General features: G+C 56.5%; 45 protein-coding genes across 45 annotated transcripts; 17 read left to right on the forward strand and 28 right to left on the reverse strand.

Annotated features, from left to right (window-relative positions):
* Positions 1–2,647: 2,647 nt before the first annotated feature.
* On the reverse strand, positions 2,648–6,663 carry B0T15DRAFT_567933 (sterol glucosyltransferase; the record flags this gene model as incomplete). Its single annotated transcript, XM_062870740.1, has 9 exons — positions 6,507–6,663; positions 5,994–6,455; positions 5,197–5,917; positions 4,976–5,133; positions 4,547–4,910; positions 4,142–4,495; positions 3,905–4,084; positions 3,318–3,865; positions 2,648–2,712 (listed from the first exon to the last, which is right to left on the reverse strand). Exons 2-9 carry the CDS (start codon positions 6,211–6,213, stop codon positions 2,648–2,650), a joined length of 2,610 nt encoding a protein of 869 aa, XP_062719645.1. The 5' UTR covers positions 6,214–6,455; positions 6,507–6,663.
* Positions 6,664–6,842: 179 nt separating this feature from the next.
* On the reverse strand, positions 6,843–7,220 carry B0T15DRAFT_223217 (uncharacterized protein). Its single transcript, XM_062862837.1, has one exon. The coding sequence runs from the start codon at positions 7,092–7,094 to the stop codon at positions 6,882–6,884; it is 213 nt and encodes a 70-aa protein (XP_062719646.1). The 5' UTR covers positions 7,095–7,220; the 3' UTR covers positions 6,843–6,881.
* Positions 7,221–8,701, forward strand: B0T15DRAFT_223226 (RTA1 protein). The gene is made up of 5 exons (XM_062862839.1): positions 7,221–7,536; positions 7,611–7,859; positions 7,919–7,940; positions 8,008–8,385; positions 8,534–8,701. The coding sequence occupies exons 1-5, from the start codon at positions 7,347–7,349 to the stop codon at positions 8,589–8,591; spliced, it is 897 nt and encodes a 298-aa protein (XP_062719647.1). The 5' UTR covers positions 7,221–7,346; the 3' UTR covers positions 8,592–8,701.
* Positions 8,632–10,317, reverse strand: B0T15DRAFT_223222 (uncharacterized protein). Its single transcript, XM_062862838.1, has 2 exons — positions 10,069–10,317; positions 8,632–10,019 (listed from the first exon to the last, which is right to left on the reverse strand). The coding sequence occupies exons 1-2, from the start codon at positions 10,192–10,194 to the stop codon at positions 8,811–8,813; spliced, it is 1,335 nt and encodes a 444-aa protein (XP_062719648.1). The 5' UTR covers positions 10,195–10,317; the 3' UTR covers positions 8,632–8,810.
* A 501-nt stretch (positions 10,318–10,818) lies between these two features.
* Positions 10,819–11,538, forward strand: B0T15DRAFT_575433 (uncharacterized protein; the record flags this gene model as incomplete). The annotated part of the gene is made up of 3 exons (XM_062870993.1): positions 10,819–11,008; positions 11,096–11,169; positions 11,383–11,538. The coding sequence occupies exons 1-3, from the start codon at positions 10,903–10,905 to the stop codon at positions 11,536–11,538; spliced, it is 336 nt and encodes a 111-aa protein (XP_062719649.1). The 5' UTR covers positions 10,819–10,902.
* Positions 11,539–11,821: 283 nt separating this feature from the next.
* Positions 11,822–13,315, reverse strand: B0T15DRAFT_417530 (uncharacterized protein). The gene is made up of 2 exons (XM_062865491.1): positions 13,017–13,315; positions 11,822–12,955 (listed from the first exon to the last, which is right to left on the reverse strand). The coding sequence occupies exons 1-2, from the start codon at positions 13,138–13,140 to the stop codon at positions 11,934–11,936; spliced, it is 1,146 nt and encodes a 381-aa protein (XP_062719650.1). The 5' UTR covers positions 13,141–13,315; the 3' UTR covers positions 11,822–11,933.
* Positions 13,316–13,595: 280 nt separating this feature from the next.
* On the reverse strand, positions 13,596–20,797 carry B0T15DRAFT_567936 (polyketide synthase; the record flags this gene model as incomplete). Its single annotated transcript, XM_062870741.1, has 8 exons — positions 13,596–15,480; positions 15,555–16,316; positions 16,398–18,703; positions 18,771–18,964; positions 19,024–19,532; positions 19,563–20,033; positions 20,164–20,410; positions 20,472–20,797. 8 exons carry the CDS (start codon positions 20,795–20,797, stop codon positions 13,810–13,812), a joined length of 6,486 nt encoding a protein of 2,161 aa, XP_062719651.1. The 3' UTR covers positions 13,596–13,809.
* A 444-nt stretch (positions 20,798–21,241) lies between these two features.
* B0T15DRAFT_557251 (EthD domain-containing protein) lies at positions 21,242–21,845 on the forward strand (the record flags this gene model as incomplete). The annotated part of the gene is made up of 2 exons (XM_062870440.1): positions 21,242–21,517; positions 21,591–21,845. The coding sequence occupies exons 1-2, from the start codon at positions 21,356–21,358 to the stop codon at positions 21,843–21,845; spliced, it is 417 nt and encodes a 138-aa protein (XP_062719652.1). The 5' UTR covers positions 21,242–21,355.
* A 151-nt stretch (positions 21,846–21,996) lies between these two features.
* B0T15DRAFT_435873 (chaperonin 10-like protein) lies at positions 21,997–23,580 on the reverse strand. Its single transcript, XM_062865822.1, has 2 exons — positions 22,767–23,580; positions 21,997–22,693 (listed from the first exon to the last, which is right to left on the reverse strand). Exons 1-2 carry the CDS (start codon positions 23,159–23,161, stop codon positions 22,051–22,053), a joined length of 1,038 nt encoding a protein of 345 aa, XP_062719653.1. The 5' UTR covers positions 23,162–23,580; the 3' UTR covers positions 21,997–22,050.
* Positions 23,581–23,635: 55 nt separating this feature from the next.
* Positions 23,636–24,561, forward strand: B0T15DRAFT_503229 (RmlC-like cupin domain-containing protein; the record flags this gene model as incomplete). Its single annotated transcript, XM_062867464.1, has 3 exons — positions 23,636–23,859; positions 23,947–24,080; positions 24,190–24,561. The coding sequence occupies exons 1-3, from the start codon at positions 23,772–23,774 to the stop codon at positions 24,559–24,561; spliced, it is 594 nt and encodes a 197-aa protein (XP_062719654.1). The 5' UTR covers positions 23,636–23,771.
* Positions 24,562–24,836: 275 nt separating this feature from the next.
* Positions 24,837–25,925, reverse strand: B0T15DRAFT_494378 (nucleoside-diphosphate-sugar epimerase family protein; the record flags this gene model as incomplete). The annotated part of the gene is made up of 3 exons (XM_062867012.1): positions 24,837–25,094; positions 25,230–25,423; positions 25,499–25,925. 3 exons carry the CDS (start codon positions 25,923–25,925, stop codon positions 24,837–24,839), a joined length of 879 nt encoding a protein of 292 aa, XP_062719655.1.
* Positions 25,926–26,989: 1,064 nt separating this feature from the next.
* B0T15DRAFT_223279 (putative Maleylacetate reductase) lies at positions 26,990–28,701 on the reverse strand. Its single transcript, XM_062862840.1, has 2 exons — positions 27,625–28,701; positions 26,990–27,390 (listed from the first exon to the last, which is right to left on the reverse strand). Exons 1-2 carry the CDS (start codon positions 28,508–28,510, stop codon positions 27,071–27,073), a joined length of 1,206 nt encoding a protein of 401 aa, XP_062719656.1. The 5' UTR covers positions 28,511–28,701; the 3' UTR covers positions 26,990–27,070.
* Positions 28,702–29,794: 1,093 nt separating this feature from the next.
* On the forward strand, positions 29,795–31,651 carry B0T15DRAFT_372104 (uncharacterized protein; the record flags this gene model as incomplete). Its single annotated transcript, XM_062864209.1, has 4 exons — positions 29,795–29,943; positions 30,048–30,813; positions 30,899–31,124; positions 31,167–31,651. Coding segments are annotated over 4 exons (1,626 nt in total), but the record flags the coding sequence as incomplete, so codon positions are not given.
* Positions 31,652–32,998: 1,347 nt separating this feature from the next.
* On the reverse strand, positions 32,999–34,859 carry B0T15DRAFT_435882 (putative monooxygenase). The gene is made up of 6 exons (XM_062865823.1): positions 34,699–34,859; positions 34,584–34,621; positions 34,291–34,514; positions 33,845–34,104; positions 33,458–33,742; positions 32,999–33,374 (listed from the first exon to the last, which is right to left on the reverse strand). Exons 1-6 carry the CDS (start codon positions 34,736–34,738, stop codon positions 33,007–33,009), a joined length of 1,215 nt encoding a protein of 404 aa, XP_062719658.1. The 5' UTR covers positions 34,739–34,859; the 3' UTR covers positions 32,999–33,006.
* Positions 34,860–35,167: 308 nt separating this feature from the next.
* B0T15DRAFT_557265 (putative benzoate 4-monooxygenase cytochrome P450) lies at positions 35,168–37,020 on the forward strand (the record flags this gene model as incomplete). The annotated part of the gene is made up of 5 exons (XM_062870441.1): positions 35,168–35,278; positions 35,374–35,659; positions 35,746–35,931; positions 36,026–36,204; positions 36,244–37,020. 5 exons carry the CDS (start codon positions 35,168–35,170, stop codon positions 36,985–36,987), a joined length of 1,506 nt encoding a protein of 501 aa, XP_062719659.1. The 3' UTR covers positions 36,988–37,020.
* A 336-nt stretch (positions 37,021–37,356) lies between these two features.
* B0T15DRAFT_503233 (FAD dependent oxidoreductase family protein) lies at positions 37,357–38,835 on the reverse strand (the record flags this gene model as incomplete). The annotated part of the gene is made up of 1 exon (XM_062867465.1): positions 37,357–38,835. The coding sequence occupies one exon, from the start codon at positions 38,833–38,835 to the stop codon at positions 37,432–37,434; it is 1,404 nt and encodes a 467-aa protein (XP_062719660.1). The 3' UTR covers positions 37,357–37,431.
* A 697-nt stretch (positions 38,836–39,532) lies between these two features.
* On the forward strand, positions 39,533–41,431 carry B0T15DRAFT_534897 (putative O-methyltransferase). The gene is made up of 4 exons (XM_062869464.1): positions 39,533–40,323; positions 40,403–40,495; positions 40,561–40,646; positions 40,706–41,431. Exons 1-4 carry the CDS (start codon positions 39,794–39,796, stop codon positions 41,359–41,361), a joined length of 1,365 nt encoding a protein of 454 aa, XP_062719661.1. The 5' UTR covers positions 39,533–39,793; the 3' UTR covers positions 41,362–41,431.
* A 211-nt stretch (positions 41,432–41,642) lies between these two features.
* On the reverse strand, positions 41,643–43,200 carry B0T15DRAFT_417554 (putative cytochrome P450; the record flags this gene model as incomplete). Its single annotated transcript, XM_062865492.1, has 2 exons — positions 41,643–42,012; positions 42,129–43,200. The coding sequence occupies 2 exons, from the start codon at positions 43,198–43,200 to the stop codon at positions 41,696–41,698; spliced, it is 1,389 nt and encodes a 462-aa protein (XP_062719662.1). The 3' UTR covers positions 41,643–41,695.
* Positions 43,201–43,872: 672 nt separating this feature from the next.
* B0T15DRAFT_557290 (uncharacterized protein) lies at positions 43,873–44,861 on the forward strand (the record flags this gene model as incomplete). The annotated part of the gene is made up of 2 exons (XM_062870442.1): positions 43,873–44,390; positions 44,498–44,861. The coding sequence occupies 2 exons, from the start codon at positions 43,873–43,875 to the stop codon at positions 44,844–44,846; spliced, it is 867 nt and encodes a 288-aa protein (XP_062719663.1). The 3' UTR covers positions 44,847–44,861.
* A 2,629-nt stretch (positions 44,862–47,490) lies between these two features.
* Positions 47,491–49,132, forward strand: B0T15DRAFT_494387 (uncharacterized protein; the record flags this gene model as incomplete). The annotated part of the gene is made up of 2 exons (XM_062867013.1): positions 47,491–48,152; positions 48,220–49,132. The coding sequence occupies 2 exons, from the start codon at positions 47,491–47,493 to the stop codon at positions 49,130–49,132; spliced, it is 1,575 nt and encodes a 524-aa protein (XP_062719664.1).
* A 47-nt stretch (positions 49,133–49,179) lies between these two features.
* On the reverse strand, positions 49,180–51,767 carry B0T15DRAFT_417557 (heterokaryon incompatibility protein-domain-containing protein). Its single transcript, XM_062865493.1, has 2 exons — positions 50,523–51,767; positions 49,180–50,464 (listed from the first exon to the last, which is right to left on the reverse strand). Exons 1-2 carry the CDS (start codon positions 51,524–51,526, stop codon positions 49,402–49,404), a joined length of 2,067 nt encoding a protein of 688 aa, XP_062719665.1. The 5' UTR covers positions 51,527–51,767; the 3' UTR covers positions 49,180–49,401.
* A 493-nt stretch (positions 51,768–52,260) lies between these two features.
* Positions 52,261–54,029, forward strand: B0T15DRAFT_575445 (uncharacterized protein; the record flags this gene model as incomplete). Its single annotated transcript, XM_062870994.1, has 3 exons — positions 52,261–52,840; positions 53,038–53,819; positions 53,985–54,029. Exons 1-3 carry the CDS (start codon positions 52,405–52,407, stop codon positions 54,027–54,029), a joined length of 1,263 nt encoding a protein of 420 aa, XP_062719666.1. The 5' UTR covers positions 52,261–52,404.
* A 47-nt stretch (positions 54,030–54,076) lies between these two features.
* B0T15DRAFT_534903 (major facilitator superfamily transporter) lies at positions 54,077–56,418 on the reverse strand. The gene is made up of 4 exons (XM_062869465.1): positions 55,866–56,418; positions 54,945–55,790; positions 54,614–54,855; positions 54,077–54,530 (listed from the first exon to the last, which is right to left on the reverse strand). The coding sequence occupies exons 1-4, from the start codon at positions 56,075–56,077 to the stop codon at positions 54,211–54,213; spliced, it is 1,620 nt and encodes a 539-aa protein (XP_062719667.1). The 5' UTR covers positions 56,078–56,418; the 3' UTR covers positions 54,077–54,210.
* A 410-nt stretch (positions 56,419–56,828) lies between these two features.
* Positions 56,829–58,907, reverse strand: B0T15DRAFT_534905 (putative MATE efflux family protein subfamily). Its single transcript, XM_062869466.1, has one exon. The coding sequence runs from the start codon at positions 58,459–58,461 to the stop codon at positions 56,968–56,970; it is 1,494 nt and encodes a 497-aa protein (XP_062719668.1). The 5' UTR covers positions 58,462–58,907; the 3' UTR covers positions 56,829–56,967.
* A 360-nt stretch (positions 58,908–59,267) lies between these two features.
* B0T15DRAFT_485690 (arginase family-domain-containing protein) lies at positions 59,268–60,805 on the forward strand (the record flags this gene model as incomplete). The annotated part of the gene is made up of 6 exons (XM_062866303.1): positions 59,268–59,399; positions 59,462–59,649; positions 59,706–59,789; positions 59,856–60,085; positions 60,177–60,595; positions 60,674–60,805. The coding sequence occupies 6 exons, from the start codon at positions 59,268–59,270 to the stop codon at positions 60,803–60,805; spliced, it is 1,185 nt and encodes a 394-aa protein (XP_062719669.1).
* Positions 60,806–60,914: 109 nt separating this feature from the next.
* On the reverse strand, positions 60,915–62,841 carry B0T15DRAFT_223622 (fungal-specific transcription factor domain-containing protein). The gene is made up of 2 exons (XM_062862841.1): positions 62,421–62,841; positions 60,915–62,357 (listed from the first exon to the last, which is right to left on the reverse strand). The coding sequence occupies exons 1-2, from the start codon at positions 62,629–62,631 to the stop codon at positions 61,012–61,014; spliced, it is 1,557 nt and encodes a 518-aa protein (XP_062719670.1). The 5' UTR covers positions 62,632–62,841; the 3' UTR covers positions 60,915–61,011.
* A 748-nt stretch (positions 62,842–63,589) lies between these two features.
* B0T15DRAFT_494392 (uncharacterized protein) lies at positions 63,590–64,230 on the reverse strand (the record flags this gene model as incomplete). Its single annotated transcript, XM_062867014.1, has 4 exons — positions 63,590–63,678; positions 63,745–63,843; positions 63,904–63,915; positions 63,966–64,230. 4 exons carry the CDS (start codon positions 64,228–64,230, stop codon positions 63,590–63,592), a joined length of 465 nt encoding a protein of 154 aa, XP_062719671.1.
* Positions 64,231–66,117: 1,887 nt separating this feature from the next.
* On the reverse strand, positions 66,118–66,912 carry B0T15DRAFT_223634 (uncharacterized protein). Its single transcript, XM_062862842.1, has one exon. It carries the CDS (start codon positions 66,725–66,727, stop codon positions 66,383–66,385), a length of 345 nt encoding a protein of 114 aa, XP_062719672.1. The 5' UTR covers positions 66,728–66,912; the 3' UTR covers positions 66,118–66,382.
* Positions 66,913–67,555: 643 nt separating this feature from the next.
* On the forward strand, positions 67,556–68,950 carry B0T15DRAFT_399571 (glutathionylspermidine synthase; the record flags this gene model as incomplete). Its single annotated transcript, XM_062865017.1, has 1 exon — positions 67,556–68,950. The coding sequence occupies one exon, from the start codon at positions 67,556–67,558 to the stop codon at positions 68,948–68,950; it is 1,395 nt and encodes a 464-aa protein (XP_062719673.1).
* Positions 68,951–70,075: 1,125 nt separating this feature from the next.
* On the forward strand, positions 70,076–75,367 carry B0T15DRAFT_512116 (heterokaryon incompatibility protein-domain-containing protein; the record flags this gene model as incomplete). The annotated part of the gene is made up of 11 exons (XM_062867956.1): positions 70,076–70,511; positions 70,562–70,850; positions 71,111–71,636; positions 71,882–71,928; positions 72,060–72,135; positions 72,209–72,915; positions 72,978–73,495; positions 73,893–73,993; positions 74,314–74,782; positions 74,886–75,263; positions 75,312–75,367. 11 exons carry the CDS (start codon positions 70,076–70,078, stop codon positions 75,365–75,367), a joined length of 3,603 nt encoding a protein of 1,200 aa, XP_062719674.1.
* A 102-nt stretch (positions 75,368–75,469) lies between these two features.
* On the reverse strand, positions 75,470–76,834 carry B0T15DRAFT_223661 (uncharacterized protein). The gene is made up of 4 exons (XM_062862843.1): positions 76,178–76,834; positions 76,063–76,112; positions 75,790–75,966; positions 75,470–75,712 (listed from the first exon to the last, which is right to left on the reverse strand). Exons 1-3 carry the CDS (start codon positions 76,549–76,551, stop codon positions 75,794–75,796), a joined length of 597 nt encoding a protein of 198 aa, XP_062719675.1. The 5' UTR covers positions 76,552–76,834; the 3' UTR covers positions 75,470–75,712; positions 75,790–75,793.
* A 669-nt stretch (positions 76,835–77,503) lies between these two features.
* B0T15DRAFT_223680 (uncharacterized protein) lies at positions 77,504–78,608 on the reverse strand. Its single transcript, XM_062862844.1, has one exon. The coding sequence runs from the start codon at positions 78,363–78,365 to the stop codon at positions 77,670–77,672; it is 696 nt and encodes a 231-aa protein (XP_062719676.1). The 5' UTR covers positions 78,366–78,608; the 3' UTR covers positions 77,504–77,669.
* A 243-nt stretch (positions 78,609–78,851) lies between these two features.
* On the forward strand, positions 78,852–80,492 carry B0T15DRAFT_512117 (putative cellulose 1, 4-beta-cellobiosidase; the record flags this gene model as incomplete). Its single annotated transcript, XM_062867957.1, has 5 exons — positions 78,852–79,418; positions 79,478–79,614; positions 79,694–80,153; positions 80,221–80,351; positions 80,435–80,492. 5 exons carry the CDS (start codon positions 78,852–78,854, stop codon positions 80,490–80,492), a joined length of 1,353 nt encoding a protein of 450 aa, XP_062719677.1.
* A 530-nt stretch (positions 80,493–81,022) lies between these two features.
* B0T15DRAFT_485695 (uncharacterized protein) lies at positions 81,023–83,044 on the forward strand (the record flags this gene model as incomplete). Its single annotated transcript, XM_062866304.1, has 5 exons — positions 81,023–81,033; positions 81,173–82,061; positions 82,101–82,547; positions 82,629–82,787; positions 82,892–83,044. The coding sequence occupies 5 exons, from the start codon at positions 81,023–81,025 to the stop codon at positions 83,042–83,044; spliced, it is 1,659 nt and encodes a 552-aa protein (XP_062719678.1).
* On the reverse strand, positions 82,908–85,168 carry B0T15DRAFT_567954 (amino acid permease-domain-containing protein). The gene is made up of 3 exons (XM_062870742.1): positions 84,964–85,168; positions 83,719–84,832; positions 82,908–83,657 (listed from the first exon to the last, which is right to left on the reverse strand). Exons 1-3 carry the CDS (start codon positions 85,106–85,108, stop codon positions 83,234–83,236), a joined length of 1,683 nt encoding a protein of 560 aa, XP_062719679.1. The 5' UTR covers positions 85,109–85,168; the 3' UTR covers positions 82,908–83,233.
* Positions 85,169–85,535: 367 nt separating this feature from the next.
* B0T15DRAFT_534932 (uncharacterized protein) lies at positions 85,536–88,015 on the reverse strand. The gene is made up of 3 exons (XM_062869467.1): positions 87,211–88,015; positions 86,534–87,136; positions 85,536–86,457 (listed from the first exon to the last, which is right to left on the reverse strand). Exons 1-3 carry the CDS (start codon positions 87,848–87,850, stop codon positions 85,658–85,660), a joined length of 2,043 nt encoding a protein of 680 aa, XP_062719680.1. The 5' UTR covers positions 87,851–88,015; the 3' UTR covers positions 85,536–85,657.
* Positions 88,016–89,398: 1,383 nt separating this feature from the next.
* On the forward strand, positions 89,399–91,426 carry B0T15DRAFT_398808 (uracil phosphoribosyltransferase-domain-containing protein; the record flags this gene model as incomplete). Its single annotated transcript, XM_062864972.1, has 1 exon — positions 89,399–91,426. One exon carries the CDS (start codon positions 89,399–89,401, stop codon positions 91,424–91,426), a length of 2,028 nt encoding a protein of 675 aa, XP_062719681.1.
* Positions 91,427–91,491: 65 nt separating this feature from the next.
* Positions 91,492–92,940, reverse strand: B0T15DRAFT_494401 (uncharacterized protein; the record flags this gene model as incomplete). The annotated part of the gene is made up of 3 exons (XM_062867015.1): positions 91,492–91,656; positions 91,707–92,009; positions 92,074–92,940. 3 exons carry the CDS (start codon positions 92,938–92,940, stop codon positions 91,492–91,494), a joined length of 1,335 nt encoding a protein of 444 aa, XP_062719682.1.
* Positions 92,941–93,373: 433 nt separating this feature from the next.
* On the reverse strand, positions 93,374–94,466 carry B0T15DRAFT_534937 (uncharacterized protein). Its single transcript, XM_062869468.1, has 2 exons — positions 94,007–94,466; positions 93,374–93,916 (listed from the first exon to the last, which is right to left on the reverse strand). The coding sequence occupies exons 1-2, from the start codon at positions 94,407–94,409 to the stop codon at positions 93,510–93,512; spliced, it is 810 nt and encodes a 269-aa protein (XP_062719683.1). The 5' UTR covers positions 94,410–94,466; the 3' UTR covers positions 93,374–93,509.
* A 1,158-nt stretch (positions 94,467–95,624) lies between these two features.
* Positions 95,625–96,718, reverse strand: B0T15DRAFT_223805 (uncharacterized protein). The gene has a single exon (XM_062862845.1). The coding sequence runs from the start codon at positions 96,586–96,588 to the stop codon at positions 95,833–95,835; it is 756 nt and encodes a 251-aa protein (XP_062719684.1). The 5' UTR covers positions 96,589–96,718; the 3' UTR covers positions 95,625–95,832.
* Positions 96,719–98,646: 1,928 nt separating this feature from the next.
* Positions 98,647–99,209, reverse strand: B0T15DRAFT_512124 (uncharacterized protein; the record flags this gene model as incomplete). The annotated part of the gene is made up of 2 exons (XM_062867958.1): positions 98,647–98,900; positions 98,969–99,209. 2 exons carry the CDS (start codon positions 99,207–99,209, stop codon positions 98,647–98,649), a joined length of 495 nt encoding a protein of 164 aa, XP_062719685.1.
* Positions 99,210–100,134: 925 nt separating this feature from the next.
* Positions 100,135–101,996, forward strand: B0T15DRAFT_399176 (major facilitator superfamily domain-containing protein; the record flags this gene model as incomplete). Its single annotated transcript, XM_062864993.1, has 2 exons — positions 100,135–100,631; positions 100,730–101,996. The coding sequence occupies 2 exons, from the start codon at positions 100,135–100,137 to the stop codon at positions 101,994–101,996; spliced, it is 1,764 nt and encodes a 587-aa protein (XP_062719686.1).
* A 248-nt stretch (positions 101,997–102,244) lies between these two features.
* B0T15DRAFT_435930 (amino acid/polyamine transporter I) lies at positions 102,245–104,384 on the reverse strand (the record flags this gene model as incomplete). Its single annotated transcript, XM_062865824.1, has 2 exons — positions 102,552–104,384; positions 102,245–102,465 (listed from the first exon to the last, which is right to left on the reverse strand). The coding sequence occupies exons 1-2, from the start codon at positions 103,945–103,947 to the stop codon at positions 102,245–102,247; spliced, it is 1,617 nt and encodes a 538-aa protein (XP_062719687.1). The 5' UTR covers positions 103,948–104,384.
* A 677-nt stretch (positions 104,385–105,061) lies between these two features.
* B0T15DRAFT_399008 (ankyrin repeat-containing domain protein) lies at positions 105,062–105,979 on the reverse strand (the record flags this gene model as incomplete). The annotated part of the gene is made up of 1 exon (XM_062864985.1): positions 105,062–105,979. The coding sequence occupies one exon, from the start codon at positions 105,977–105,979 to the stop codon at positions 105,062–105,064; it is 918 nt and encodes a 305-aa protein (XP_062719688.1).
* Positions 105,980–106,399: 420 nt separating this feature from the next.
* B0T15DRAFT_223857 (uncharacterized protein) lies at positions 106,400–109,137 on the reverse strand. The gene is made up of 2 exons (XM_062862846.1): positions 108,606–109,137; positions 106,400–108,529 (listed from the first exon to the last, which is right to left on the reverse strand). The coding sequence occupies exons 1-2, from the start codon at positions 109,016–109,018 to the stop codon at positions 106,801–106,803; spliced, it is 2,142 nt and encodes a 713-aa protein (XP_062719689.1). The 5' UTR covers positions 109,019–109,137; the 3' UTR covers positions 106,400–106,800.
* Positions 109,138–110,667: the final 1,530 nt, after the last annotated feature.

A 110,667-nucleotide genomic window follows, 5' to 3' on the forward strand; every position in this document is an offset into this window, starting at 1 on the left:
AAGTCAGAGCTGATCCACTTCAACAAAGGCCGAAAACAGTGGTCCGAACCACTACAACTAGCCAAACCCGGCCACCCTTATGACTATACTATAGTTAAACCAACGGCTTCAGCCCGGTTCCTAGGGGTCTGGCTTGACTGGAGGCTTTCTTGGAAGGCCCACGGAGCTAGCATAGCTACCAAGCTAAGAACCCAAGACTTTGCTCTATCAAGGATAGCAGCCAAGACCTGGGGCCCGGGGCTAATCAGGGCCAGAGAGGTCTACACTAAGTGCATTCGCAGTGCAATAGCCTATGGGGCATCCAGCTTCCACAAGCCTACAACACTCAACGGCTCACCACAAGGCCTAGCTAGAGACCTAGCAAAGGCCCAGAACCGAAGCCTACGCATCGTAGCCGGAGCCTATAAGGCTACCTCTATACGGAATCTCGAGACGGAAACTTGGATCCCTCCCCTAGACCTTTATCTTAACAAGAGGCTGGCCGACTTCGAAGACCAACTCAACAAGCCTACCCTACAGGCCGGGCTAGGCCCAGAGGCCCCGAGGCGCCGACCAAAGGAAATCATCCAAGGGGCCTGCAATAGGCTCCAACGAAGGTTCCGGTCGCTACGGCGCCGGCCCTGGAGCCTAGAAAAGCCAACAGATGCTGAAAAGGCCTCGGCTACAGTGGCCGAATGGAATACCCAAGCTAAGGCCTTGGGCCCACCATTGGCTAAGACCCAGGAAGACTGGGCACTATTAAGAGCCTGGGAAGCTAGGTGGAATACCCAAGTCCAAGGACAGCCAACTAGGCTAGCCGACGAAGGCCTACCAACAGTCCTCTTCACGAACCAGAGCCTATAGAAACACCAAGGCCTTACAAAGGCTAAGAGCTCCCTACTAGTACAGGCTCGTACAGGGGCTATAGGCCTACGGGACTTCCTTTTCAAACAAAAGGCCTGTAACCAGCCTACCCCCTATTGCGAATGCGGGGAAGCCAGAGAGACAGTAGAGCATCTTGTGATTTGGTGCTCTATACCACCTATACCAAGAACTTGTCCTAGGCAACTAATACGCACCCACCGGGACCTTAGCCTTGTTCTACAGGGCCTAGGCTACCGGAACCGAAGACTTCTGAAGAAGGTACTGGGTTGGCTAATGGACTCGGGCCGGCTAGGGGAATATAGGCTCGCTCGGAACCTCGATGAGGAACTGGAAGCTAGAGAGCCCGGCTAGCCACACCCGTGGCCACGGCTTAGCCGGGCTAGCACACTACTAGCCGTTGGCCCAAGGCCTTCCCAAGGCCTTTTTCCTTACTTGCAGCAGCGTGTATCACTGAAACCATGTCTTTCCTATTACTTCCGACGAAGGTTTTTACCCGGCCTGAATGGTACGGTTTTTCCTTTGTACATAGCAGTAGAGGGTCCGGCGCGCCTTGTAAATAGCTAGGCATAGCGGAGTAGGAGAATATATATATATATTAAGGGTTTCGATAACCTGCTATATCTGTTGCATGGTCGCAGTCTGGCCCTGGGATCCTAGGGTGCTAGATGTCTAAGGCGCTATAATAGTCGATATTACCTTCGATCTAAACCGTAATAGAGTCAAAGGGAGTAAGCAATGTATGACGAAACCACAGGCAGTCCTGCCTCTGAAAGGGTTCGCCGGTCGAAGGTACTGCTGGTCGGACTGTAGGTCTCGGTGAAGCCAAAAGGTTTATAATAATGCTAGCCGCAATGTCTGCACAATAGGTAGAGGCTATTGCTTGTATTGCTTACTGGAGAACTCCTAGAGTCCTCTAGAACGAGTGACTATATACTGGCTATCTTTGGGTGCTCTTATATGCTCTATAGAGCTCCCTAGAGCTCGGTGCTCTGTTGACTCCATCGAGAGCTGTCATTTCCTCGCGTTGATTGGCTTAGCTCCTGAAGCTCTCGTCTGCTCTCTAGAGCACCTTAGAGCTCCTTCTTATTGGTCCTAAATGATTGGTTCCGGTGCGCCCTGCGCCACTCGTCGGGTTGTCCCACCTGCACCTGTCCTGTTGGCTTAATTCGTGACATCTTAGCAGCGTAGTACCACCTTACCAACTGGTATATAGAATGCAACCTCCCTGCTGACTGGCGCATTACAACCACCGAGAATGGCTGGACTACCAATATAGTAGGCCTTGATTGGATCAAGCACTTCGACTACCATACAGCGCCTCGGACAAAGGGCAAATACCAGTTATTGATCCTCGATGGCTATAAAAGCCACGACTCAACCGAGTTCGAGCTCTACTGCCAGCAGAACAACATTATCACGCTCTATATACCTCCATATTCCTCCTATATCCTCCAGCCACTTGATGTTAGCTGCTTTAGGCCGTTGAAGCAGGCGTACGGTCGCCAGATCAAGGACTTAATACGCGCGTATATCAACCACATAAGCAAGCTCGAGTTCCTTTATACCTTTCGCGCGGCCTTCTTTGCCTCTATCACCAAGAGGAATATATAGGGCGGTTTTGCAGGGGCTGGCCTTATACCGTACGATCCAGAGAGGGTACTTTCAAAGCTAGATATCAAGCTTCGTACACCAACACCCCCAACCTCACGGCCGGGCACTGTACAATCTTAGATCTTCCAGACACCACACAACCCCCGAGAAGCCAACTCACAGTCAACGCTCATCAAGACTCGCATTGCCACCCACCAAAATAGCTCCCCGACTTCGATGTTGGCTGCTGTGGACCAGCTGACAAAGAGTACAATGGCTGTAATGCACCAGGTGGCTCTCCTGCAGGCAGAGAATGCTTCGCTCCGCAAGGCCAACGAGGCACTAAGCAAGCACCGAAGAGCCAAAAGAACGCGTATATAGCTTGGAGGATCACTTGCAGTAGAAGATGCAAAGGATCTACTAGACCAAAAGGCTGTGGTTGGGGAGGTGGCATAAGAAATGCAGCCGGATGGTGGTGGTGCAGGGGGGGCTCGTACGAAGGTTCGGTGCTGTGGTGTATGCGGCAAGCCTGGTCATAATGCCGCACTTGTCAGGAGGTTGCAGAAGCATCTGATTCAGCCGTTTCTGATGTAATTGTAGTTGGTTGATAGTTCTGTTGTTTTGTAATTGAGGATAATGTGTGTAGGGTAGTGGAGAGTGGGTCATTCGCTTGTCTGGGTCACTCGCTTATCATGTACGATAGCACTCTAGATACTATAGCTAGCAATTATTTAGAATTAGAACCGAGCAAGAGAGGATGGTTATAATGGCTTCTTCTCTTATAACTATTAATTACTTGCCCTTCTGTAGCCCCTGGAATCTAGCAACTAAATCCTCCCAGGTAACCTCCGTCGGCAAGCTACTCCTCTCTAATATCCACTGTCCCTCGGCATGCTTCGCCCTAGCTACTAGCTCCCTCGTCCTGCCATGGACTGCCGTCCGAATGCTTTTTGCAATCCCGGCGGTGGGATAAGCAAACAGGCCAAACATACCAGCGCCGCTTTTCGCGACAAGACTGACCGCTCCCTTGCCGACGCCCTTGACGGCGCCCACCGCGCCGCCCCCGTTGCTGGCGCCGCGGATAGGCTCCATGACCAGATCGCTCAGGCCGTCGACAAATCCCCACGCAAACGTCTGGCCAGCGACCGCTGCGCCGCTCTTCGCGTCGGTGACTGGGCCATGGTGCCGGGTCTTGGTTCCCAAGTGCTGCGGCACGGCCTTCAGGCCCTCTGTGATGGCCAACGGGAAGTCGACAAGCATCCCCTTAGCGGCGATCGGCCCGATCATGCCAATGCTCTTGACCGACGCCAACGCGGCCGTGCCGGCTATGGACCGTTGTTTTGGCTTTCCGAGGTCGTCAGCGGAACCGGACACGGAGGTCTGGGAGGGGCTGGTGAGGCTGGAGCTACGGCTTCTCGGGGGGGGCTCATGGCGACTATTTTGTGTGGACTGATCCTTCTTTCGCTGTCGCTCGCGGCGCCGTTGTTCGTGTCGATACTCGTCCACCGGCTTGGTCACCATGCCGGTGATGGAGTCGGTCATGTCGACTGCCGTCGCCATGACGGCGGAGGCGCCGCCGGATATCGGGTCCCACCGGGTCACTTGAATGGACAGTGGTTTCGTGCGGTAGCTGGAAGCTTGAATGTCAGCGATGGTTGAATATTTAGAGGTTCTAATGTGATCTTACAGCTCTAGACGTTTCGGGTTGACGGCTTTGCGAGACAAGAGCTCTTCTACTGCCATTTTGGATATCTTGACGGGCTTCTTTCCCTTACTGTAAACCCATGCTGCAGGCTGGCTCGGCAGCAAGTCACATCGCAAACGCTGTGCAATAGGCAACTGACGGAGCCATGACTGCGCAGCGGTTCGGACGCCCTGCTCCGACTTCATCTGCTGGCCGATATACTGGGCTGCCGACTTTGCTTGGGAAGTCAGACAGTATGCGATGCCATCGGCCAGCTTCTGCGCGGTGAGTTGCCTGAAGGGAACCGGCTTCGGACCCGCACCGGAGTTGGCGACCATCTCTCCCCAGAAGGGTTGGCTGTATCAAGTCAGAGGGGCCTAGGGCTTCTACATCAACGTGAGGACTTACTCCCCAAAAAAGGGTACGATCATGGTAGGTACTCCGTTTCCCAGGCCGCAGGCTGTGGTGCCCGCGCCACCATGGTGGACAACGGCTGCGACATGAGTGAAGAGCCACTCGTGAGGGCAGTCTCCGATCCAGTATACGTGTTCGCTCACCGGCCCCGCCAAGTGGCTCCATCCCTTGGAGATGATGGCCCGAACGCCTGCTACTTTGATAGCATCCAGAATGATTTGAATGGCGCCTTGGGGGTCGTCAAGCACGATGCTTCCGAATCCAATATAGACAGGCTTCGGGCCAGCAGAAAGAAAACACGTGAGATCTTCAGGAGGCGAGTACGAGGGTGGGTTGCGGAAGAAGAACCCACAGACATCTGTGAGTACAGGTGTTAGCTGTTACGGCCGCAACCAGATCCTCAGTGTTCGGTTAAGCTCTTACCAATATGAGCGCCCCAATCCGCGGGCTTGGGAACGAGGGCAGGGGACCAGCAGTATGTGTGAGGGATGAGAAGCCTCTCTGTCAGCAACGGGCCGTCAAACATGGCCACGTTCTCCAGACCGAGTGACCGCCGCCATTTGTTGATGATAGGGCCTAAGCTATATAGTGGACATGATTATTAGTCCACGTTCGTCCAACGTCGTCAAGGAGCTCAAGCCTACCCCTGCCATGTCAGATGCTCGACTATTGCATAAGACGCGTAGTTGGCCATCGGCTGATTGCCCCTGCTGTTGTTGAGATTCGCCAGTGGGTGCGGAAATGCGCTTGTGCTTGTCCAGGGCATGGTGAACATGATGTGTACCGGGATTCCGAGGGCCTCGGCGCAGTGTACATGTGCAAAGGCAGGCGGGTTGGCGATAATGGCGTCGGCCACGAACGGTGCTCCGGTGATGGTGTCTGGGCGGAAACAAGAAGCCCAAAACCCTTCGAGCATCTCCTCCACCATGTCACGTTTTTGCTGGATCTCACCTGCATGCAGACTCTGGAAGCTTGGGATGAGGCCGGGGTTCTTAACCATGTACGCCATCAGTGCGGCGGGATCGCCGCCGACCGAATAGAACTCGAGACCAGAATCCCGGACAAAGTTCTCGAACACATCGTGAGTAGCGAGACGGACTCGGAAACCCAGCCTCTGAATCTCGTTTCCAAGGGCAACGAAAGGTTGGACATCCCCTCGGCTGCCAACGACTTGAATCACGACGTTGAGCCTTGGATGCTCCGGTCGATGTCCAGTGGCTTCCTCGTATGGTGGAGGTGCAGGCTCATATTCCGGCTCGGGTTCCTCGACGGTCTGTTCCATTTCAAGCCCTGTTTTCTGCCTGTACATGAGGCTGAGGGCTCTTGCAAGTTTGGACTCGCAATCAATTTCGACCCGCCCATCGCCTGCTCAACACATGTGTTTGTTTGGTAAGCTGATTCACTTCAAGGGGTCACTACGAGCGCTCGCTGCAAGACCTACCGCCAACTGTCACGCTACTTCCCATGAGCTCGTAGACATAACTGTCCTGTTGACATAGGTCGACGCCATCTCCTCCCTTTTCGGAGCGCGTCTCAGAACTGTCATCGGCGGCCCAGGAGGGCATGCCCGCTACAGGAACCTCGACGGGTTCAGCTGGCAACTCGTACTGGACGCTCTCACCGGGCAGCTCGTATCGTATGGTGCGCCGCTTGTCTGCCATGGCGGCAGTAAATCATTCGAGGAAGAGAAGACGTACTCTTGTCGGTCAAAAGGGCAGATGGGACGAGTTAGACGCGATTCGATGCACTGCGTCGAAAGCAGATGGTAATCTAAGGTAGTGTAGGGACGAAAGTGATTGCAAGAAGAGAAAGGATGCGAGAGATAAAGATATGAAGACTAGTCCAGCAAACGACTGACTTCTAGGTCCTAGGGAGTTTTCGGTAGGGACATACCTACACGAACCTGCCACAAGTCAGAGTGACAATCATGGAGTGCCCTGGACATGTTTCATACATGCGGCTATACAGCTCCACTGCTGAAAAGTTCTGAGAGATAATTACATTTCGTCAATTCCTCGTGCTCGGTCACATCTCGTTGGGTCCCTTAACCTGTAACTTGTCTCCCCGGGCGATCATCTAGTGTCGAGCAGATTCCATGTGTTAAGAAGAACGGCTGAAGTGTACGCAATGGCCGGAGTACCGATCCGTAATCCGTGAAGTGCCGACAGGCATCTAAGGTACCTTAGTGGGGCCTTCGTTCATATGCGATCCACACCTCGCTCACGATTCATACCATAAAATCTCGTTTGTGGTGCGAAGCTGAACGAACTCTAAACGAACCTTGCCCTCACACTAAGCCTCAAATTCTGGCTCCATCCATCTCCGCATATCAGCCTGATTCATTCATTCGGCTTTCTGGCCCGCTGTTTTGGTTTCGCATGCAATATGCCATGTTCGCCGGACACGGATCCGTTGGCTTGACCATGGCCAAGAAATGCATACTGCATAGCCTCGGGTTCGCAGAACCGACGACGGGATGGACCGCACTGCCCCTGAATATAATGAGAAATAGTCGGGTAGAGTGGCAGCATGCTTTAAACATTCTGGTCAATTAATCCACCCCCAAGAAGCATGGCGACTACCTGGTATACTTGCGCTAGACAGCAAGTCATCCGCAATAGATACGCGTAATGCGGGTTGCCCGTCATCCAAGATTCTCGGTATTTGTTTCTTGATCTTCCTTTTTACACTCGCTCGTTGGCCTTGAACTGCACAGTGATCCCGCTCCTGTCGACTCATCCCATCAACCCCTTCGCGCCACGTCCGCCAGGCCCGTCGCCTCGTTACCGCACCAATGTACCTCCCTATCAGAGAAGATGCTGCCGCCCCGCCGGTAAACCCTTTCAAGCTTTACCACTATGACCCTAGCATCGCGGGCGCCGTCGTCGTGCTTCTACTGTTTCTCGGCACCACGGCCCTGCATTTCTGGCAGCTGTTTCGGGCCCGATGTTGGTTCATGCTGCCGTTGGCTATTGGCGGTATCTGTAGGGAACCCACCTTCCATCCTGAGGACACCGATCACGACCCAAAGACATGCTAACCAATTAACTCATTGCAGTCGAGTTCGTCGGGTACGCCGCTCGTGCGAAGTCGGGCGCCGAAAGCCCCAACTGGACGCTGGGTCCATACATCATCCAGGCGATTCTGCTTCTTGTCGCACCGGCGCTGTTCGCTGCCACCATCTACATGCAGCTCGGCCGGATCATACTGCTCTTGCATGGCGAGTCCCGGGCATTGATCAAGAAGAAGTGGTTGACCAAGATATTTGTCACTGGGGATGTGCTGTCATTCTTTTTGCAAGCAGGGGGTGAGTACATATTGTATAAATCCATCGGCAAGAACCGCGCTAATCATGTGTCTTGACAGGCGGCGGATATCAGGCCACTGGGTATGGAAAAGCACCGACGGATATGCCTTAATAAGCTCGGGAATGTTGCAGCTGACAGTGTTGGCAGGACTCTTGAAGCCCTTAACAACGGAGCAACTGTCATCATCGTGGGCCTGTTTGTGCAGCTCGTCTTCTTCGGCGTCTTCATGGTCGTCGCCGTGGCCTTTATCCTCTCCATCCGGCGGGCGCCAACCTCCCAGTCACAGACGCACTCGTCGATCTGGCGGCGCCAGATGTTTGCCCTATGCGTGGGAAGTATGCTCATTATGGTCCGCTCAGTATTCCGCGCCATTGAGTATCTGCAAGGCTTCGACGGATACCTTCTCAGCCACGAGGCGTACCTCTACGTCTTCGATGCGGTGCTTATGTTCCTGGTTATGGTGCTCTTCAACTACATTCATCCATCCGAAGTGGCAGAGCTCCTTGTCCGGGAAGATCGGGAGTGGTATGTCAAACTCGCTCTCTTTTTATCCCTTTTCAACCGTCTCGGAAGCCGCTGAAGTCTTCTTTTAACGCAAGCGACAGCGCTCTTACTCCTGAATTGCCTCCGATCCCGGCCCGCTCAGCATAAAATGGCTAACCTTGTTGGACAGGAAGATGGGAATCCTCCCTGACAACCGCTACGATACGCGCCTGGATTCCGATTCTTGATGAGCGAAGTTACCTATCCTTTGTAACAGGCTGGGGGGCGGATTTTAGGCAGAGCCTGGCATGTATGGAAGTATGTCGGTTGGGATCTTCTAGAAGGGGCACGGCGTTTTTTGGAGATTGGCTGGGATCAGAAAGTTTACCTTGTCTATCAGTATTTTGGGTTATCCCATTGCTTTTCTCTCTCTCTTGTTCTTTCTTGACTATGAACCTTCGTTCAAATCAGTCAAGCCCAACATACTCGATTGGCCAGGAGATCCATGGCCTCCAATAAGACCCAAGCAGGTGGGCAACAACTTCTACAATCTCCTTTCCTAAGCCTTCCATAAACCAGTGATCTCGGATGCCGTGCAGTAGGGCACCGAAGTAAGCAAACAAGACCAGTGCGGGAGGCTGTCTCTGGTGTAGCAAGGTAAAATAGGACTGGGGCGCAAAGTGAATGAACATCAGGGGCCCAGACCATGCGCGGTTGTAGCCCCATTCGGCCAAAGTGGCTGCATCCATCGTTTCAAACTGCTGGATAAACATTCGACATTTACGGAGGATCCGAAGGGCTTGGTCGTATGTCTCTGCATCGTTGCTGTTCTTCCACGTCTCTCGCGTGCAGCAAAGATAGCCATCGGGGCCCTGGTACGCGGCGGCCGGGCCTGGCTCCAGATCGTCCCAGTTCCCTAAGCTCAAGATGCGCTTCATGCGACCAAACAGCAGGTAGTTGAAGGTCGGGTGCAGCACCGCTTCGATGCCGCGGATCATGGGAATCCATTCGATGCCGAGAACCAAGTCCTTGTGCGAATGGCGGGCAAGGCTGCAGTCGGTGTCCACGCCGCGTCGCCTAGACACACCGAACACGTAAATCATGTTTAACAGAGACCAGACAAACAGGGCCTCGCTGTTCGCCTCGGTGATGCTGGCCAGCGACTGGCGGAAGCCTCGGAGCCCCTCGTTGTGATGCTCGGCAGCCCTGGCGACATATGGGCCATCTCCCGTCCCATGGCTGTGCACGAGATGAAGGGCAGCCACGCTCAGGATGGCGTGGAACACGAAAGGATGTCGCAATCCTACCTCTGGAAACAGGCGTTGCCAGATGTCAGCGCAGCTGGGCTCGCGGCAGATGCTGAGGCTAGTGGACCATGTCCACTGGTGAAGAAGAACCAGGTCGTCGATGATGAAGGCGCATGCTGTGGGGCAACATGGCCCATCTGAAAGGGCCGAGATCTCCTGGGGAGGACGGACAGGCGATCCATGCGGTGCCAAGGACGAAAGGGGTGGAGATGGCCCATTTGGTAGCGGCGATGCCAGAGTATCAGGCGCCAGCGGCAGTTCTAGGGACACATCCGTCGCGACATCCTTGATAATTCGGTATTCTGTTGTATATTTGCATGGGACCGCACGGCGCACGCAGGCCCGGCAACTCGGCTTTTGCTCATCGCACTTGGCAACATCAGCATAGCGCTGGGAGTATCGATATTCTCAAAGTCACCTTGACGCGCCGTCGGCGGCACTCGGTGCAGCCGGTCTTTGTCTTCCGATGGGGACGGCGTCGCTGGGGCCCATGTAGGCCGCGAGAGATTGCTTCAGGCGACTGGGAAGCTGTGGATCCATTCATTTTGGATTGTCCAGGCGTTTTGCAGAAAGCGTTCGGCGAATCAATGCGAAGCGGCCTTTCGAAGAACGAGATGCGTTTAGGGTGACACAAACGAGAAACGAACAAAATGGCAAAATGAGTTCGGGAACATCTGGAAACTTAAACGAGACAGCGCCTGTCCACACTTTTTACAGGCTAGCGGAACTTGCCGGGCGGACAGAGTAGAGCTTATTAGTTCTACGTGGGGCAATAACTTTAGGCACGAGTCAGGGGTTACGGCACCTGCATAGATTCTCGCGAAACTAGCTCGCCTAGCCTTGCTGCTCGTTTAAGGGTGCCAGGGCATATATACAAGTATCCGTATCGAGGGAAGCGTCTTCTGACTCGGGCACCCCTGGTTTCTACTAAGCACCTCCAGTCTCTTGAGTTTATAACTCTATCGGGCCTGTTTACATAGTACCTATAATGCCAGAACATGCCATCCTAGCGACTCCATCCGTTTACTCTTATAGCCACTAATAGGCTGGAGCTCTAAGGACATTATGGTCCTGGAACAGCAGAGCCCGCCGAGAATATGTCCGAATGTCTATATCCGATACGACATCAGGCGACCGATCATCCTGTTTTCCGGCTACTAAAGCAGCAAGACAGTAGCATATCGACGCAACTCATTACTAAATATGGGGATGCCATATCCTTTTATTGGTGTGCCAAGCCCTCTGGAACGACATGGTCAACGTCACCAAACATCTCGCTACGTTGGCGATACTCCTGGCCACCGCCGCCCTCGCCGATGGAGCCGAACATTTTAAGACGCTGCTAGTGTTTCCCACCCGTGAGTAGTCACCTATAGAGTTCTACCGCTTAAAGGCTCGGATGTTGACAGATAAATCGGCCGAGAGTAACGGATATGGCTAGGTAGGGGCATACCGGAAGGCCCAGGAGGCTGTAACTCGTCTCAACCTGACGCAGAAAGTCGCCTTGACGACAGGCTACGTACATGGCCTATCGGCTATCCTGCAATGGAAACATCCGCCCAATCCCGGAGATCGGATTCCAGGGGTTATGTCTGGCTGACGGCCCAGTGTCCGGTGAGTGTCATTTGTTTATGGTTCTATCAAGATGAGTTTTGATGCTAATGCTTAGCCTAGTAAGGATTGCCGATTTGGCTACCGTCTTCCCGGCCGGTTTGACTGCGGCCGTATATAGGAAATAGGCGTGCAGGCATCCGCTAAGCATTATATCGGCAATGAGCAAGAGATGCAGCGATCCAACACCTCCACCAAGGACGGCCACGAGGTCGCCGTCATTTCTTCCAACATTGGCGACCGAACCATGCACGAGCATTATATGTGGGATCCATAGTCTCTAGGGGTGGCCATTACCCGTCCTGATATTTGCCGTCACATTCTAGTTAGGGAGATCCTATTAACGGGGGTTATTAAGGGTCGCTTTGATACGGTATAGTGTCTATCTATACGCGGAGAATCACTTTGCGCAATACCTTCCTGATTGACCTAAGCTTAATGTAGATGGACAAGGATAGTTCTCGGTGTCTGCTCTCGATATAAAGACGTGCCTGGGTAGTGCCATCAACGAGACTTGCGATAGCATATTCTTTACATCATGTTGAACGCAGCTGAGGTATCATTTTCATTAGCTAGTCTTGTCTAATCGTTGTAGCCGCCACACTCCCAGGCTCGCTTATCCTTTGTACAATACATACGCGTTGCCGCCCGCTCTATTGCCCGTCGACCCCGTTATATAGCATGGCTGACCAGCTGCGACTCAAACTGCAGGCTGAACGGATAATCTATGTACCCTTTGGCCAGCTTGGGCGTGTAAAACACGCTGCGATCGTGCTTTACCAGCTCGATAGCCTTCTTAATGCGGAATACGAGGTCAGGGTTCGAGATGAAGGCCCGCCCAAAAGCAATGACGACGTCGTACCCGGCATATATCTGGTCGACTGCCTTCCTCGCGCTCTCGGGCGTGAAGCCGCCAGCAAGCAGCACGGGACTGGCATTTTCCCACAGTCTGACTAGCCAGTCGACGCTCCGCTGGCCTCCACACGCTGACTCGATGTTTCCGCTAATGCGTGCCTCGATCAGATGTAGATATCCCAGGCCCAACGGACGCAGCTGACTCACGAGATAACGAAAGGTCGGGTCCGGATCATCCATCAACATGCCGCCAAAGTCACTGTAAGGGCTTAAGCGGATACCGGTTCGACTAGCACCGATCGCGGCAGCTACCGCCTTGACGACCTCAATGGGGAAACGCGCCCGATTCTCGACGGAACCGCCCCACGCATCCGTGCGTTTGTTGCATGTGTCTTGCAGAAACTGGTCCGGCAAGTACCCGTTGGCGCTATGGACCTCGACGCCGTCGAACCCCGCGGCAATCGCGTTCCTGGCGGCTGCGGCATATTGGGCGACCGTGTCCCAGATCTCGTTCTCGGACATCTCCTCGGGTACTTGTGAATTGGGACCGATGGGTACGGCACTGGATGATACCGTCCTAGTGATGACCTCGGGCGTGCTTTGCGTGGCGGCTGGGCCACTGTATCTCTCGCTCCCAGCACGGCCCGGATGCCACAGCTGACACCAGATGAAGCATCCCTTGGCGTGGACGGCGTCGGTGATATTGCGCCAGGCCTCAACCTGTTCCGTGGACCAGATTCCGGGGGCGTTGGTGGTACCGCCCGAGGCAGCAGCCGAGGGAAACATCCCTTCAGACAGAATGAGCGTTCCAGGGACGCTAGCTCGCTGCTCATAGTACTCTGGACCCCTGGTTAGCCGGACGTTAAATGGAGACAGCGCGGTTGAGGTTCTTCTAAGTACCTTTTACCATCGGCAGCAGCGGGAGCCAATTGTCGTCGCTTCGAAAACGAGTCAACGGCGCCATGGCGACGCGATGGCCCAGCTGGGCTTCACCGACTTTGAGTGGTTTGAAAAGGGTGGACATGGTGAGGACTCCTTAACCACTACGACTGGTACCGTGGGAAGAACTTGTTGATGAGGAATGCGATGCTTGAAGTTCATCTTTGCCACACACGCTGGTATTTGTAGTTTCGCTTCCACCCCTACCTGTACAACGTAACACCACCTTTTTCAAATCCGAGCTTCGGATGCTTCGCCAGATAGTACGCTTGGCTGCTTACGTATCACTGTATCACGCTCCAGGGAGCACAGAGAGCATAGTATCACTGATTGGGTATTACTAATCTATACGGATTACTGATCTATGCGTATTAGTGATCTACACTGCATTTGTCAAGCGGAGAATCGTTTCCAACGCAAGCCATAAGAGTGACCAAACGTGAAACCATGAATGGGTGGGTGATAGGGAAGCCAGTCCTGTCTGGCTGCCACTCTGGCGGCGGTGGGGTGTGTTCTCAAGCGCCAAAACAAACTCAGTTTCTGAGAATTTAGGATCAAATTCTTTATCCAGAACTAGGATGTGAAACATATCGTTGCAATCTAGCGAACAAGAAAAGAAAGAAGACGACAAAATCGCAGGGCGTCACCACAAGTCGTAGCAGACTGGTCCCTTCATGTACTATCCAGCGGGGACTCCGCATCCTTCCAGCTTGGTTTCACTTCTCTCACCGAGTGACTAGGACGACACAATAGCTCAGCCAAGAAAGTCGCCCACAACCTGGCCCAGCCTTTTCATGGTCGGGCCAGGATCCATAAGACTGAAATGATTGACGTCGTCCAGCACACGTATTGTCAGCCTGTCCCGTCCAAGCAAGCTGGCCCAGCCGTCGGCCGAAAAGTCCGTCCTGTTATTCAGCAGCCACAGCATCTCGCGGGGGTCGTCAGGGCGCATCTCGGGCCGCGGACCGTTGGGGTCTTTGCACACTCCGTCGCGCGCATACACAATCAGGGTGGGCGGCGCGTCGGCAAGCGGGGTTGGCTCGTACTTGTCAAGGATGTTGATGAAGGCGCTGAAGTGTGCGCGCAGCCAGTCGGGCATCTTGTTGCGACCGCCGCCGAAGAGGCCGATCGAGTCGAAGAAGTCGTACATGCGCTGCGGCGGGTTCTGCAGCCCGATCGGGTTCGGCGAGTCGAGCAGAACCAGCTTGTCCACGCTCTGGCGCGAGCCGCGCAACTGCCGCGCCGCCTCGACCGCGATGATCCCTCCCGCTGACCAGCCGCCGATGGCGACGGGGATGTGTTGGTTGCGCTGAGCCAGGAGCCGCTGGATTTCGGCGACATATTTGGCTGCAAGCATGGCCATGTCGACGCCGAGGCGTGTCATCTCCTCCGCTGTCTTCCGCCAGGGGCAGTTCAGGCCGTACACGGCGACGGTGTCGGTAATGCAGGGGCCCAGGGCGGCATAGGACGTGGCAGAGCCGGAGCCGTCGGGAAGCCAAAATAGGAGAGAAGCTGCGGTGCGTGCATTCCCCGACAACAAGACGGAAGTCGCATGTGGAGGGGAGGACAAAATGGACTCCATTTGCAGGCTTCCGCTGGTCTCCTCCGACAGACCCAGCACGCTCGTAAGCGCCCGCTCAACCTCTTGAAGTGTTTCATTCTCCATGAACAAGGTGGAGGGCACCGCGTCACCGAGAAGGTCTCGGAGTTGGGCGGTGATGGTCAATGCTAGCAGCGAATCCACGCCGATGTCGCCGAGGCAGGTGGAGGGGGCTAGTTCATGGAGAGGCACACCCGTTTCGTCTGTGATGGTCTGCCGGAGAACTAAAAGCGTCGCTTCTCGGCTGTCCGAGTCCACCTTCCCAGAGTTAACGGAACCGTCTTCCCGAGGCGTGGGAGCGGTGATGTGCGTTTCATCGCTAGTGCGACTGCTGACGCTCCGAGAACGGGTTCGGGAATGTGGTGTCGGCACTCCACTGCTTCCCGAATCGGGAGCTTGATCGTCCAACCAAGTCTGTAGGTTGGCGACGGTTGGGCACTCGATGAATATCGAAGAGGGCAAGTCCCTTTGCAGCTCATCGCGGATCCTGGCCGTGATGGTGAGCGAGAGCAGCGAGTCGAGACCGAAATCCGCGAATTCGCTTGCCGGCTTCAGCTCCGTTGGGGAGAGGCCAACTTCCTGGCAGATGACGGATAAGACATGGTCGAAGAGCCCTGATGACGTGCGGCGTTCGGCTTTGGGTTCCGGTCTTGAGGGTTCTAGAGTACGAGGCTTTCTGGGTTCTTTTTCGACAACAAGAGGTTGGCGCGGCTGCATCTCAGAGAGACCGGTTGCTCGAGAAGGAGCATTGACCGGCGGGACCGTGGCAACTGCTTTGCGCGGGGGCAGAGCGTGGTCGAGAACCCGACGCGGGACACCCTGGAACTGTTGTTCATTAACGTCAGCCACTTCGCATCACGGAGAAACCTCAAGTGGTAGGAACTTGAAGTAACACCTACCTTCACGCCCTCGAATATGGCGACTATCCGCCCTTCATGGAGAATGTACGTGTCACCGGCGTAGAGCGTCTTCTCAACCAACTGCATGCGATTGTAGGCGTAGTATGTCTTGGTCGCGTCCAGCCTCTCGGCAATCCGCAGCCTTTCCCAGCCGTGGTTGATGAACACCTGCTTCTCGCTGTCGACGGCATCGTTGCCGTTCATGATAAACCCGGCAATTCCGCCAAGGCTGTCGATCCATCGCGGATTCACCACGAAGCCACCATCGCCCACCTGGAAGTTGACCGTGGACACGGCCTCGAGCCGCTCGCTGTCGAGGACCACCTCCTTCATGCCCTGGTAGTCGCTGCTGTACACCACGATGGCGCCAAACAGCTTGTAGACCATGCCGCGCTTCAGTTTGTGGCTCTCGCCGCTGTGGATGCCCTGGTTCAAAGCCTCAATGCGGGACAGGATCAAATGTGTGTTGCGCCGCCACTCGTCCAGCCATCGTTGTTCCGGGAAGATGCGGGCGTCGAGTGTGGCGTGGGACCTTGTTCGCTTGCCATTGCCGTCCACGCTGTAGATCGACATGGAGATGGAGCGGGCGCCCCAGTCCGCCGTCGCAGACACGCGGAAGAGATGTGTTGACTCGTCGGGCTGAGCAATCAAGGGAGCGTCAACCTTGACATCGGTTACATCAATCCCCGTCGTCTCAGTCGACATGCCGGCGCCCTGCAGCATGTAGTGGGCCATAGTGATGGCGACGTCGGCATATAGAGACTAAAAGCAAACCTCCATGTTAGTGATTGGATCACTTTGAATGGACTCTTCAACATGTTGAGTGTAGTAGGAAGGACTCACTGAAGGAGCAAGGTGAGCACCGTTGACGACGTGTCCCTGTAAGACTGGTAGTAGCCGATCGTCAAAGATGTCAGACTCCACGAGCAGCGACGATCGATCCGCCCCGTGGCGTTCTTCCAACACCCTCTGCACCGACGGCGATAGATATTTATACTGCGGCGCAGCCGTGGTTGCCTCGAGTTTGTGTTGAGCGTTTGCAGCCTCGGTAGCAGGCACCAATCCCTCGCCTTTCGCCAGACAGAAGTTGTTGCGATATGGTATCCAATACTTCTTGAGGTCCCAAGAGTAGCGAGGGAGCTGCACGACCTTCCGGGCAGCCGGGAAGTTTCTGTGATATTCGTTCCACTCAATGTTGAACCCAGCGAGGTATAAGGACTCGAGCGCAGCAGCAAGCGTCTTGTAGGCATCGGCGTCCCTGCGAAGTGTCGCCAGGGTCGTACAGTCGGATCCAAGCGTACCCTTCACCATGTCGCTGCAGGCAGGGTGGACGCCGATCTCGAGCCACACGGTGCGTTCGTTAGCAATGCTGCTGGTACTTGTCTTAGCAGCCTCCACCGCTCCAGCAAAGTCAACCTTGGCCCGGAAAGCCTTGGCCAGGTACGATGCGTCCAACACCCCGTGCTCGCCCGCCTGAACTGGTCGGGAAAGCAGAGGGGACAGGACCGGGATTTGGGGAGAACGATACACCACGCCCTGCGAAGCCGCAGTCTCGAACGGTGCGAGAATGGGTTCCACCTGTGCTGAGTGGAAGGCAAAGGGGAGGTCGAGTCGGACAGACCTGAGGCCCTTCGCTGTGGCTAGCTTCTCCACTTCGCAGATATTATCCAGTCGGCCGCTGATGACATGACCCGCCGGCTGGTTCGCGCAGGCGACCTCACATTGCGAGCCGCCCTCTTGAATCAGCTCCCCGATGACATCGGCGGTGGTCTTGACGGCCAGCATTGCATGGGTTCCAGGCGTGCAGTGCTCTTCGAGCAGCGCGGCCCGCCGGCCAACGAGATACACGGCGTCGGCGGCCGAGATCACCCCGGCGACGTAGAGCGCGGCATACTCCCCCAGGCTGTGGCCCACCACGGCCGAAGCCGTGACTCCCAGACTCTGCCAAAACCTCGCAAGGGCCATCTGCACGCAAGTGAGAGCGAGGTGTGAGGCAACGACGCTCACTTCCTTCGCGTTGTTTATGGCGTGGCTGCCGTCGATGAGACCAATGAAGGCGGGGAATCCTTGGTCTGTGGCCAGGCGGTTGAAGCGTAGCATGTCGGCACGGAAGGACGGGTTGGTTGTGTAGAGAGACTTGCCCATGCCGCTGTAGAGGGTCCCTTGGCCAGTAAAGGTGAAGACCACGTTGGGGGTCTTGCTAGCCGCGGGAATCGGCTTAGCGGCGACCTGGTTCAGGGACAGCAAACGGGTCGTGATGCCAGCCATGATGGATGCTGTGTCTGTGCCCGAAACCATGGTGCGATAGTTGTGGTGCATCCGTCGTGCCGTGGTCGTGTAAGACAGCGCCGGGAGCGAGGTCTGTGGGTTAGCCTCCAACCAAGACAGAAGCCCGTTAAGATTCTCGGCTAGAGATTGTGCTGTCTTGGCCGTCACCGCAACCAAGTGCACCGGCCGTGGGTCGGGTGCCACGGTTGCGTCAACGGTGTCTTGGGCGGGTGCGTCCTCCAAGAGAACAGCGGTATTCCCGCCCGCGGCACTGAAGTTGTTCAAGAATACGGCTCGCTTGCCCGACACGCTGTCCTCCCGTCGCCAGGGGGTAGGGTTGAAAGCGATACGCACCCCGCGTTCGGATAGATCCTGCGGATAGTTGTGGTTGATGCGCGTCTTAATACCGCAGTGCGGTGGGATCTCGCTGTGCTTCATCATCATGAGCACCTTGATCAGGGACGACACGCCCGACGCGGATTCAGCGTGCCCGATGTTGGCCTTGGCGGACCCGAGGTACAGCGGGCGCTGCGGGCTGCTATCGGTCCGCTTCCTGTGGGGCACAAACACGGACAGGACCGAGTTCATCTCGGTTGCGTCGCCCGCCTGCGTCCCCGTTCCGTGCATCTCGACGTAGCTGATATCGAGTGGGTCGACGTCGGCATACCGCATGATCCGCTTGAACACGCTGGCCTGATCGCCCTCGTGTGGGCGAGTGATGCTGTCGGTCTGTCCGCAGTGGTTGGTGGCCGTCCCGACGATGACACCAAAGATGGGGTCGTTGTCTGCTTCAGCGTCCTCGAGACGCTTCAGTATGACGGTGGCCACCGCATCGGCACGGCAATACCCGCTAGCTCCGTCGTCAAAGGCATTGCAGTTACCTATGATGAAAAAGTGTTAGCAGGCCATACATGAACCACTACTGTCGAGATCGCGGACAGGACTCACCCGTGGTAGACAGAAAGTGGCCGCGGTCCAAGCCGGCAAAGTTGTCAGGGTTCGTCAGAACGTTGGTGCCCCCTGCGATGGCAGTGTCGACGTCGCCTCTCCAGAGATAGTTGCAGGCGCTCTGAATAGCGGCGAAGCTCGACGAGCAGGCCGTGTCAATGCTGAGGCTGGGGCCCGAGAAGCGGAAGAAGTAGCTACATTGTAGGGTCAACAGGTGCCAATTCATGTACGTGAGCCGGAAGACGTATTGTACCTAATGCGGCCGGGCACAAAGGCACGGTTGCCGCCCGGGATGAAGTATGTGTCGACGTCCTGACCACTGTTCACCTCGCGCCAATCATCACTCGTGGTGCCGAAGAACACGCCCACCCGGTCTTGCTGTGTGCTTGGCGTGCGGTTCCGGACTAGGCCGGCCATCTCCATTGCCTCGTAGGTAGTGGTGATGGCTAAGCGTTGCGCCGGGTCGGTGTTCTCGGCTTCCCGCGGCGACATGTTGAAGAAGCGGGCGTCGAACATGCCGGGTTCCTCGATGAAGCACCCATACTTGACGCGGCTAGTGTTCTTTTGCTTGCCGGTGGGGTCGTAGTGCGCCTTCCAGTCAAAGCGATCCGGGGGAATCTCGCGGTGCACGTCTCGGCCGGCGCGAAGGAGCTCCCAGAAAGCTTCGTTCGAGTCGGCATCCGGAAACCGGCCCGAATACCCAATGATGGCGATCTTGGAATGCTCAAACGCTCCCGACACGCCAGGCGGATGTCCGCCGGGCTGCGATGTTTGTGGGGTGTCGACACGCACGGTGATTCCGTGGATGCTCAAGGCCATGCTGAGCATGGGCGCAGCATTGCTCGCAAACGGGACAATAGTGCACTCGGATGCCTCCGCCTCGGCCAAGAGGGAGCGGAATCGGGTTGCCACCCGCTCCCAGCGAACCGGCCTTTGAAGGGTTTCGCGCACCACGTCCCGGATCACAGCCTTGAAGCCAGAGGCTGTCATGCTCTCGCCTGTTGACGGCGACAGAAGGCGCAGTCTGAGAGGCTTCGAGGCAGCGGCGCTGTCGTCAGAGATGTGGTCCACAATGTCGTCCACATCGGACTCGTCGAAGATGCCCGAGGCATGGAAGGGCGATTGGATATCCAAGTACCGCACCCGCAGCCTGCCAGATTCCTGGGTCAACAGGTCCTGTAGCGTGGACGGCGGGCCACTGATTGTGGCTACATGGCTTGGTGTTGTGGCGCTGATGTATAGCTTCGCGTCGCTCCGGACAGCCTAGGTAACCAGAATTGTCTTTAGCCTCGGACTCAAAGGAAGTTGGATCCTTGGCCTGTGCCCTTACTTCTGAGCCCTGCAGTACAGGCAAGATCTCTTTTTCTGTGTCAGCCCTTTCCTTTGGGCTGACAATGGCCGACCATGACTTGGCAGCATCTGCCTCCTCAGACTGCACTGTTGGCGATATGTCCTGCCCGGCCAACCAGGAACACAGCGCTGTCCGGAATGCGGCGAGAGCGGCTTCAATAGCCAAAGGAACCAGATCGGTCAGCGTCTGCGAGCAGCTCACAGCTGCGGCCGCAAACCCCCCTGTGCAAGGTCCAATGACATATGTCCCGCCAGGCGAGGGATATGCCCTGGCACCGTTCTCATTCTCTCTGGTGCTACGGTTAGTGTAATGTTAAGTTGCCGTGATGTAGAAGATGGAGGACGGCTTACGCAATAAAAAGCGCCAGTTCATAGACGCACAACGCGAAGAATCTCAGAACCGGCGTGCCTTTGGTATCCCCCAGCCGGGACACGAGGTCGACAAGGGTTGTGAAGTGAGGGAACAAGTCTTGCTCGCGGGCTGGAAGTCCGCCGATGAATTTTCGGAGGCCGTAAGCAAGACGGGTGAAGAAGGAGGCCAGTACGGGGTTTGTTTTGGTATGCAACAGCCGCCAGAGATCCTCCTCGACCCTGGATGACGATAAATCGCCGAAGAGGAGTACTTGGTAATGCTGGACGGAGCCGTCCGGGGCCGTCGAAGATGTGTTTGTCGCCATGATTGGTTCTCAGGGACATAAGACAGTATCACACAAACTCAGCTTGGCCCATATTCTAAAGGTGTCTGTCTGCTTGAAGATAAGGGCAGACTTTAAGGGTTTATGCTCAGACATCGCATATTGTTTTGTAAGATGGCGAGAAATCACATCAACACACTCACTGTCAGCAAATTCGCTCATATTCTTAGTATTCTCGCCGCCACCTCAACTGCCTCTCACTTCGGGTGCCGTAGCCCGGGCGCCGAGCGAAGAGCAGACGCATATGCGTTTTTGGCAATCCACTCGAGGTCCGAAGCGCTGCGGGCGTAAGACGCCGAAAACCGAGAGTTCCGCATCGGAGCAGGATGGAACTGTAAGCAGATGGTCTCCCGTCCGAGATAGGGGGCTGGTGCTCAATGAGAACTTGCGCTGTCTTTTTCTTGATTTAATACTACTTCTCGGCTTGATTAAAGCCCGCCGTGTTTCGCCGGTGTGGTGTGTACATACACCTTTGCCATTGTGTCCGTGCTTACGGTTGCCTCCGAATTTCTTTGCAACCCTCCATTGTTTCCAGTCATCATGAGCAACGCCGGCCACACACAGAAGCTCTACGCCATCACCATCTTCGGCTACAAGAAGGAGGGCATGGGCGAGGAGGAATACCATGACTATGTGAGCAAAGTACATGCTGGGCACCTGAAGGCCCTCCTGGCCCAGAATAACATTGTGTCTTACACGATGGTGAGTTCGGCCTTTGTGTGGTTCGTTCAACATTCATTCGGAGCTCAGGTGGTTAACTTCACTCTCCCAACAGCAACACAACACGTCGGAAACTCGCAGGATGCTTCAGGCAATCCACCCTGGCGCCCCCGCCGAGAAGGAGGCGGACTGTGACATGGTGGTCCAAATCGTCTTCAGGGACCTCGACGACTACCTTAGGGTGCGGCAGGACCCCCATTTCCTGCAGGTGGTGAACCCAGACCATCACAACTTCGCCGAGGGCAAGAAGACAAAGTTTGTCACGGGCTGGTATGAACTTCATGTCGTCGATGGTCGTGTGGTTTCGTGATGAGTACGTAGTAGATCAAATACTGAAATACGATGATGTCGCCATGTCGTCATGTTGTTATATGTCTGTCCGCAGTTGAAAATAATGACATATGCACATTCCGGTGTCCCCGCCCTAGGCAGTAGTAGTGAGGGAGGGTTATACGCTGGTGTATGGTTTCATGTATGGTTTCAGCATGCAGCAATGCCGTAAAAGAATATTTGAGCTACAAGGACACAACTAATTTCGTTCCACTGACGCCGGCCCTCAGAATCTCGAGTCCACTGCCAATGGCTTCAAGGCCTTTACCAACGACCACAACCCGTAACGGGAGCTTGAACTGTCCGCGGGACACCATCTCTGAAAGCTTCTCCATTGCCCAGAATCCACCCGGCATCTGAAACACCATGCGACCGAAAACCGTTTGTGCTGACACCCTCTCGGGAATGGCCAGCTGGTGAGTGCCTGTAAAGACCTGGCTGTACAATCTGGGGCCATCAGATCTTAGTGTCTCGAATAGCTGTCCGTTGTCTGGCACGCCAGCTACGGCATCGAGGATAGCGTCCACTCCCTGCCCCGTGGGCGAAGCGGCTCTGATGGCCGCAACAATGTCTGGTTCATTGCGATCGATGCATGCCGTGGCCCCGAGGCTCAAGACGTGGACATTGTGCTTGCGCGAGTTGGTCGTTAGGATTGCGGCATGCGGGAGCGCAGCTCGCAGTAACTGCACCGCCGATGCGCCAACTCCAGAGCTGCCGCCCAGAACGAGGATACTGTTAAGGGGCAGGGCGTTTGAGGCGGCTTGGTCCTGGAACAGAGAAACGCCCAAGCCCTTGGCAACGGCTGCCGCCGCCGTGAGGTAACAGATACTGGTGCTGATGATTAGCGTTTTGTTTCCCCTGAGACAGCCTTTGTTTGCCCTCGCTTGCTTTCCACACTTACGGAACAGAGCAGGCCTCTTCAAAAGTCCAGTCGACCGGCTTCCTGGTGGCAAAGTTCGCCGGCACGGTAGTGACGTCCTGAAACGCACCGGCTCGGCCGCCGTGCCCGGAAAGGCTCATGACGGCATCGCCGGGCTTGAAGGCAGTCACATTCTCGCCCACCGCTACCACAATGCCTGCTGTGTCGATACCGAAGATCTCGGGCCAGGCCTTCACCATCTCGCCGTGGTAGAGGTTCTTCCAGTCCAGCGGGTTCAATCCGACCGCGACATTACGGATGCACAGCTCGTTCGGACCCGGGGTAGGATACGGCGCGTGTGTCACGGCGAAGGGGCCGCCTTTCTGGGTCGCCACATATTGTCTGATTTGGCTGTCGCCCTCGTTTTGGGAAACCATGGGGGCCTGAATCTGGGACTGTAACAAAGGACAGGCCGAGGTCAGCTATGCCCGGCGTGAAAATGAATTGGTAAGCACACGGACGGTGGTAAGGACTTAAGATTGGGGTCGATTGCGCTTGCACGATGGAGGATAGCACCGCACTGTCGATACAATGACTACTGCATTCCCTGTCCCTTTGCCAACTCTCATCAGTCCCTGGGACGAAGAAAGGTTCGGTGCCGAGCCGAACCCGAAGACCCCGAGCCGCGGTCCACCGGTTTTTTTAATGTCGGACGCCGAAGCCCGAGCTGTGTCGTTTATGCAATGCTCTGAGACTCTGAATAGACCTCAGCCCTGAATGTTCCATACCGCGCAACACATCATGTGAGATGTCTCACACATCGGGTCCCGGGGACGAACGATAGACCGGACCTTAGCTACTAGTGCTAGCTAGGATTCGAGACACGTAATCATACCCTCAGTTAGGGACGTATAAAAATGGGAGCCGTGACATATCAGCGCATCGTCAGAGTTGTAATAGCTCCGACCGAGCGAATCATCGTTGAGTTTATTCCCGGAATTAACACACGGTTTCATCCCGCTTCGTCGAACCAGACACACGGCAACCATGGATGCTCAACATGAGGCCTACGCGTCGACCCTCGACGTTCACCACTTCAAGCCCGACAATGTCCCATGGCGCAGGCTCGGCGAGTGTAAGCTGTTCTCTTCCCGGTCATGAAAACTCTCTTCCAATGTATAGTACAGATGACTGACTGGGAATGTGTCACATCCGGTTCCAGACTTTTGGCGGCCCATCGAGGATGGCTCCAACACACAGTACCGACTGGCCGTCATTGAGAGTCTCATTCCGCCCCACAAGGCCGGGCCCATCTTTCACTTCCATGAGATGCACGACGAGGGATTCTACGTGACAGTGAGTTACAAGTCATATGATTCTTTCTCTCCTGGCTGAGTTAAGGACCAATCAATTACCTTACCAGCACGCCCGCCAATGCTGACGTGCGACCCCCACCCACCCACAGAAGGGCAAGGTCCGCTTCCACGTGCCCGGCCGTCCCGATGTAGACGTGGCGGCCGGCGAGATGGTGACGGTGCCCGTGCGCCTGCCGCACAAGTTCAGCAACCCGTTTGACGAGGAAGCCGTGTTCATCAACACGGCGACGCCCGGCTTCTTCGTGCGCTACTTCGAGCATCTGGAGAATCTCATTGGCGAAGGCAAGGTGCTGACTCCCGAGGTCAACGCCGACGCGCTCAAGCGCTTCGCTACGATTCCGCTCCCAGCCGCCGACGTCGAACGTCTTCAGGAGAGGGGCATGAATGGCGAGAGGCTGATGAAGGGGTTCCAGAACGGGGGGAAGGAGGCTGGTGAACAGGCGCATCGGGCGGTGATGTAGTATACTGGGTGCTACTAGTACTGGTAACTCCATCAATAGAGTAGAAATAGAAAGAAAGCACGACCTTTCCGGGGGGTACAGATGAAGATGTCTTGTACGAGTCGCCTTTCCTCACCGCCGCTATCCAATCCTACGTACTGAGTTGGAGGTATTGCTACTCCTTGAGAACCTAGAAGTGGAAATAGCCAGGTGTCTCCGGCTTGGGATTAATATCTAGCAGATCAGACTCAGGGATACGAAATGACACATGGCGATGTCTGAACAGCTCTCCCGGTCTACGCGGGCAGCCATAGCTGCTTGTTCTCTTCGGCAAACGACTTGAAGCTCAGGGGCTTCCTGCCCGTCATCCTCTCTACCGTGTCGTCCGTATAATCCTCTTTGCCTTCGGCGGCAAGCTTCTCCAACGAGACCACGAAGCCAGCGTAGTGGGTGGGGAGCTTGAGCTGCTCGGTCATGTGCTTCAGTCTGTCTTCGGGTGAGAGACTGACATGCGCAATGGGACGAGCCAGAACCTTGCTGAGCGTGGCAGCCGCCTATTTCGTTTGTTTCCCAGCAACTGTCAGTAAAACAAGAAAAAAAAAGGATTTCTTTCCTTGGCGGTAGAGGATTGAAAATGGTGAAGACGAGAAACAAGTAAAAGAACTGGGCTGGGCTGGGGCGAAGCATACCTCATCATGCGTGATTGACTCAGGGCCGACAATCCGGTAGTCGGTGTTGGGCGGCTCGCGCTGCGTCAGGGCAGCAAAGGCGACGCCGCCGATGTCGAGGGCGCTGACAAAGGGCACCTTGGCATCCCCGACACTGCTGTATATTTTGGACTCCTCGCGGATGGTTTTCAGGTGGAAGCCGTCAGATAGGTTCTCTGTGACCTTGGCGTTTAGCCGTACTGACTGGTACTCGTTTGCAACGGTAGGAATGAATCACCACTCGCACTTACCCATGAACCAGGTCGGGCGGCACACAGCCCATTCCACCCCTTTCTGGACCATATGCTCCCACACCTTGCCCGGGCCGGGTGCGCCCATCTTGGCCGTGGTGCCGGCCATCAGTACAAACCTCTTGACCCCGCGGTCGGCCGCATAGTCGATGAAGGCGTTGATGGGCTTGTCCGGCTCCGGCACGCGCGGCATGACCATGTAGACGGCGCGGATGGCCTCGCCGCCGGGGAAGGCATGGGCGAAGGGCGCAGCATATGTCGTTTGGTCCGTCCAGTCAAAGCGGACGGCGGGGCCGTCGGCGTCCGCATCAGCGTCAGATCCCCCGCGGCGCGAGGCAAAAAGATACGGAATGCCGGCATCGGAGCAGAGGCTGGCGATCCGTCGCGCTGTTTTGGCCCCCGCGCCGCCCGTGAGCAGGACAGCCATCTTTTCCGTAGATTGTTTTGTGACGTTGGCTTTCTGCGAGTTGCGACCGAATTTCCTAAGGAAAGGTAGACGATGTTGCTCGTTGTCACTTGTCAGCAGCGTGCTGGGCTTTGTGAAGACTTAAGAGACAGTGTGGACTGTGGAACACGGTAACCCACGGGTTGGTGGGCAGACCGCGGAAGTCGCGATTGATGATTGTTGGGCCTTGTTCTTGTTGGCTGCGGAAGGTGCGTGATCCGAGAGCTCTACTGTGTAGGTAGTATAACTGTGCTGACGCTTGACACGCACATTCGTCACTCCGGTCGGCCGGGTGCTTGCCTGTTTTATCCTTACCTAGTAGTACCCAGACAACCCAACTGGCAAAAGCCCGACTTTCCAAAGGCGCCAACCAAACTTACCAAACTGCAGCTTTTCTGTTTCTTTGTTGTTCCGGAGTTTGCTTTAAACTCCGCCAACTGGCCTGTGTGCACCACCGAGTACCGCGTGCCCGGAACCCGAGGGATGGAATGTATTGACATCATAGCCCTTGTTTTTGGCTTGTCTGGTGAGGGGTAAGCGCCTCCATCCAATAGCTCGTCATTTCGCTACTAAGACATGATGTGAAACACGTTATTGGTGGACGGATCAATGCAGAAGTCATTCGAGACAGCTGGCTTCTTAGTGCAGATATTTTGTGGTTCTTCATCGCACTGTGGCATTATCGTTCAGCTGAAGTGTACTAGTCTAGGCACCGTCTAACATTAAATTTTGCAAGGATTGCGATCTGCTTGTATGTTGTACGTCGACATTACATTAGATAGTGTAGTATGGCCCTTCAACTCCCGCATTTATGATCAAGTAAGATGGCCCGGATGGGGAAGCACGGAATTAAGGAATAATAAGCTTCTGACGGCGGGGAGCAATGATCAGCCGCTAAAGGAATGTGTCTCCACAGTGATCCTGGATCCGATCTTATCGTAACCCAAGTTCCAGGTTATAGGTAGGCCCACTGCATAGGTAAGGCGGATCTCGGCGTTTATAGCTCCGATGCCTAGCCGGGCACTAAGTAAAGGCCGGCTCCCATCTTGGCGCCCACCTGGCTGCGCGCGTCCCGACTCCCAAATGCCCCAGCTTCCACCTGACAGAGACAACCCAGACAAGAGCGGTCAGAACAGTGCCTCAACCAGGCGTCGGACCGCGGCTCGCAACTCCTTCTCCTCCGGGCCTTTCACGGCTCGCTCGACGATAATCGGGATCTGGTCTCGGCCGACGCCGCGATCGGACAGCGACGGCTGCTGCAAGCCCAGACGCAAGACAAGCTCGTCCAAGCTTGCGGCAAAGTCGGCGGAATCGTGGACGGCGTCCCCTGTCGGTTGTCGACCAATCGCCGGCAGCAGGAAGCGACTGATTTGAGATGCGGCTGGTGGCCGTTCCGACGCGAGAAGTCGGATGACAGGGGCAAGCGTTAGGCAGCTCGTTTCTCCATCTGCAAGTGCCGGATCCGGGGGAGGGGTGCGCCACATTGCACCACACCCCCCCCCCCCCCCCCCGCGGCCGTGTCAGTGTCGATCTCAATCTCATCTCATGTGTGTATGTGTGTACAATGCATACATCACACTCGACGCAGCCTGGTCATTGGGAATTGAAAAGACGCAGGAAGAGCCGGGTCGGAGGATAAAAAAATAAAAAAAAAAAAAAAAAACCGGGGCTTTCTGCTTACGGGGAATGCCGTACGGGCTGCCCAGGGCATGGCCCAAGCTGTGGGACAAGCCCATGCCGCCGGCAAAGTTGGTACCGCGGAAGCCGGAGCTGGCGAATGACGCGAGCATCAGCATGGTGAGCGCGTCATCATCCATCCCCCCCCCGTGCTGCTGCGGGTCGTTGTCAAAATGGTCAGCAACCTGCGGCAGATACTGAAACAGCACACCGAGTGCCCAGCACGCCATGGCTTTCCAGGGCACGAGGGACGCGTTCGGGTGGTAGACAGATTCGACGGCGTGGTCGACGGCCCGCATGCCACTTCCGAGCAGCAGCCTGCGCGGCGTGTATCGCGCGAAGGCAGGGTCGTAGAAGATGGCGCTCACGCCCATGCCCGCCGCCATGAAGCCCTCTTTCGTGCCGTCCGGGCGGGTGAAGCCGCCACCAGGGGTGCACTCGGCCGCGCTAAGCGTGGTGGGGATGGCGAGATGGGTGAGGAAGACGCCCCCGCGCTGCTGACTGATGCGGAACGACACCACCTTGGCTGCGTCGATGGCCGAGCCGCCGCCGACCGAGAGGATCGTGTCGATGGCCGGATGGGCCGAGACCACCGCGGCAAAGGCCTGGTCCACGCCCACCGCCTCGCCGTGCTGTCGGATGCCGGCGAACGTTCCCGCGTGGTGCTCGCCCAAGAGCGTCTCGAGCTGGCGAATGAGCGGCGTCTTGGTCGCGAGCGACTGACTGGTGACGATAAAAACCCGGGAGCCGGGACACGGCAAGGTTCGGAGCAAATGCTGCTCCACGCAGGAAGGGCCGTAGTACAGCTGCTTCAGGTGTGCATGGGGCATCCACGCCCCGAATAGCGGCGATCCGTCGCTGCACGGGACGAGTCGGCTTCCATGCGACATGTTTCCTTTGGGAATGGTAGGATGGAGAGATTGTTCAGGGATCTGGGTAGGGGACCTGGGGGTTCGTGTAACAGGTAGGCTGGATCTGGATTGGATCTGGATTCCACGTCGTTTCTCCCGTCAATCATGATGCGAGAGAGAGACGAGAAACCCCAATAAATATGTAGGATAATACGAGTAATCGAGCCTCATCATGCATACAATGCTACTATTGCTGTAACCACTGCCGGCCCCCGAGTCCCGACTCGGCGGAACAGTGTAGTCGCGACCGTTGTGTTGCCCCTCCTCGACTTCTTGGATGGTAGTAGGTATGCCTGCTGACTGCGTGATAAGCCTGTCATGTAAAATGAAGTAAGCTGCTCGAGCTCCAATAGGTTGTGCCCAGCCTTGTGCTGAGGTAGAGCGGGAGGGGGGGACGGGGGAGGTGTTGTATGTGCTTACTTCCAGTGTCTTCCGAGCTCTGATCTGCGATTCCATGGTTATGGTGTGTGCTGCATACCTGGAAGGTATTCTTCTCACCACTTCTATGACTGCCTGGAATCGATTCCAACCATGGCGTCATCATCCAATGGAGCAGTGGCGTCAGCTTGTAAGGCGATCTCACACAAGATAGCCGAAGAGAGTCACAGCAGCATATTCCGAATAGTTGAGTCCGTCAACGTTACCAAATGGTTACTCGTACTTTCACTTGTGGCACGCTGCATCCTGGCTGGGCTCATGGGAACAGGGATTGGCGAGCGCTGCCTTCGAGTGGTGTATAGCTGGGCACTGACTAGGGATAGATAACTGAGTGTGGCTTGCCAAGGGACACAGAACCATAATAAGCCAAGCCAAGTCGTTGTGTTCGGGGTGGCGGCCGTGGCGTTGGGAGCTAAGGTGAACGCACTGTGTAAGATCGTCAGTAGTAATCAGCCCGTACCGCAGAAATGCTTGGAATCCATGACGGGGATCGGGGACTATCCGTAGGGAATGGTGGCTCGCTCACGCCGTCGCCGTCCTGCGGCGGCTGTGGCTTACTGCTGCGCGACTGCGATGCACCCGCCGGTGTTAATTAATAAAAGTCGTAACGAAACCGCTTCACCTCCGTCGTGCAGAACAGCCCAGGTCGCTACGATCCCACAACGTGACACAGAGCGAGCTCTATGGAGAGCACAAGCAAGCAAGAGGTGAGCTAGCCGCTCGAGGATCGTCCAGCAACACAACCCACTGTTACCGACACACGCATGGCCTCTGATTGCTGACCCCGCGCCTGCCTTTGTGCTTCTGTTTCTCTAGTCACATTGTTGGACGATGCAGGACGTTGCGTGTACCAACTGCCGATCCCGCAAAGTCCGGTGCGACCGGGAGCGGCCACAATGCGGCTCCTGTGCCCGAGACAAGGTCGAGTGCACCTACTCGTCTCCGACCAAGCGAGTAAACCACGTGAAAGTGCTGTGAGTGCGGAGTTTCCCCCTCCCCCTGACTACCTATTTGGTCTGGACGAGGAAGAGAAAGGGGCACGCACCAGAGTACTGACTCGAGTAATGACTTGCCACAGTGCCCAGGGTTTCGACGACATCCAGAATCGCTTAATCCATGTTCAAGAAGAGCTCAGGTCACTGACGAGGATGTTCCAAGCGAGTGGGATCGCCGACGGGTTCCCGCTTCGCCCGGGAGTAATGCATCCCGATGGGCCTCCGATGTATGATGCCTTTGGCGGGGGCGGTTATTATTATCCTGCAGCTCCTGCAGATGGCCATGTCGTCCGGGATGACAGCACGTTGGTCGAGAAGTACCACGGCCCATGGACGCTGCCGGCCCTGTGCCGCGGCCTTGGGACGGACGTGGCTCCCGTCTTTGGGAGTGACGGCGGCCACGACAGGCTGTTAGAGGAGATGTGGCGTCACGCCTTGGGTGACGGGCAGTGTCGGCTCACTACCACGGAGGACAAGACGGGCCGAGATGCCGTCGGACTCCCGCCGCGGCAGTTCCTCACCGTGGTGCTGGATAGCTTCTTCGGCCGCAACGACCACACCACGGATATCTTCGTGCCGTCGGCCTTCTACAGCGCCATCGACCAGACCTATGCCGAACCTTCCAGCCCGGCGTCGGAGGCGTGGGCGGTATGCTTCAACCTCGTCATCTTGCTCGTCATTGGCGCAGAGCAAGGTACTACTAGTACTACTAGTAGTACTAGTACTAGTAGTACCGGCCGGCAGGATCCTTTTATCCAACCCCTGATCCGCGCTGCACAGGTGGCCGCTAGCAACCATGCCATTTTCCTATCGCCGAGGCTGGTAAACGTCCAGGTGCTAGCTCTTGTTGTAAGTCAAAAAGTCGTGAGAACCTGACATGGCATCTACTAGTACTATCTCACATTAGCTGACCTCCGCCTTTCGGAATACGCAGAGCCTTCTGAGCCAGCAATCCTACAGCGAGACGCTTGGTGACGCCTTGTTCGCTCAGGCATGCATGTTGGCCAAGTCGATGGGCCTGGAGAGAGCAGCTTCCGGTGTCCTATCGTCACCTCTCTCGCCCGAAGAGGTAGAGGAGCGGCGCAAGGTGTTTCGATCCTTATATATCCGCGATCAGTGTTCTTCCATAACAAGGGGGACGCCTACCTGGCTTCCCAATCGTCATTCCGCGCCATTGGCACCTGGAGAGACATCGGGAACAGCGCACCCGGAGATCCCCTCGGTTGGGACACAAGAAGTTAGCCAATCCAAGTGGAACGAAGCGGCCTGGGTCGAGCTAGCCAACTTACAGACGACGTTGCTACATATTCTCCCCGCTCCGGAGAATCATGCCGTAGGATATGCGCCAGCGCGGAAGACGTCGTTGGACAAGCACATGCAGAGTCTGGAGGCGTGGTCGCACAAGTACGGCGTGCTGGCGGCGTCCGCCATGCCCACCACGGCAGAGGACTTCTCAATCCACCTGGCATTCCTCGGGACGCGCATGAGGGTTTCGGGCGTACACAGACATGCAGACGCGGAAGGGAATGCCGCCACGCAAGCGCTCCATGACGCGCGCCTGAGTTGCCTTCTATTCTTGGTCGCGTGCGATGGCCGAAGGAACAAGCATCTGGTGGCATGGCTGGAGCGACTGCTTGGTGTACGGTCCTCTAGGTCTGCTGCCGGCGCCGAGACAGCGAACAAGTCCGGGCTCAACACGCCGGCCACGCAACCGCCGGTCTCACCGCACGCACCGGATACAGCAGGGCCACTTACGCCGGAAGCACCAAAACAAGCAATATCATCCATTTCGTCGCCGAAGCTGATAGCGGTCCACCGGCTGGTGCTTGTCTTCCCGACGATGGCCCCTTTCATCCTCGCCAGGAATATCCTTGGAATGCCAGTGTTGGGAAGCGTCGGGAGGGTATCGAGAATGGAACCGCGGGGGATGAATAAAGAACACGAATCCCGAGCGGCCGAGGACGATAGCTCGTTGCTGAAAGCCATATTGGCAACCTTCTTAGGTGCCGCGGCTGCAGCTGATGGTGGGCTCGACAACCGCGCTGTCAAGTTCGCTCGCGTCATCCAGTCATTGGTGGATCTCGTCACCACTCTTAGCCCCCACCACCACCACCACCACGACGCTCATCTGGAAGATATGCCCGAGAGTGCGATCAGTAGCGACATGATCAACAACCCCCTGTTGGAGGGTGACTGGGCCATGTTGCCACACGACGATAACACAGCCGCCGGAACCTTTAGCACAACGGTCGATATGCCGGATTTGGCCCATCCATCGCCCAGGAGCTCGTGGACAAACGATCAGGGGTCATCGGCCGGGTACCTGTCCGGTACGGGCTCGTCCTCGGTGTCCATCTCGGCCACGACCATGTCGGAAATGTCCTTCGACATCTCCCAGTTGATGGACCGCATGGGCACCGAGACAGCCAGATCGATGTGGGGCGATCTCGACGCAGCCATGGCGACGGCAACGTCGTCAGAGTACCAGGACGATACTGCGGAGTCACCTAGAACGAGAAAGAGAGCACGCACGAGCTTGGGGCTCGGTGGGGTAGAAGAGAATAAATATCTGTAGACCCCAGGCCTCCGGGAGTAAGGAGACGGCGGATACTACTAGACTTTAGAGCGTTGACGGTATCACGGGCGGTTGGTTACATGACTTACGATGAAGAATACTAGTATTGTTACGAACACGAAATACCAGCACAGTAATCCAATGCTGGATGTCCCCGAGTCCTGGACTCCTGCCCGACAATGGTTTGCGTGACCCACAGGAGCGGAATGCCAAGTTACTATGTCGCCGGGGCCGCTCCTGCGGAAGCTGAGGCCCAATCCACCTGCAGACGGGGGAACAATTCACGATGACATCGTTACTTCAATGTGTCCGAGAGGGGACATTTTGGATGGAAAGCAACGGGCAGGTGCATCGTTGACTGCGAGAGCCTTTTTCACTATCAAGGATTCAGAAGACAGAGCTAGTATGGATTGATTCTCAATAGACTTTAATACATATCATTTGTCCGCAGACACAAACGACGTCTTTCAAGCCAAAGACACGGCCAGACCGGGCGCCGCCGACTGAGCATCCCGCAGCAGCTGGACTTTGGCGTGTTCGCCAAGCTCCCTCGCCGGCCCAGCAACCGCATCCGCAGCGTTGCCGTGGCCGTCCATGGGCTTGAAGCCGCGCTGGAATACGGGGCTCGTCTGGATCTTGTCCCAGTCATGCAGCATCAGCCCGTTCTCCACCGAGCAGCGGACTTCTTCGGCGCCGCGAGGGATCATCTCCTTTTCGTAGCTGTTCACTGCCTCGCCAAGTGTTACTCCGCCGTTGCCGCTACCAAAGACGGCCTTCAGCGCCTGCGAGAGGTGGAAGACGTCGTTGATGCAGTGGTTGAGTCCCTGACCCCGGTCTGCATTTGGTAACATGTCAGTTACACCATGATTCCTGAGAGAGTGCGTGAGAGGAGATAACCAGTGCACGGGGAGGACTCACAGGGCGGCATGGGATGGGCAGCGTCTCCTACCAGCGTAAGCCGTCCCTTGCGGTTATCCCACGGCTGCGTGACCCAGTAGCTGATGTCGGCCTTGTGAACCTCGGTGTCCTCTGGCAGCCACATAAAAGCTGAGCGAGCCGGCTCGCCCAGGCCCGCGGCGCGCTCCTTGATCAGCGCCAGGCGTTCCTTGTAGCCCAGCGAGTTGTCCACCTCGCCAAGCCAGGCCATGGCCATGTGAAAGATCCAAGACTCCGGGTGGTCAGGACCATCCGGCATGCTCGAGACTAGTATCAAAATGACGGCGTTAGGAAGGTGGAGAGAGAAGGGGGGGGCGGGGGCAGCAACACGACACAGGCCGGGACAAACAAACACAAACTTGGGCTTACTCGACTGAAATGCGTGGAAGGACCGCTGACTCAGGGCCAGATAGCTCGTGGGGTACTGCTCCCTGACGAAGCGTGCTTTGTCGGCATCGTTGTAGCACACCGTCATGTTGGTGTGGAAGATGGGGAACTTGGTCACGGCCGCCTTCTCTGCACTGCCCATGGCAAACTCGCGCACTTTGGACTTGGGGCCGTCGGTGCCGAGGATCATGGTTCCTGTCACCAAGCTGCCATCGGAGAAGGTAGCAATGACCCCGTCTCCGCTGTCGTTGAAGGCGATGTCGGTGAGAGATTTGTTGTACTGCGTGGACAAAGTCAGTAACCCAAGATATATCGTGGAGCTTGTAAAGGGAGGAGGAGAGGGGGGAGCGTCAAGCACATGAACGTCAATCCCTTCGGAGGCTAGCTCCCGCATCCGGCTTCGGGGGACACGCAGACCGTTCTCGTACGGCACACCGGTGATGAGCTCGCCCGTCTCGCCGTTGATGATGGGATAGAGGTCCGAGTGGATGCCGACCGTCGGGTTGCAAGCAATGGCGCCCATCTTGGCGAACACCGCCTCCGGGAGAATCTGCTGGAGCAGAGGGAGAGCCCAGTGGATTGCCATGGTCCACTCATTGCTGCGGTAGTTCATGGCCTTCTCCCTCTCGAAGATGGAGTACTTGATGCCGGCCTACGTTAAAAGTCAGTCAGTAATGAGTCATGATATGAGTCGAGTGACGACTTGACTAAGCCTGCGTACTTTCTTCAGCGCCTGGCAAGTCAAGAGGCCGGTGATACCTGTGTGCGCCCAGAAGGAAGTCCGAGTGAGCGGTATGATCCGGATATGTTGAGACTGACGGGGATTGAACACATACCAGCGCCTATGACAATAATATGCACGTCGTGGGAAGGCATCTTGTTTAGCGATAAGGGGTTACTGGTATAGGGAGGTACAGACAGGGCCAGACTTCAGTTTACGAGACCTATCCGGGCAGGAAGGTAAACCACGAATGACACTACCCACCTTACTATAAACCTCATTGTTCGGTGGCTCTCGGAAGAAATTCCCGCCAAACCGATCGAGATGGGGGCGGGGGGTGCAGAGGCTCATTCACGCATGGCCCGAAGATCGGAGGTCCGGCATCCGACCCCCGGGCGCCAACGGAGCTGAACTGTCACACAAAAGATGGTCCGCATTTGCCGCAAGGCCAGCTTGCAGACTTGGGAATCCTGCTCAGTCTTCATAATGGTACGATCTAACTACCGTAAGCAGTGCCTATCCTCCGGCTGCTAGGGGGTGTTGAGCAGCTTTGGACTCACACACCTGATCCTTTGCTATTGAGGATGACTACTAGTACTGTGATCATCGGTTGGGGAACCCGCCTGCTGGGAACCCTCTCATCCCAGGGTACGTTTATTACGTTGACACGAGTCGTGGAACTTTGCGTACTTGCTGTAAGTCAATTTGCTACCCGCCAGTTATTAGCATCAGGGTTTCAGAGTCCGGAATGCAAGATAGGTACTGAAGACATACTCATTCCCGACCACAGGCGAGCTGCTATTTTATTCGCAACATTTATTTCCACCCGCTCAGCCAACACCCTGGACCCAAGGCTTGGGCCGCGAGTCGACTGCCATGGTGCCTACACCAATACCGGGGCAATCTGAGCCAGCGGCTGCACCAGCTACACCAGTGTTATGGCCCGGTGGTGCGAGTGGCGCCGGATGAGATCTCGTACATCTCGGCCGACGCTTGGAAGACGATCTACGGCCAGAGATCGGTGGAAATGCCCAAGGACCCCAATTTCTCGCTGCTCACTCCTTCCGGCGTGCAGAGTGCGTTCCCTCCTCCCCCCCCCCTTCTTTCATGTCTGTCCCAACTATAGTGTCTTACACATATGCCGTTTTCTATACTACCTTAGACATCCTGACGGCCGACCGTGAGACCCATACTCGCCAGCGGCGTCTGCTGTCGCATGCCTTCTCGGAAAGGGCGTTGCGGGAGCAAGAGGAGATCCTGCAGACCTACTGCACCAAGCTATGCTCCCAGCTCGAAGAGCGCTGTTGCAGCGGGCCCGTTGATTTGTTCGACTGGTATACCTTCGCCAGTGCGTCTTGACCCGTCCCGTGTGTATTGCATCCAGTATCAATATTATCTGCGATATATCTAACCCCTCTTGCTGATTCTTGTAACATTCTTAGCCTTTGATCTGATTGGCGATCTCGCGTTCGGCAAGAGCTTCGGCTGTCTAGACTCGGGCGTGTCGTCCCCCTTTGTGGAATCCATCCAGTCGGGCTCGCGGGAGTTGATGGTGAACCAGATGCTGCGCTACTATGGAATCCTCTTTGTCCGGCCGCTGCTTCCCCTGGGCGGAGGAGTCGTGGGTTCACGTGCGGCCAACATGCGGCGTGCGGTCGAGACGGTGCGCGCACGCATCGCCCGCGGTCCGACGGCCGACCGCAAGGACTTCTGGCACTATGTCCTGCGCCACATGGCCGACGGTGAGGAGAAAAGCAAGACGACCATGACCGAGGCCGAGATGTATACCAACGCCTTCTCCATCAGCATTGCCGGGTCCGAGGGCACGGCCACGGCGCTGGCAGGCGCCACTTTCCTGCTCCTGCGGCATTCCGAGGCCCACCGTGAGGCGGTGCGAGAGGTGCGCGGCGTCTTCACGGCCGAGACGGACATCACGTCGGCCAACATAGTGGGCAGGCTGCCGTTCCTGGAGGCTGTGCTGCACGAGTCGATGCGGCTGTATCCGCCCGTCGCCATCACGCTCCCGCGCAGGGTCCCGGAAGGGGGCGAGACCGTGGATGGCCGGTTTGTGCCGGCCGGGTACACGGTCGGTGTCAACCACCTCGCTTGCTACCGCTCTGCGCTCAACTTTGAGGATCCGGACGTTTTTCGGCCGGAGCGCTGGTTGGATGGAAGTGGTACTACTACGGAAGCCTTCAAGCCGTTTTCCTATGGGCCACGCGCTTGTCTGGGCAAGAGTCTGGCATGGGTCGAGCTGAGGCTGATCTTGGCACGCATGCTCTGGCGCTTTGACATGCAGCTGGTCGAGACGGAGGCCAATCTGAGGTGGTTGGACGGACAGAAGCTCTGGGGGTTCTGGCAAAAGCCCCCTCTGTTATGTAGGTTGGTGCCGGTGCGGCGATAGGCGTGCCTTGGGCCGCTGAAAGGTGTAGATGGCTATAATACCTGGGTATTCGTGTAGATGAAAGCGGGAGAAATGTCAAGTTAACATTCAAAACTGCATCGTTAAACACTATAGCCCACTAGTAACGATTACTATTACTATATGTATGGTACTAGTACTCTCTCGCTTATTCGTCCGTACCCCGACGGCCCCGTTGCTGACGACGTCTGCCGAGTTATACTTGTATTGCTTCTCTCTACTAGACCTCTAGCTTGGCGAGATTCTATGGGACAAACCTAATGATGACTATCGTAGTATTACATTGTAGGAGAGAAGAAGCAGAACCATACATGGCTCGCTGGAACAACTATCATACAAAGCGTACAAAGAGGGAAGACCTAACCCTCACAAAGTTCGTCTCCCTTTCTAGAGCCAGTCGCTTCACCGGCATCCCAACCTAGACCACTACTCGAAGACGCGGGGGAGGAGACGCTCGGTAAAGTTCCACACATGGGACGCGGTCGTCGACGAGAAGGTCGCGCCCGTGTACCACGTGCTTCTGTGACCCTGCAGCGCGTCCAGGCGGGTGTAGAAGCCGCCGGCCATGTCGCTGGCGCTGACCCGTAGGCTGAAGGGCCAGTGACTCGAGAAGGCCAGCAGCTCGACGGAAGGCAGGCTCGCCGCGTTGGGCACGACTGCGCGGCGGACGCGGTCGACGGTGCGGACGATGTCGGCGCGGACATCGCTCTCGGTCATGTAGCTTGGCGAGCCGTAGCGCACGAGGTGGATTCCCTCGACGCGCGTGGGCGAGATCTGGTAGAGCGCCGGCAGCTGGGGCAGATGGAACTGCGAGTGCGCCGCCGCCGCGTTGATAAACTCGTGGCCCGCGACAAAGCCTGTCGCGTTCACCAAACCGACATACCAGCCTTGGGCCTCGAAGCGGGAGAAGAGCCCGTGCTCGCGAGCATCGAGATCGAGTGGGCGCATGTTGGCGAGCGTCGGTGGCATCGTGACCAGGAGCTTCCTCGCGACGATGGTCTGGGTGCGGGTCGGTGTCTTGACGACCAGGACCACGCGGCTGTCGTTGCGCTGCGCGGCCACGACACGGGACGAGACGAGTGCGCTCGCGCCAAAGTCGGCCTGGGCCCGGAGATAGACCTCCTGGTTGAAGGCCCGCTCTGTCACGAAGAAGCCCGGCGACGTTGGGAGCTGGCCATCCAAGTAGGCTGGGTTCAGGTACTTGAAGACGTAGAGCGTGGGTTTCGACAGCAGGTCGCCCAGGCCCTCGGTCTGGAAGTAGATGCTGAAGACGGAGGATTCGATGCCGTACTTGGTGACGAAGTCGCGGAACGTCAGAGCAAGATCCTCCGGAAGAGGGCTTGGCAGCGCCGTGTTCAGTGAAAGCTCCGGGTACTTGTACACCTCGCGCGCGAGGACGCTGATGTTCTGGTCTGGGCGGAAATCGGGCAGTTCCGTCGACGTCTTGAAGTCGACGTAACGGGTCTTGCCAAAGCCAACCTCGGCCAGCTTCACACGGACGAGCGGGATGTCGTAGTAGCCGAAGAAACGACGGATCGAATCCTCATCGCCGCCGAAGCCCTGTGCGCCGTAGTCGATATGGGTTTCCGTCCCCGGGACAGTGTAAGTCGAGACGTGGCCGCCAAAGTGGTCCCTCTCCTCGACGATTGCAAAGGAATGGTTCATCTCGCGCAGTCGAAGTGCGGCATACACGCCGGAGGCGCCGCCACCGATGATGGCAATGTCTCGCTCAAGGACATTGCTGGCATAGGCGGTGTGGATGGACGTCCATGCTAGGAAGGAGAAGGTCAGGAGCTTGAGTCTCGGAAGCGGCCGGTGCGAGACATGCATGCTGGGCGGCAGTACTACCTGGAGCTCTTGGCGGAGGGGGCGACGCGAAGACGGCAGGGGAAGGGAACTGAGATGGTACGCAGCACAGCTTCGCAAGCATAGAAAGGCTACAGCAAGCGGAGATTGAGAATGGTATTAGTCTTATATACTAATAGCTAGTATGCCTTGTAGGTTTATATCGCTTTCTGGCCCGTGGCTTCGCAGTTGTAATAGCGTTGTTGAAAGCTAGCCTACGGCCCCCTTTGCGAACGCCACAGCAAATCCTTCGGCCAAATTACCAGAATATACCTGAATTGAACCGGGCGATTGTCCATACTGGGCGAACAGATAGATCTGACGGCTGAGGTGAGACAATGCTACGGCTGAAGGCAGGGTACATGAGCTGAAAGGCAGCGGGGCCCGTTGCCCGTTGCCCCTTGCAGATATCCACGTGCGCATATGTTATGCTGAGGTGGTAGTGGAGCTCGGCGCCCGGCCTCCGGGGTCTGCCCTTCCCGGGACCCGCATCTCCGGATCTCCCACCAGAGTCCGAGTCCCACCCTGGTATTATCCACTGCAACGTAAAGTAGGTACTTGGGTAGGATTGCTTCGCGGGCATGCGGCTCGACTTACCACACGTTCGGCGCGCGAGCGCCGCCACTGACCGCTCCGGAGTTGGAAGTGGTACGTGCAGGGTAGAGCCGAGAACATGTGTGATGTAACATGTTCGGCTGCCGCCCCACGAGCCCCAAGGCAGGGGTAGAGGAGCATCTCGCTACCATGCTCGGTGGAATTCGCAAGGGGTGCTGATCCTGACGCATTCCAAGGAGAGCAGCCACACATTAACACAGAAAGGAGTTCCGAGGAATCCGGCAGGTGGATAGGCCATCACCTATCAATCCCACATTTTGTCACCATTCTCTTCCCGTCAACAACTACATCTAATAGTATCTACGACCAACAACTTGGGATTCGAACCATGGAGCCTCCCCAGCACGGACAAAGCCAGCTGGTTCGTATTGCCGAAGACATCCTAAGCCACACCAAAAGGCTTGTTTCCTGTCTGTCGGATCGCTCTTCCGCTCCGCCAACAAGCCTCGAGGTTGGTGCGCACTCCGAGCTTTGGGTTTCTGATATACACGATGGCGGCGATAGTACCATCGAACAACACCGCAACGCCTTGCGCGGCCTCGTGCAGCAGTTGGAAAAGCTGGTAGAAGGACCCCACGGCTTCCTGCACGAGTATGTCTCCACAAACTGGGAGCACGGCGCCTTGTATGCTCTCCTCGAGTTTGGTATCTTGGAGCAAATCCCGCTCGACGGAGCCATATCCATTGCTCAACTGGCCGAGAGGCGGGGACACTTGCCCTCCGAGAAGCTGCTGCGCGTCTGTCGATTGGTTGCCTGTGCCGGCATCCTGAAGGAGACGGAGGAAGGCGTGTTTGCGCATACCGCCATCTCTGAGGAGTTGGTCAGGGATGCAGGGTTCAGGTCGTGGGTTGCGTTTCAGTGAGTCAACAACCAATAATAGGAATACTTGTATGGTGATGGCATTTTCACCTCCTGATTCTTAATCCTCATATGGCAGGCTGTACGAGACACGGGTAGCAAGCGCCCATCTGGCCGATTCGCTACGGCAGAGCAATCCTTTCTGGGAAGGGCAGTCAGCGTTCGAGTACGCGTGAGTAACCTTCAGAGCGCCTTTCCACATTCAAGGTTGAGATTGCGGCCCTGACAGTGGAAAAGATGGGGTCTACCGATGTATGACTGGCATGCGAAGCATCCAAGACAGGGCCAGCGGTTTGCCGAGGCTATGGAGAGCGTTTCAAAGAGTGAGTGTGAGATCTCTCGAAACCGGAATTATCGTGCATGGGCTGACAGCAATGTGAAGATCTCGATCCTGGAAACAGCATGATCCTGTCCTGGTTCTCGGCCCAGTCCGGAATCCACGAAGACGAGACGGCACTTGTTGTCGATGTCGCGGGTAAGACGGGTTCGTTTGCTGCGGAGCTGGCCCGCAGCTTCCCAAAACTCAAGTTCGAGGTCCAAGACTCGTCCGAGACGTTATTAAGACGCGGACAAGAGAGCTTGCAGCAGCCGCTGACAAACAGAGTGATCTTTCGGCAGAGGGAACTCTTTGCCATGCGTTCTTTCGACGAACACGTTCAGGGAGAAGAACTCTTGCCGCGCGTCTTCCTCTTGCGCAGCGTCCTCTGGTGTCTCAATGACGAGTCCTGCATCAGACTGTTGCGCAGCTTCATACCCGCTCTCCAACATGCCAGCCGCCCTGCGCTTCTGATCAATGATCTGGTGTCGCCGGTCTGGGGCACCTTCGAACCGCACATTGAGAGGGCATTCCGCCGGCGCGATGTGACTGTCATGACGATGCACAACGCTAAACAGAGGACGTCAGCCGAATGGGATGCGCTGTTCCGGGCGGCCAGTGATCGCTTCCGGATCGAGTACCGGGAGGCGTATAGCTCACACAGCTGTCGTGGTCTCTGGACGATCCAGCTGGATGCTACCGATGCAGGTGGTCGGAGTTGATTGAGAAGAGAAACCAGTTTGTTAGAAGCATGCCGGCAGACTAGGTAGACAAATCACACTTGCAAATCACAGCACGTTGGAGAATTCCAGTTGTTGCTCGCCATTGACTTCTGGTTTGACCACTCACTACTATCCCCAAAGCCTTTTGCCTTGGGGATGGTAACATAGGTAAGGTAGGCACCAAGGCTGCTACCACAGGCTTCAGTGACGAATTGGGATGGCGAAACGCACATGGGATATCATGATGGACATTGCTAGTAGCATTCGAGTTGCACTATCCTGGTGCTCAGACATTAAGTTTGTTTTGTCCTTCTTCAACTTCATCCTATACCTGTCAAAGCCCGTCCGCTTCCTCCGCATCCCGCTTCGCCGTGGTCTCCATCTTGGTCTGAAGGTGCTGTAGATGGATCAAGTGGTCTTTCTCCTCCGAAGCCCACTCACGCTGCATGACTCGACATACACTTTCCCTCCGCGGGACGAAAGACACCTTGAAGGGCAACGGCTGCGAGTTGAAAGTGTTTGTGAAGGCCATGGGATCGACTGGGCATCTCGTCTTCACCCCGTCCCTCAGCTCGTAGGCATGCTCGACGTTGTATGCCCAAAGCATGCGCGCCGTGTTGATCAGCAGGGAGTTTTTGCCGACGTGTTGTCCTGGGTGATACTTCGGGTTAGTACTATAGTAGTAGCTAGCACCACGCTTTCGCTGCGGCAAGATCATGGGGGCCAGAGATACTAGTCTACTAGTAGTATCAGCTGTCAACACATACCAGGGCACACCCTCCGGCCGAAGCCAAACGGAAACAGCGGCAGATCGGGGTTTTCGATCCACCTTTCCGGAATAAACTCGCTGGGATGCTCAAACAACTGCGAATCCATGGCCATGGCCCATAGATTCGGGATGAGGACGGTCCCCTTGGGGATGCGGTATCCGGCGTACTCATCGTCCCGGGTGACGGCATGGGGGATCCCGCCGGGGATCACGGGTCGCCAGCGGAGGACCTCCTTTACGACGGCATCGATGTACGGCAGCTTCGGCAGGTCGTCAAAGGTGGGCATCCGCTCCGGGCCGACCACGCGGTCAATGTCCTCCTGGGCCTTGCGTGCCACGCGCGGATACAGCACCATGGCCATGACGAACACGGACAGCGCGATGGCGGTGGTGTCGCTGCCGGCCTCGTACAGCACGCCCAGCACGTAGCCCAGCTCGGTGCGCGACATGTTCCTGCTGCCTCGCATGGCCAGCATGTTCTTGGCCCAGTTCCAGCCGGGCTTCTGCTCGGCCGACCGCACGAGGCCCGCCAGGAAGGCCGACTCGAAGTCGTGCATGCGGTCGGCCGTGCGCTTCCATGGCGCCAGCGCCGTAGGCAGGACATTGACCCAGGGGAAGACGTCGACCAGCCAGGTGCGCAGGAAGACCTGGTTGAGCTCGTGCATGACCTGGTTGGCCGTCTGCAGCTCGGGCTCGTCGCCCCGCGCGAGGCGGATGCCGTAGGCCAGGCTGTAGACGAGGCTGGCCGAGTAGCGGAAGAAGCGCTCGGCAAAGCGCTCGCCGGCGTCCGGCTCGGCCAGCTCCCGCAGCAGCTGCCGGCTCTCGAGGTCGTGGAGCGGGCGGTAGGCGTCCGAGACGCGCACGTTGAGCACCGACGCGTGCAGCTTGTGGTAGGCCCGCCAGCGGTCGCCGTACGGCAGGAACAGGATGCGCAGGTTGCGCGAGATGCACTCCTGGACCATGGGCGCGCGCGGGCGGGAGCTGTAGATGGCGTTGCGCTTGTCCAGCAGGTCGCGCGCCACTTCGAGCGAGCCGATCATCACGGCCTTCTGCCCTGGTCCGAACTGCATCGTCACGAGCGGGCCGTGCTTCTTGAACAGCTCGGCAAACCCCCGCCACGCGTGCTCCTTCGGAATCTGGTGCACGTTCCCGATGAAGGGGAGCGGCCGCGGGCCGGGCGGCATGCGCCGTCGAGAGGCATACTGCTGGACGGTGGATGCGACGAGGCAGACAAGGATGGCGAGGAGCACCGATGATAGGATCCCATTCCCGGCCATGCCAGTCACGGTTGATTCGGCGTCGCCTACTATCTTCATCGTGGCTGCCACACCTCCGGTTAGCGCTTGTTGGGGGTATGGATGGAAGGCCGCGCGGTGTTTCCATGTATTGTACATAGCATTCCTGTCTGCTGGCAGGAAGCACCATCGGCAGAGACCGTATGTAGTCTAATTGCCGCGGGCTGCACCCCCTCTGAGGCCGGGCCGCCCGGGCCCCCTCGGAGTCCGGAATCCGGACGCACCACCCACGCGCCAAGGCTCGCCGAAGGACCCGAGAAAGCAAGCCACCCGGAACAACCAGGGCGGAGTGAGGTACTAGTACTAGTTAATAAATCCCGGATTATCAATATTTTGTTCCTATACTACTACTAGTAGTTGGAGCTTGCGCTTCGTCAATGGTACTCTATTAGGATTGTTTTTACCTTTGACTACTACTACCAACAACCTTGTCGCTCCGTGTAGACCATGGCGCTCTTTCCACGATCCCAGCTGTTCGAGATCGAGGACATGCCGTGGTGTCCGTCCTGGCTCCGCGAGTACTCACACCGGGCGCTCCACCAGATGTGGAACACGGTTGGGCCGGGCCGGACAAGTTCGACAGCCGCCCAGGCCTGCGACATCCTCGTGTCGAAGCTGCCCGCCGCGCCGACCGCCTACACCTTCGTCGACGCCTGTGCCGGCGCCGGCGGGCCAACGCCCATGTTGGAGCGCAATCTCAACGCACGCCTCCGCGCACGCGGCGAGAAGCCGGCCCGGTTCGTTCTGGCGGACCTGTATCCGGATTGGGCCGCCTGGAAGAGGATCACGTCCGCGTCCGAGAACATCTCGTTCCAGAGCAAGCCCGTCGACGCCACCACGGTAACGCGCTACGTCGACGACGACACGCTGGAGTGCCGCCTGTTCAACCTGTGCTTCCACCATTTCGACGACGACCAAGCGGCCAAGATCTTGCGCGCGTCGATCCAGAGCTCCGACGCATTCGTGTAAGTTTGGCCCATCTACTAAGTAGTACTACTTACCTACAAGTTGGCGCTTCCATAGTACCTGGTTGACTCCTCTCTGACTCTCTCTACCTTACGAAACGAAAAAGCATCTTTGAGATGACACAGCGCAACATCCCAGCGCTGCTCAACACGTCGCTGGTGATCCTCTCCCCGCTGCTCACAACCCTGGTCTGGTTCTGGTGGTCGCCTATGCACCTGATCCTGACCTATGTCGTCCCGGTCGTGCCCTTGTTCTTTGCCTGGGACGGCTACGTGTCGTGCATCCGCACGCGCTCGCCCCAGGAGATCCGGGACCTCATCGCGACCGAGGAGAGCCGGGGGCGCCTGGACGCCAGCGGGTGGACCTTCCATCACGGCGAAACGACGGTTCTTCCGCCCTTTGGCAATTTATATTGGTTTGTGGGCGTCAGGAACAGCAGGGATGCTGGACTTTAAGATCGCGGGTTCAACTAGAAGCCGATGGGTCTAAGCCTTATTAAGGGGGGAGGAGGGGAAATAAAGAGACTGCTAGTATTAGATAGTACTAGTAGTATTAGACAAATGCATAGCACGACCTGGTAGCGGAAGGCTCAAGCAGAAAAGTGAACTAGAAGCTACATTACACGTGCAGTACATACTTCCTACAGTGGTAAATGACTATGCGCATGGGACGGTAACACTAAGGAAGACGACAAGGGAAATGGGACGAACGGACCATCTTCAGTGCAAAGAGATCTTGGCAATTACCAAATGTGACGGCCTGGACAACCCCTTCATTTCCATTTCCCAGACGCTTCACCCAGCGGATCGGCTCCCCATCCGTGGGAATCGGCGGAGTTTCGGCGACAGGAAGTCGGCCCAACGACAGGGCGGCTCACCCTGCATCGGCTCGCTGGACAGAAATGGCGGTAGCTCCATAGCCCTGGTGAATGGTGCCTGTGTCGGAGGCGGGATGCGGACAATGGGGACTGAATCCGGGGAATGGGACGACGGTTTTGGAAGCCAGGGGCAACTTCAGAACTGCGTTCGGTGCGGAGAGGGACGACGCGATCGAGATCGAATCCGCTGTCAAGCTCTGCTCGGCATGTATTAGGTATGCTGTTGGTAAGGAAGCGCCGGTTGTGGTTGGATCAATGCCGCCCGCGACGCGTCTTGACGACGAGGTTGACAGGAACAAGTCGCACGGTTCCCGATGGCATGCTGTGACGCCAACAACTGGCGCCTCCATTACTAGCAGCGCTGACCGGCCAACCGATGTTTGTGCACTGTGAGTTTGTGCAGCTCGTGTCGTCTTGGCGGCCAAAGACGCCCAACTGTGACGCCGTCACCTGAGAGCGGTTAGATAGGACACTGGATAGCGGTGAAGGTTTCACGGTGAAACGCCTCCCATTCTAGCTGGATCTATTTTTTTAAGCTGGCCTTTTTGGACTGTAGGGAACGGGCCCAAAAGACTATAGGTACCTAGGTACCTGACCTAGGTACCTTACCTACGGAAACCCGCGCTTATTGTAGATACCGCTATTTGTTCGCCCCCTGGTCAAGTCTTGCCCGTACCCGCTGCGCTAGCCATCTCTGGCATTCAATGAACAGAAGATAGGATGTACCATAAGATGTAGAAACGGCATGTAACAGAAACATCGAACAAAACTGATGTATTTTAAAGTGAGCGCAATACTAGTACAGCTCAATCAAGCATGCAAGACCACTGTTTTGCTTGCATGTATTTGGTGGTACGGAGTATTGAGGCCCAAAATGTCGCCAAATGCATGTGGTCGCCTACGCGGCCGAATTCAGATGTACAATACAATGTATACACACGAGAGAGTCACGACGCGAAGGGCCTAAGCTGTGGCTGAGACTAAGACCTTTTTTTTTTTTTTTTTTTTTTTTTTTTTTTTTTTTTTTGGTATCATCACAGCACACTATATTGTCATGGACATGATTCAGGCCGAGACCTTAGCAATCAAGCGGCCCCGATCGGGCCCTAGATTTGCCCGCTTCTGCGCGCGCCGGGAGTTAAAACGTAGCGGGCAGGTACGGTTGCTTTGCAGGTCCTCCCTGCCAGCAGATACCTAGAAAAAGATGCTATATGTATACGGTACCTAAGTAGCTAACAGTTTACGTGACACGTATTTGATTGTAATTCGCAGGCACGATATGGCTGTTCTCAGTAATTCTAGGAGTCGACCGCAAGCTATACGAGACAATTACGAATGGCGGGCTTTGTTGGTAACGTTAGTCGATCTTCGTAGGACTATGCGTCTCTAACTGTGATCCCGTCAGTTGACCCAAAGTTGTATGATTCAGGTAGTTAAGAGGCTAACCTAGTACCTCAAGTCGCACCATAATAGGTCCAACTCTTGCAGTTGGTGCTGCGATGCTTGGGAGAGTATGGTGGACCCTGCGTGTTAGCCTCGTGATGAACTAGTACCTAGTTATGTTGGTCCCAGTTTAGTCTCCGGGCCATCGCGGCAACCCATGGGGCAACCGACACCACCATTCACAGCCTTAGACAAATGTGAGTATTATGCCATAGTCATGCAGAGCATGTTGGTCAAGGTTTCAAGCCCTGACGTCCTAAGGTTCCACCAAATGGGTCGTCAGGCTGCGACCGCAAGGAAAACTCCTAAGCGGATTCGCCAGGGGCATCTTGATTTCATTCCAGATGTACCAACTTAGACCTTGCGCGCCGCAAAGGGGAAGGTGGCAAGCCGGGACTTAGGTGACCTGTGCCTAAGTTTGAAGATCTCCGGTGTGCATGGCCGCTGCCTCGCTCAATTCGCCCGACGGCGTGGGCCGCCAGGTCACAGATGGTACACAGCCGGATACGGCGGCAACAGGAATAGCAATGATGCGGATTGTCTCCCATGCCGTACTATATAGAGATCGATCCCATCGCCGCTAGACTAACCCATCCGATAACAACGAGCCACGACCAAGAGCACTTGTTTGCCTTCTCCCGTTTTATCCTTCCCGCTTTGCAGTTCCACCCGATGAACACCAACCAAGAGCACTTGTTTACCTTTCCCCATCTTCTATCTTCTCCTTCGCATTTTGAAGAAGCACTCGTACCGAATTCCCGGCCGATTATTCCACCATCATGTCCTCCACCACCATTCTCCGCGAGCTATCTGTTCCAAACCCAAAGGTGGATAGTTCTAGGACCAAGCCCGGCCCGAACTCGCGCAATGAGAAGTGGGAGGATGGGCGTGACGAATTGGTGAAATGGGAGGACTTCAGCCTTTACACCATGAACCGCCTCTACGGCCACATTCTCCGCGCGAGCTGGGACAACCCACCTGTTTTCCATCCTACCGAGGACGTGGAGGACCTTCGAATCGGTAATGAAGACTGTCTCGACCATGTCATCACGAAGTATCTGCTGCCCTCGGTCAACCAGAGTCTCATATTTGCCAACACGGTTCAGCATGCTGAGTACGCGGAGCTGGCCGGAGCCTTCCGACACAGCCCGGGGAACAGGGCACATATCGGTCGCGGTGGTCGAGCCTATAACGGCGATGACGGAGATATCCCGGATTGGGCCGTCGTATCCCCGGGAATCAATGCGGATGGAACTCTGCTTCCTAGGAACCTCATCCCCGGCGACACCAAGCTTGCCATCAAGTTTAACGACGAGCTAGCAAAGATCAATCTCAGCCAGTACAGTTTGCCGCTATATCAGATCCAATATTATGCCAAGACGGTAGGCTCCCGTTACGGCTTCATCATCACCGAAGACGAGCTTGTCGTCTTCCAATTTGCGTGGGAGAGGACGGGAAGCCGCAGCGCGGGTAGAAAGACCTGCCTCAGCCGGAGACGGAGACCCAAGCCGGCCTTCCACTACGGGCACGGCCGCAACCGAGGGCGGAAAGGCGTTCGATGACACGCACACGAACTTTGATCTCACCTCTCCCAGGTCCGCCACGATCCGCTGGTCAGCGGAAGGGGACGGGGTGATGACTGTGCGTCTGGCGCTCTTCTTTCTCTGCATGCTCGCCACAGAGCATGACGGCGCCAACCTGGGCTTGGATTCTTACCCGCCTTTACACTCGTGGACTCGAACCGGCGACAGCGAGTTCACGCACAACACCACAGGGCGAATCGTCACCGCGCAGCCGCCCAACGGCCGCGTGTTCGAAGAGCACACTGCCACGAGTCGGTCGTCGGCAACCTCCAGGTCACCCTCGGCCAGCGGCAGGTCCACTCGCAGCACCAGCGCCACCAGGCGGACCCCTGACAGCCATCAGGTTGCTGGCGGCGGCCAGACCGGTGCGGCCGCCAATGTCAGCGTGCGCACTCGCGCCCAAGAAGCCACGCACACCGCTGTGGCCGATAGCATAGTCGTCGCCAGCGGGAGTGGTATCACTATTAGCATGCCCAGGTCGGCTCCCAGTACTAACCACCCGGCTCGTGGTCAGTCTTCTCATGCACAGCCCACCCAACCCGGGCACGCCCGCGGCGGCCAGCATGGCCATAGTGGCACCAACTCTCATGCCTCTGCCACTGCCACTGCCACTGTTACTTTCACTGCTGCTGCTGCTGCTCCCACCACTACCACTGCTCAGGCTGCCACGGCTCCTCCATCTCAGGGGGTTCCCCAGCCACGGAGAAGCGCGCGGTTGGAGGAGGCGGCCCGGCAGGCGAGTGCGGGAAGAGGACCTAGTGCTGCCAAAAGTGGCGGAAGTGGCGGTGGCAGTGGTGGCAAGGATAGTAAGGGCGGCAGTCGTGATAAGAAGAAGTAGGTGGGGGCGAAATAGTATTGTTGGATTTACCTCCCCTAGCTGGTCTAGGCGGTAGGTCTGCTGTTTATGTTGTTCGTTTATCTCGTTTTTGTTTCCAAGTCGGCTCTGCTTTCCCAACTTTCTATTGTTCCGTTTAGTTACCTATAGAGCGTATCGACCTAACTTGACGTTATAACCTATCTTAAGAAGTTACGCCAAGTACTAGTACTACTAGTAGTAACAGTCACTAGTCTTTGGTGGCGTCCTCATCAGGCCCTCACCTAAGCACCTCAAGCCAGCAGAACCTCCTTCCACACCGGTCCCGGGTCACAGCTCCTCGTAATCGCACTCCTCAGCACCAGCCCGACCGCCCGCCGCTCGGCTAGTCCTCCACTCCACTCCAACACTAGCACGTGATAGAACTCATCCGGCGCCTCCCACGCTAGAGCCCCTTCCAGCCACTTGTCGTAAAAGACCCAAGGTTCCTTCACCGTCTCGGATACAGCAATCATCTCAAACGGACCATGCCCATGAAAGAAGGTACTCCCCTCCAGACCGTCGAGGTACAACGCCCCACAGGCCGTTCCGCCCCGATCCCTGACCATCGCCATGCCGCGGATAGGATCCATAATTTCGAGGTGAAAGAACACGGCGAGCGTCCAGAACTGCAGGATGGGATAGCTTCTCAGGGCAGTCACCTCAACGGTCCCGTGGGCTTGGGTTCTGGTCGTGGCAAAGGGCAGGGCCACCGGAGGCGTGAATGGCCGCCTCGGCTCGCGGTAGCCGATGTAGTTGTCATCGTGGAACGGAAAGCTGTCGTTTGCCAGCGGGTCCCAGACGAGATTGGCAACCCCGCGCGGGCTGCGCTTGTACCACACGATCCAGGTGTGGTCATGGAGCCATTTGTTCTCGTCGCCTGGTAGGTCAACGACCATGACGGGGCCCTGCCAGCCGGCCCAGGAGTAGCTGGGGAAGCCTTCCCTGCGGCGCAGCATTGACCGGTGCGAACGAAAGAGTAGGAATAGATCCAGCGATGCGGTAGGAAGCCCTTCCAAGAAGCGACACTTCATCTTGTGTGACACGCGACGCATGATGCCGGCCATTGCGTTGAGCACATCGCCTTGGTAGGTCAGCGCCCGGCGGGAGTAGTAGAGGAGCATGGTCGAGTAGTCCTCAACAGAACTCTCCATGCGCACTGCACCAGGGAGCATGGAAGCGAGGTCGACACTCCACATCCTCTCTTCGTCGAGGCTAGAGTGGAAGCGCTCATTCAGCGTAGTCTTGCGGCAGCGGAAGAAGACATTGTTGTCCACGAAATATACACATCTTCGTGAGAGTATGTTCTCTTGAAACCTGCCAGGTAGGCTTTGGTCAATAAATGTTGGTCAAGAATGAGGAATGAAACGCTTACGTCCATGCCCGGGTGCTATAGACTGAGTTCTTAAGCAGCAGCTCGAGCACAGGATAGGCATCCAACTTCACGCCAGGAAGTATCTCTTCGGAGGGCCTAGACATGAACCGAGTCCCTTCCTTAACGCCTGGAAGACCGGCATCTGCATCGTGACCGCACGCAGCGACAACGGTGAGTAGGGCCTTCTCGTAGATTAAGTCCATGGCCTGGACTCCCCGGCGCACATCGTCTGGGTCGTTCTGGACGAGACACAGGGAATCAACCCAGAGATAGCGTTCGCCTATTCCTCGAACGAAGGCTGTGGCATCGCGAACCGTAAGAGCGATACTAGGAGCGTACTGCGTTAGTGCTTCCGGCTTCGTCAAAACCGCCTTGTTCGTTGTGCTGAGTCGCACACACGCTGCCTGGCCCCAGACGTAGCTCAAAGCCACGTAACGGCAGACCTTCTGCTTCTCAACTATGCACATCTTCTCAACATCAACAAACCGCATCAAACCCAGTCCAGGATAGCAATCCGCAACCTCGGTATCACTATCCACGCTGTTGCTCCCACATTCCCGGCCATGATTCTGTTCGCAGTGACCAACCCATTTCCTAACCCGTTGCAGATCCAAGGCTTTCCCAAGATTGGGAGTTAGGTAATGTATGTATTTGTTCCGAGATTCGACATCACTGTGAGGGTCGACTAGGAACCCAATCCTCACGTCGCGGTAAGGGGTAACATAAAAAAAGCCCGGACTCCGAAACGGAGTGTCGGAGGTCCATTGTAGCTCCACTTCCTTGTCGGCGTCGGGCCTGGACCAGGTATTTCCATTTCGTGCGTACTCGTACAAGCAAAACAACACAATTCGACAGAGCGGACAATCGCTTGTCTGGACTCGCTGGAAGGTTCCGAGGGAATAGGCACCGCCAAACGTCTTGTGTCTGACTGCCAGAGCGACTTTCTGGCAATAGGCGCATAATCCATTCGGGGCAACCGCAGGCGATACATGGCTGTTGTCCATGGCACATCAAGGTTACTGAAGGACTCAATCTCAGATCATAGAGCCCCTGGCGCGTTGTGGAACGAAAGTTCCTATGAGGAACGAAATGACCAGAAGAGAGGAATGAGAAATCTTACCCCGCTAGTTCCCTTGCGGCAGAAAAGAAAATAATGAGTAATACAACAGCGTTTCCAACTCATCCTGATTCGCCTGCAAAAGGCCGTACCTCGACCAATAGCGGCAGGATATTCCTAGTTGTTCCGCAGTGCCGCTTCGTGTTGACTGGCCATTGAGCCCCTCGCCCGTGCCTTTTTCTTGCGTTGGCGAAGTACCAGTAGCCTCTTATAGAGAACCTTTAGTAGGGGCAATGCCATGAGTTCCGTTCGCCCCTTTCGGCGTCTCCCCACTACCCCACGGCTATCACGAGCCGAAGTGTCACATTTCCGTGTAACTTCAGTGTGCGCACAGGTGTGCAGCACCGGAAACTTGGGCGCAGAATGATTGGCTGGAAGTTGCCCGACGGTCGAGGGGCGTCTTTCGTAACATCCCGAAGCTGAAGTGGCGTGTTGAAAGTTCCGTTGGCTGGTCTGGATCCATCATCATGGTTGGTTTCATTGCATTTCAGGTGCTGTCGTGCAAGCCAATTGTATCCCTTGAGATACCCGCCCTGGGTGGTGGTGGTTGTTGTTGGGGGGGTGCGACCTGCTTTCATTGTCCTGCAACTTTCACATTGCATTGCGCCAAAGCCACACGTTCGGCTATTCCACGCTCTCTGGGGAGTGGTATTGGAGAGGAGAAGGCTCTGGCGCAATAAATGTCTATTAAAATTGCCAGAGTCCTACGGGTATCCTACTGCAAGTATCGCTCATGCTCTCTTCGCTCCAGGCAGGCTCATCAACATGAATTTCACCCTAACTGTGCCTGAAGGCTCTACAAATCATGGCAATCCAAAACTGTTGTGCACACCTCCCGAATGGTATGACTTCATTATTTTCTTCTTTACGAATTATGTTGCGCATGCTGCGACCGTTGTTCCAGAGCCTGGCCAAAGCCCTGTGATGGCTGCTCTTCAGATCCTTCTTGCTCTTACCCTGCCGGGTAGCGCAGTCTTTCGAGCTGTAAATGCCATCGCACGGCATGCGGCAACCGAAACGAAGGACCCATTACGACGCGCTGCTAGAGCAAATGCTCTCTGTATGGTTCTAAAGAAGCGGCCTGCCACCAAGTTCTTGGTAGCGATAAGAAGTAGGGACAACCGGTCTGAAGTTGAGAGCGGAGATACTGCTGGGAACAGCATCCGAGTCGAAAGCTGGCAGCCAAAGGAGAAGACATTTCGTATGCCAAACGCGGCCGAGGAAGGAAACAAACAGTTGCCCGGACCTCAAATCCGTCCTGTATCTCGGGGACTAGACAGTATTGCCATAATGTAGGTTAGACTATTACCGTCCATTTACGTCGGTCCCCAATACTTTTGTTTAACTACAGAGGCACGCTCCTATCGTCAGATTGACCCTGGTGGGAGTCTGCTCAAGGCTCCCACCCCATTCCGCCTGACGCGACTGTCCACGGCGAATATTGGCTCCACGAAGATTACTACTTCGCCGTTGTCCTGCCCACGGCCTCATTAACGCTCTCCTTCGACCATGACGGGCGCAACCCCGAGGATATTGACCTCGGCAACTTGCATCACTCGAAAGCGGTGCTGGCTTCGTCACACAACATTCTGAAACTCTCCATCAGTTACGTGCAGGCCATGTGGGCAACCGCCACGGTATACCGTGCGCGACGGGACCAGATTCATCAGTACGGATACGCTGCGTTTGGTCTGACGGTGGCTCCATATGCCGTCATGTCGATCCTGAACACGCTGGCAAACATGCTGACGCCCGAGTACCCAGCGATGTTCGTGATCAGAACACCGGCAATGGCAGACGCCGAGAGGGAAAATAAGGGCTTCTTCAAAGGGGCTATCCGTGTGGATCTCGAAAATGCGAACAATACGACGGAAGGAACACCCACGAGAGGGGCAGAGATGCTCCCGGAACTCCGTCCACTCGTCAAAATTCCGACTTCGGTAATCCTAGCAAGTCTTCTACTCAGCCTGGTTCCACTTGCAATTGTTGAGGGGCTTTCGGGGTTTCAGGAGGGAAACAGTTCACAACTTGAACGAGGTTTCACTATGTCGTGGCTAATCGTCGGAACCATCTACGGGGTGCTCGCTGGCATAAACGCAGGTCTGAGCGGCCCAGGCGATGAAGTCGTAACGTCGATGATGGCAGTCATCCAAACGTCCCGGACGCGTCGGTATTTCAGGGTGATGGAACGGTTATTGCTGGGCTTCTTTTCCGTACTGGGCTTGCTACTTTTCTTGGGTGTTTCCGCGGTAGGCGGCATGGTTATCGTAGGGAGGATGATCCGTGATTTTGGCCTGTGCACTTCAGTTGACTAGGACGTGACAGGCGGCACTACCATATCCTAGCTCAAGGTGGGAGATGGTTGGCACAAGTACAAGTGTCCGCGGTAGGCTGAAGCACCTTAGAGGCGCTCAGTGGCAAGCAGTCAATGAATCTTCTAGATGTTGATGACCCAGCTCCCTGCCAAGGCGGCGACCGCATCAAGGAAATATCACCGACGAGGCGGGCCAATCGAATGTGTAGAAGACTTTGATTAATGAAGAGGGTATTTTATGTGATGCTGACCTGACCTCACTGCGGGAGCTTGTTCGACACTTCGAATTCCGGGTTTACCCACGTCGGGTTCCCAGATTTCTGACGCATTGCGCCGCCAAATCGATGCAGCGCTGCCATCACCGGGATACAGACGAAGATAGTAATCATGGCATGGCCAGCAAACGTCCAGGTAAAGCCCACATGCTCCACCCACGGCACGATGAAGAACGGGTCGACGAAGGCAGACAGGTTCAGCATCACAGCATAGAAGGTCATGGTAGCCATGCTCTGCATCGGGTACGCATCCACCACATACGAGCAGATCGCAGTGTTTCCCATCTGAATACCGGCGCCAACTTTTGACCGAGAGACAATCAGTTCTCCTTTCCATTCGTACGGACACCCTGGTTGGTCAGGATTTCAGGGGGGCAAAACTTACAGAGACCCAAGGCCACTTGACCCACGATCCAGTGGTAGCCACGGTCGACACTGACGCCCCAGACGACCAGGCCAACAGCAGTCAGCACGGCGGCGGGATAAGCGAGCCAGAGGCGCATCTCCGGCGTCTTCTGGTTGTTGTGGTTGCTCTTGGCTAGCTTGATGACGATCCAGTCGCTCAGGCTGCCAGAGCAAAACACTTCAGACACCAACGTCCCGACTATTAGGCCGAGATACAAAAGCCTGAATGGTTTGCTGAGTTAGCTCAAGACGGACTTCGATGTTGTCACGGGGTAAGAACTATTACAGTAAGGTAGGTAAGGCAGACTCACCCTTGGATGTGTGCGGCATACGTTTGGTACGCAACGGGCACCAGCGTCACCACAGAAAGTACCCACCAGTACCAGCCAAAGCAGTAGGCGATGACGGAGATGGGGACCACCATGTACCGGAACGTCTTGATGAATCGGAAGGCGGTGTCGTATAGCCGTGGGTGCTTGATCCCCGAAAGTGGGGAGAGGTTCGCGAATGGTAGGTCCTTGGTCTTCCGCACAATGAGATGCTTGTTGGGAGGAGAAGTCGCCAGAACGGTCTTCTCGTCACCTGACGACGGGGTTGTCATCACGGCACTCTGCGCAGTTCCCGCAAGCATGAGGTGGCGCGGGTAAAGCGTCTCGGGGAGGAAGAAGAGCTCAGCGAGAAGGATTACGCCGAAAAAGATGGCAGAGAGCCACTGGATCCATTGGTAACCCGCCATGTTGACGAACCCGCCGATGAGCGGGCCAAAATACAGCCCTTGGTCGATGGCCAAGACCCAGAGTCCCAGCTTCTGGCCGCGTTCATGCTCGAAGAAGATGTCGTTGATGATGGCCAAGCCGACGTTGGCCGCGGGGCTGACGCCCAGCCCCTGGAAGAAGCGCGCGGCCATGTAGCCCGAGTAGCTTGGGGCTAGGGCCGCTCCGATCGTCGACAGCAGTGCCATGGCGGTGCCGAGGATGAAGATTGGACGCCGGCCGATGATGTCCGCCGGAGACGCCCACAGCAATGGGCCGAGAGAGAGGCCGAGAGCAGGAATGGCGACGGTCCAGTTGACTTCGGCCAAGCCGGCCGAGTATTTCTCTTGGAGAGTTGGGAACGACGGTACAGTGGTCGTTGTGATGTAAGTGAACATGAAATACCTGTTCCCGCACGGGTTACCTATCAGTATTACCCCTTAGGTGTCACTACTAGTAGAAAGGAAGCATGCTACTTACAGAGACATTACAATGGCCAGGATGATGTGCTTTTGCGCGGATGACCAGTTCAGGGGGTCAAGGTCGTCGTCCAGGACAGGTTGCGGGAACAGTGGGAAGCCATCTTTGCTCAAGACAAGCTCTTCAGTTACTTGACCAGCGGAGTTGTATGGTTCCACGCCCAAGGGTGTGCGAGGTGCCGACACCTTGTCTCGCTTCTCGTCGTCGGCCATGTCGACGATTCGATCCTGGTCATGGACCTTGGAGGTTGGTTGAGGGGAAGCAACAGGTGGGTTTGCTAACGGTTGGGGCAGCGGCAATTCGAATCAGGGAGTTCCAAGATCAGGACCATGATGGTAGGAGAAAATAAAGTGCTAGTATATAAGGTGGATAGATTGAATATTAAGAGTACACATAACAGTCCACCTCTGCCAGCACCGTGTTATTGAACTGTTCTCCAGCAGCGTAAATCAACAGGAACCATGACCGAGGCGTAGTAGATACAATACGCACTTGCCCATCTCTCGTCTTATCGTGCCAGCCCGTTGTGGCGCTGGCCTCTTATCTCTCTTCGCTCCGCATCGGCGTTCTGCCAGCAGTAATATTACCAAAAACGGAGCAGTACGCGCCTTATCGATCGGCTCTCGAACTCACCAGCGTCGTTATCAACAACGCCCAACACTCGGAAATGGTGCATGTGTTATCTCCGGCCTATGGTGATTAGACCCGATCAAGAATCGTGGGGAAGGAAATCCGTGTTCTCGGAACTGACTGGATACCGTAGGCAAGGTCACATCTCCCCACGCTTGTTCAACTACAAAGTGGCACTTCAACGGTCATGTTGGGGGTCGTCCAATTCCAGCCCTAGGACGTAGATAAGTACGTACCTAGTAGGTACTTTGCCACTCTACCTGCCAACAGCTGCCTTCTGTCACTCAGAGGCGTCGTTTGAGCAACCACTGGCAACACCACTTGCAACGGACAGCTCATGGGAAGTGCAATAGATGCTGCTCAGAGTGCAGTATAAATACAACTAGTAGTACAATACATACATCGCCGCGTCGCAAGACATATTGTCCAGAGTCCGGGCCTAGCTCGTAGTGATTTTAGTCTATACATCCTACTAACAGGAGACAACACTTGAATCGTGATTCTCATCATCCAACCGGTCCACAGCCCTTTGCACCTCATTCTCCCAGTTGCTCAACCCGACAATCACCCACTCCAAGATGCCCACCAGCGAGAGAGCGATGCATTGCCCCATCCACAGACCGGCCAGTCCCCAGCCGTGGAACGCAAGATAGATACCGCCGGGAAGAGCACCGCCATAGTACGACACGCAGTTCACGAGCGCACCCACCCACTGACGGCCCATGCCCCGCAACGCGCCGCCACAGCTGCCGTTCAGCCCATCCGCAATCTGGAACAGGGCGACGTAGGGGATGACCTCGGCGACGAGGACAATAACCCGCTTGTCACTGTTGAAGAGCCCCCCGAAAACATCCCTCGTTGCGAACAGGACGGTAAGAAGAACCGAACCGAAGGCGACAGACAGGAGGGCAGCGCAATGAGCAGAACGCCTCGCGGCCGTGGGACTTCTCGCCCCGAGCAGATTCCCCAGCCGCGCCGACTCTGCCACGCCGAGGCCGAACGGGATGGTGTTGATGATCTGGTCCGCCGTCATGACCACCGATTGGGCGGCGAGGGGAAGCGTTCCCAGCCGGCCGGCAGCAAGGGCGACAATCTCGAACGCCCACCACTCCGTGCCGACATGGACGACGCCCAGGAAGGCGAGCTTCGCAAAGGGCCACGAGTTTGCCAGCGCCCGTCTTGGCTGCAGCCCGCTCCAGCACTGCTTGCCCTGGACAAAGGCGGCGTAGGCGACAAGAAGCAGGAAGGAAAGCCAGTAGGAGATCCCCGTGGCCAGGGGAGCGCCGTACATGCCGAGATCAAAAGTGTAAATGAACAAGTAGTTGAGAACAGCGTTGAGCGGCGAGGTGATCATGAGGGCGTATGTCCCTGCCCGGTAAGCGCCCTGCGCCTGCAGGAACTTCTTCATGCACTCGAACCAGACGTAACCGAGCCCGCCGGGCGCCAGGAGCTGGAGGAATCTGGCGCTGTGGATGCAGATGGACTCGGGCTGGCCCAGCGCCCGGAACAGATGTTCGGAAAAGCACCAGATGACCACCACGACGGCGTAGAACCCAGTCAACACAAATATCCCCCTCTGTAGCAGAATACCAAGGTTCCCCTTATCCTTTGATGCCGTGAAGCTGCTCGAGGCCAGCGTGTCAAGGGCGCTCGTGCCGCCCAAGGCGATCAGCCAGGCCGTCGCCATGGCAAACATGTATGAGAACGCAGCAACTGCGAGGGCCTCCGAAGACAGCCGTCCCACGACAAGGACGGACACTGTCTGCAGACTGTTTTGGAGCATGTACGCGAGGATGACGGGAATCGAGGCCTTCGTCAAGAACCACATCTCGGCGATCCATTCAACATGTTCTGGTCGGGCGGCCGATCGACGAGCGCGATGGGGGGAGAGCAGGGGCGCCGTTTCGTCGGGGTAGCCCTCGGCATCTGGAGGGAGGGTTTCGTGGCTAGGTCGGGACTTGTTCATTCTTTCTTTCTGACAGACTAGTCTTTGTGGAAGGAGAGTTGGGCTCTTGACGTTTCCAGTTGGTGGTTCGGACAATCGTTGGCCGGTCTTCTCGTCGAGGTCAATCCTCAAACGGCCTCCGAGTTAGGTCGGCCTTCACGGGACTTTAGTGAACATCATACGCGCCAGGACGTGATGCCGATTGTTGACCAATCTGTCCTGTCGTGCATACGTTCTGCAGCATCCCGCAGATGTTATCAGTCCATGCCATGCAGCAAGCCATGATAGCAAGCCGTTCTGCGGTCCGCGGGGCTATCGCCAATGGCCATCGGCCAAGTATCAAACCAATCCGCGGAAAAGCAGCATGTCCGCGTCATGATGACTGCTCAGCGATTGGACTCCGGGCGGCTATCAGACCTTTTTGGGGAAGGGAGGCAGACAGGGCTAGGATATCGCGCACGGCTCTCGATCTCGCTGCTTGGAAATCCGGGGATATTGTGGACTAACGCGATCCGGCAATGTAGCCACGATAACAGGGATGTGGAGAAGGTTTCGGCAGAGCAATGGAACCCCGGAGAGACTTACCAACTAGACCCATTTTGGTGAATTAGGCGCCTGGCAGGTCCGAATGACGATTTTATCGTAGGTTGTCCAAAGACTAGAACAGACCGGCGTCAGAGGAGGGGGGATGCATGGCGTCTCTGGTGTATACCCACCCTGGTGAGGGACATCAGCTGTCTCGTGGATGTATAAGACAAGGTCTGCAGTTCAAGCCAAATGATCAAGTCTTCCTGCTTCGCCATCAGGTAGAACGTAAAGTCATAACGATGTATTCGGCGCTGTTGACCCTCGGATGGACGGCCATTGCCACCGCCCACGCCGGGCATGAGCAAAAGACCATTGCGGGACCCCACCAGTCACTGTGGTATAACACGCTTCCCGGAGATGGCGGCACCCAAGTATGCCTTCTCCAATTTCTCGCAAGTTTACCGATAAACGAGTCACTAACACGCTGACGCAGGCGGACTCGGTCTTCTCCGGGATCTCTACCTTTGGCCGTCTCCCCTACCAGCCCTGCCTCCAGAACCCCGACGCTATTTATGACATTGCCTTCATCGGTGCTCCGTTCGATACTGGAACATCGTACCGGCCAGGCGCTCGCTTCGGCCCGTCTGGTATCCGCCAGGGCTCTCGCCGACTGAATCTCTAGTATGGCCGCTTCTGGTTCCTTGGCAAGCCGCCTTCGTGTTGACCACCAATTCCAGTGGAGGGTACAATGTGCCCCTGAAGACCAACCCGTTTAACAGCTGGGCAACGGTGCTCGACTGCGGTGACATCCCCGTTACCTCGTAAGCCTCAAAAGCCAATACCAGCCCCCCTGCAGACCGGGTCAGGGGAACTGACAATCACATAAGCTATGACAACACTTGGGCCCTTCACCAGATCGAAGAAGGCCATTTCCAAATCCTCTCACGCCCTCCCGCGACAGATGCAGACAAGAGGGGCCCCGCCATCAAGGGCCGGACGCTGCCCCGAGTCATCACGCTTGGCGGAGACCACACCATCACCCTGCCCTTGCTGCGGTCGATCAACCGTGCTTATGGTCCCGTCTCAGTGATCCACTTTGACAGCCATTTAGACACCTGTAAGCAAATCCGTTGCACTAGGAAAAAACAAAAAGGAAAGGAAACACGGTTTGTATCACCAGTCAGCCTGACCCAGTATCTATCATGCAGGGAAGCCCAAGGTATTCGGCGGCTCGCCCTCGGAGGTTGCGGCGGTCAACCACGGCACCTACTTCTACCACGCCGCCATGGAGGGCCTGCTCGCCAACGACACCAACATCCACGCGGGCATCCGCACGACGCTGAGCGGGCCCAGCGACTACGACAACGACGGCTACTGCGGCTTCGAGATTGTCGAGGCGCGCGAGATCGACACCATCGGCACCGACGGCATCATCAAGCGCATCGTCGACCGCATCGGCACCGAGAGGCCCGTGTACCTGTCCATCGACATCGACACGCTCGACCCGGCCTTTGCCCCGGCCACTGGCACGCCTGAGACCGGGGGCTGGTCGACGCGCGAGCTGAGGACTATCCTGCGCGGACTGGAGAATCTGAATTTGATTGCTGCGGATATTGTTGAGGTTGCTGTGAGTCTTGTCTCTCCTTTTCTTCTTTCCTGGATTGCTTTCTTCGCGCCACGGTTGGTGCTAAAAAAAGGCAAACAGCCGGCGTACGACACGAATGCGGAGCACACTACCATGGCTGCGGCCGATGTGCTGTATGAGGTGATGAGCATCATGGTGAAGAAGGGTCCGCTGAGCAAAATGGTGGAGAGCAAGCGGACGGATGACTTGTGAACGGGAAGACATGCGCGGCCGTGGAAACTGAATCGTGGGGGGTCATGAGGGGGGTTTCAAAGTGATAACGTCACGGTGTTGGGGCAATCTTTTTGAAAGAAGATACTCAACGAGGTTCACGATATCCGTAGCCGGGTTTTGGCATTGCATTGGTATCCCATGACGATTGGGCCTAGTACTCGTAGTCGAGAGGCTCTAGAAGAGAATTACATTGTAGTCCAATTTCTCTGTATCAACTCAACGTCAGCGCCGGCTACACGTATTAGTGCTAAAACAGACGACAAACCTAGCAGCTGGCTCGCGCAGAGCTCACCGGTGAAATCGCCCAGGCTTGCCCTGAGATCCCATATGTGCTGCAGTGCTTGGCGAATGATCCTGACATGGAGCGAGCGGATGCACTGCTCCAGTTTGTTGATTTTGTCTAGGGCGAAGGTCCTTTGCTCCTCGGTGAAGGCCTCGCAGCCGAGCGTGAACAGAGGCATCGCCATCGCGACCCAGGTGTGGCATGGCTGCCTCTGGCTCATATTGCTGACCATTTCTTCCATGGCGCGTACCGCAGATTGTATGGGCGGTGACCCGGATGGAAGGTGGTAAAGCCGCCTGTACAGGTAGATTAAGGTGGTTTGTTGGAATACCTGGTGGCAGAGCGTGAACTCGCGACCGTACTCGGGTGACAAGGGGGAGCAGATCGATATGGCCGGTGGGGCCTTGTTGTCGCGCCTGATCATTGCCTTGACTTTGCCGAGAAGAATGTCGGCTTCGAAGGACGACTGTTCCGTATTACGTTGTGACAGTTGGTCGATTTGATGGATGATATCCAACAGTTCGTCGCTGTAGCCGAGGAACCCGTCGATCGCAGGACTGGGCGTGGACTTCAGCTTGGACTCTGCTGTCTCTGTAGTACGTACCATCGGTGTTGAGGTCTCGGGGACCTCGCAAGCGGGAATGTATGGGAGGGTTCGCAGAGACAGATACAGTTGATACAGATGCCTCATCGCCGATTGTAGAGGGCCGGATCGGGTTGTGAAGTCGCGGTGGGCGCCGTCGCCATCCAAAAGGGCTCGAATGCCTTGGAGATGAATCCGCCAGGAAGACGTGCCCTGCCGGTAGGTGAAGACATCGGTAAGACACCAGATGAGACACGTTGCCAGCAGTGTCTCGTTCATTTGGCCCGTTCCCAAGGCACCTCGCAAAAGCGCCAAACCTGATGACTGCAAATGCCCTAGTAGCTTGGGAGTCTCCACGCCGTCCACGGAGACAACGCCTCTGGACAGAAACCCTGCGGCTGACAATGCAAGGCAGGCCGACATAAGCTGAGGCGAATCGAGAGTCACGGGAACCAGCCCCTGCCGGAGGTCTTCGTGAATCGACGGATGGCAGGACAGGGAGGCGAGGATATCCCCTGCAAAGTAGCTCAGGAGCCTCTGGTACCTTGGCGAGAGCGGTATACCATTAGGAAGGTGTCGCGGGAGGAGGGATGTCGATGGCTCGAGAGGTTCCGCCGGCACGGTACTGTTCAGGTTCCGGTGCACTAAGGTCTCGTTCTGTCGGTCTGGTAGTAGTCAGCCCCGGTCTTAAGCGTTTGGAAAGACGTCAAGGTGAACCGTGACTGTACCTATCGCGTGATCGGCTTGGGTTGCACCGGATCCAACTTGGCTAACCAAAGACGTTTTACGACCTGGGCCACGACCCCATACCAACCTCAACGTGTATTTACACATCCGGTTGAAGGTCGAACACTGCCCGCAACAGGGCTTCTGCTCATCGCACTTCCTCCTCCGCCTTCGGCACTCCTCACATCCTTGCCGAGATCGCGTGCCAGGCATACCGTGCAGTGGGGTTCGCGTGAGTTGTTCATGGAGATTCGGAATCGTGATCACGGACAGATCTTAGTCGAACTTCAAAAGGTGACGCATTCATAGCCCTTATCATGTTGAAGGTTCTGCAGCATGTTGTCGGAGTAGAGCCATGAGAAAGGGACGGCTAGAACGCGACATGCTCGTGTATCTATAATGGCAATGGTCACTACGATACATCCTAAAACTCCTAATGTTATAATAATAATATCGTTTTCAATGCGCAAGATAAGCATGTGCTAAGGAGATAAGAGTAGAGATAAGCAATATGGTGCTTTTAGCTCGAGAACCACCGGACATGCTAAAGTCCTCTATGGCGTGGGGTAGCCACAATAGCCGGCATCGACATCGGCTCGGGCTCCGGGACTCGGCCCGCGGGACCCACGCCCTCGGAGGCGTCCCGTGATTGGACCTTATTTCCACCTCCGCACCTGTGGGAACGGCTACCACTGAACTCTGGTCTCCATTTTCTGATATCTTACAGGAGCATGCTCTGTCGTGTACAGTTATCGCCGATAACTTCAAGTTTGGGACCAATTGAATGAGAAACGACCAAGTTGTGTGGTTGCTGTCTGGAAAGATGATGCTTGAGGAGAGGATGTTGCGGGCCAGCTCCTATCTACCTTAGGTATATACCTTACTGTAGGTGTTGAACCCCGGAAGAACAAGGCAAAGAATCGAAAAAATATAGGCAACGGTCCCAACAGCAACCTCCCAACTCGGCCAATCTCCACCCTAATTCAATGGGAGGCAGGCAAAGTGAAACGACGTTGTTGGTCCTGCAGAATCCCTCAAAGTCAACTGAGTGATGTGATGGCTTTTGTTGCCTGGAAACAGCCATGGACGATTCACACAGAGCGAACTCCTCAGATCAAGTCCGGATCCTCCGTCCTTCATCCAGGCTGCCTCATCCTGACGGAGCAGGTTTTCAATTCCAGCAAAGATAGCTGGAGATCACATCGTTGAAGCCGTAAACGCCGACATTAGCGATGTAATTGCCGCCAGGGACACTGAGTCCTGCAATCTGTTAATATCCCTCTTGGGCACATAGCTTTTGAACCAAAGAAAAGTCAGGTAGCTTACTATTACCCTGGCAGTCCGCATCGCTCCAGAAGTAGCAGGCGTATCCATTCGGCACAGATAGCGAGGTAATCCTGTCATTCCAGCCGTTGAAAAGACCATCTACTCAATGTCAGTTACTATGCAAGCCTCAAGAGCTCCAAGGATAGGAATTCAACATACAGCATTTCTGGGCTGGTCGAATTGTTAGTTTGCGATCGCCGAAATGAGGGTGGAAAACTCACTATCGGTATAGAGGCCCTCATGGCGGCCTCCGCGGTCAGCGTCCTCCCAGATATCGACAATCAGAGTCGCAGCAGCAGCGCGACCCTCGATAGCCTCTTCTCTCTTTGCCTTGTCCGCGTTGTTGGTTACGTAGGGGGTTGCGCCGTCCTGGACGGGAGGGAAAGAGGTCGGAATGGCGACATCGAGTGGGATGTTAGGTTGAGCGCGCTTTGCAGGAATGGCCGAGACCAGAGAAGTGAAAACTGCTGCTAGAAGGAGTCTCATGATGGTGGAAAGAATTGCAGGTCGGTTAATTTGATCGAGACTAGAGCTTGGAGTTTGCTTGTCGAGCCTGAAGAGAGAAAGGAGTTTCCGCTGCCGCCTACACTCCTCTTTATATACACATTCCTCAGGATCAATTGACCTTTGTCCTCCTGAACGTCTGTCTTCCTGATCCAGTGGTGGGTGGTGCCGAACTGGTCGCTTAGAGCTGAGGTGAGCAATAAATATCTACAAGTCAGCAAGGACCTTGTGTTCCAGCAAAGACCTTGTTCTCCTAAACGTCTGTTTTCCTGATCTAGTGGTGGTGCCGAACTGGTCGCTTAGCCCTGAGGTGGGCAATGAATATGTACAAGGTCAGCGAGGACCTTGTGTACTTGCACTCTCTTCGGCCCGGGTTATCTGCCCTCGGCCCGGTAGTCGAGACCCATAGAGCCGTGAGCAAAGCCGGCGCGTCGCAAACCAGCATTCCATGTGGAGTGAGAGAAAGGAAAGATAGAAAGACGTACAGGAATAAAACAGTAAGTGCAAGCAATGCCGATAGACACTCAGATAGAAATCCAACGCCATAATCCCCCATAGTTTTATGCCTTTTCACATCATTAACTCCCATTCATCCTACCCATAGATCTCTCCATCCTTCCCGTAGCTCCACCCCCTACCCCTTACCCCGCGAGCAACCAACCAGTGCCAAGACTCTGTGGGGGCGGCCCCGGGATAATGACACGGGCCCCCTCCCGACCTGGTCGTTTAGAGCTGAGGTGGGCAATAAATATGTACAAGGTCAGTAAGGACCTTCTGTTCCTGTACGTCTGTTCTCTTGATCAAGATAGGTATATGTTGCGAGGGATACATAAACCAGACTTTCGAGTGGTTCCATCAATGGGGCCCGGTTCTCCGTTTTGGTGCTTCTATAATAAGCGCTGCAACCTAACCCTTAAGGCACCGCTCCTCGAACCCCCCTGCGCCGGCCAAGGGGACTTAGCCGAACTCGTTGTTTGGGGGTGAGCAATATACGGTATGCAAGAACCTCTTCATAATACCTTGTTGGTCAGGCCACATGCGGTCACCGCCGTCTCTACATGTGTATCCGTACAGTAGCAGCCACTGCGGCTCAGAGTGGACTTTAAGGGAGCCAAAAGTGACGGAAGATGACAGCGGGGCGCGTGCTTGCAGGATACAGACCATGGGGCTGACTGGGTGACTGAAAACAGCAACGCAGGTAAAGCGAAGGGATGGACGAGGTGAGATGCCGCCAGGAGGGGGGGGGGTGGGGGGTTGGGGGGAACAGGCCGGTCGAGCGAAAAGTTGTAATGGACCAAATGCACCGTAAAGGTTGGAACATCTCGATCGATTGCCGAGCGGTAATGAGGGTAGGGCTGGAGAGAATGGACCGCAAGGCTCGGAGTCTCCACTACCGTAATCGCCGGCATCGGCATCGGCATCGGCTCGGGCTCCGGTGCCGACCCGGCCCGTAGGGCCCAATCCTCGGATCTGCCCCGTGATTGGAGCTTACCCACCTCCGTACCTATGAACGGCAACCATTGAACTCTGGTCGCCATTTGCTGACATCTTATCTTCAAAGAGCATGCTCTGTTAATCGGAGGTTTGTTAAATTGAGCAGCCATTTTGATAGGCTCTACTTGTCTTGGACGGCTTCCGGACACGGCTCTCGCTCCGAGAAACTCCACCAACTTCTTCCCCCTCTTTCAGGCTGCAAGCAGAAAGAAAGGGTCCTTATGTGCTGCAACCCAGAGACTCGCCGGCTATGGTAGTGGAGACTCCGGGGAGCTCATCATGACACCGAGACATACACTCCAGCTGCAACAATAGTACCTACATGGCGGAGGACAAGAAAGGGACGCGTTCATAATTTACTGTGAAAATCAGCGCATATTGATTGTGAAAAAGATGCTGCCTCGTCCTAGGTCATAGTGCTAACCCAACCCCTTTCCCCAGGTGGCTCCTGACCACAATCCATGTGCAGAATTCGGGAGCTGTGAAGACCTCAAAACAGTCGAAAGCAAAACGATGGACCCGCCGAATTCGCCAAGAACGCAACCCAAACGCCGTACCCAGAATCGCAACACCGTGATCGGAGCCCAGGCCCGACAAAGTCCCAGGTTTCCCATCGCGACCACCCTCATCAGCCCTTCATTTAAGAGCCCGAGCCCTTGGTGGTGGTAGCCGCACGCTCCTCGACAGCACCAAAGCCGCCGGCCTCGAGATCCCGCTCGTCGTACTCGGGAGCGGCGGTGCGCGGCACGGCACGGCGCTCGTTGTTGAAGTCGGCGACGTTCCACGTGACCGAGCTTCCGGCGGCCACGCCAGCGGGGCCGTCGATGACGCTGAAGCCTTCGGCGCCGGCATTGTTGTCGCAGTTGCTCATGTCGGCGACCTGCAGGCTCTTGTTGATGCAGTACTTCTCGGCGAGGGCAGTGGGCGCGAAGAAGGCGGCGGCAGCGAACTGCAGCGCCGGGAGGGTGATGTGTCCGCGCTTCATGTTGGTTGGCTGGTGATTGCAAATGTTGATAATGAAAAAATGTGTGGGTGGTCTTGGACTTTGTGATGAGCTTGCAAGATGGTGGAAGATGCTGGTAATAAGAAGCTGTAGAGGCGTGGAAAAGGCCACCTTCTTATACTGTTTTCGGCGCTCCTAGCCAACACTGCATTTGTGTTTTGCCACGCTGTATTCCGGAGGCTTTTTCCATTTCATGAGATCACTGCACCTTTGACGGTGACCTGGCATGGCTCACAATGGGCCATGCGCGCCAGGATGATCGTGCCAGGTCCCTAGAAGGACCTTTGGCAGGAGGGATGACCAATGAGCGAATGACGAAGTCCCACGGAGGAAATCGTGGCCAACAAAACGATGGTTAATCCAAGGGTCTGGAGACCAAGTGTACCTTTTATTTATGGCACGGGCCGGGTGATTATGAACCCACTTGACCACCACTGCGCCACATGTTCAAGCCTGATTAGCCTTTTTAGAGCGACAAGATGCGCAGTATAAGAGATGTGCAGTGGGGGAGGTCGGCCACCTGGTCGTGGGCCATGGTTACTGCTTGGATTTTCGAAACGCATCCTGCCGTTTCAAGATGGGACCGCGGCGGCGACGTCACGATGGCCAACTGTGCCACACCAATAAGCCGCCCTTCCAGAACAATCATGCGGTTACTGTGATGTCAATGTAAGAATTCGAGACCTAGTACAAAACATAAATATGCATCTGGGCCCCGTTGCCGGGTATGTCTACAACGCCGCCTTCATTCGGCACCCCAAACCTTTTAGTAATCTTTCAGCGGCCACTCGAAAGAAGATCTCATTTACAATGCGCCGAGTCCAGGTAGACAAGCGTCCCAACGCAACTCGGCTGGTGCAGAGCCAAGGCCTCGTTTACTCAAAAAGCCCGGCCCCAGGAGACACGTCGGACCCGTACTGGCCGGACGACCGATACTACTCCTTCACGACCGACGAGATTGCGCTGCTCGAAAAGGCCGGTCAAGAGGTCTTCGACATGTGCTGCGAAGCGGCCGAGTACCTTGTTGAGCACCCGGATATCATCACGAGCAAGATGGCGATTCCGGCCTTTGCGCTCAAGCAAATCATCGAGTCGTGGAATCGCGAGCCCGCCTGGGGCAGTGTCTACGGCCGCTTCGACGTCTGCTTTGGCGGCCTGGACCATCCCGACCCGCGTCTGCGGGTGCCCAAGTTCTACGAGTTCAATGCCGATACGCCCACGTCGCTTGTGGAGGCCGCGTCGATCCAGTGGCTCTGGCTCGAACAGACGGGTCACGGCAACGACCAGCTCAACTCCATCACCGAGCGGCTCATCGAGGCCTGGAAGCGGAATCTGACCCTGATCGAGCAGCAGCTGGGCCACCGTGTCAAGGTTCACTTCGCCGTGGCAAGGGGAGAGCCGACGGGAGAGGATGCCATGAACACGACGCTGCTGATGGACACGTGCCAACAGGCCGGATGGCGGACCAAGACCATGTTCATGGACCAGATCGCCCTGTCCCGGAAGGACGGACGCTTCTATGACCAGGAGGGCGAACACATCGATGTCATCTTCAAGCTCTACCCGTGGGAGTACATGGTGGAGCAGAAGTTTGGCGAGGCGTGCTTCAAGGACATGGAAAACATCGGGGGCACGGTGTGGATCGAGGCGCCGTACAAGATGCTGTGGAGCAACAAGGCCCTCTTCGCGATCCTGTGGAAGCTTTTCAAGGATGACCCGCGATCCCAATGGCTGCTGCCGACGTATTTCGAGGACGAGGCACCCGCGTCACTAACCAAGTTCGCCCGAAAGCCCATCTTTGCGCGCGAGGGAGCCGATGTTGTCCTGCAGGCGGACGGCCGGGTCATCCAGGATGCGACAACGGGCGACTACGGCAAGGAAGGGTACATTGTCCAGGAGCTTGCGTTGCTGCCGGAGTTCAAGGACGAGCGAGGCGTCTCGTACTATCCGGTCCTGGGCCTGTGGCTCGTGGACGGCGACGTTGCCGGCATGGGCATCCGGGAGGACAAGACGCCCATCACGACGAACGGCTCCATGTTCATTCCGCATTCTATCTCCGATGGACCGGTGAACTACGAGAGGCAGCCGGTTCCGAGTCTCGAGGAAATCGAGGCGTCGTTGGCGGTGGAGCATTATACGGATGTCGATGAGGGGTCGCGAGGCGTCCTGAATTACATAGAGAGCATTGCCAGCGCGGTCGCATAATGCTCTTTTACCTTCGCGACACTAGAAGCGTTTCCTCGGTCACATTTGATCACATGGATTGACTTTGGTTTATGTGACCGTCTGTGGTGCAGAGGAGGGAGGGGATAAACAGTGCATCTTGTGTATCGGCTCTGGTGAAAGTTACGAAAGTTGACGGGGGAAAGTACCTTAATTACCAGGTAAACACAGGGAAAGTTGCCAACAGAAGTAAGGTACTTATTACCATGCGTAACAAACGCGTTGTGACAGACGTTAGTAGGCTGGACAGTTGGCGGCAGGTAAGGAGAGCGGGGTAGGACGGGAGTCGGTGAGGAAGGAGCGAGTTGCCCGTGCCTGAAATCTCCTGCAAGGCAGCAACCTCTCGGGATTCGAACTCGCCCTTTCCCTCTCCAACGTCCTGAAGGACTGACTGAGCCACTGCAAAATCCAACCATCTAGATTCGTTCTACCGATGCGTGACGGCCCAAAAAAATGGCCGCGACGACTTTGAACGATCAGATGGCCGGGTTATGCTCGGAATGCAGCAGTGTACTGAACGGATATTGTCTTCTGCCGGTGAAGTCATCGAAACCACCTCCGGGGTCCCCAACCGCTACCCCGTGACTTTCCGACGAGGAAGACTATGCAGACTCCAAGAGCACCCTGAATACTGGAGTTGGACAGCCAATCACGTTGCTCGCCAAAGCGGCTGTCCTTTGTGTTGCAAGCTCCGACATTATGCAGCCGGTGGGCGTCCTGATGACTCGCCGGTCATGGTCCGGCTGAACACCATCGACGCCAGTTTCCCGCGGCCTAGCCCGGCAAAGAGGTGGTGCCTGCCCTTGGACGGCTATTGGACCATGAGGCTTCACGGCCTGAGCGCGCCAGAGGAGTGTTGTATGTTCCCGGTGACACATGGCGATGCTGCCATGTGTAGCAAATATAACCCTCCTGAAGGAACCGGCGAGCCTCCCGCACTTGATCTGGTCAAGAGGTGGATCACGGCGAGCCTCCCGCACTTGATCTGGTCAAGAGGTGGATCACGGCCTGTATCGAAGGCCACGATCAGTGCGCCAAGAACCTGACCCCAGATGTTGTTCCGACTCGGCTTCTTGATATCAGTGACGGGACGGTGTTCCGTCTGAGATGGGAGTCACGGAGCCATACGTCACTCTCAGTCATTGCTGGGGCGATGCCTCCAGGCAGGTTACCTTAACGTCGGAGAATCAATCTCGGCTCCAACGAGGCGCCCCTATCTCAGAGCTGCCGGCCACATTTCGCGAGGCTGCAGACGTCACCCGTTACCTCGGTTACCGGTACATCTGGATCGACTCCCTATGCATCATCAAGAGCGGAGAAGGGGCTGCCGAGGACTGGGCTCGTGAAGTCCGAACCATGGCCTCGGTCTACCGAAACTGCGTCCTTAACCTGGCCGCCTCGGATGCGCAAAGCTCGGCCGATGGCATGTTTCGGCGGGGGTCCCCTGATGTAGTTAGGCCACTCTGCGCCGACATACCGGTTCCGATCTTGGAGGGGACGGCGGATTGCGCTGGCGAGTCTCAGCAGATTGTCGGCCGCATGTGTTGGTGGATTCGGAGCTTCTCGAGCGGGGCATCGGCCATTCTCCTCTAGATAAGCGAGCCTGGGTCTGCCAGGAACGCCTCCTCTCGGTACGGAAGGTCCACTTCACGCGCAGAGAGATTCTCTGGGAGTGCTGGAGTCCCCTCGCGTCCGAGTCATTCCTGTCTGGTATCGACAAGGAGCATACTCTCGTTCAGACGCACCGCACGGCCTTCGCCTACGACCCTGGCGAGCCCGGCGAGAGCGCGCTCAACTGCATGGAGTCAAACTGCACACCGTTGCTAAAGAGTCCGCCGGGGACGTGGACAGCCCATGACCGAGCGGCGCAGACGCAGCTATGGTTCGAAATACTTATAGACTATACGTTCCGTAGCCTTACGCGGGCAACTGACAAGCTCCCCGCCATCGGGGCCGTGGCACAAAGAATCGGAGAGGCCTTAAGCGATGAATATGTCGTGGGGTGCTTTCGCTCGCATCTTCCCCTGGCTCTTCTCTGGCAATATGTTGGTTCTCACGTAAAGTCATGTCGCCCGGGCTTGTCGGCGACCGGACATACATCGCACCCTCCTGGAGTTGGGCTAGCACCACCCATCCGATCAGCTTTAAACAGTGCTACATGTTCCTCGCTCGCGTCCCGGCCCCGGAGCTGGCGAAGAACCACATCGTCACGGAGGTCGTTGACGTGCATGCGGATCTGTCTGACTCCCAGAACCCTTATGGCAGAGTAACGGCAGGTTATATGGTGCTCCGCGGCCCACTCGCACCGATACCTGTCGTAACCTGTTCCGTGGTGCCCGGCGTGTCCAAGTGGGTCTGCATCAGAGGCCTTGCCAGCGCGTATCACATCCTCTACTTCGATGCAGCACTACTAGAAGCGGTGTGGAAGCGACATGTTGATAGTTCTGTCAATCTCATGCCTATCGCCTGGCGGAACTCGCCGACCATGGGGCCCACGAACCCGCTGGGAATGCAAGAATACGGACTCATTCTTCTGCACAACGATGATGGCATCTATCGCCGTATAGGCATCTTCCATGGGTCAGTCCTGTCGGACTCTGCCCAGAGTGAGGAGTGGGGCGGTTGGCCAACACCCAATTGGAGGTATCCAGAGAGGCTGGTTCGCGAAGTACGTCTAGTATGACGCCGGACGCCGTGGGACGCCGTGCCTTATGGACAGTGTTTCACCTAACCGACAATGGGGACGAGATACGGGCGTCATAACAGAACGATGGGTGTGAACAATGACCGGCAGGGTGACATGATGGTACTAGTAGTAGCTCTATGCAAGGGCGATGCTAGAAATGACGGATTCATGTCCCTGTGGTTTCAACGACCGTTCATGTCTGACGGTGGGCATCCCACCCTTCTTAGTGGTACGGCCCATCCTCGGTGTTCTACTTCATCGGGCGAATGGAAAAGTACGTGACCCGAGTATTGCAGCAGCCGAGCACTGGTCGGACCATCTGGTTTAAGAACTCCGCCAGTAAGGGGTCGCTGCCCAGTCCTTCTGCCGCCTCCAGGCCCGGTCGAGAGGGTGGATCATCAACAGGCGTGGCACACAGCAGCAGCAGCAGCAATGGCAGTCAGGGCCGGAGCCAGAGCTTGAGGGGGACGACGACACCAGGGTAGTATCTAAACGCGTCACAGGAAGAGTAGTTCCTGGAGCTGTTCTTGCAGTCGCACCACTGCTCGCTATAGATCGTCGACGAAGCGGCATTTCGCGAGCACTATCGGTCTCTCTGCTTAGACCCGCCGCCGGGGTGCTTCCGCAAGCCCAGCGCGCTCGTCGACATCATGGTCGCCCTTTGCATGCAATATGGCATGGCCTTTCTCCCTTACCACGAGACACCCGTGCCGGCTAATGGTAATAGTGGTAATGGTGGTGGTGGGGAGAGCGGGGAGAGCGAGGACGCCAGCAGCGCCGACGACGGCACTCTTGCCGGCTGGCGGCACTACCAGCGCTGCCGAGCCCTGGTTGAGGCCGAGATGGAGCGCCCGACGCTGTCGACGGTGCAGTGTCTCTCCTTCTGCGTCCTCTATCTCCGCTGTGCCAGCTTCCAGAACACGGCGCACCATCTGCTTGCCCTAGCGGTGCGCATCGCCTGCACGCTCGGCTTGTGCCGGGAGTTGCCCCCGCACATGGACATACTGCGGCCGGAGAAGGAGCTGCGGAAGCGCCTCTGGTGGACGATCTACCTCACCGAGGCCGAGACGTGCATGAAGCTCGGCCGTCCGTGGAGCACCGCCGACGGTCAGATGTCGTGCAGCCTGCCGGTCGACGATCACGCACTGGCGCTGCGGAGCGGCGGCTCCCACACGGCTTCCATCACCGTCGACGGCACCACCGTGACCTGGCTGACCTATACGCTTCAGAACGCAAAGTTGGTTCTGGCGGCGCGGGACGTGTATGTTCCCTTTACGAGCGGTGTGCGGAAGTTCTTGGCTCGAGGGGGACCACCGGCTCTAGTACATATGACGATGGTGCTGCCGCACTCGAAACCGTGGCGGCCGACGCGCTTCGCTGTGGCATGGACGGACCCGGCGGGCTGGCGGCGTGGCTGCGAGATGTGCCAACGGCCATGAAGATGCAATGCCTCGGAAATGGCCTCCCTTTCTCGACTGACCTGAGCCGTCTCGACATCGCGATGTTTGCGCCCGCATGGTTGCAGCGCCAGCGGCTGTTCCTCGAGCTCCTTTACCACACGTTCATGATCAACTTACATCGGCCCTTCATCGCCTTTCCCGCTGCTTCTAAGTCAGCGTCGTCATCTTCGGCACCCACCCCCGGCCCGCTGGCCATAGCCCACGCTACGACGGCGGCCTGCCACTGCATCGTCATCACCGCCATTCTCCGCCAGATCCTCACCGAGACGGACCTTCTCAGGGGTTGGTACGAAGCCTTCCAACAGCAGTGGAACGCTGCCACCACCATGATTGGTTTCCTGCTGGTGTCTCCCAAGAGTCCCGTCCCGTCGGGCCGCGGGCGTCCGTGCCGCCTTGGCCGATGCCATCCCGGTGTTTGAGGAATTCGGCAAGCACTACCCGCGACCTGATGGCCAAGGCCGAATTGGTGCTTTACCTTCTTGGGGCGGGTCCTACTAGTAAAGGCTGTGACAGTGACTTGAATCTGAATAAGGATGGAGCGCTCCGGAAGAACTGGTCTTGATGGCTGCTTGGATCATGGATGGAGCTATCCGGCTCTTCCACTTGATGTGTCGGCTGGCATAAGGATAGACTGGATAGTACGAGTAATGGATGGAACGAGAACATTTCTTCAAGTGAATTAAACACCAAAGCCGTTGCTCCGCCTCTGTCTTCGTCATTCAAGTCCAAGTGCACCGACATAAGTATACGGTTTAGTGTATACTAGCCAATTCGCCAGGTTGCCTGGGCCCATCTAGCACCTCATTCAGCGTGAAGCAGTATATACACATCCACGCCAAATATATCACAAGTAAAGCCATAGTTGTCGAAACGAGTCGAGTAAGGCTCGGAGTGATGGGAGACGGGTGAAGAGGGGTTAAACGTTAAGCGCCGGTAGGTAACACTGCATAAGTCTGCATCAATACTACTTCACATTTGGGAAAGTCCCGATCTTCCTTAGAAAATATCTCTAGGTATATCTCCTCTTAATTACCCCGCTCATCTCTCTGTGATGACAACTGTCGAATTCTTCAAGTTCCTTCATCGAACGGTCTTCAAATCCTCATATACACCTGAGATCACGACGTCGTGTCATGATTCCGAATCACCGTAAATACCCCCCTGTTAGTAGGAGTACTAGCGAACCTCAAGTCTGGCAGGAAGTCAAAATTACAGATCTTCCGGAACGCGCAGAGAATCGGCCAACCCAGCGCCAAGGCAGGAACTTAGCCTACGCGACATGGCCACAGCCGCCGTTTGAAAGCGCAGCTCCGGGTGGGCCCCCGAGTCCTGTGAGCCCGGGCTGGGCTGAATCCCCAACTGGACGTGAGGCAAGCCGTCCTCAAGTGACGCCATCTAGCAGTGAACCTCTACGTTTCGAGAGGCCAAACGAATCATCCCACCTGAAAGATCTGCCGTTTGCTGCGCGTCTGGCAGCGGCTGGAAAGATCCACGTCTACGCTAAGACGAGGAGTCCACGAGACTACAACATCTACCTCAGCTCCCTCCAAAGGATGGTGATATGCCAGCTGCAAAAGGAACTGGCTGAGGTGGTGCGCAAGATATATGCCAGCACGTGGGCCGATAAGGACTCCATGGATAAGGCAAAGCAGCTTTTAACAGACTATAGTATGTCTATGTCGTCTGGATATTGTTGTTCAAAACCTCTCTCTCAAGGGGGGCCGATTCATACTCGTACTGTCTTATCTAACACCAATGTCCTTGTCTATAGCCAACGCCATCCGTGACTACGACTTCATGACCGAGAAGTTGAAGCAATCGGTTGAACACGGCGAGCAGGATCCCTTTCAGATCTCCACCACCCGCACCCTAGAGGCGCTTCTAATGGACGATGCCGGGTTGATCCCGAAGGCCCAACCACCGAGCCCGCCAGAGGACCGTGCGGCGTACGAAAGGCGCCAGAACATCCTCCCAGGGGTCTCGCGCTCAGAACACCAGCAAGCATCCGACCTCGTCAGGTTTCTAGAACGTTTAGGGATGGGGCTCGGGGGTGGCGTTGCCTTGATCGTACCAATGCTTGTCATGGTGCTGCGCGACGATGTTTTGACGCAGCTTCTCACCACCACGGTAGCGACGATGCTTTTCGCTGGTATGTTGGCCATCTTTGGAAAGAATCTCAAGGGTGAGACTGTACTAGCCTCCGTGGCCGCGTACGCGGCGGTTTTGGTCGTGTTTATCGGGGCGAGTTCGTGATGAACCTGAGGTAGAAGGAGTGATATGGGACTACTATAGTAATCTAGATCGGAATAGAGTCCTGTCTATTGGTTGCAGTATGACCTTCCTCACTTGGCTCACAAACGCTTCTTCACTCAGTGAATGAGACGATCAGTTTCCATCCTCCTGATTCTCTTTTCCTCCGTTGAGACACGGCAAGTACAAGACGACTGCCTACCTACCTTACCTAGGTAGATAGTCCCAGGAGGTATGGCATCGAGCGAGTGATTAACAAGAGAATCCATGACCACTAATCTACGTGCAAATATTGCTTTCTTTATAGCAAAATTTCTTTGTTTACCTTGCCGAGTACAGGCGGAGATACTGAATGAAAAGATATTGGTATCCAAATTGAAACCAGCTCACCAGACTTGGAACTCCATGCACTCCGAAAGACTAACCTCTTCACCAATTCAAAACATTGTACAGTGTCTTCTTCGGATCTCCCTCGGTATCGACTAGGAGACTGCGGTTTCTCCTTTCAAGCGCCTCCGGCGTGTTTTGTCTCGAGAAGGCGCGGTTTATTGCCTCCGATTCCCTCCGCAGTTGAGCCCGAATAAGTGCTACAACGCCCGTGACTATTCCCAGCTTGAGTTAGACCTCATTCCAAAATGTCTCCCAAATGGAGAACGGGATAGAGCTCCCGCCGTGGGCTATAAAGTGGCGTCACTCACCTACAGCGCCAACAACCACCAATCCTGGGACAATTGTCTTCGGTGCGGATCTACCATGCATGTCAGTCCCGGTCCCAATCTTGAATTTGACAGACGAAAGGGCAGCAGAACCCACCTTGCTACTACAGCGCTGTGCATGCCCGGGTGTGCGGCCGCGGCGAGTCGCATGGTGGGGGAGAAAGGGGCTCGTCTCAACATGATGACTGGTGAACGAATCTCGCGAGATGGGAAGTAGGAGAGTTTGGATATGAGCCGAAGGTGCTGCGATGCAAATGAAAAGCGTTCGAGCCTTGGTTTGAAACCGTTTGATGTCTCACGTTGAGCCAGCTCGATCATGTTCAACTGGACAGTTAAGTCTAATATGCGACGCCCGTGAAGTGCTCTTGGCAGTTGGGATCGTGCCAAGAGCCATCTCGTGTGCTGACTGTTGGGTGATTCCGGGCCAAGGATCAAGCGACGATTGCGGCGCATCGGGTGGAATCGCACCATGGTGGTGCGACTGCACACTCTGTGGTCTGCTTCTCCACACAAGTCAACTCGAAATGCGAAAACAGAATGCTGAACTCTGGTCACATGCTGATTATTGCTTCCGGGTCTTTCCTTAAGCCAGCATCAGCCAAGGACTGAATCAGCCGCAACAGGCCATGCCCTGCAGGAAGCCCATGGGCAGAATGGAAACTGGCCTGTGAGGGTTAGGGTCATTTCCCCGCCCCCAGTTTTGTTCTGGGACCAGAGCATCACAGCTTAAGGTTTACATAAAATTTCAAGTCCAGATTGGTCACGTCGGTATGATGTGTCTTTTGTAAACCCTTTGCGAGTAAACATAGTGCCTAACAATCTCAGAAAATCTCCAGTTGCACCGTAGCCTTCCAACCTAGACACCAGCACCACGCAGACCAGAATCAGATCAACAACACATCAAGTTTTGCCTGTTGAAAAGAGAGCAAGCTGGCACGGCGTTCTATTTTGGCGGCGCCCTCATCATGCCCATCGTGCCGACAGTCTCGAATGTGCCGGTCCTCCGGGACCCGCTCGCCGACAGCACCCCTGCGGAGAGTCGGAAACCGGACGAACAAGTGGGTCATCAACCAGATCTTCGGCCATCGCGGCTCCGGCATATTGCCTTGTGCTTACGATTGCCCGATGGTCACCTTGGACTTCAAATTCTACATCGGCACTTTTCACACTCTCTGGGCCGTGGTTGCGGTATTGCTGACCTCTTGTCGCTGAGTCCGGAGCTGGCTTATGCCTCTGCACACGTTTATCCTCGGTGAGGAGTGCCGGTTGGTCATGAACCTTTTGGCTGGTGCAGTGATTAAATGCCCCATACGAGCAGTCAGTGAATAGGCGTCAGACTGACAGTATCAACTAGCCGGCGTCTTCATGTTGCTGCCTACAGCGTTCTGCAGAAGAATAATCTGTCACTATACGGCTTCCATTTCGCAGACATAGCGTACAGAGCCGGGCAAGTTCACTCAGCACGTTCATCTTGTTTCATGCCATGACCTGATGGTTTCATCTTACCTGCTTCTTACTCACAAACCGACGCTAAATGGAGTAGGTAATATTCTGTCGGACCGAGTATCTATTACCAGGATGCTTGGCAATCAGATCTCAGCCTCCCAAGACGCCACAGCATAGTAGATCAACAACCCGTTACCGGCCAGATCAGAATTCAAAGACCATGAATCGGACACGCACAAACCTTGAACGTTCTCTAGACCCGCTAGGACTTTCTCCAGGTTTGGGCGTCCACGAATCGGAGGCGGGGACTCCGTTTGAGTCAATCTCCGGGATAAATTCAACGGCGTCTCGCGTCGACATTTCGCGGGGAATCCGGGCAGGCTGAGCATTTGAATGGCAGGTCCTTGGCAGCACAGCCAATCGACGGCGGCGGTGACGGTAGAGGATTGAAAATTAAATGGGAATCTTACCAGCTGTCGGCGGTGCAACGCATCCCAGGCCCTGGTGATTAACATCATGCCAGCACGCTGTTGGCATAGCGGAGTGCAACATGGGGAGGGCGACATGGTTGGCGATGATGGGAGCCAAGAGCAGCCATCTGCCGGTAAAGGGACGCCCGTCCCAGATCCCGGGCGCCGGCCAATGGGGTCCTGAAGCGGGGCGCCACCCGGCAGTAACTGGGGTGCCGGCAACACCTCTCTCGTTCGGTGAGGGGCCGTGGGATTGATTGGGCGCATATTAAATTGCCTCTCCTTCAACACAAACATGACCGACGGTACAACTGCGGGACCTCGTCTCCGTGCTGGGCGTGCAGATCCCGACCCCGGAAAAAAAGGCATCAATCATGGGATGACGACGGCGCACTACTACCACACACACACACAGCTCACACACTCGACAGGCATGCATGATGCGGGGGAGTCTGGGGAGAAGGTGCACCCCGGATTTCCAGGGGACCGCTTTTTAATCTATCTCGCTGTGGCCGACCCAGCTCGGCGCTTGCTGGCCAAGAGTCTCCGTGTATTCTCCCCCGATGAAAGCGACGCAACGGTTGGCTGATCAATTACGAGATGATGGACCTGTGGTATGGAAAGTCGGCTCAGTCTTCCATTGCCAGTGAATGAATTTTCTTTCCCCCTTTTCTTTTCGGATATGGACGGCCCGCAAACAAGTTGGGGTGGTAGGGGGAGGCCCGGGGAACATAAAAGAAAAGGAAGAAGGACAGGATCTCCGTCCTTGAACCTCCCGCCTTCCTGACATACTCAAGCAGTCTGATCCTTCGTTCCCTGTTCTGGGCAGCACGAACTCTGCTTTCTCTCGTCACCATGAAGGCGTACCTCGAATATCTCACGGCGGCGCTGCCGCTGCTCAGCCTGGGCGCGGCTCAGGGCGTGGGCACGCAGCAGAGCGAGACGCACCCCAAGCTCACATGGAAGAAGTGCTCGGGGTCCGGGTCGTGTCAGACGGTCAACGGCGAGGTGGTGATCGACCACAACTGGCGCTGGCTGCACGACTCCAACAACAAGAACTGCTACGACGGCAACAAGTGGACCGACGCGTGCAGCTCGGCCACCGACTGCGCGTCCAAGTGCCAGCTCGAGGGCGCCAACTACGGCACCACGTACGGGGCGTCGACCAGCGGCGACGCGCTGACGCTCAAGTTCGTCACCAAGCACGAGTACGGCACCAACATCGGGTCGCGCTTCTACCTGATGAACGGCGCGTCCAAGTACCAGATGTTCACGCTCATGAACAACGAGCTCGCCTTCGACGTCGACCTCTCGACCGTCGAGTGCGGCCTCAACAGCGCCCTGTACTTTGTGGCCATGGAGGAGGACGGCGGCATGAAGAGCTACTCGAGCAACAAGGCCGGCGCCAAGTACGGCACGGGTGTAAGTTGGAGAAAATAAATACCTCCCGACGCCTATACTCACCTCCTATCTCCAACTAGTACTGCGATGCCCAATGCGCCCGTGATCTCAAGTTCGTCGGCGGCAAGGCCAACATCGAGGGCTGGAAGCCGTCCACCAACGATGCCAACGCCGGTGTCGGCCCCTACGGCGGCTGCTGTGCCGAGATTGATGTGTGGTGAGTTGCTTACCTACTTGGGCTTATTCGTAGTATTGCTAGTACTACGCCCGTAGAAGCTGACATTGTGCCAAAAAAGGGAATCCAACTCGCACTCGTTCGCCTTCACCCCGCACGGGTGCGAGAACAACAAGTACCACGTCTGCGAGGACTCGAACTGCGGCGGCACCTACTCGGACGACCGGTTCGCGGGCGACTGCGACGCCAACGGGTGCGACTACAACCCGTACCGCATGGGCAACACCGACTTCTACGGCAAGGGCAAGACGCTGGACACGAGCAAGAAGTTCACGGTGGTGACGCAGTTCCAGCAGAACAAGCTCACCCAGTTCTTCGTGCAGAACGGCCAGAAGATCGAGATCCCCGGCCCCAAGCACGAGGGCATCCAGGGCGACAGCGCCGCCATCACGCCCGAGCTGTGCTCGTCCATGTTCCAGGCCTTTGGCGACCGCGACCGCTACTCCGAGGTCGGCGGCTTCGACGCCATCAACCAGGCCCTGTCGGTGCCCATGGTGCTGGTCATGTCCATCTGGGACGACGTGAGTTCTCCTTTAAGGCAAACTATTATGTTATTTCCCGATACAACTGACACTCTCCCTCCTCTAGCACTACGCCAACATGCTCTGGCTTGACTCCAGCTACCCGCCCGAGAAGGCCGGCCAGCCCGGCGGCGACCGTGGCGACTGCCCCCAGGACTCGGGCGTTCCCTCCGATGTCGAGTCCCAGCACGCCAACGCGTACGTAGTAGTTTGCCCTATTGCTGGCCCCCGTTTCATCTTCTATGAGTTCTAGCGCTGACCATGGCTTACTTCTTTCACAGGAAGGTCGTGTGGTCTAACATCCGCTTCGGCCCGATCGGCTCGACCGTCAAAGTCTAATAAGGGGAGAAGAAACAAGGAGATCTCTCTCTCTCTTTTTCGAACATGCTGTCCCGGTTCGCCACAGCGCGTTGTTCTTTTTCGTGTTTCTTTCTCTTCTCCTCAGGTTTGCCGTGTCTTGAGGCTATGTCGCAGAGTCTATAGGATGAGTACAGTACTAGCAGTACATTACATGAATAAAAAAGGCCCGAGCATTCACAATGTGTCATCTTGTGATCAGATTTGACAGATAGTAGGCAGTGATGATCGCAAACGCGGCAAGTGGAATAGTAGTTAGTGCCTGGCCCGGGTTACGGCATCGGCTCCGGGCCCCAACATAGTATTAGGTTTCCAACCGCGTGTTAGCTTTGCTTCTTGGCCCGTACCGGTTCTGAGCTTGCTGATAGGCACGGCCGTGGTTTAGTAAACGGGGGGGCATACAGATAGCTGTCTTTGACTGAAGGAACTATTGGTTCAATCGGAGCCAGTTGTTTGATCGTTGCTGCGTCACACTACAGTGTTCTGCATGCAAGGGGCCAGCAAACGCCGCGATGGCTCCTGGGCACGAATACTGGCCCTTGCTTCTTTTCCCGGATTGATACTAATAGTACCGACTAGTAGTACTAACTCTGTTATCTTCTGGTCCAACCCGCAATCACACCCGCACATTTCACTACTCGCGCCTTGCCAGACAACAATAGCTTTGAGGCGGCCATGTACGTGATCCAAGAGATCCCCGGAAAGGGGTTCGGTCTGGTCGCCACCACGAAGATCCCTCGAGGCACGCGGATCCTGTCAGAAGAACCCATCATCACCATCCCGGAGCACGCCCTCGACATGGAGTACGTCAAGTCCAGCATCGCCAAGCAGGTCGCACGCTTGAGCCGTGCCCAACGCGAAGCCTTCCTATCGATGCCTTCGATCCACTCATATCAGACCGACGAGGAGCACTACTTGGCCATCGTGCGCACCATCGCCCTCCCGATGGGCGAGAAGGAGGACGGCCAGGACGGCGGCGGCGGCATCTTCCCCTTAGCCTGCCGCATCAACCACGCATGCGACAACAACGCGCAGAAGAACTGGAACAGCACCATCAAGCGACACACGGTCCACGCGCTGCGAGACATCGAGGCCGGCGAGGAGATCACCATCTTCTACCTCGGGCAGTTGACCAAGAGCGCCGAGCGCCAGGCCGCACTCCGCGCCAAGTTCGGCTTCGTCTGTGCCTGTCGCCTGTGCAGCCTGCCGCGCGCGGAAAGCGACGAGATTGACAAGCGGCTGGACGAGATCCAGCAACTGGAGGAGACGATCAGCCGGAGCGCCATGACCATGTCGGCCCTCTCGGCGCCTCTGCGGCAGCTCCGTTATATGGAGCGGGAGATCCAGCTGTACGGCGAAACGGGCCGGATTGACATTGGCGTCCCGCTGGCTTACTTTGATGCTGCGCAGCTCGCGCTGGCGAAAAGTGATCTCGCGCGGGGACAAATCTTTCTCAAGAGGGCGCTGGAGGGTTGGACGGACGCGTTTGGAGAGGACTGTGACCAGGTTGTGCGGTATGGCTTCCTGTTGGGTGATCCCACGAAGATGGATGTGTATGGGCTGTCTGCGAGGTGGAAGACAGCGGGGTAGGATGTTCCCGTCAACTTGTCTCCAGACGCTTTTGAGAAGTGGTTGTGGAAGAGAGAAACGGGGACGCCAAACTCGGGGCCCAGGCCGCCGCAGTTCGCGAATCTACGGGACCGCTCCGTGTTCCCGAGCTTTTCCGAGCTGCCCAACGAAGATAGCCTCGACCTTGACTTCTACGAGATGGTGGATGGGTCCACGTTGCGGCCGCGGCGTCACTGGTGCTTTTTGGCCGAGATCGTTGACATCGGGGCCGATGTCCGTCTCCGGTTCGCGGTCAGGGACGTGGACGGAGAGAAGATCGAGGTCGCCTTTCACACGCTGAAGAGAGGGATAGAATGGATCAATGACGACGTCCGTGTCGGACACACGGTTGGGATTGCGCATGCAGAGCGCCATGTCTTCGCGTTCTCGCCGCCTGGGATCAGACAGGAATATCCCAATACACTGAGGGTATGCACACATAATCCTTTCTGGATATTGGGGCTCCGCGTTTAGTTTCCTTTCCGCTGACACCAGTTGGCCACCTCCTAGATCTTTCCCGTTTCACTGCAGAGGCTGCTCCTCTTGAGTGACAGGATCGGCGAATATGCAAACACGGCCGACGGCACGAGACGCTGCCATTCTTGCGGTAAAACTGGCTCGTCGTTGATGAAGTGCGCCCGGTGCTTGATGTTCTGGTACTGCAACAAGGTAAGTACTGCTACTACTAGTACTAGTAGTAAACGGACCGGGATCCCGCATTTTCATCATGCATCGGGCTGCAAATACTAACAAGCATTCTACAACTTCCACAGGACTGCCAGAGAGTAGGCTGGAAATACGACGGTCACAAAAAGGACTGCAAGCTGCTGCAGGACTCCAAGATCAAGGGGCTGTTCATGGGTAACTGGTACGAATACAGCGGTAGAGTTGGCTTTCCTTCGGTGGTTGGCGGACAAGGAAGCTAGAACGGTACTATCAGTGCAAGCGGCGAGGCAGAAAGAGACAGCTGGCTCGCACCGCCATTCCCACGATCCACTCGATGATCATAACTACTACCGCGATGGCATTATCTAACTAGCATTAGAGGGGTATATCAACAGAGTACTCCACGCCTATCCAAAACATGCCCGTACCACTACCAGTAGTACTAATCACTATTGTGGCTCCTCAGTCTGGGATTTGCCGGTGGTTGCTAGACCGCCAAATGGCCGCCTCACAAACACGTTCTTCTCCCACCCGTCGATGTCATCAACCACCGTCTCCCGCACCAGCTCGTATTTCCCAATCTTGGGCAAAATAATCGCCCAGATCAGCCAGTAGACGCCCCCGGCCAGGATGATGCCGAACCCGACGACGCAGTGGATCCAATAGGGCAGGCTCTTGTAGATGTTCTGGCCGTTTACGGGCGGCACGAAGGGCGCAACGATGAGGTAGATGTTGCTGAGGAAGAAGAAGACCACCACGGGTAGGGTGGCGCTGATGGGCGGGTTCCAATTCCATTGCTTGCGGTTGATATAGAGGTAGATCAGGCCTGCGGCCACGAAGGCGTTGACGATGGCGAGTGGATATGAGATGAGACTAGGGAATAAAGATTAGCAATGTGGAATAGGGAACTGCGGAGACAGGGGAGCTGACTCACTTCAAGATAAAGTCGTAAGCATCGCCAGGCGGCGGAGCGAGCATGATGATGACGGACACAAGCCAGTGCTCAAACAGACCGGCGAGGGGCGCGTTGAAGGGCCGGTTGCTGGCCCACAGGCGGGAGAAGGGCAGCACGCCCTCGCGGCCCAGCTCCTGGACCAGGCGGCCCTGCGAGAAGATGACGCTGAGGACGTTGCCAAAGGCCGACAGGGCCACAAACACGGAGAGCGCGCGTTCGGCGGCGGGGCCAAACATGTTGCGGAACAGCGACGCGGCGACCAGCCTCCGGGCCTCGAGGATCTCCTCCTTGGACACGGCGGCGAAGTAGGCGATGTTGACGAACATGTACAGCACCGCGATGACGCCGATGGCCAGCGGCGCGGCGATCTTGAGCGTGCGCACGGGATTGCGCGTCTCGCTCAGCGCGTAGTTGGCGTTGCTGTAGCCGACAAAGCTCCAGATGACGTTGTACAGCGCCGTGACGACGCCGTAGGCGCTTCCGGTCGTGCCGTCGAAGGCGTGGGCGAAGTTGTGCGGGTGCTGGTCCGGCGGCAGGTAAGGGATGCGCCCGGCCAGCGCCACCCAGCCGGTGACCACGATGATGAGGATGACGACCACCTTGATGGCCCCGAGCAGGTTCTGCAGCCGGATGCCCCACTTGAGCGCCGTGCCGTGGATCAGGAAGGCGGCCGTGATGCAGGCCAGCCCGACGCCGCGCTGGTTCCACCGGTCGACGTCGACCTGCGCCGCGTGCAGGATGTACTCGCCGAAGATGACCGAGTTGCCGCTCGCCCAGCCGAGCAGCACCACGTAGCCCGTGTACAGGCACGTGGTCAGGAACTTGGGCCGGCGGTAGACGTACTCCAGGTAGTTCTTCTCGCCGCCGTTCTGCGGGATCGCCGTGCCGAACTCCAGATACACGGCCGTGCCCGCCGCCGCGATCAGCGCGCCCGCCACCCACATGAACAGCGAGAGGCCCACGCTGCCCGACAGCGCCAGGATCGAGCCCGGCGTGGCGAAGATGCCCGTGCCGATCACCCGGTTGACCACCAGGAAGGTCGCCGACACCACGCCGATCTGCCGCTTCGAGTCCCGCGCCTGCTGGAGGTGGCCTGCAAGGGGGGATGGGAAAAAAAAAAGCCCCGTCAGCAAAATCCAAAATTCGAAGATGTCAAGGCTATATGTATCATTTTCTGCTACTACTACTACTACTAGTAGTAGTAGGAGTAGTACTTGTACTTACCAACCTCGCTGTCGTGACCTTCAGGACCAGTAGTAGTAGCGGTCATGTCGTCGGTGTGGTCGTCCCCCTTCCCGGGGCCCGCCTTGTTGGCTGCTGCGAAGAACTTGGACATGGTACCGTAGCCCGTGGCTTTGGATCTGGCCATCAGGAACCTGAAAGGCGTGGGGGCGGTGCAAGGTTCTCAGGCGCAACACCAAAATTGCAGAGCTTCCCGGGCGTTCCTTTTCAAGTCCTGCGTGGAATCATCCGTCCGCCGTTTCTCATTGCATCATATCGTGTTTACTATTCGTGCCTGGCCACTCACGCGGGTATCAGCGGGATATGTACCCTAATAAGGGGCAAGGGGCGATGTTGCTGCGCGCAAAGTCGCACGAACCCTGGTCCATGGGTGGATATTGTGCGCCGAAACGGGCTTATCAGATGTCAAAATCTTCAGATTCTGGAAGCCGTGCTAATGTCGTGATCTGGCGTCATTCTGGGGCTGAAAAAAGTTTTTCTCACTGTGGGTTGGTGGCCAGGCTGCTGCTTCACACTGCTTGCTTTGCCTTGCCCAAAAATGAACAATCTGCAGGTGCTGGCAACAAATCGGATATCATTTCGTATGCCGACATTAAACAAAACTATAGCTCCAAAAATATCCAGACACGTCTTTATTACGCCGAATACCCCCAAGTTTCGCCGTCTCGGTGTGTTATTACGGTTCCTTCTCCGTGGTACGGGGCAACCCCCCTGGGACCTTCAGCTCCCCTTTATCTTCCTGCCCATTTTGCACATGATCCTTCTCGTTTATACCCTGCTTGATGCCCTCGGCCGAGGCATGTTCTTTATTGCTGCCCCCCAACGCACGGGGAAGACTCAGCGATAGCCGGCCTCCTCCGGCGCCGCCGCCGCCGTCCTCGCCGTCCTTTGCCTCCTCCTTCTGCGCCGCCTTCTCCTTCTTCTTGCGCATCTTTTTCATGACCTCGCCCGTGAGGTCCTGCTTGAGCAGCCGCTCCAGCACATCCTTCTTGCGCGTGCGCCGGTCGCCGATCGAGATGAGCACGCCCGCGGTGATGTTGGCGGCGATGGAGCAGCACAGGATCGTGGTCGTCACCGCGGTCGGCCGCCGGTCGTAGGGGATGCCCCACGTGCACACGCCCAGGCTGATCTGCAGGCAGCTGTGCAGGTCGAGCAGCACCACCACGGCGATCAGCAGCCGGAGCGGGAACGCGTGGTGCGTCTCGGTCTCGTGCGGCTTGTAGAAGGTGTGCGACTTGGCCAGCTTGGTCTGGTGGTGCACCAGCCGCGCCTGCTCCTTGTCCGAGAGCACGGGGAAGAACTCGTCCTTCTTCTCCTCTTGGTTTTCTTGCTTTTCTTGCTTCGGCTCCTGCTGCTGCGGAGGTGGGCTCTGCGCTTCAAGATCCGGCTCCACGCTGTTTCTCCCGGTCGGGAGGTCGTTGTGGTCCTGAAGATCCGGCAGCAGAAGCTTCTTGCGCAGCTTCCACGTCTTGCGGTCTGCCGCGGGATGTGTTAGGGCTTTTACTAGAACATCGCTTTATCATCAGAGAGAATCAGCGGGTTAAGTACTTACGATAGTGGGCCACAAACACCATGTGGTACGTGTCGATGGCGCGGAACGGAGCGAGGCCGTCGCCGACAATGGCAAACAGGGCGACCAGGACGTAGTCGATAACGTTGATGACATACAGTTGCTTGTCGCCGACATAAATCCAGCCGATCAAGAACAGTACCCAGGCCAGACCAAAGAGCGTAATGAGGGTTGCGTAGAGTGTCACCAGAAATCCAAGCGGCTTGCTGGCGTACTTGCCAAAGGCCTTGAACCGCTGCTTGATCTTGGACCGGCGCGAGTGCAGCATGTGCCTGACGTAGTCGTTCAGGAGCTTGATGTCCTCCTCGGACCAGCCTTCGAGCGACGTGTTCTCGGGAAGAATGGCGTACTGCGGCTCGCTCAACACTGACGACAGACTGGGGGAGCGCGCGGCTGCTGGCGCGTGCGCGGCTTCGCCTTGTTCCGCCGCGGACACGTCCTCCTTGGACGGAGGGAACGCACCGGGCATGGGCGGAAGCTGGGGCAGGTCATATGTCGGCCTGCGGTTGACCCATCTGCCGAGAGACGGCACGAAGAGAGAGTTCTGGATGTTCGTGACGGAGGTTAATGTCGATACCTCCGGGTCTGTGGGTGGCGATGTCTCGTCAGTTGGCCTGTCTCGGACAAAAAATGGGATGAGCGAGGAAGCAGATCCTTACCGACGACATCGAGGAAGTCGACGATCCTCGAATCATAGCAATCCCGTTCCGGAATTTGGTTTAGGGTTGGCCCCTGCAGGGTCTGGCCGCGTCGACGGGATCCAAAGCCAGGGAGTGTGCTGAATGCCCGCCCGGATGCCCGGCCGGATTCCCTTCCCGGTGCCGGTGCTAGTGCCGGTCCCTGCAGTAATGCGCGAGGCTGGGTTGGCGGGTGACTGTTGCCTTCAGCCAGGGTTGGCATCGCCGTGTATGCTGCCGCTGTGGGGAACGTTGGCCGCTGAGGCTCCGAGCTCGAGCGCCGGCGTTGGCCTTCGAGCGGTTCGCGCTGCGTGGTCGGGATGGGCGGCAGCACCGACGACACGCTCGGTGCCCTCAGCCTGCGCAGGCGTACTGACGACTGCCCGCGGCCGGGCGGGGGAGCGCGATCGTCCGGGGCGGCCGGGGCCCTGTCATGTTGTGAGGGTTCGGGCGGTTGCTCAGCTGTGGGTGTGACCGGGGCTACATTCTCCACAGACGATGCATCGGGGGCTGCTCCAATGTGGGCTGCGTGACCGCGATTGAAATACGGATTGTGGTCCTCAGCGGTGCTGCTTGGCCCGTCTCTTGTGCCTTCTGGCGGTGGCTCGGATGGGTCGGCCATCGTTGTTCGGGGTTGTTCGTCGTCGAAAGAGGAAAACTCTCTCGTCTCAGCTCACGCAGCAGACAAGACTAAGTAAGTAAAGTATATCCAACTGCATTTTCGACTCCTGGTGCCGTGCAATAAAGCTAAAGTTAAGGCTACAATCTACGTCGTCTCCGGTGCAATTCGGCGGACCTTGCTTTGCTGCCAAGTGTCACTGCGTTGCGCGACCGGGGTGGCGAGTGACGTCACTACTAGGCCGCACGGATCCGGCCAGAATCTGTCAAACTTTGGCCCGCTGACAGGGCTGTCAATCTGTGGGGCATAGGGAAACGACCACGACGACGGACCATTAATTTGTAGAGGACAGCTTCAGCTATCGAACCACCGAAGATGACAGTAGGGTAATGTAGGATGAAATCATGGTGTCACCCAAGATAATAATATATGGTCAGTGCCATTTATAATGTTAGACTGGATAGTTGCACATTAATTGTGTAATATACGGTATAGTGAACTTGTAATTACGCTCCCTCTTCTGTATTGATAGGCGATTTGCAACACTGTGCTAACGGTAAACTTACAGCATGTATACTACTAAGCTCCAGTTCCTTGACTTATGTCACGGGTATATCGGTAAACTTACGATCAGCTTCCCACCTCCCATGCGGTACGGTCGGTAATTACCCCTCTAAGACACAACTGCGCCGAAATAAAGTTCTGTACACGGTGTCACCTGACTTGGGATGCCTGAAATCGGTGGTCAACATTACCGTAGGCAATCTGGAAATACTAGTGAAGGTTGTCGGACTTCTGCAGGAGAAGGTTCTTCCCAGAGGTTCTGTCCCAAGCGGCATGACACAGGACGAATGCCGCGCTGAATTTGCTCTGCGCTTCCATGTAAGCTTTACGCCAGTCATGCATCCGACAGTTTTGCAATGACAATGGAATTATGGGATGATCGGACTCTCTCGAGCATTCTGTTTCGCAATCTTTTCTTGGATGGTTCATTCGATATTACACGTGTTTACATTCGAGATCATGTCGCTGCAACCATACCCTAACAGCTCTGTCATCCTTGATCTTGCGCGCTAACAATCAAACAATCAAAGCATTGGAGGAACAAACAGCCAAAGCTTGGGGGTCTCACTGCCGTGGCTATGTCAACCCTCAAGCACACAGCCCACGGGAGGCATACAGAGCCAGCTCACCGATATTGAGGCCGGCGGTTTCATGAGCTGACATGGCGCGCGGCAGGCTGCGGGCGTTGTGTTGCCCCTAATGCGGAAAGCCGATTGTTTGTCTGCCTCCTTCAACCAACTAACACGGAAGCACTGAGGCCCGCAACAAGGCTCCGTTTGTCAACCTCCAAAGCAGTCAATCATCACAGTCTTTCAATGGTCTGGGCTAACATGGCTTTGGGATATAAAATCAGCAGGATGAGGAGGCACTTGGCCACCAAACCTTCTTCCCCCTTGACTCCCAACGACTCCATCATTCCGGTCGTCTTTTTTTCAAAAGTCTTAAGACACTGTCAGTTCTTGAAACATGAACGAACAGGCTCCTGTCATGACCCGCACCAAGCCCGTCGTCATCGGACTCTACGGGGTCCCCGGCTGCGGCAAATCGACGCTGCTGCGCGAGCTGAAGCGCAAACTCGGCGAGACGCAGAAATTCTCCTTTTACGAAGGATCGGACATGATCGCCTCCCTGGTGCCCGGCGGACTGGCTGAGTTCAAGCAAGCCGACGACCAGGTCAAAGCACACTATCGTCAGTGCGCCATCAAAGCCATCGGCGAACAGAGCTGCAGCAGCGGACTGGCGGCTGTTGTCACCGGCCACTTGATGTTTTGGGACGAGGATAATGATTACCTGACAGAGATGGTATACACGCAGAGCGACCTGGACACGTACACGCACATCGTGTACGTCAACCCGGCTCCGGAGCTTGTCGTCCAGTGGCGCCAGGGGGACCTCTCACGGAACCGTCCGCCTGTTTCGGCCGAGCACATCCGCAAGTGGCAGCAGTTCGAGAAGGCCGAACTCCGACGTCTCTGCAGGGATAACGGGATCCTGTTCATCTCGGTACCTGACGCTGAGACGGTCCTGGACAGAGTGGCCGCCTTGCTGCTTGACTTCGAGCGTCACACCGAGGGCCACAATCTCGACAAAGCCGTGGACATGCTCCGCAGCGTCCTGGATCGCCATCGAGAGAAGAAGATGCAGACCACACTGGTCCTGGACGGTGATAGGACGCTTGCACCGGTAGACACCGGTCCGCTGTTCTGGAAGCTCGCTGCGAAGGGGACCGCCCCGGTTGAAGAAGACGACATTTCCTTGAAGACGCTGTTCAGCAGCCCATTGGGGTACACATACACTGCCTTCCGCCAGGCAACCTTCCTGTACGAAGAACATGTTCCCCGCGAGGACAACTTCAACCGCATGTGCGATGAGGCAGCGTCGTTTGTCCGGCTCTACCCGGAAATGGTTACCCTCTTGAAGCATGCGGAGAAGCACAGCCAGCATGTTGCGGTGGTTGTGGTGACCTGTGGTCTGCGTCGCGTCTGGGAATCCGCGTTGGCGAGGGCCGGCCTCTCAGACACTGTCCAAGTAATCGGTGGTGGCCGCCTCTCGGACGGTTTTGTTGTCACTGCTGAAGTCAAAGCGGCTTTGGTGGTCCGTCTGCGCGAGGAGTACGCCTCGTACGTCTGGGTCTTCGGAGACAGCCCCCTGGACCTGCCCATGATGCAGGAAGCGCATCAAGCAGTCGTCGTCGTGGGCAAAGAGCAAACCCGGAGCAAGACGATGGAGGAGCGGCTGCAGCATGCTATCATGGTCGATGGCCTCCGCGCCCGCCAGGCACTGCTGCCTCCCACCGCACCGCCTCGATTGGACACGGCCAGGCTCCCTGTGGTGCGGATCGCCGATGACGAGTTCCTCGCCGCCGTCGTGCGTCCGCGCAGTACCAACGATCGCATTCTGCATGCCACGGCTCGCAGCGCGGCAAAGCTGTTGATGACACCGACCCGCGACGCAAGTATTGCCGGTCCCGCTCTGAGGAAGGCCCATGCAAAAGTTGGGTGGTATCTGGCAACGGAACTGCTACCGGATGTACTTGAGACGGAAGAGTATAGCATCCCCCATGTCCAGGGGCACACCACCAGCGGACATCGCATCTCGAACGAAAACAAGGCGACCATCATCGCCCTGATGCGCGGCGGCGAGCCCATGGCCCTGGGTGTCAATGACGCCCTCCCGACCGCCATGTTTGTCCATGCCAAGAAGCCGGGCGATGTCAAGGCCGAGCATGTCAAGGGCCAGTGGGCGATCCTACTGGTCGACTCCGTGGTGAACAGCGGGGAGTCGATGGTGGAGTTCGTCCGGCGGATCCGGAGCCTCGATGCGACTGTCCCCATCGTGTGTGTTGCCGGCGTTGTCCAGGCCCTGTCGGTTCACTCTTCTCAATACCTCGGCCGGGACCTGGAGGCGGATAAAGCGCTGAGCTTGGTTGCTCTTCGTCTTTCGGACAACAAGTTCACGGGTCAGGGGGGCACTGATACGGGGAATCGTTTGTTTAACACGACCAAGATCGACTGAGCCTCTCTGTGTAAGCAGGACATGAATGTATCTTTAGATTACAGAGACTACAGTTATTGATGCGTCTAATACACCCTCTTCTCCGCCGGCGTATCATGGACGCCCGTGTCGTGGAATGGCTTAGCCGAGATGCCAGACCACGCCCGGCCGACGGCCAGCGCGATGTCGTGGTCCTTGGTAGGGAACAGCAGCTCCGACTCGCCGTCCCAGAAATGCGTGATGGACCGGTCCTGTCCCTGTTAGCTTTCTTAGCCAAGATGTGTAGCGGCAGGCGACCTACTAAACCCAGCGTCAACTTGATGACTCCGTCACCCCAGGCCGGCGTGTACGTGTATTTTGGCTCCTTGCCCCGTACCATGAGGACGACGTTGTCCGAGGCGATCTCGGCCTGGCGCATGGCGAGTCTCCCGTTCGGATTTGGTGCGCCCGTCTCGGCCACATCGCCGCATACGAAGACGTTGGGGAGTGAGTCGTCGTCGATCTGGAGCGTCGGCTTGACTCGGATATGGCCCGAAGGGGAGATGGCTTGGGGTGCTACATTGGCGATGAGACCGGATGCGGGCCGTTGTCCCGTGCAGTTGATCTAACCCTGGTGGTTAGTTGTGTCCCTTCCATCCTTATGCATACAACGTTATAGGTTGACTTACAAAACAATCGCATTCGATCCTCCGCCCGGAGCTGAGCGTGATGGACTCCCCGTCCACACTACCAAGGTCCACCCTCTCGCCGAGTACGACTTCGATGCCCAACCTCTCCAGCGCCTCCATTGTCGCCTTCTGCAGGCCGGCCCCAAAGCGATGCATTACAGCCTGCCGCGAGTGCACCAGGGTGACCGACTTGTCCGGATACTGGTCCTTGGCGTCCGTGGCCAGCTCCACGCCAGCGGCACCCCCACCCGCGACGACGATGCGGGTAGCCGCCTTAATCCGCGCCTGCATCGCCTTCAGCAGCTCGACGCCCTTTTCCTTGTCCTCGGACCCGACTCGAGACGGCAGCCCTTCGCTAGTACTATTGCCCACCGTGGATCCCGTGGCGATGATGAGGAACTCATAGGGGATCTGCTCGCCGCTGCGGAGAATAACATATCCCCTCTGCACCGACGTGACGCGGTCTCGCACCCAGCGCACCATACCCTTGGGCCCGCGAGCAAAGAAGGCCGGCGTGTAGGGGATGAACGCCTTGTGCTCGTGGCCCTCGACGACGCAGAAGCGCGGGAGCACCCACGTGAAGTGGAAGTGGCTGTGGGGCTCGACCACCACGACCCGGTACCGGCCGTTCCTGGGCAGCGAGCCCGCGAGGAAGCGCGCCGCGAAGTAGCCCGCGAAGGCAGCGCCGACGACGACGATGTTCTTCACCTCGGATGGGTCGATTGGTGGGTTTGCCGCTGGCGTCCGTGTCGTCAGGGCGGCCACCTTCTCGGACAGGATGCGTCCCAGGAGGGAGAATCCGTACCGGAAGCCATAGACGACTAGTCGGGCGAAGAGGAGGGCCTTCCGGATGCGTTCAGGTACCATGGCTGAAGATGTGAGTAGGTAGTGTTGTTGATGGAGATGGAATCTTACGCTGAGAACAGTTCGAATTGTCAAACAGCGCAAGAGGTAAGACAGCAGGGGTAGCATCAAATGCACGCGCCTGGCATCCGAATCGGTTCCAGTAAGACCGAGACCGGCGGAGACAGTCGGACTAGCTGACGGGGTTCTGCAAATTCCCCTACGGTTCGGCCATGCTGTGTACAGTAGAGTAGGTACATGGAGGTACATCAGATAGTACCTACACGACATGTCACCCTCGAAGCGAGTGGCTGGGCGCTAATGCAGGCCAAGTTATCTGATGATCTGATAATTTGTCTGGGCCGAGCCCGTGAATTTGCCGCACTCGGTCCCGCTCATTCGGCAAATTATCAGTTCGGCCGTCGGAGTTGTTTCCTCTCTGGCTGCTTTCGTCTGTGGCACCCAGCTGCAGTGACTCACGTCCGCAGTTCGTTAACTTCAATTGGGATAAGCACGGAAAGATGATCGTTGGAAGATTAATAGCCATTACTGACTGGCCCGGATGACTTAAGTTATGTCTCCTAAAATCCTTATTATCGCCGTTTCCTTTGCAGCCCAACCTTAGCAAGCACCATCCTGGACAGCTGTGCCCAGCTTGGCAGCCGAGACGAGCTCTTTCCGGCTGAAGCGCCAAGCTTGCTGAAGCTGGGGTACCCCTTTTCCTTCCACTCGTAAAATCCCATGCCGCCCGCGGCCTTGGGCATCCGCACCATGAGCGGCACCGAAACGTCCGAGTCGGTCCCCAGCAGCGCCGCCTTGTGCACGACCGTCTCCCGGAGCCTCTCGTAGCCGAACTTCTCGTACATGCCAACCGTGGTCGGCGACGCCTCAAAGTACAGCGGCAGGCCCGTGCGGTCGCACAGGTCGATGCCGAACGACACCATCACGGCGCCCGCCTTCTTGCCCTGGTGTTCGGGAGTCACGCCAATGACATGGACGTCTGGTTTGACAATGTGTTAGCTGCCACTCAACCGAAGCAGGAAAAGAAAAAGGAAAAAAAGAGGGAAAAACAAAACGGGATTGAACGCACAAATATACGGCTGCCCACCAAACAACTTCTCGCGCGCCTCCCACAGCGGCTGCAACACCTTCTCGGCCCTCTCCCGCTGCTCCCCCTCCAGCCACGGCACGCCCTCGAACTTGCGTTCCTCGTCAGCCCGCCCGGGCGGCATGTAGATGTCGAGCAGGCCCATGCCCACGATGTCCCCCGTATCCATGTCGACGCACTTGTACGTGTACTGTGTCGTGCTCTTGCGCAGCCAGTCCACCGTACCCGCCGCGTGCGCTGCCCGGAACTTGGGCGAGTCGACGCCCGAGGGAAAGAGGATCTGCAGCATGATCTCACCCATGCGGTCGTTCCGGAAGGCTGCGAAGTAGGCGTCGTAGACTTTCCGGATGTCCGGGAGGAGGGCGGGGAGCACGGCGAAGACCATCTTGTTGATGTGTGTGTGTGTGTGTGTGTGTGTGTGTGTGTGTGTGTGTGTGTGTGTTTTGGGTTAGGGGTTGTGTTTCTTTGGTAGGTAGCTTAAGAGAGTAACGAGCGGGAAGGACGAAGCAGTGGCGGGAGGGTGGTGTCGGATGTCTGGCCAGCAGACTTCAAGCAGCGGACAGTCTTACATCAAATACTTGCATGAGTTTATACGAAGTACCAGCGGCAGAAATTGACCTTCTCTTTACGAATGGCCATCCTTGACCCCAAATTCGGGGCTTTATCCAGCCGTGGCATGCAGCTCCCGCGAGACTATTGAGCAGCCACGAACGGCGGGCCCGTTGGGTCGTTGACTCTGGGCACTGGGGTACCGGTTGTGCTGTGGTTTCGGTACGTATACGCCTTAGCTGAAAAATATCCGGATACCATGGACCAATACATCGTCACCCTCAACCATGAGATGCCCTCTTCCCACTCGCAATTGTTGGACGTCTTACAGCAGTGAGCTGTTCATAGCTCAACCCGTAATCAAACTATCAAAGTCTTGAAAGAGGCGAAGGAGCGATTGTGTCCCGGCTCACCAAGGGGAAGAAACATCTCTTTGTTTGGATCAGGTCGCTCGAGCAGGTATCTTACCGCAGTTCTTTGGTGTGTTGGTGCTAGAAATAATTCGTCCAAGGGGTGGGCAGCCTTTTGGGTTCAGATACTCGACTATCCCAGCAAAAGATGTACAAGTACATGTACCCGGCTCGTTTTAGAATACGAGGCAGCGACCTCGATGCGAGCAACTTCTGCGCTGATTTGCCGCATCCCTTCTCGTCTGCAGTGCGGCAACAGACAAGGGTGGGTTGTGTTGGTTGCTTACACCACGACGCCGTGACACCTCGGTTACCTCGGCCGCGTCCAGGTCCTCACGACGGTGGGGAACTAGCAGCGGCGGTCTTCCAAAAGTCCCCAACTGGCATCAAACTCCGTTCCGAACCTTTCCTTGCCGATGCCACCATTTTAGACGCGCCTATTTTCTACGGATTGGGTAACGCCACGGCCTTGGCAAGTTGAAGTCGGCTTCCATTTTGACGTTTTTGTCCTTCCCCACTTGCCCATTGTTTAAAGTTATCAGATCCGCAAGCCCCCCACTTCTCCCTCGTGCTCATCTTCCGAGATCGGCAGTGGATCAGATAAAAGCTAACTTGTGCACGCTAGTGATACCCACAGACTGATAGACACCCCGAGACTCGAGTACTTGATGGCGCCCACCGATGGTTTCGTGGCATTCTTTAGCAGATCCAAGCTGCCCTTCATGGTGTTAACAATGCATCTGTGATAGTTCCGACACTCTAGTATTTGACTCTTCTTATTTCATCCCAGACTACCCCCCCATGAAGGTCCGCAGAGGACTTCTCTTTCGGTTATTTTGTTACTTCGTGTCACCAGGTCTTCACCGCTGATGACCGAGTCGAGAGCGCCAATAAAGCCTTGGCGAATACCCTTACCCTGGCTGCTGGCGTCACGAAGGTTAAGCCGGTTGTCGGACTCCCGGCAACAACATGGCCAAGCAGCTTCCTCGTCGTGGAAAATTTTGACCCAACTTCCGCAGTCCCCCGGCGCCAGAGGCTTGTCCACCATAGCAACGTTGACCTCTTGAAATGTCTGGAACCAGGCAAGCGAATGAAGGACGGCGTCCCTGAGAGCGCACCGGAATTGAAGCCGTTCTGCGTCAACAGCGTGACGCAATCGTCACGGGTGGTACTAGTTTCGACCTGCTCCTGGTATGACTCGAGCGGGATGGCTTCGTTTCGATACGGCGGGATTCCGATGCCGTGCGCGCTCCCCTCCGTAGTGTTGATCTGTATAAATGTGGAGTCCAAGATGGATGACCGCAAGGCGACCAGCCGAATCTTCACAGAAGGGTCCTTGAATACCGTCCCTGCTGAATCCTGTTGCCCCAAACACTTGGGTGGAAACTCCGGAGACCTGGGAGAGGAGGGCGCAGAAACCAGGGCATCGTCAGAGCGTGTCTCTAAACGTTCATCCTCAGAGCTTTTTCTCAGGCGAGGAACCCGAGCCTTCCTGTGCTTCAAGCCCAGATATACCGTCAGCTGTCGAGCCAGAGATGGGCAACACTGAACTTGGGCTACCACTCTTAATAGTATCGGCGGAGCTGCCACCGTCGTCCTCATCATCACTCAAACCGATGATCTCGCAATCGTCATCGCTTTCTCCAGTACGCAGTAGTTGTTCGTGGCTGGGGACGCCGTGGCAACCTGCTCGTTCGGCCGGCAGGAAGTGGTCGACTGAGTGAAACATGTACGAGCCATTGCAACTAACCACGCCTCCCACCGTGGCAGTGCCGGCGTCGGTACCTTAGTCAGGCTGTTTTGGATCCTCGCGGCCAATCGTCACCCAGATAGCTGGTCCTGTCGCTCGTCGAATCTGAGTCGGATCAGAGAGGTTGAAAGGTCGCAAATTCGGCCTTCAGGGGCATCTGTCCAAGCCCAAATCCGGGGTAGTCCTTCATGATGCCGCTCTCCTCGATCATGCGAAATGCTTCTTTCCGAACTTGCTTGTCATCGGACACGCACATCACGACGGGCTTAGTTCGCTCGCGCGATTTACCCATCATGCACAGCGAAAAGTGCACGATGCTAGCCGAGTCCTGAAACTCGTCACTGTTCTCATTGAGGTGGGCGACAATGGCTGGGAGAAGTTTGTCGGCGAAGATCTCTCTTGCTTCGCCGATGGCTTCGTAAACCGGGACCCTGCTAATTATTCCCACACTCAGCGTACCGAACGGCCTCCCTGTCGAGCCTGCGGCATACGGGCGGGGCTCTGATCTGAGCGGTATGAAACCCATGACTCCAGTTGCGCGCTAGAGATCCCTTCGAAAGACTTAGGGTGAGTAGCGAGTTCCGGCTGAGCGATGGAAAGGTGCAAAGTGACTATCATACTAGTACTCGGGCGATGAAGGCGAGGATGGCATAGGAAAGAATCTGGGGGAATTACGCCCAACTCATGGTCTGATCGGGCGATGGGCCCCCAAGATTATTGGTGGCTACAAAGACGCAGAGCCCAGCTTCAGGTTGTGCAACTTGAACAACTGGAACATACTATGAATTGCCTCGCTGTTATGTGCCTAGAAGGCGAAGGTGGCTGCAGAATTGATGCACTTTGCCGCTGGTGCAACCACATCATGTGGAATACAAACGAATCAAGCTCACGGATAGCATCAGAGATGAGCAGAGACACCCAACCAGGCACCGGGTCGATGAGCTGTACATATGGCAAGACTCTAAGGTCAACTTACTCAACTCGTTCGTTTTATACAACCAATACCCCGAGTCCGTGTCTCATTGAGCGGGGATTTGTGACTACCTACCCATGGACGGACGCCTCGTTGCAAAAGTATCCAATCCCCCAATCCATGCGAACTAGGCTCCTACACGATCTGTGGGAGTAATCCGAAGCTCCGGGGGCGGTTGAGAGGTGGGATATGTCTCCGATTTCGACTACTACTCTACTCGATGCAAACGGTTTTCCCGAGAGAGGGCGCCGTCCATATCTGTGTAGAGTCACACGGCGGTCTCGTCGACATTGCGAGGCAGGTCCTCACAAATGCGACGAAGGATGACAACCCCTATTCCCTGACTTAGTCACCCACGAGGCGCTCCTCACGGTCGCCCTGCTGTTCCACAACAAAACCACTGCAAATCGCGCCGCTGGCTCTCCGGCCGGATCGCTGAATACTCGCTCAACCCGGGAATTGCCCGATGCGGTAGGCTACTGGCACAGGAAAAGCGGTCCGAGAAGTTGTCTTTCTGGCACGACCAGCTTGTCATCCTCCATCAGGCCTTTGATGAATGTGACCCGCGAGGGCTTCGGCATTGGTGGAACGATCGCCGCAACTCTGTGCAGTGGTACACCTTCTGGATTGCCGTCTTAGTGTTTGTGATGACGGTCTTCTTCGGGCTGGTGCAGAGCATCGAAGGCGCGCTGCAGGTGTATCTCAGCTGGCAGGGCTTGAAACAGGGCGATGCGTCGTAACTCGGCATTCTCATCGCTCACATTCAATCCAACTTACATATAGTACCTATTCCTGTACAATTGCTTGGAGTTGGAGACCTGAGAGGATCCTTCTTTCTGAACATCGTCATGTCATTATTCACATACACCGGACTTTTCACAGGCTCCGCCGTACTAATATTACAGAAATAGCACCCAAAAAATGTTGACCATCACCCGGCTTAAAGAACCACGGCTGCGACTGCGGCAAACGGGACCACAACCGCTAGAGCATGGGCGCCAAATCTTGAGACGGCATTTGTGCTGGTGGTGGGGCTCGAGCTGGACGTTGTTGTTGTTGTCGTCGTCGTCGTTGTGTTCGCTGCGGAGCCACTCGGGCCGCCAGTAGTAGTCGGATTGGCCACGGATGTGACGGTGCTGCCTGATCTGGCGACGACGACCTCACACATGTGAGTGGCCGCGGGCAAAACCTCGCCTAGGCACAACATAAGATTAGGTCGCTGCTACACCGCGGGGGAGAAAAACCTGTGGACGATAGCTTACCGACTGAGACGTCACTGCCACATGCCTGAAGGACACAGGCCACGCCGCTGTCATAAATTGCACGGTAGTTCTCGGCAATGCAGAAGCACTCGAGATCGTCGGGCCCCTTGCAGGTCGTGGCGGTGCTGATTGCTGCTGTGAGGCAGTCGACGGAGCAGGCAGGCATGTAGGTGCTGAGGGATTCAGCTGCAGCGCTCATTGCGATGGCGGCGGCAGAAAGAAGGGTAATTGCAAACTTCATCGTTTTTGACAGGGCGGTTGGGCTTGTGATTGGGTGACTTGATCTCGTCCTCAGGGGCGCGTCGCCGTCAACACGAGTGGTGGGATGCTCTTGCCTCAGGCTTTCCAACCTGTTACTTAAAGCCAATTCCCGATTAAGCATTCACGATGCAACTCGGCAACTCGGCAACCTTGCGCAGACCTGCAGCCGACGACCCTCTTATTATACACCAATACGAAGCAGCACATGCTGAAGTTCCCTCCTCGCTGGGTGCCATCGGTCCCGCTGCCTGGCAGTTGCATCGTCGGAGCGCCGATCTCGCTCTCGCAGAAGCCAAGACAGGTCCGACCAACGCTTGAAGCCACATGCAGCAGCTTCCCAATAGCTCCTGCCGCCGGAGGCTTGGCGGCAGGGCAGAGTTTTCATTTATCAGATGATCTGATGATCTGATAAGATCAAGCGGTCCGTTCGGCGGTTCGGATTGGAGCGGCCCACGGCGCGGCGGACCCGAATAGGGAAGGCTTCCAGGTGTGGTGGGGTGTAGCAGCCAGGGCACCTAGGCAGGTCCCTCTCCCCCTGTCTTGTGCTTTCTTGTATCTGTCCATACTGTTGCTAATGGATTGTCAGACCACAGAGGGAGTTCCCTAAAACCCCACTTGCTGCTGCCACGCACCAATGCCACCCAGGTGGACATTCGGCTGCCGTCTGCAAACCCGCGCTGCCCACAATATGCATCCAGCACGTTACATGGACACACATGCCGAGGCTGTGTTTCTCCGATAAACCTCGACGTGTGCCAAGTGCAAAAACGGGAATGCTGCCCTTCTTCCCTCCTCCCCCCTTTTCTCCCTTCTGCTTGTGCCATTCCGGACCTTGAATCGCACTGAGTTCAGTCCGTCCGTGGACTCGGCTCAGGATGACCTCGACCATGCAGTCTCTCCAATCCATGCCCGACGGCAACACGGTCAGCCCCTCCTCCCCGGAGCAGGCCAAGACACCACAATTCGAAGCCCGTCCTGCGGCGGCGGCGGGGGAAGCCGACCCGGAGAAGGCGGGCAGCAGCAGCATCTCGAGCGAGGCGCAAGCGGGCGTGAAAAACATCGAAGCGGCCGCCAGCGTCTGGAGCAAGTGGCACCTGGTGGCGGCGTACGGCATCATCTGGCTCATCTACTTCGTCACGTCGCTGCAGGAGGTGCTGGTGCGCACCTTCACGCCCTTTGTCACGAGCTCCTTCCAGCTGCACTCGCTGACGGCCGCGACGTCAATCTTCTCGAGCATCATCGCCGGCCTGTCCAAGCTGCCGCTGGCCAAGATCCTCGATCTGTGGGGCCGCCCGCAGGGCATGGCGCTGATGCTTGTGTTTTGGGTGATTGGGTTCTGCATGATGGCGGCCTGCAAGAATGTCGAGACGTATGCGGCTGCGCAGGTGTTTTCGTCTGTTGGGTGAGTTGGCAACGAATTTTATTATTTTACTACTACTTGTCTCCTGGTTCACTGAGCAGCAAAACATAAGCTTACTCGTGATATCGTTTAATATCCAGTGCCCAAGGCGTGAGCTACTGCCTGACCGTCTTCATCGCCGACACGTCCAGCCTCAAGAACCGAGGGCTGATGCTCTCGTTCGCGACCTCGCCCTACATTGCCACCACCTTCGCCGGCGGTCCGCTCGCCGACGCCTTCCTCAGCGGTCCCGGGTGGCGGTGGGGATTCGGCGTCTTCGCCATCCTCAACTTCGCCGTGACCCTCCCGCTGGTCGTGCTCTTCTTCTGGGACCAGCACCGCGCTAAGAAGCTGGGTGTTGTTAACCCCACCAAGAGGGAGGACCACCATCACCACCCGCTGAGCGCGGCATCCCTCAAGAAATTCGCCATCGACTTCGACCTCCTCGGCGTGTTCCTACTCGCAGCGGGCATGGCTATGTTCCTCACGCCGCTAAGCATCTGGTCGTATCAAGCCAAGCAGTGGCGGTCGCCGCTAATTATCTGTCTCATCGTCTTCGGTGCGGTGCTCATCATCATATTCGCGCTATACGAGCGCTTCCTCGCACCCGTCAACTTCGTTCCCCCCCGGCTGCTAGCCGACCGCAACGTGCTGCTCGCGGGCGCCACCATCACGCTGGTCTTCTTCAACTCGGCCGTGTGGGGCAGCTACTTCAGCTCGATGCTGATGGTGGTGTGGAACCAGAGCGTGACGCACGCGACCTACATCAACAACATCTACCGCGTCGGCTCGTGCCTGTCGGCGCTGCTGTTCGGCTTCGCCATCCGCTACACGCGCCGCTTCAAGTGGGTGGCGCTGTACTTTGCCGTGCCGCTGATGCTGTTGGGCGTCGGGCTGATGATCCAGTTCCGGCAGCCCGACGCCGCGATCGGGTACGTGGTCATGACCCAGGTCTTCGTGGCCTTCGCGGGCGGGCCCATCGTCATCTGCGTCGAGCTGGCCATGATGTCGACCGTCGACCACCAACACATCGCCGCCATCTTGGCCATCCTTGACCTGTTCAGCAGCGTCGGCTACGCCGTCGGGTCGACCGTGTCGGCGGCCATCTGGACCGGCTCGTTCCCGGCCGCCCTGCGCCGCCACCTCCCCGCCGGCGCGCCCGTCGAGGCCATCTACAGCAGTCTGTACACCCAGCTCGGCTATGTCTGGGGCAGCCCCATCCGGCAGGGCATCGCGCTGGCGTACGCCGATGCCCAGCGCTACATGCTCATCACCAGCGTCTGCCTCCTGGCCGGCGCCCTGATAGCGACTGCCTTCTGGAGGGATGTCAAGCTCAAGGACAAGCAGGTCAAGGGTCTGGTTGCGTGAGGAAATGGTCAATCTGAAATAAAATGGCAGGCTGGGCCCTTTGATCGAGTATCTCTATTGTCGTTAACTCGATACGACTTTGATACTACATGTTGATGAAAACAAATAAAAGGGGGTATCTGGGCGGGGACACAAGGGTTGAACAACTTTGTGTGCCGCGTCTCTATCATACAATGATACATTTGAAAACATAACGGGAGATCTATCCAGAAAAGCGAAAACAACTGCCTCCCTTGCCCTGCCCTACTTTAGTCTTTCTTCGTAGGCCGAACATCCGCTTCGGGCACCACCTCCTCCCCAAGGCTCTCTGTTGGCGGGCCGCGGTAGTTCTTGCGGCCCCAGACGGCGTACCACAGAGACGCAATGACGATGAAGCCGACAAACACGACGGGCGCGTAGTTGACGCTGCTCGCCGTGACGGGGATGTAGGCGGGCATGCAGAATAGGGGTACCGCGAGGATCGACCAGGCTGTGTGTGATGCGTTAGCGAGACTGACAAGGCCACACAATTTTTTAAAAGTACTAATAATCAAGATTGGAAAGGAAAAAACATACCCAGGGCAACGCTGTTGGCGACCCAGCCAAACTTGCCCAACGAGAACTTGGCCCCCCTGACCTGCGAGCGGCCTTCGAGCATGGACACGGCGATGGGCGCGGCGTAGGACACGGTCAGCGAGATGACGCCGACACCCGAGAAGGCGTTGAAAGCCGTGTAGGACCCAAAGTAGATGACGCCCAGCACGATCTGGATGGCCATGGAGAGCATCATGGCGTTGAGCGGCAGATCAAGCGTCGGGTGCACCTGCTTCCACCACTTGGAGCCGGGGATGGCGCCGTCGCGCGCAAAGGCCCACGTGCAGCGCGAGGCCGCCGTGGTGCAGGCGACGCCGCAGAGGATGGCGAGCACCATCAGCGGCAGCAGCAGCGCGATGGCGCCGCCCGAGTGGCCCACGGCCGACTTGATGATGGTGGGCACGGGCTGGCCCGACGGCAGCGCGACCAGCATGGCGAGATCGGGAAGCACAAACATCAGCGGGACCAGGAATAGCAGGCCGCCGACCGTGTTGATGAGGATGGTCACCACCATGGCCTTGGGCACCTGCGTGGCCGGCCGCTGCACCTCCTCGCACATCGAGATGACCATGCCCGTCGACGACGTCGCGTAGGCCGCGTGCAGCAAGCCGACGCAGAACGACCACCCGGCCGGCCACCCGGACGTCGGCTCGAAATCCCCAAAGGCGAACTTGGCACTGCGCCTTCCCTCCTTGGCCACGGCCAGCACGGTGATGAGGATGGCCAGCAGGCCGGCAAACGTCCAGAAGATGGCAAACGTGTCGAGCCAGTGCAGCCAGCGGTTGCCGAAGGTCGAGATGGCGTTGCACAGCAGCGTGATGGCCAGGAAGGTCAGAAACACCTGGTACGTGTCGGCTTCCCACACGCCCACGCCGGGCTCCGACTCGAACACGTTGACGCAGGCGACGAAGAACAGCGTGGTGCCGAACTGCACCGCCAGCGTAATGGTGATATTGCCGACCACGTACGCCCAGCCGCAGATGTAGGCGGCCACGCGGCGGAACCCGGCCGGGGCGAGCATGAAGGTCTGGTAGTAGACCCCGCCGGCCGTCGGGTACACCGACGTGATCTCGCCCAGCGACGCCGCCACGCACAGGATGATCAGGCTGACCAGCAGCCAGCCCCAGACCACCACGACCGGACCGCCGCCCTGCAGCGGGTAGTACAGTGTCGTGGCCAGCCCGTACGGGATCGACGCCAGCACGAACGACATGAACGCCACGTGCCACGTCGACCGCGTACGCACCAGCTCGGCCTTGTATCCCATCGCGGCGAGCAGGTCGTCGCCGTCGTCCGATTCATGGCCGCCAATGGCCGGGGGTGGCCCCGGGCGCGCTTCGACGGCACCTCGGATGACGGTGGTGGGGTGGGCGCTCATTGTTGATTTGAATTGACCGCGGGGTCGGGAAGAGCGCGGGAAGGGGGAGGTCGTATTGAATTTCGCGGGGCGACGACGATCCTTCGGTTTGGCGTTGAGGGGCGCCCGAGTTGGAAGAGAATAAAGTTGGAGCAAAACATGGAGGGTTCGTCAGGAACAGGCAGTTTAAGGCACCAGAAACCGGGCAAGCGGCCGAGGATCACAAGCGATGGCTCCACTGGGCCACCCGCTTGTTTACCAATAACAAAACGGCGCGTGAAAACCATCTTCGCTTGTTATCGGGATGTGGAGTCGAGCGGATCCAGCGATCTGGTAGAACCTTCTGCTGGACAAAGCTTTCAGAAACGAAACAGAGCATATACTCCACGATCACGAATACAATGTTCATAGTCCTACCGCAATTGCTCATCTCTTAGTATACTGGTCCAATTGGAGGCCTCCTACAGTCTACTATGCTCGAGAATTGGCAAAGACTTCGGCCGGTAGCCGACTTACAATCCCATCTGGCATCGAAGCACGTGTCCCTCGGTCGCCAATTGTGGAACTGCATCCCGCGGAATCCCTGCTAAGCGAGCCCATGACGTACAGGGGGCCAAATGTGGGGGGGCGCCACCGCCACCTGTGTAACCGCGTAACCCGGCACGTGCATGTCACCTCAGACCTCTGCCTGAGACAACAACTTTGTTCAACATGAGATGTCTCAACCATCGAAGAAAACAGCCAACTACCGGCAGATCTCCCGTTACTTCGGATGGTCTATGTATCATCGAGTCGCTCCTGGAACCCCCCACGTTAACCTTGACGCGCAAGCCTCGGAAGGCACGTTTCGCAATAACTGTTCATCAGTAGGTGGACAGTAAGGTAATACTTGTCTCTAGGTGGTTGAGAATATTACAACGTTTGGGTCGCATTAAGCTAGGCATATACTAGAGCTGGATGGGATGATCAGGTGGTAACCTAACGCCCCCACCAGTCGTCGCCGCAAGTCCTTTCCGGCAAAGGGTCCTGTCTCGACCTGTTCGATGGTAACCAGGAAGCTACGTCCATGCTCCCATTGATCGCTCACCCCATTTAGCTACCTTAAGTACCTACTGGGCTTCTGAGCCAAGTTCACCTAATGAGAAGACGAGGAAGATGAAGAACCGCCCCTTTCGACTTCTTCCCTCAAGACACAGTTTGCTTCCATGGCCTCGAGACCCTCTTTGACGGCACAATACAATGGGGAACTGCATCGTGCAACGGGCCACCTCGTCAGACAATCTTTCGGTGTCTCCCCAACAGAGTTTCGCCGCCCCACATCCACCCCAGCTTGACGAAGGAGCTTATAGATTGCTCCTACCTTGTCACGGACTGCGGGCTGATAAGGTCTCTCCCTCAAGACGGCCCGCCATGATCGCTTGCCAGTATTAACATCCAAGAAGCGCCGATAGGTTACAAGATCGTGCAGGTGCGTGTGCCCATCTTTACTCGTGTGGTTTGGATCTAGACGCCAGGTGTTGCGAAACATGTCGACCAAACGGACTCTGCCAAGCGCCACTGCACGGTGCAGGGCCGTCCGCCCGCTGGGGTCCTCAGTCCCGGGATCTACTCCGTATTTTTCCACTAGTAACCGGACAATGTCCTCCCGATCATACGCAGCGGCGATATGGATGGGTCGGCATCCACAACACTGACGGCAGGGTAGATCTGGATTGACGCCATGTGCCAGCAGGTTCTCCACTATCCCAGCATGACCTCCCATGATGGCCAGACAGAGAGGGCTCAGGGAGCAGGTATTGTCCTTGTACCCGTCGCTCCAGGTCCCCCCGGTTTTAAAGATGAAATCTCGGCACGTATAATGATGCTGTGTACCCTTGGCTGTGAAGCGGTTTGGTTCTGCACCTCTCTTGAGGAAGACATCTACTGCGTCCGCGGATCGCCAATCCGCCGCTTCGTGTAGCAAGGTCCAGCCGGCAGTGTATCCGAACAGGCCGTGTGTTTCGTTTAGATCCTCGCCGTAGTTGTCGAGGAACAACTCAAGGATCCGAGCCATCACAGGTCTGACCGCATGACAAGCATTAGTTGGAGTTACAGGCACTTTCCACTCGCGCAGGAGTGCCTCTGCTACCTCACCATTGCTGCGGTGAGAGACGTGGTCCAACGGAGTCATGCCTTCTTTGTCTTTTGCGCATGGATTGAGATTCGACCAGTGTTCGAATAAGCTCCTTGTCCCCAACGCATGCAGCCCTATAGATCCTTTTATCCGCACAGGTGGTTGTCACGGGAGACAAGAAGTTGGACTGATAATACTGGCTGAGAAGGTACTTCATAATGTCGTTATGGCTGGCGAGGTCGTAGGGCTCGGCCTCCAGCAGGGCTTGCAGCGGCCAGTATCCACGGTCATCCCTCTTCTTTGGGTCTGCCCCAGTTTCTATCAGGAGTTTGACAATCTCCAAGTTTGGGTAGCGCATCGAGACAGCTTCGTATAAAGGCCGAGGTGGTGGAGTCAAAGGACTAGTCCTTGCCCTGACGCCATTCACACGGGCGCCCGCAGATATCAGTGCCTTAACAATACTCGTAGTTGAATGCCTTGCACCCGGACGAAGGATGGTGGAATGACAATGGACGGCATAACTTAGGGGTGTGACACGCTCAATCGATCGTCCGTGTGTATAGCACCGTTCAAACAGCGTTCCGGAACGTGCCGGTGCCACATTCGGGTCCGCTCCGCGGGCAAGAAGAAGCTCGACCGTTGAGGGCCAGCCTCCCAGGATTGCACAAATGAGCGGCGTAACGGGTGTATTTCTGTCCGCAGAGAAGGAGCCGTCCAGACGAAGTCTTAATCTTGGGGACTTTAGCATTCGCACTAACAGCTCATCCAGACCGAGGGACGCGAAGAGGTGAAGATCCGGATGGACTAGACACTGCCGGTGCTTTTGCCGGTGCTTCTACGCTCTTCCAGTTCTTCTCGCGCTCCCAGGCCGTCTGGTAATCAAAATCTTCAAAGCTAATCGGCGTCCAGGTGTAGCAATTTGCGCGGACGTCGGAGTTCTTCTCGAAGAAGTCTTTGTGTGAATCGGCCACGGCTAGCATAGCTGGGCCAGCTTCCCGCATATGGCAATGCCACTTGCAAAGTGCGTACCGTAGGAACGGGCGGGAACCCTTGAAACCGAGTGAATACCATCCGAGTTCCCGGAATTCTCCGTAAGTGTGCTGCTCGAGCTGTACCTGAAGATAGTCCAAACACCTGGACGCAAGCCTGGCGTGCCCTTGAGACTTGTCAAACGGCACGAGGTCCGACAACAGTCCACTCGCTGCCCTAGAAGTGCGCACCCCAAGAAAGTAGTCTTCAACACTCTGGTGGTACAAAAACGCGGTGTCTCCTAAGGTAACTACAAAACCCCGGCAATAGGCGATGCGGTCCCGAAGTATTTGGACCGCAGTCAGCGACTCATTGGCCCTGATTCCCAGTGCATCGACAAGCAACTCGAAATCCGCCCCACCGTCGAAGACGCCGAAGAGGGACCAGTCGAGGAGCTCCCGAATTTGCTCTAGGTGGCCCGGTCTGAACTGCGATATGAGTCTTCCATACATGTCATCCAGACCGCTTGGAAGCCGTTGGAGGAATTCTTCCACCTCAGATGGTTCCTTGTCCTGAAGTGCCCGAATGGTGAAGCCGACCCAGAGATAGGTACCCGCGGATCGCTCCGGTAACACCTTCTTAACTTTGAGTGAGAGCTCTTCGGGATAGTCTTTATTCGTTGGCTGGCCGAAGTCATCAACTGCGAGCGAGATGTATCGCTCCAACCCTTCGCTCGTTGCAGACCCTGGGCCGCGGTCTAGCTGGATTCTGATCGCGGTGTCAAGTGCACTCGTAATTGAAGTAGGGTGCTCTCTGCTGAGGAAGATTCTCTTGAACGAACCGGCCGTCTGCTGCTGCTCCGGCTTGGCAGCCGCTAATAGTGGCAGCTTGGTGAGGAGCTGGCGGAGCGAGTCGGGCTGGCATTCATCGAGTCCATCAAGAATGCAAACCGCCTTTGACGGTCTCAGCCCGGTTAGCATTGCCAAGAAGATATCCCACAACTTCTCAAACATGTCGCCGTTGAAGAGTCGTTCCTTGTATATGTCGTAGCTATCCAGAAGGCAATCAACGAGATCTGCTTTGTGACGGATCAGTTGGTACATCAAGCCGCGGACTACTGAAACGGCCGTGTTTCGCTGCTGATCCCTGGAGTCACAGAAGAAATAGATGACAGCGTCACCATGGTTTGGGCGGCGGCGTTCAAGATGCTCACTGAGATAGATCGATAGCATCGTTTTACCCATGCCTGGGCCACCCGAGATCCAGAAAAACTTGGTGGTGGAATCAAGCCAGCTTTGGTAGAGAGGGTCTTCAAGGATCCAGTCACAGGTTCCGGAAACAATCTGGCCTTTGGTCGTCTTTAGACCCGAGCGAACCACGGCCTGGTCCTTTTCGAGCAGGTCGCGAATACAGTTCGCCTGGCGATCCGTGGCAGAGCAGGAGGCGGGAGCAAGCGATCGAATGCGGTCTATCTTGTCCTCGATAGAGGCAAGCTGCGGTCCTGCAGCGTGGGAGATGGATCTGCCCTCCAGTGAGCTTCCGATCAACTTCTTGAGAGCACTTGAGCACCACATGGAATCTGTTAAGCCTGGCTTACATGGTGGCAGCATTTATGTGGAGTTGCAGCGACGCCTTTTCACGCTCGAGACCCGATAGGAGCTTGGAGATGTCTTCCTCTCTAGCGACTCCAACAATAGCCTTCCATGTCCTCTGGTTCAGTGGATCCTTTGCGTCCGAGCTGATGCTTTGCAAGATTGTCGTCAATTGTCGCGCATATGTGTCGCATCGGGCGAAAATGTCCTCGGCAGTCTTTGTTTGTAGGGGTTCAATGGAGCGGATCTGGTCGACGATCTCGCGGAATGTTTCCAGTTCCTGGAACCGCTGAAGAATGTCGGCTGGACCGTCTCGCATTTGCTGATAGACTGATCGGAGGAGCTTCCCGACGGCGATAAATTGCTCAGTGAACTGGCCGGCGTCGGCGACCGCCCCTACCACCTCGAAGCCGGACATGTCAAGCAACTTTCAAGCACTAAGAGAACACGTTGATGCATACCAAGGTAGCTTCCTTTGTTTGACGAGGAGGGACGGGATGGGCTCGCGGGGGAGCTGGAATGATGAAGCCGGAGTCGGGGCCCAGCATCTCTCTGCTTACTGTCGTACAGACTCAGGTCGTACTTGACTTATTACGCCGCTTCCGCGCCGCTCAGATGCGGCAGCTAGACATTCAGCGAGGCATAATAACCCGTCCATGAGGAAGTTCGAGCGAATGAATGAGAAGACTCGAGGCATTAACATGATCAAGAACCTAGGCATGTGCCCTATGCACAAAAAGAGGAGGAAGGGATGGATAATGAAACCGGCCGATGATGACCAGGACGAATGATTGATGGATTGGTTAGAACAGTGGGCTCCAGGCACAGAGTCAAGATGATTGATCCGGTGGTATCCGAACCCTGACTGGCTCGCAGTCAGCGGCTGACTGACTGTAACCCTAACCCAGACCCACTTTTGCAGGCGATATTGGCAAATAACCACCTGCCCGCCCGGCTTGGCAATGTGGTTATTCAGTAATATCCACATCCACCGCTGATCGGGGGATTTCTCGGCCTCTGATTGGTCAATTGAGCCACTTGCAAGTGCGGTCTACATCGTCAATGCCCTCTGAACACAGTGGATGACATGCAGCACTTAACCTTACATCGCATACAGGTTGCCAGATGGCTCGCCGAACGCTTCGCAAGCTAACGCCGGCGCCGGCCGCGAATCCAGCGCGGGCGCGGGCGATCCTGCCGTCCATTACAGTACTGCCAGAGCCCTCGGAACCGGAAGAACCAGGGCCCAGCAACGCGGTTACGGTGCCCACGCGCCAACGCCCCGCTATATGGAACCGGAACATCAACAACAACGCCGAGTTAGAAGCCAACCTCCACCACATACATACTACCATCCATGCCGAGCGGCCAATGACTACGAAACGGGCTTATGCGCCGAAGCAGGCGGAGTTCCAGAGCTTCTGCCGGGCCCGGGGCTTCCAAGACGGGGACACGGTTACGGAGAGCAAGCTCCTCCTATTCCTCGAAAAGGAGGTCGTATATCGCCCACTTCGAGGTCCAAGCCGGAAGCTAGTACCCGGTATGCCAGCCAGTGAGGCCCGGTTACACTGGCGGTCTGTCCGGGCCTACGTCACCGCGATCACGGACCTTTGGCAGCAACAGCGAACCCTCGGCATGAATAACCACCCGTCTCCCCGGGAGAATACAGCCCGGGAGTACGTACGGACCCTACAACGGCAACATGCAGCCCAGAGCCGGTCTATATATACCGACAAGGGCCAGGACACCCTTCTTGATGGCTACTCGGAGCCAGAGCTCCGGAAGATTGCCGAGAAACTATGGGGCCAGACTGCCGAGAGCCCGGCCAATACCGAGCAGTGTCTCCGAACATTAACGGACCTCCTGCTTAGCCACTATATGCTTGCCCGGCGCAACGACCGGCGGGCGGCCGAGATCTCGGACCTCTTCACTTTCGAATTCCCTAGCGAAGGGCCGACCCGGTGTATGCCACTGATCTTTACGACCCGTGGTGGGAAGACCAACCAACACGGCCGGCTCGAGACAGCTGGAGCGCTTCGGAGCCGGGACCCCGAGATCTGCCTTCTC

The sequence above is a fragment of the Chaetomium strumarium genome, assembly GCF_033439665.1.
Source record: "Chaetomium strumarium strain CBS 333.67 chromosome Unknown B0T15scaffold_5, whole genome shotgun sequence".
NCBI lineage: Eukaryota > Fungi > Ascomycota > Sordariomycetes > Sordariales > Chaetomiaceae > Chaetomium > Chaetomium strumarium.

Excerpts from the sequence above, each read along its gene's own strand:
- B0T15DRAFT_223857 (XM_062862846.1), bottom strand. The coding sequence starts at position 109,018 with ATGTCCGGCTTCGAGGTGGTAGGGGCGGTCGCCGACGCCGGCCAGTTC. Across the intron at positions 108,530-108,605 it reads CACATAAATGCTGCCACCAT|ATCCATCTCCCACGCTGCAG; the intron begins GTAAGCCAGGCT and ends ACTGGAGGGCAG.
- B0T15DRAFT_223622 (XM_062862841.1), bottom strand. The coding sequence starts at position 62,631 with ATGCCTGGCACGCGATCTCGGCAAGGATGTGAGGAGTGCCGAAGGCGG. Across the intron at positions 62,358-62,420 it reads CCAAGCCGATCACGCGATAG|ACCGACAGAACGAGACCTTA; the intron begins GTACAGTCACGG and ends GACTACTACCAG.
- B0T15DRAFT_223805 (XM_062862845.1), bottom strand. The coding sequence starts at position 96,588 with ATGATGAGGACGACGGTGGCAGCTCCGCCGATACTATTAAGAGTGGTA.
- B0T15DRAFT_534897 (XM_062869464.1), top strand. The coding sequence starts at position 39,794 with ATGGAGCCTCCCCAGCACGGACAAAGCCAGCTGGTTCGTATTGCCGAA. Across the intron at positions 40,496-40,560 it reads CAGTCAGCGTTCGAGTACGC|ATGGGGTCTACCGATGTATG; the intron begins GTGAGTAACCTT and ends ACAGTGGAAAAG. Across the intron at positions 40,647-40,705 it reads TATGGAGAGCGTTTCAAAGA|ATCTCGATCCTGGAAACAGC; the intron begins GTGAGTGTGAGA and ends AGCAATGTGAAG.
- B0T15DRAFT_223217 (XM_062862837.1), bottom strand. The coding sequence starts at position 7,094 with ATGTTTAAAGCATGCTGCCACTCTACCCGACTATTTCTCATTATATTC.
- B0T15DRAFT_534903 (XM_062869465.1), bottom strand. The coding sequence starts at position 56,077 with ATGGCCGACGACGAGAAGCGAGACAAGGTGTCGGCACCTCGCACACCC. Across the intron at positions 54,856-54,944 it reads TATGCCGCACACATCCAAGG|GCTTTTGTATCTCGGCCTAA; the intron begins GTGAGTCTGCCT and ends CAAACCATTCAG. Across the intron at positions 54,531-54,613 it reads TCAAGTGGCCTTGGGTCTCT|TTGGCGCCGGTATTCAGATG; the intron begins GTAAGTTTTGCC and ends CTCGGTCAAAAG.
- B0T15DRAFT_417557 (XM_062865493.1), bottom strand. The coding sequence starts at position 51,526 with ATGGACAACAGCCATGTATCGCCTGCGGTTGCCCCGAATGGATTATGC. Across the intron at positions 50,465-50,522 it reads TATAGCACCCGGGCATGGAC|GTTTCAAGAGAACATACTCT; the intron begins GTAAGCGTTTCA and ends CCTACCTGGCAG.
- B0T15DRAFT_534905 (XM_062869466.1), bottom strand. The coding sequence starts at position 58,461 with ATGAACAAGTCCCGACCTAGCCACGAAACCCTCCCTCCAGATGCCGAG.
- B0T15DRAFT_223222 (XM_062862838.1), bottom strand. The coding sequence starts at position 10,194 with ATGAATGGATCCACAGCTTCCCAGTCGCCTGAAGCAATCTCTCGCGGC. Across the intron at positions 10,020-10,068 it reads GCCGCCGACGGCGCGTCAAG|TGCGATGAGCAAAAGCCGAG; the intron begins GTGACTTTGAGA and ends GATGTTGCCAAG.
- B0T15DRAFT_223661 (XM_062862843.1), bottom strand. The coding sequence starts at position 76,551 with ATGGTGCGATTCCACCCGATGCGCCGCAATCGTCGCTTGATCCTTGGC. Across the intron at positions 76,113-76,177 it reads CACAGCGCTGTAGTAGCAAG|ATCCGCACCGAAGACAATTG; the intron begins GTGGGTTCTGCT and ends CATGCATGGTAG. Across the intron at positions 75,967-76,062 it reads GGTGGTTGTTGGCGCTGTAG|TCACGGGCGTTGTAGCACTT; the intron begins GTGAGTGACGCC and ends AGCTGGGAATAG.
- B0T15DRAFT_567954 (XM_062870742.1), bottom strand. The coding sequence starts at position 85,108 with ATGGCCAGATCCAAAGCCACGGGCTACGGTACCATGTCCAAGTTCTTC. Across the intron at positions 84,833-84,963 it reads AGGTCACGACAGCGAGGTTG|GCCACCTCCAGCAGGCGCGG; the intron begins GTAAGTACAAGT and ends CCCCCCTTGCAG. Across the intron at positions 83,658-83,718 it reads GCTTACGACTTTATCTTGAA|TCTCATCTCATATCCACTCG; the intron begins GTGAGTCAGCTC and ends TTTATTCCCTAG.
- B0T15DRAFT_223634 (XM_062862842.1), bottom strand. The coding sequence starts at position 66,727 with ATGAAGCGCGGACACATCACCCTCCCGGCGCTGCAGTTCGCTGCCGCC.
- B0T15DRAFT_223279 (XM_062862840.1), bottom strand. The coding sequence starts at position 28,510 with ATGTCGCATGGAAGCCGACTCGTCCCGTGCAGCGACGGATCGCCGCTA. Across the intron at positions 27,391-27,624 it reads CAGCCCGTACGGCATTCCCC|ATGGAGAAACGAGCTGCCTA; the intron begins GTAAGCAGAAAG and ends CGGCACTTGCAG.
- B0T15DRAFT_534937 (XM_062869468.1), bottom strand. The coding sequence starts at position 94,409 with ATGGTCTTCGCCGTGCTCCCCGCCCTCCTCCCGGACATCCGGAAAGTC. Across the intron at positions 93,917-94,006 it reads TGGTGGGCAGCCGTATATTT|ACGTCCATGTCATTGGCGTG; the intron begins GTGCGTTCAATC and ends TTGTCAAACCAG.
- B0T15DRAFT_435882 (XM_062865823.1), bottom strand. The coding sequence starts at position 34,738 with ATGCCTTCCCACGACGTGCATATTATTGTCATAGGCGCTG. Across the intron at positions 34,515-34,583 it reads CTTGCCAGGCGCTGAAGAAA|GCCGGCATCAAGTACTCCAT; the intron begins GTACGCAGGCTT and ends CTTTTAACGTAG. Across the intron at positions 34,105-34,290 it reads GAGCTCATCACCGGTGTGCC|CGGAGACGGGGTCATTGCTA; the intron begins GTACGAGAACGG and ends CTTCAACGACAG.
- B0T15DRAFT_223680 (XM_062862844.1), bottom strand. The coding sequence starts at position 78,365 with ATGCCTTTTTTTCCGGGGTCGGGATCTGCACGCCCAGCACGGAGACGA.
- B0T15DRAFT_223226 (XM_062862839.1), top strand. The coding sequence starts at position 7,347 with ATGTACCTCCCTATCAGAGAAGATGCTGCCGCCCCGCCGGTAAACCCT. Across the intron at positions 7,860-7,918 it reads ATTCTTTTTGCAAGCAGGGG|GCGGCGGATATCAGGCCACT; the intron begins GTGAGTACATAT and ends GTGTCTTGACAG. Across the intron at positions 8,386-8,533 it reads GTCCGGGAAGATCGGGAGTG|GAAGATGGGAATCCTCCCTG; the intron begins GTATGTCAAACT and ends CTTGTTGGACAG.
- B0T15DRAFT_534932 (XM_062869467.1), bottom strand. The coding sequence starts at position 87,850 with ATGGCCGACCCATCCGAGCCACCGCCAGAAGGCACAAGAGACGGGCCA. Across the intron at positions 87,137-87,210 it reads CGACTTCCTCGATGTCGTCG|ACCCGGAGGTATCGACATTA; the intron begins GTAAGGATCTGC and ends CGCCACCCACAG. Across the intron at positions 86,458-86,533 it reads GGTGTTTGTGGCCCACTATC|ACCGCAAGACGTGGAAGCTG; the intron begins GTAAGTACTTAA and ends ATCCCGCGGCAG.
- B0T15DRAFT_417530 (XM_062865491.1), bottom strand. The coding sequence starts at position 13,140 with ATGTCCACCCTTTTCAAACCACTCAAAGTCGGTGAAGCCCAGCTGGGC. Across the intron at positions 12,956-13,016 it reads GCTGCTGCCGATGGTAAAAG|AGTACTATGAGCAGCGAGCT; the intron begins GTACTTAGAAGA and ends CCAGGGGTCCAG.
- B0T15DRAFT_435873 (XM_062865822.1), bottom strand. The coding sequence starts at position 23,161 with ATGGTTTCCCAAAACGAGGGCGACAGCCAAATCAGACAATATGTGGCG. Across the intron at positions 22,694-22,766 it reads GAAGAGGCCTGCTCTGTTCC|TATCTGTTACCTCACGGCGG; the intron begins GTAAGTGTGGAA and ends CATCAGCACCAG.